The sequence below is a fragment of the Mixophyes fleayi genome, chromosome 2, assembly GCF_038048845.1.
Source record: "Mixophyes fleayi isolate aMixFle1 chromosome 2, aMixFle1.hap1, whole genome shotgun sequence".
In the NCBI taxonomy this organism is placed as follows: Eukaryota; Metazoa; Chordata; class Amphibia; order Anura; family Limnodynastidae; genus Mixophyes; species Mixophyes fleayi.
In genome coordinates this window covers 122,974,403-123,118,581 of record NC_134403.1, presented here as the reverse complement: position 1 = coordinate 123,118,581, position 144,179 = coordinate 122,974,403, and the positions used below count along the sequence as shown (strand labels likewise).

The window sequence follows — 144,179 nt, the reverse complement described above, 5'->3', positions numbered from 1 at the left end:
TAACTGGGCAGAGGGGAGCTGGGATGGCAGTTAAAGATTCAGGGTAAGTGGAGAAGCAAGTGTGGTTTGAAGGTGAGAATAGAAGCAACAGCATAAGTGAAACCAACAAGTCATAATAAAATGGCAGCTGTAAGAATTAGGGTTGAGAAACAATTGAGCAGGGAGTGTCCAGGCAGTGCACAATGCAGATGCATGAGGTGGACGATATCACATCTCAATGATGATTGTTGTCCTCATGTAGCAGTGTTTCCAGGCACAATGTTTCCTTCCTGTTCTCCTCTTGTTCAACTCTTGTGTAACTCTTACTGTAAAGAAACTGTCATGGAATATGGAACCAGTATTACAACCCCTTAATCTAATCCATACCCAGACTGCACTTTTTAGCCATGTTGTTATCTGGAAGTATCAGTGATGGAACTATAACATCTCTTTGGAAAAGTACTTCACAGGTTAAATTCCACCTCCACAGGGAACACTCAGGAGTAATTTAAGCTACTATTGTTATTTCTGTTTGCTCCCTATTGTCAACTAGTGAGCTCTACAGACAGCCAGGAGCCAGACCCAGCAGGGGTCACCTAAAGGAAGACACTAGGGGAAGGGGCTGGATAGTGCAAGAAGTCCACCAATCGAGACCTTTTGCAACTCCCCTGGGCAGGCAGTTCCCAAGGTGGGATTATGAGGTGATTAAATAGGCTACCCTTGGAGCTGGACACGCATGTGACTGACTTTGGCTAAGAGGTAATGCTCTGCCAGAGAAGTGCTGTGGAACCTATCTCAATGGATATAATTGAACTGATTTCCTCACTTGTTGGACCTGCTATTGTTAAGGGAGCCGTGCTGTACATATCTCACTGGATTTAATTTAACTGATTTCCTCACTTGTTGGGCCTGCTATTGTTAAGGGGGCCACTGTACCTACCTCACTGGCTTTATTTGAACTGATTTCCCAATTTGTTGGGCCTGCTATTGTTAAGGAGACCGTGCTGTATTTAATCCTGTTCTGCAGAATAAATCATCCTTCTATTTTTCCTCTAAGACCGTGTCTGAGTGATTTGGGAACCACATCTCTTCACACTTACTATGCTATCTAAATTTGTCAATGCACTTGTACAAAAACCCACACTTGCTAACACAGCCTAACTGGCTTACACAGCATCTGACAGCTGATTAAATAGGGTCAAAGAGCCATGTGATCAATTTCTTGAATTAACCTCCATTAATCACACAAACTACAAAGAAAGTAATACAGTTATTAAACAAACAAATAGAGGATAAGTATACCATATATATAAAAGATAATATTGCACATCTGACCCTTTTACAGATTATTGGTGCAGTGATATATTTACCATATATCTAATTCTAATCTAATATATAAAAGAGAAAATTTGTCCTTCTGTCCTTCTGTCTGTCTTTCTATACAAATCCACATTTTTCAAGCGAAGATCATGAAATTTTGCATACGAGTGTATTAAAACATGACGGAGGCAACTAAAATAAATTGAAATTGAAATTCATTACGGGGTGGGGGTGGCGAGGGGGGTAACACCTAAAAATCATCGAAAACGACCATAACTCTGGAATGTCTGGAACAATTTACACCAAACCTGGTACACATATGACTTACAGTCTGACAACAAATATTGTGGGGGCAAGACACCCCTAGCACTCCTAAGAGTGGGGGTGGCAAGGGGCGTAACACCTAAAAATCATCGAAAACGACCATAACTCTGGAATGTCTGGAACAATTTACACCAAACTTGGTACACATATGACTTTTAATCTGACAACAAATATTGTGGGGGCATATTACTTAAATCTCTACAGGTTCATTCTTAAAATCCCAGGCAACGGTGGCCCCAAAAACAAGGTATATACTGCTGTCCTTCTATCTTTCTATACAAATCCACAGTTTTCAACACTGCGGAGGATCTCGGGTAATTTGGGCCACGGCGGAAAAATAAGAAAAAGCGGCTGTGACAGCGTCACCATGAGAACAGCAGCCCCAACAAAAGCTGAGGCCCCTGCTGCTCATCACTGCACATTACACATATAACTATCTAACCTCATGGCATACACGAAGTTGATGCCACGTCACCATGGCAACAGTGGCTCTAGTTGAGGCCTGGAGACTGCTGTCCTTCTGTCTTCCTATGTATTTTTCTTTTCTTTTACAAATGTGTTAGCAGTTGTGCACATATTATCTTCCTTAATATTTTATTGTTCTTTCCTGGTACGCATGAACTTGAAATAATAAAATGCCACGAAAGAAAAGAGCTAGATATGGTGGAAATAAAAACAATTCCACAAGGAATAAAATGTTAGTGGCAAATAAACAATCTTCTCGGACAGTGGAATCTCAAGAACAAAGATTTAGAAGACTTGAACGTGATCGCACAACTCATGCTGTTGCCAGAGCTAAGGAATCTCCCGAAGAACGATTTGCTAGGCTGAAAGCGGATCGCACAGCTCATGCTGTTGCCAGTGCTGCAGAATCTGAGCAAGCGAGAAATACAAGGCGGGAACGTAATCGCACATCTCATGCTGTTGCCAGAGCTGAGGAATCTCCAGAAGAAAGATCTGCTAGGCTAGAAGCTGATCGCACAGCTCATGCTGTTGCCAGTGCTGCAGAATCTAAGCATGAGAGAAATGCAAGGCGAGAACGTAATCGTACAGCTCATGCTGTTGCTAGAGATAAGGAATCTCCAGAAGAAAGATTTGCTAGGCTGGAAGCTGATCGCACAGCTCATGCTGTTGCCAGTGCTGCAGAATCTGAGCATGAGAGAAATGCAAGGCGAGAACGTAATCGTACAGCTCATGCTGTTGCCAGAGATGAAGAATCTGAGCAAGAAAGAAATGCAAGGCTAGAAGCTGAAAGAACAAGACAAGTTGCTATGAGATCTACCAGTTTAGAATTACAAGGTGCAGCTTTTGTTTACAATCCAGTAAGTGCAGCGGCTATTTCAGAAAGCTTTGTCATTGGAAGGATGGAACATGCCTGCCCTCATTGTGGTGCTCTGAAGTGGAGTGGCGAAAGTAAAGGAATGTGTTGCTGTAATGGAAAAGTAAGGTTGCCTGTACTTCAAACACCTCCAGAACCACTAAAGTCACTTATGGCCAATGAAACGGATGCATCAAAACATTTTCTTCAGAACATCAGACAGTACAACTCTGCTTTTCAAATGACTTCATTTGGCTCAACGAGCATTGTTGCTGAACGGGGATTTATGCCGACATTTAAAGTTCAAGGGCAAGTTTATCATAGAATTGGATCCATGTTACCCCATGAAAATGAAGAGCACCAGTTCCTTCAAATATATTTTATGGGAGATGAACGGGAACAGGCACAGCATCGTTGCACCACTATTCCGGGAACACGTGCTGATATTATCTTACAGTTACAGTCATTTTTTGATACATATAACAAGTATGTACAAAGCTTCAAAATTGCACTGGATCATATGCCGACAGAAGATTACAGGTTAGTTATTCGAGCTGACAGGACACCCGCTGGAGAGCACGAGCGACGTTTCAATGCCCCAGTTATAAATGAGGTGGCAGTTGTTATTGCAGGGAATGAATTTAATCAGAGGGACATTCTTTTAAACTCTTTAGAACCTCCCGCAATGCCACCGCATAACCTGGTACTGAAGATTGGATCACCCATTATGCTTCTCACAAATTTAAATCCTCCAAGACTTTGTAACTGTACAACATTAGTAGTCCAAAAGCTCCATTCTCATGTCATTGAAGCAACTATTTTGACAGGCTGTGCAAAAGGTGACAATGCTTTCATTCCACGCATACCTCTCATTCCATCTGATATGCCATTTCAATTTAAGCGTCTACAATTTCCAGTTCGTTTAGCTTTTGCCATGTCTATCAATAAGGCCCAAGGACAATCTTTACATGTAGCTGGAGTCAACTTGGAATCACCTTGCTTTTCTCATGGACAGATTTACGTTGTGTGCTCAAGAGTTGGATCACCAAGAAATTTGTATGTATTTGCCCCAAATGAAGAAACGAGAAATATAGTTTATCAAGCTGTTTTGAAGTAATTGTTTATCGGTTCGTTCCATCATATACAGTTCAAATACAGTTTGACATTTTCACTTTTCACCTTCTACTGGTCCAATTTTAACATGATATTTACATGTATGTTTAATATTTAGATTGATTTTTGTAAATAAACATTCTTTAAATCCCGGGCAACGCCAGGTATTCTGCTAGTAGATAATATTAATTTATTATGAATAAATCCCCTAGAATGGCTCCTTCAGTGGTTTGGGTACAATTAGGAGTAAATTCATCAGTATTGCTGCAGCTAGGTATATGGAAGAGAATGAGCTTATTAAGAAATTGGAATCCCAAATCCTTTCTCTTAGCCAACATCAGGTTTTCCTCAGTTTGGACCACCTTAAAGAACTCTCATCTGTGTGGGGTCACCATAACATGGTCTTGAATAAAAAGGCAGCTAGGTACCTTAAATAGGCATAGATGCGGTTTTATGAAAAAAGCGAGACTCACTTCTTACCAGGAAACTCATGTGAGGTAAACACATAATACAATGTCTCAAAGCAAAAGCTAGCCAAGCCCTTTATCACCTCAATTTAATTGTTAAAGAATTTCGAAATTATATAACTTACGTGCCCCCATCCTTCTCCCCCTAATTTTGAACAAGCAACAGATGATTACCTGCACTCGTCCGGATGGCCCCAGGCCTCATAGTATAGAAAATTTGCTGGTAGTCTGGCTCCCAAGCTTACCTCCCTCTTCAACTCAATTCTGGATGGTGGGACCTTTGACAAGTTCCAAAATATTGGTTATCTTTAAAGAAGGAAATATCCTTTCCTCTGTAGCAGTTATTACCATGTGTCATTATTAAATGTAAATTTAAATATCTTTACTAAAGTACTTGCTGACAGGCTTAACTTCCTCCTACCATCCTTAATCCATCCATCCCGATCTGGTTAGTGGTATCCATGGCTGACAGGCAGCGGACAACACCTGGTCGATTTATCATTTAATCCATCATATTAATTATCATGCATCTCACCGGTTAGTTCCATTCTGATCCTTATGTACATTGGTTTCCCTTGGTTACTGCTATCTGCTGTACAGCCTGGCATTGCTCTATCCTCGGACGCTATTTTGCCAAATATTCTGCACATGCGCAACCCCGAGAACCTTTAAAACCTCTGCTGCACAGTGATTGGATGATCACCAGCCAGTTCCCTTTATAAGAGTCCTCCTCCTTTCCATGAGTGTCAGATCGATAGCAGGGGGGCGAAATACGGGCACAAGCTTTTGTTGAATATATGAATAAGAACAATTATCATCTGAAATTCACATATAAATATCATAGTACTAAGATGGAGTTTTTGGACTTATTACTGGAGATTACGAATGGAGAGTTATGTACCTCCACGTTTTTTAAACCAGTTGATTGTAATAACTATTTACATTTTTCAAGTGCCCATCATTCAAAATGGAGGACTAACATCCCTAAAGGGCAGTTTATACGTTTACGTCGAAACTGCTCAGATGAAGGGGTCTTTCAACAACAAGCCAGAGTTATGTCGATGAATTTTCTCGACCGTGGCTATCCTGCATCTTTGATTGACCAAGCACTAGATGAGGTTTCTAAAATAGATAGAACATCGTTGTTAACCTGTAAAAAAGACAAGGTTATATCTGATATGACTGGTAGTGAACCTTCAGACACACAGATTAATCAGAGTGTGTATAAACCAATGAGAAAAAAGAGCTATAATGCAAGGTTAGAATGGGCTTTTATTTCTAAATATAACAAAGCCTCTTCTAAAATTCAACAAATAATTGGGTCAAACTATTCCATTTTAAAACAGGACCCAGTATTAAAGCTAAAACACCCATGGTAGTTTTCAAAAAAGCTAGTAACTTGAAAAACTTACTAGCTCCAAGTTTTTTAAAACAACAAGATAAGAAACCACAGAAAAACCTCAATCCAAAAGATGAAACAGCTTGTGCAACACAATTGGATAGAATAGATAAGAATTGGATTCCAGATGGGACCTTTAAATGTGGAGGTCAACGATGTATTACATGTAAACACATCTGTAATAGAACCTTCCACGTAGAATCGAAAGAAGATGGAAGGCAAATAAATGTACGGGGTTTTATCAACTGTAATTCTGTCTTTGTTATTTATTTGTTGAAATGCAGCTGCAATTTGTACTATGTTGGACGGACCACGAGAAAACTCAAAATAAGATTTAATGAGCATAGAAGGAATGTTATGAAGGGTTTAAAGACGCATAGTGTATCAAGACATTTCTGGGAGAAACATGATTGTAATCCAGAATACTTGTCTATTATAGGCCTAGAAGCTATTAAACCAACCCCTAGAGGGGGTGATAGGTTCAGAACACTATGCAAACAGGAGGCATATTGGATATATCTCCTAAACACATTGTCTCCAATGGGCCTAAACGAATCGATTGAGTTAAATCAAATAGTATAGGAATATTATATAAGAATTTTTATATTATGCTTTTTCTTATCCTCTCTCTTTTTCCCTCTATCAGCAAAGCTTTGAATGATCTAAGTTGATGTTATCTACCAATATATCTATATAGTCTAACTACTCAGCTATATGATCTTACTTGATTGTTAAGTTGATGTTATTTAGCCACATAGCCCATATATACAGCTATACGATCATATTCGATTGATATCAATGATCATTACATTTGTGTAATCATGTTGTTAATACTGTTTATATTTTCCTATTTACCTCTGTGTTTCATGTGAGGAAATTTTCACTCTAGAGAGGATTAATATAATATCAAAAAATTCAACTTATTTGGATCTAATGGTTAAATGACTATAGTGAAGCATAAAAGAATTCACTTGAATCTCTAAGGAATGGCTTTATAGTAAAGCTGCTGCCCTATGGGGTAGACGTGGTATCAAGCCTTTTTGACAGCTGACAATTTCTATTGGATTTATCCGATATGGTTTGTTAAGGAGAATTGCATCCACTACATATAGGGTTGATAATTTCAATATGGTATATTAAAGTAAAATCTAATAATGACACTAAGAATAGTTCATATACTGTATAGGGTCAACTGGGTTCGTTTAGTATCTATAATTCCGTCCTTAGTGTATGTATATATAGGGTTAACACAAAAGGTTTAAGATGTCTTTTCTGTCAAGACAAAATGAGAATACATAAAGCGGAGAACTTTATGCTACCATCAACTACGACACATTAGTGTCTCTATAGAGCTACATATATGATTTAATACGATTTGGTTTGATACATTATGTTATGCTAATAAATATAAGATACTGTGTAGCATTGAGTACATAATATTGTAACATGTAGCATTTAGCTGTCTAGGAGCTTTCACTGCGTGACAGTGTTATTTCTCCATAGAGCGGACTGGTCTTTTGCAATGTGATTGATGTGATCCTGATTACAGTCAGGTGTATATACTTGAACTCATTAGGTAGATATATAAGATGTGTTTAATGAACGAGACACTATCTCTGAGGAAGTTGTACTATACAACGAAACGCGTAAGACGTGTGTTCTCGCTACTTGGAGTTATTCTCAGGCATAATTGATTGTTCACTGGAAGCTGCTCTATCTACACACCGGAACCATACGGAGGTGTCTCATCCACAGCACTAATCTCTGGAGACTGGAGGTTTACCCTCCCAACAAGAAGATCCTGAATTCAACTCATTCGCAATATTGCCCGTTTGATTATACGGAAATCATCAACCCTTTAAGCTTGAAGGGAACCAAGTTTCCATGACCCGTTTTGGAGGAAATTTATTACTGACACTCTGACTATACACGCGGGAGATAGAGGAATCCGGAGCGAGTGTGCCGGCTGAGACCTTCACGGTTGGGTAAGCAATTGCCCCTATACGGGCTATACACCACCCATACGAACACATATGTTCTCATACGAAGGAGGCCACTGTGAATGCTATTTTAACTAACCATCATAGACGGACCTTATTCCGCTTAGTCGGTCTAAGTGGGTCATTATCCAACTGTGACTATTTAACCGACGGCATCTATTTATCTGGATTATCCTTATTGTAATTAAATACACATCTACTGTGTAGAGACTCTCTGTATTCTGGATATTGATCTAAATTTGCTACATAGCATGTTACATATAGTAAGCTTCCAGTAACATGATCTAAATGGAAACAGATACCGCCTAATGTGGAGTTAATATTCATACTTCAATATAGGTGCACCTATTATCGATACTCCCTAAGATAGGGTTCTGTTGGTTTTATATGCAATCTGAGAATTATCCATATTTTAAATCTCATTACTGTTAATAATGTTTTAATAAATTGTTTTATATCAATCACATTGCATTTCCAGTTTTTTTATAGAGGATCTAATACTCCACTGTAATTTGTTTTGCTACCCGATAGGAAGCATTACTTCTGACTCCTGTTCATGCTTATACTTACCTTTGCTCCTGACAAGCTAGTGGTTTAGAGTCAGCGCTTCCCTTTATGTATAAGAGATGATAATGCTGCCTTTGGGAAAAAGGGGGGTAGGTCCCTAACCCCTACCTAGTGATAGAGCAAAAATTGAGTTGGTCCCAGGCACAATGGGTACGTGTGAATAATGTAAAAATGAAGTAACACAGAGTAAACAAGAATCTAACCAAATAATGGTACAACAATATATATTGATTAATCCAATTAAAATCCAAGTGCACTGCATGAAATAACATATACAAGAAGGATATTATATATTATATATTAGAACTCAATTTTTATCTTTGTTCCTGACTTCGTGGGTTAGGCCGCTCATTTAACTGCTGCAGCTTCAATCGTCATCAGTCCTGTTCCAGAGTTATAACACCTGTGTGGATCTAAGTGCTTCTGCTCTGTGCAGTTCATTGCTTCACAGGATTACCTGTTCAGCTTATTCCACAGTCAAGACCTGTGGCCTCACTGCAGTGCATTACTCATCATTGGTCCTGTTCCAGAGTTATAACACCTGTGTGGATCTCAGCACTTCTGCTCTCTGCAGCTCAGCACTTCACAGCTACACCTGTTCAGGCTAATCCGCTGCTAGACCTGTGACTATAGTGCTTCGCTCAGCATCCGGCCTGTTCCTGAATTACTACACTAGCGTATACCTCAGTCCTTCTGAGTCCTGCAGCTCATCGCTTCACAGCATCATCGTTCAACTTATTCTGCTGTTAAGACCTGTGACTATACTGCATCGCTCAGCATCTGTCCTGTTCCTTTCCTGGATTACTACACTTATGTATGTCTCAGTCCTTCTGAGTCCTGCAGCTCATCGCTTCGCAGTACTACTTTTTCCACTATCAAGACTCGTAGCTATACTGCAAATTCTCACCCTGCAAATGTGGTGCCCCAAAACCCTGTTGAACAGCACAGAGGAAGTGCATAAATGCTTTTAAAATGCAGGACTACAAGGGGTTACTAGAGGCTGAGGAAGAGGTTACTAGAGGCTGAGGAAGACACAGTGGGAATGACAGTTGACAGTTGACAGTTGAACTGAAAGTACGTACCCAGGAGGATGTGCAGGAAGGAGGAGTGTGTGATATAGCAACAAGAAAGGGGAAGCTGACATGAGAGACTGATCTGCTGCTGGAATTGGTGACATTGCCAGCACACACGGCTGGAGAACGGCTGGGGACACACAGTGGGGCGTCCAACACAGTCTCCACGAACTGCAGAACCTTTTCAAGGTAAAATCCTAGCCTGCAGTGTACTGCACACACCCCAGCGTCAGAGGGAAGAGTGATGAGAGAACAGCGCCATCTTGTGACTGAATTGAGCAACAGTCCTATGTTTTGTTATAATCTTTAACACTGCCTACAGTTTAACATCTACCTTTTAGAGAGAAAGTACAGAGACTTAATCGGGATTAGTAATCCTTCTGGAAACCTCTGCAGGATATTTAAACACTACAAAATTCCTGTGCACAGTTCAACCCAGGACTGAGTGTAAAATATGGTAACGTTACCAGGGATAATATTGGTGCACCAAATGTTTTAGATGAATGTTAATGTTAAGTGATTTACCTAAAAATTGATTTATTGATATTGAAGATGTTATCGCTATTGTGCCTTATACTCACCAAGTGTATATTATATGTTAAATGCTATTGTGCTCTATGTTGATCAAATGATTATTTTGTCATTACCATTGAGCTGAAGGGGTCAGTGGCGTGGTGGCTTACCAAAATTATCCTTACCGCATTCTTAATAAACCCAAGTTGTTTGACCAATCCTTGTCCCTTTCATTGAAGTATTTATCTCCTGACCACCGGATATCCAAACAGAAAAGAACCTGACTCGTGTCTGGAGGACAAGGTAAGGGAAGGAAATCCCATCCGTCTCGACCACCACACATCCGTCCAGTTCCTGAATTTCCATATACCTGTGGCTACATTCCATTCTGCCTTACAGCTACTTGATGGTTCTCCAAATTATCTGCTCTGCTCCCCATAGAGGACCGCGACCTGCGGTTGACAGCAGCTAAAACCATATTCCCTTGCAGGAATCCCTGGTGAATACCTCTCCTCCGTTAGACTCCGCACCTCTCTGGGGGTAAGCTGTCACTCAAGCAGAGATGAAGACCATTACCACTATCTGGCTTTCGTGACATTAATGAGTGCGAGTTGCCATCTCTTTTCCTTTCCTTAGATGCTGAGAAGGCCTTTGACTGCATTGGGTGACCCTTCATGATAAGAGATCTTACCTTCTACGGCATTCAGAATGAGTTTCTCACAGGTGTATCAGCTTTGTATCATAATCCTACAACCTCAGCCCAGGTGAGTAGGCGCGCCTCTCCTCCATTCCCTGTGAGCAATAGGCAAGGGTATCCTTTATCTCCCTTATCTTTGCCCTGTTCGTTGTACCACTAGTCACCAAAATTAGGTAGAATCCAGAGATTTCCATGGCATCTGGCAACAACAAAGTTGCTACCTACGTAGATTCTTCTTACTATAACAAACCCTTTGATTTGCTTGATGAGATCCAAGACGGAAATTCTGAATTTCTTTATCCCGCCAAACAAAAGCAGCTCCTCAAACTTAATTTCCCTTTCAGTTGGCACTCCAGACAAATTAAGATAGAGGTTAGTTGGAAATCTGTACCAAGCCAACTGTTCTCCCTCGACCATATTTCATGGAACAGTCTCATAATCTCTTGATTAAGATGAACATCCTTCCAAGACTATTATACCGTTTCCATATCCTACCTACCTGTCAGAATTCAGCTTAAAATCTCTGTGATCTATCGGGTCCAGTAATAAGCCCCAGAGCCAAGCCTTCATTCTCCTCTGCTGCAGGTGCTTGGACATCCCTAACTTTTGTATGTGTTACCATGTACCCCCCCAGAGTTTGGGGGAATCAGCAGTAATAGGTGGTACCCCAATATGTTCTCTTCCTTGGCTGCCCCTGGCTCACTTAATTCAGTCACCAAGTAGTATGTTCGGCTACAGAAACGTCAGTGACGTCCAGAAAAGAAAAGAAAATGAAACAGACTTATGGTGATATACGGAAATACGAACACTAGTGATATACCAGAAGATGTATGTGAAGAAGTATTATAAGCAAATTCTGCCAAAGGCAGATACTCCAATCTCTCAGCCTGCAGTACCTAACAAAATGCTAAATCATTCCTTAAATTAGACCTTAAGGGGGGTATTCAATTGACCGCAAGTTGGTTTTTTTTTCGTAGCGTAAAAAAAAAAATCACACGCGGGTTTTTAACTGCTATAGCGACCGCTTTTAGTTAACGCAGCATTAAAACTCGTGCAATTCAATTGAAAAAGTGAGAACGCTGCCCCCGCACATTAATCATTGGTTTGTGAGTTTTAGAGAAGTGAAGGGGAGTGTTTAACGCGGTCACAAAAAAAGGATTGGCATACATTTTCATACATTAGATTGCATTACACAACCATTCTATTTGATAATATCTACATTACAGTACTTTCTTTAGCATATTTTTTTATTTTACTATTTTTTACTATAGAATCATCTATACCATTTCAAAACACATTAGAACATATATATTTGTAACAAAAACATACATGAATATATTTAATTAGTGATTGTTATTTATTTTTATGGGTTTTTTTTCCATTATTTTTTCACAAGAAAATCAACTTTTACATGTTATGCATTACTGATAAACATTTTTTTTTTTCATTATTACATGATTTCAAATAGCTTTCTTAGGTTTTTGATTTTTAGCACACCCCAAAGTGATGCAAGATAAAACAGCATATTGGCCTGTTTAATGCGTTAAAATACAATTGAATAGCTTTTAACGCGGCAGGCTCTCAACCACCCTATACTTTCAATAGACCTTCCACTGGAGTGTGAGAGGACCGTTTCATGAAAAAAAACGGAGCGTTAAAAATGGAATTAAATCGCGGGTAAAGTTAACCCGCTCGAAAATGATAAAAAAACAGTGTTAAAATGAATTAACGCGGTGTTAAAAAGAAACCTCACGGTCAATTGAATATCCCCCTAAGACTCTCCAAAATCTAATCTGACAATATGCTGAACAAAAAATGAGCCTAAAATTTTAGCAGAAGATATCCTAATAAGTGGTACAAAATTACTTTTTGCTGAATTCATCCATAATTACCCATCATGTTATAGCTATGATAGACAAAATCAAACCTTGAAAACAGTGCCTGTGTAGTGTTAAACCGTTTTGCAGCTTTAATATATTGTAAGTTCTTGTTATCAGTATAAAGTGTGCCTTCTAACCAATGTCTACATTATTTTATGGCCATTATGATTTTTTTTTTGCAGAGGAACATTTCTTAGAAAAGACGGAAGGATGTTGTGGATACTTTCACTACTGCATCTTTGAGAAAGAAAAGCTCCAGTATCCAGGGCTGCCATTATACCCAGGGCTGCCTTCGGAAACTGTGGGGCCCTGTACTAATTAATCTGGCAGGGCCCCCCTCACCATGTACTCCCTACCTCTTCGCCAGACATGCGACCCCTATCCCTCATCACAGTACATTCCACCCACTCCCTCATCACAGTAAATGTTCCCCTCCCACCACAAACACAGTTAATGTCACCCTCTCCCCCCCAGTCAAAGTTACTGTCCCCCTCTCCCCCCCAATTACAGTTAATGTCTCCCTCCCCCCCTCCACAGTTAATGTACCCCTCCCCCCCTCCACAGTTAATGTCCTCCTCTCCCCCCACAATCACAGTTAATGTCACCCTCTCCCCTCCCAATCACAGTAAATGCCCCCCCAATCACAGTTAATGTCCACCTCCCCCCCTCCACAGTTAATGTCCCCCTCTCCCCCCACAATCACAGTTAATGTCACCCTCTCCCCTCCCAATCACAGTAAATGCCCCCCCAATCACAGTTAATGTCCACCTCTCCCCCAATCACAGTTAATGAACCCCTCTCACCCCCAATCACAGTTAATGTCTTCATCTCCCCCCCAATCACCCCCCTACAGTTAATGTTCCCCTTTCCCCCCACCAATCACAGTTAATGTCCCCCCACCCGACAGTTAAGGTCCCCTCCTCCCCCCCTCCACAGTTAAGGTCCCCCTCTCCCCCCACAGTTAAGGTCCCCCTCTCCCCCAATCACAGTTAATGTCCCCCCCAGATAACATCACCCTCTCCCCCAATCACATTTAATGTCCCCCCCAATCACAGTTAATGTCCTCTTCTCCCCCACCCCCGTGGTTAATGTCCCCCTCTACCCCACCCAGGCACAGTTAATGTCCCCTCTTCTATCTGCCTCTCTCCTATAAAATGAATACCTAATTAACTTACCTTCTCCTCTGCGTGCGATGCTGCAGCTCCTGGTCACTGATACACTGGGAGCGCGGCACGCAGTGATGGCGTCACCACACCGCGCTCCCAGCCTATCAGAGCCTGGGAGGCGGAGGCAGAGCTGCAGCACAGTCAGTCAGACTGAGGGGCCTGGGCAGTCCAGGGAGTCTGCGATAGGCAGTGGCAAAATGCCGAAAGTGTCCAGCAATTTTGCGGGCCACCGCAAGCATATCCTGCACACCCCTGTCACTTTTCAGGTAATGCTGCACCACCAAATTTATTGTGTGGGCAAAACATGGCACGTGCTGGAAATTGCCCATATGTAATGCCCGCACAATGTTACTGGCGTTGTCCGACACCACAAATCCCCAGGAGAGTGTAAGTGGGGTAAGCCACTGTGAAATGGTTTCCCTCAGTTTCTCTAAGAGGTTGTCAGCGTTGTGCCTCTTACTGAAACCGATGATACACAACGTTGCCTGCCTTGGAACGAGCAGGCGTTTCGGAGATGCTGCTACTGATGCAGCTGCTGCTGTTGCTGCGGAAGGCAATGCATCTACCCAGTGGGCTGTCACAGTCATATAGTCCTTAGTTTGCCCTGAACCACTTGTCCACATGTCCGTGGTTAAGTGGGTACAACCGCATTTTTCAGAGCACTGAGGACACTTTTTTGTACTTCTCTGTACATCCCGGGTATCGCCTGCCTAGTGAAGTGTAATCTAGACTGGATTTGGTACCGGGGACACAATACCTCCATCAACCGCCTAAATCCCACTCCACTGATGGCGGACACCGGACGCACGTCTAACACCAACATAGCTGTCAAGGATGCAGTTATCCGCTTTGCTATAGAATGACTGCTGTCGTACTTCGTGCTCATGGCAAATGACTGTTGTACGGTCAATTGTTTAGTGAAAGACGTAGCGGTCTTACGACTTCCCCTCTGGGAAGATGACCGACTCCCAGCAGCAACAGCAGCAGCGGCAGTAGTAGGCGTACCGCTGCAGGATCCTCCAGAAGAATCCCGGATTGAAGAGGACTCAGTCATGCTGGTGACATGGCCTGCAGGACTATCTCTGATCGAGATTGTGTCGGAAATTGACAAGGAGGGTGTTGCTGTTGTGGATACAACAGGACCAAGGAATTTAGATGTCCCTGGACTGCTAACGGTCCTAGCCACAGTTCCTGAACTAAACACTGAATTAAGAAGGGTCTTCAGGTGACGTAGAAGGGAGGATGTCCCTAGGTGGCCAAGATCCTTACCCCTGCTTATTGCAGCTTTACATAAACTACATATGGCAATACAATTGTTGTCCGGATTGGGATAGAAATAATTCCAGACCAAAGAGGTGGATTTTTTGGTCTTCTGCCCAGGCATGACGATGGGCTTTTTTGTCCCATGGACAACAACTGTTTCCCCCCCTGTTGCCCCATTTAAGATAACCACATCAGCATTCTCCTCGTCAAGTTCCTCCTCAGCGCCAGCTACATCCTCCTCCCGGTGTACAACATTGACACCTTCATTATCCACATCTGTAACTGCACTATGGGTGATCCTTCCAGCATATGCAGAGGGCGTGCTGCAAATGGTGGTAGGAGCCACCTCTTCCCGTACAGTGATGGAAAGGTCAGGCTTCGCAACCACCAACACCCTTGGACTCGCCTTGGGGATTTGTGATGACATCTCTTTAGAAGGCAGAGTTGTTTGCTGTGTTGTTGATGACAGCTTAACTCTCTTAAATTTTTTAGAGGGGGGAGAGGAGGGCTTAGATACTTGGGTGAAGCTGAACCACTAGTCATGAACACGGGCCAGGGCCTAAGCCGTTCCTTGCCACTCTGTGTCGTAAATGGCATACTGGCAAGTTTACGTTTCTCCTCAGATGATTTCAATTTCTTTTTTTTTAATCATTTTAGTGACCTTTGGCTTTTTGGATTTTACATGCCCTCTACTATGAAATTGGGCATCGGCCTTGGCAGACGACGTTGATGGCATTTCATCGTCTATGTCATGAGTAGTGGCAGCAGCTTCAGCATTAGGAGGAAGTGGTTCTTGATCTTTCCCTACTTTATCTTACAAATTTGGGTTCACCATTATATGTAGCACAAGAGAGCGGAACTGTGAACGTAGTTATATTGCAGTACCATTGGACTTATATACTGCAGGAACAGTGAACGTAGTTATATTGCAGTACCACTGGACTTATATACTGCAGGAACAGTGAACATAGTTATATTGCAGTACCAATGGACTTATATACTGCAGGAACAGTGAACGTAGTTATATTGCAGTACCAATGGACTTATATACTGCAGGAACAGTGAACGTAGTTATATTGCAGTACCACTGGACTTATATACTGCAGGAACAGTGAACGTAGTTATATTGCAGTACCACTGGACTTATATACTGCAGGAACAGTGAACGTAGTTATATTGCAGTACCACTGGACTTATATACTGCAGGAACAGTGAACGTAGTTATATTGCAGTACCAATGGACTTATATACTGCAGGAACAGTGAACATAGTTATATTGCAGTACCAATGGACTTATATACTGCAGGAACAGTGAACGTAGTTATATTGCAGTACCAATGGAATTATATACTGCAGGAACAGTGAACGTAGTTATATTGCCGTACCAACAGGGCCAGTGCTAGGGTCCACGGCGCCCTAGGCATTTTTAAAAAAGCGGCGCCCCCCCCCACAAAAATCGCCTCCCTCCTCACCTTGTCTCACCACCGCCGCCTCTCTGCTCCGTCTCCTCCCCTCCACTCACTGACACTAGTAAGTGGAGGGGAGGAGATGGAGCAGAGAGGCGGCGGTGGTGACAAAATAGCCTCTTCCCCCCCCTCCCCGTCCATCTGAATGCTGTGCGGCGGCCGTGACAGGTATGGTCAGCGGTCGCCGCACAGTTTTAAAGTATTTTAGAATTCTGTGGCGCCCTCCAGAGCCCGGCGCCCTAGGCAAGTGCCTAACCTTGCCTAATGGGAGCGCCGGGCCTGAGTACCAATGGACTTATATACTGCAGGAACAGTGAACGTAGTTATATTGCAGTACCAATGGACTTATATACTGCAGGAACAGTGAACGTAGTTATATTGCAGTACAAATGGACTTATATACTGCAGGAACAGTGAACGTAGTTATATTGCAGTACCAATGGACTTATATACTGCAGGAACAGTGAACCTAGTTATATTGCAGTACCAATGGACTTATATACTGCAGGAACAGTGAACGTAATTATATTGCAGTACCAATGGACTTATATACTGCAGGAACAGTGAACGTAGTTATATTGCAGTACCAATGGACTTATATACTGCAGGAACAGTGAACGTAGTTATATTGCAGTACCACTGGACTTAGCAGGACAGAGCACAGGACACAGCACCAATGGACTCAGCAGGACAGAGCACAGGACACAGCACCACTGGACTCAGCAGGACAGAGCAGAGGACACAGCACCACTGGACTCAGCAGGACATAGCACAGGACACAGCACCACTGGACTCAGCAGGACAGAGCACTGGACACAGCACCACTGGACTCAGCAGGACAGAGCACAGGACACAGCACCACTGGACTCAGCAGGACAGAGCACAGGACACAGCACCACTGGACTCAGCAGGACAGAGCACAGGACACAGCACCACTGGACTCAGCAGAACAGAGCACAGGACACAGCACCACTGGACTCAGCAGGACAGAGCACAGGACACAGCACCACTGGACTCAGCAGAACAGAGCACAGGACACAGCACTACTGGACTCAGCAGGACACAGCACAGGACACAGCACCACTGAACTGAGCAGGACACAGCACAGCACAGCACCACGAGAAAGAGCATGACAGAGGACACCTAACACACCCTCCCTCTTCCCTGATCAATGCCCGAGTGAAGATGGCGGCGGCAAGCGGGGAATATAAAGAATCCGGATCTCGCGAGATCCGACAGCGCGATCCTGACGTTAAGCCTCGTTTTCAGTTCTGCGATCGGCGGGAATACCCGAACAGTGCTCGGATCGGGCTCGGATCCGCACTGTTTGGGGGTGTTCGGATTGCGAGAATCCGAGCCCGCTCATCCCTACAAATAATAGAACAGACAACTAGAATTTGTTAATAGAACATCCGTAGCAGATATAATTTACCTGGAAGATACAACTCCTCTAACACCATCCCTGAGCCAGGCGCACCAATTCCCTCCATAGAAAATGAACGAGATGTGCAACCCCGGCAAGGGAAAGTAAACGGCTATATCATCACCTTTACCCTACAGCAAACACCACTTACATAAATGAACACAACCCCCTCACTTAGCCTCTCACAAAAAGGGAAGGTTCCTCAATCTACATGGCACTAATTTTATATAGCCTGTTCCTAGACCGACTCTTGGTCCCAAGCTGCAACGAGCTGATATCATCGAAAACCTTTTGCTGCACACATATAAATCTGATGACTCAAATTGATTAGAAGCTACAACTATCTCTCGCAAGTACTGCTGAGTTCATTTAAAGTTTGTTATTGACTCTCTGTATTTAACCCAAGCATTAGGTGGGGCTTGAGTATATTATTTAGTTTTCCTCATAAGAGTACACATTGCAATACCTATATTATGGACTTTACTATTGCAGTGCCCCACACAAGTGACATCCCTGCCTAATTATCAGTCCCCCTTTTTCAATTACAGGCAATCTTTTATTTTACCACAAGAGGGAGACAAAGATCTGTTTACATAACAATAAAGCTAAGTCAGGACCTGTGCAACTGATAACAATTATAAAGTGCACTTTGCCAAACCTTGTTCATCTGCAGGCTATTATAGGCAGCAAGTCTCCTTATCAATTACATGAGGGGCCACTAATCGCTCCTCAATCTCCTAATATGAACACTCACTCTCCTGAAATGTTTTCCTAACTTTCCTACAGGGGATAATGGCTGGGTAAAGCTTATGTACTAAGAGATGCATACTGACATGATAATATACTTTCTGAGTGGCATCTACTCTATTTTGTGGCTCTAGCAAGGAAAGACAAGAGACTAGGCAACAAAAAGAAAGTGGAAGTAACTAACTCATATTCTTATATTCAACATTTCTTCACGAATTCTCTGCCCTCTACAACAACAGAGGACCTCCTCATGACTTCGTAGACACAATCTCATGGACTCAATGGCTCTCAGGATATGTCTGCCTCTGTGTCATCCCAAAACCACCCTTAACTGAGGGGAGTTAGGATACATTCTCAAATACCTAAAGACACTCCCAGCTAAACAAGATTTCCATGTACCTTGAAAAAGATGATCCATGATGCATACATGTGGACGCTATGCAATCCGACATAACACAGACAGCACATAGAGTGTCCTCTCTCAAGGAAAACAAGGAGTTGATGGATTTATATCCTAATTTCAGGGAGACATTGAGCCAGCAAACTAAGGAATTGTGAGATATCGAGCCCCGACTCAACAACCTTGACAACAGGGGGCTCCACTACAACGTAAGGATTGTGGCTGAGAAAATACAATATCAAGTTTAGGTGGGGTTACCCCCTAACTGTTCAGATCCGGAAGATATGGAATATTTCTGCAAAAATTGTAGAATCCTGAAGATCACTAATTGGCAATCGACTTTGCTCTCTTTGATCTGAAGCTGGCGTACATTATCAGAATTGAAGAAATCCAATGCTGTCAGCTCTGCTCCGAAGAGCAGAGCTGGACAGCGCATGTGTGGAGGGATCACATGATCCCTCCCTGTCAATCAGCGCTCTTTCTCTGCAACGATAGTTGCAGAGACAGAGAGGGGATCTTTGTGCGCATGTCCAGTTCTTGGAACTGGACATGCGCAATTGAAGAATGAAAAGAACGAGGAGAAGACCCGGAGACAGCGCTTCCGAAGAGGGGGGTAAGTATGTTTTTTTACATCACAGAAACAGCAGTTTTTCAGAGCTGCTGTTTCTGTGCAGGGTTGTACATAAATCTGAGAAATAGTTCAATTCTTATCATTGCGATAAGGATTGAAAACTACTTTTCACTTTATGTGAATATTGATAAATGTGCCCCTTGGTATGCATTTCCAATGGCACCCATCAGGGCTGCTCCTTGTAGCCCCTGATATTTGTACTTCTGTGGAGGCAACGATCCAACAAAGTCCATACATTAGCGGCATTCAGGTGGGGATGACCTTTCAACCATAATCACAAACCCAATCACATCACTTCCATATTTGATGGTTGAGTTAAAAAAAATTGAACACCTATCCAACTTCAAAATGAACTATTCAAAATCAATCACCCTTCATGTTATGCTCCGAGATCATATGGTAGACAGCATGCCTCTCAGGTCTGATATTGGAGGATTGTTCTGGCCAAGGAGTCAGCAACCCTTGGCATGCACAAACATTTTTACTGGGACCAAAGTGTGCCAGGATTTGGGGGGCACCACTCGTCACCCCTATCCACCCCTACAGTGCAGCGATCGGCGTTAATGGCATCATACAATGGATGCACTGATAGTTAAAGGAAAAAACTCCTTTTGAATGGGGGTAAGGCAAATCTGGGGCGTTTATTCCCCAACTTGTAACATTCACCATGGGCGGTGGCAGAGGGTCCTTCCTGTGGCTCTGTCTCTCTCAATCTCAGAGTTATGTGACTGCTACAGTCAAATGTTATACAATGGAGGCAGGTTGCTGCAAAGTTTCTGTGTAGCTGAGTACTGTTAGAGAGTAAGGTAAGTAGAAGGGTAATATGGGGCACACTGCTGGGCATATAGGCATGTGTAAAGCTAGTAGGCATGTATGAGAAACTCCGATAGACAGGGGGGATGTGAGAGAAGAAGTAGTTGTTACGACCCGCGGCTCACTTTTTCAGTTCGCGTCCCGGCTGCTATGGCAACAGCCGGAATGCTTAGCATATACCGCTGCGCCCCGGCCAGATGGACAGCGTGTGTATAATACCTTAATTAATTAACAGCCTGTTGAGGTTGATTTAGGCAATATGAATTGTACGTCTTTGATTGGTGCATGTCATTTAAGGCAGGGAGGGCTTAGCCTTCCTGCTGGTTACAGCATTTTTCCTGTTGAATTGCTGACCTGCTCTGTGCTGTGTTTTGTGAACTCTCTTTGATTGACCTCCTGCTGTGACCCCTGGCTAATTATTTGCTTGCATCCTGATAGCCCTGACCTTCTGATCTGTACTTTGGATTTTCCTGTGCACTACCAGCCCTGAACCTTTGCCTGTTTCTGACTGCTCTATCCGCTACAGACTCCTGACCTCGGCCTGCTTTTGACTATTTGCTACCATCCTGTCTACTGCCTCCTATCCCCTCAATGTGGTATTGCTCATAAGCTTACACTACACTAGGGTTAAGACCTGGGGGCATCTGAGTACCTGTGAGTGTGACAACCTCCTCAGGAAAGATGGCTGCTATAGACGAAGACCTCAATCATTAGTTTTGCAAGCTTATGACAATAGCTGCTAGCCGTAACACTAGGCGGGAGGCATGTGAGAGAAAAGCTTGTGGGCAATGTGGCATGTGTGAAAAAGCTGGCAGGCAGGGGGTTATATATTCTGAAAAGGCTGGTGTGCAGATGGGCATGTGTAAGAAAAGCTGGCAGGTAGAAGGCATGTGGGGGAAACTATTGGGGGTGGGGGCATGTGTGAGAAAAAACTGGTGAGCAGGGGTCATGTGTCAGAAAAGCTGGTGGTCAGGGGGTCATGTAAGGGAAAAGCTGGTGGGCAGGGGGTCATGTAAGGGAAAAGCTGGTGGGCAGATGGGCATGTGTACGAAAAACTGGTAGAGGGCATGTTAGAAAAACTCTTGGGGGTTGGGGGCATGTGTGAGAAAAGATGATGGGAAAGGGATATTTGTGAGAAATGTGGGTAGATGAGAATGTGTAAGAAAAGCTGGTGTTTGATATTGGTGTGACCTGTTTATAAGGATCTGTGTATATCAGGTGTGTGATACCAGTGTAACCTGCGTATAATGATCAGTATGTATAGGGTAAGCAAATAAAGTGTCTATTCCCATCTTATTGTGATAAGTTATTTTTGTTTTGTTCCAAAATCTAACATTTAGAAAACATCCCCTCTAGAAATCCTGCATTTGCATCTGGGCAGCAGTGGAGCCTGGACAGCGTTCTGTATCATGTGTCAGTGCATCTGGACTGCAGCCTTGAAAGACAACCAGGAGGAGGAAATAATTATTTTCATTTTACAAAAGTCAAGTGCGTGGGGCTTGAGAACTGGCTTGCCTTGCCTGACTCATATCAATCCTCTCCTGCTCCACCTCTTTCCTCAGAGTGCGCAACAGCATTCTGCACACGGTAGTGTTGTTATCCATATTGGTGCTTCTCAATCCTTTTTAGCCTGTTAGTCAGGCTTGTTGTAGATTAACAGTACAAAATTCTGAAGAATGTCGTCTCCAGTCTATAAATTATGAACCTAACCTGAGCAAACCAGCTTTAAAATAGGAAGGAAAGGGAAGCCACTAACATTTTTAGTACTCATCTATTACTGTTTTAAAAGTTTGTATATGTTGTAATGGTGGTGGAACTCCAGAATTTTTTTTAGCTTGTGATGTTCAAAGTCTAGCACCCGAAGAGAAAAATGTTGCCTACCCCTGTTCTGGCCAATGATACCTCAAAGTTGTTTGAATTAAACTTCTCCCCCATTTTAATTTAAGTTCATAAAGACCTGAAATCTTGGGCACTCCTCAAGTTCTCTTGGTTGGGGAGGATTAACATTATCAAAATGAATCTCCTTCCTAAGGTTTGATATGGCAAGGACTCAGGTACAGGATATTGTACTGTAGGTTATCCTTTAATTGTTCAGACAGACCCAGTCTGAATTGATAGCCTATCAGACTCCTCCTAGCTACTTTTCCACCACTCCCCCAATCGGTAACACACTATTTGTGTCTTTCCCTTCCCTATAGAATGTAAGCTATTATGAGCAGGGCCCTCTTTCCACGTACTATCCTTCTACTATTGCATCACCCCCTGTACCTCTAGGACTGGTTCCCTAGCCCTGTTTTCTAGAGTTGAGGCCTACTTCACATGGAGTATTACCAGCACTTTCACTCCCTGTCCTGTAAATTGCTTGATCTGCATTATTTGTTATCTGTGTATAATTTGTTTATTAGTATATGGTCTTTGTATTATTCTGTTTTTCTATGTATTATGTAAAGAAAATTCTTAATTTAGCACTCAATTAGCATGATTGAAGCAGTAATCCAATGAAAACATTTTACTTTGGTTAATTTCTTCTGGCTTGTATTAATGATTTATAATTCAGTTTTATGGACAATTATGACAAACACTGACATTATGTAATGAGTAGAGTACCCCTCTGAGCCCTGTGTACTGTAGAATACTCCACCTCCTCCCGTCTCTGCTTCCCATGACATACTGAGAGCAGGTATAAGGAATTGAACCTGTGTGTTTGCACTGTGTAAAGATATTTAGAAAGGGAGATAATGATGTGTAGGAGGACAGCTAAGATAATCATCATCATCACCATTTATTTATATATCGCCACTAATTCTGCAGCGCTGTACAGAGAACTCACTCATATCAGTCCTGGCCCCATTGGGGCTTACAGTCTAAATTCCCTAACATACACACACAGACAGAGAGACATACAGACAGAGAAACATGCAGACAGACACAGACTAGGGTCAATTTTATAATTACACTTTATACATACAAATGTGGTTTACCTTTCCCACTTTCTTTGCCTGCATACCTCTGGAGTCTGCTTGGATTCGATCCACAGATATTCATTATCAGTAAGAGCCGGCTAGCATTCAGCATGGGGGAATTTGGTTATAACCATGGACTATAAATGTGCAATTTTTAAATGGAATTTATATGTAATATCATTAATCATGCTGCTATAAACCACACAATATCATTGTCTCAATCTGGCATTATTTATATGTGACATAGTGTAGATTGATTGCACAGATAAATGTTCATTATTATTATTAATATATTTTATTCATAAGTCGCCACTAGGTTTCCGAAGTACTGTAAGGGGCTAAAGCATACATTAAAATGAAAAATTTACTAAAGTATAAAAGTAACAAAAATTAAATGAACATGAAAATGGAAATATAATTTCAAAGTATTGAAGCGTATGCTCTTCTCGGGCCACACCAGAGAAATACTAACACCAATCAGGTGTCAAAAGATACATAAAAAGAAAGCGAAACATACACTATATGGACAAAAGTATTTGGCCACACCAGTTAATTATTGAATTGAGGTGTTCCAATGAGACTCATTGCCAAAGGTGTATAAAATCAAGCACTTAGCCATGCAGTCTCCATTTGCAAACATTTGTGATGCAAAATGGGTCATTCTGAAGAGCTCAGTGACTTCAAGCATGGTACTGTGATGGGATGCCATCTTTGCAATAAGATGGCTCGTGAAATTGCACCCCTGATGGATACTTCAAGGTCAACTGTAAGTGATATTAGAAAGTGGAAACATTTAGGAACAACAACAACTCAGCAACGAAGTGGAAAACCACGTAAAATCGCAGAGCGGGGTCAACAACTACTAAGGCGCATGGTGCGTAACAGTCACCAGTGCTATGCTGATTACATATTTGAAGAGTTCTGAACTTCCATTGGCATTAATGTAGGCACAAATACTGTGCGGCGGGAGCTTAATGGAATGGTTTCTATGGCCGAGTAGCTGTATGTAAGTCTCACCTCACCGAGACCATTGCCAAGTGTCGGATGGAGTGGTGTAAAGCACACAGACACTGGACTATGGAGCAGTGTAAACGTATTCTGTGGAGTGACAAATCACGCTTCTGCAGTCAGATGGGTGAGTCTGGGTTAGGCGGATGCCGGGAGAACATTACCTGCCTGACTGCATCATGCAAACTGTGAAGATTGGTGGAGGAGGGATAATAGTATGGGGCTGTTTTTCAGGGTTTGGGTTAAGCCCCTTATCTCCAGTGAAGGGATATCTTAATGCTTCACCATACCAAGTCATTTTGAACAATGCTATGCTTCTAACTTTGTGGCAACAGTTTGGAGAAGGTACTTTTCTATTCCAACATGACTGTGCCCCAGTGCAAAAAGAAAGGACTACAAAGACATGGTTTGATGAGTTTGATGTGGAAGAACTGGACTGGCCCACACAGAGCCCTGACCTCAACCCCATTGAACACCTTTGGGATGAACTGGAACTGAGATTGCGACTTCTCGACCAACATCAGTGTCTGACCTCATAAGTGCTCTACAGTATGATTGTGCACAAAATTCCCACAGAAACACTTCAACATCTTGTGGAAAGCCTTCCAAGAACAGTGGAAGCTGTTATCACTGCAAAAGGCGGCTTAACTCCATATTAACGTGTATGTATTTGAATACAATATCATTACAGTCCCTGTTGGTGTAATGGTCAAGCGTCCAAATACTTTTGTCCATATAGTGTACATTTTGACGAAACTAAATAACCTGTAACCAATGTTGCAGCATGGTAAATAGAGTAAGTAACATATATGCATCTGTATATATATATATATATATATATATATATATATATATATATATATATAAATATATATATATATATATTTATATGTAAAAGAAATAAAATGGTAAAAAAACAAATTAAGTTCTCGTTGACACTAAAAATTAAAGCTGACTAGTGAATAATTCCTGGAAAATAATAGTCAAAATGGATCTCAGTGTGTAAGGTGCATGGCAAGAAATATCATTGTCAAATGTTTCAATAACAGAAAGAAATAACCAGACGTAGTTCTCGTTGACACTAAAAGTGAATACTGACTAGCGAACAATCCCAAGATGATAAAAACCAAAATGAATCTCAATGTATAAGGAGCATGTGAAGGGGTATCAATGCCAAATGCTGCAGTAACAGAAGATAAGTATATGAATGTAAGTATCAATTGGTGTTGAAAAAATAAAATATAGAGTTCAATCCCCAGGCGATAGCTTCCTCCCGCCTGAGCATTTAATTAATCTGGAAGGAAATCTGTGGTATCAGCAGGTGTGTTAAATTCTTGTAATTTTTACCATCAAATAGCCTGAGATGTGTTGGGATAAAGAAAGGCAAAATGTCGGCCATCTTTAATGAGGCTTGCACAGATTACTCTACGCAGTCCAGATACTATTTTTGGGTGTAATTCAGACCTGTTGAAGGTTTTCTATATATTTTTTATTGTGGTGCCCAGTGCCCACTACTCTACGCAGTCCAGATACTATTTTTGGGTGTAATTCTGACCTGTTGAAGGTTTTCTATATATTATATTGTGGTGGCCAGTGGCCAGTCCTCTATGCAGTCCAGATACTATTTTTGGGTGTAATTCTGACCTGTTGAAGGTTTTCTATATATTTTTTATTGTGGTGCCCAGTGCCCACTACTCTACACAGTCCAGATACTATTTTTGGGTGTAATTCAGACCTGTTGAAGGTTTTCTATATATTTTTTATTGTGGTGCCCAGTGCCCACTACTCTACGCAGTCCAGGTACATTTATTGGTGCGAATCATACAAGTTCAGGGTTTTTAATATATATTGTGGTGACCCACTCCTCTACGCAGTCCAGGTACATTTATTGGTGCGCATTATACAAGTTGATGGTTTTCTTATTATATATTGTGGTGACCCACTCCTCTACACAGTCCAGGTACATTTATTGCTGCGAATCATACAAGTTGATGGTTTTCTTATTATATATATTGTGGTGACCCACTCTTCTACGCAGTCCAGAAAGATACCTCGTTGCAAAGTTTTGGACTAATAACTATATTTTGAGGTGTTCAGAATACACTGTAAATTAGTGGAAATGCTTGTTATTGAATGTTATTGAGGTTAATAATAGCGTAGGAGTGAAAATAAGCCCAAAAACTTGATTTTTAAACTTTTTATGTTTTTTTCAAAAAAAATCCGAATCCAAAACCTTAAATCCGAACCGAGACCTTTCGTCAAGTGTTTTGCGAGACAAATCCGAACCCCAAAAATAATGAAAATCCGGATCCAAAACACAAAACACGAGACCTCAAAAGTCGCCAGTGCACATCCCTAGTTTAAACTGGGTGTTGGGTCATTCCGCATTAAATCAACACAGGGTTTCATACAGACCATTTTACATTGTAATAAATATTTGGTATAATAAATGCTGTCATGGGTGTAAAGAAACCCCCCCCCCCCGAACTCTAGGCCAATATGTGCACTGATTGTGAAGTTATATGCCTTTAAAGCTTCAATTTATAATGAAAAATTTGCTTTTAACATTTTTTTTAAATTGCATCTGTAGCTCACCTAATTGAGCTGGAGAGTTGGGCAAGATCTCATTTTAAACCCCCTTATTATGGGCTCTTGTTGTATACAACATAGCAGTATGTTTCAATGAAAATGAAAAATTTTAATTTTTCAAAATCAAAATTTTTATTTTCTCAAAAAGCCATTGTTTGTACATTTTTGAAAAACATCTTAAAAATTGTTTATACTGTTGTTAATATATCCCCATCAGTTATTCATATAAATGTCTGTGCTGTAAGGACAGGCTGTATTTCCGCAAACCACTCTTTTTGTCCTGGAGAACAGTATGATTCCGGGTGGCTGGCCCCTCCTCCAGGACCAGCCACCTTACTTCATGCAGCCGTGGATGGTATGATCCATTCCTCCCTTCCTTCTGCTAGGTGCGTGGCTGCACCCCTCACTGACAATGTCTCACAGGTGCGCCTTCTCATGTAAGCAGGTTGCAAGAGAGACAGACAGAAGAATGGAAGAAAGTAGGACTTGGAACTGCAGTAGTAACATCAGAATTACAGGACAAAGTGAGGGTGACAAAGCAAAATAGAGAAACAAATGGTGGAGTTTTTATGGCACTCCACTATCAACTGCAGCCCAAAAAAATCTTAAACATACCACAAACCAGTTTACAAAAACAAATAAAAGCAAGATAAATGAATAAAGAAAATTTTAAGCACTATCTCTCTCATAGAATCTATAATGAGGATAAACAAGATAATATAAATGTGCTAAAATATACTTAAATGTTCGATCTTGTTGAACATCTTTATCTTCTATTTCTCCAATGGATATCCCAAATGTGACCAGGGGCAGGCTGGGCTGGGGTGCAGTGGGGCATCTGCCCCCTGGGCCGGTCCCATAGTGGGCTAATTTGGGCTGGGTCATCTGCATTTTCTTTTTCCTTTAAAATGTTCCCAATAGGCTGCTGAGTCAAGTCTTGCCCCCCGGGCTAAAATTTTCCAGCCCTTCCCTGAATGTGACATTTAAAGATAAACACAATATTAGTACAGCATTTAAAAACAATAATAATGAATAAATAGTGTCCAATTCTTAGTCTAACCAAGTGACATATTTTGACGCTTTTTATAGGTGCTCAGTGAAAACCAACTTTCCAAACGTGTTGTCCCTCTGATGTTGTAAAACGTACTAGAAGTTATCTTTAACTTTACCTGTGAGATAATGGTCTTTATAATTGTTTTTGAAAACCACTTTACAAATGTGCTGCCCCCTAGTGGTGGAAAAATTACTAGAGATTTTCTTTTAATTCAACTTCTATATAATAGCTTTTCAATTGATTCTTCCTTGAGGGTTAAATTCCTCTTATCTCCTCATCATGGACAGGATAAAGAAATCAGAACAAGGCAGAAACAGGCTAATTTCCGGCGCCTTGCAGAAATTGGAACTTGATACATTTACCCCTTAGAATCTGATTGGTTGCTATAGACAACATTTCCACTTTCAAACCAGCAGCTTGATAAATGTTCCCTAGGCATTGCAGCATATACCACAACAGGTAAGGCGCTTACAACACCTTTTCTGTTTATTCTCAAAATTAAAAATCTAAAATAACTTTCTTTTTCCAGGTTACTTTTGTGCGGAACTGAGAGGAAGCATTGCTCTTCCAGACTTCCACACAGACCCACTGCACTCTTAAACCCCCAATGCAAGCTTTCCAAATCACTATATATGCGTGCATTGTAAGAGGGTTGCAATGCCATCTCATACCAGTTGTAGGGTCTGAAAATGTTTCAATTTGTCGGAGATATGTGTGTATATTATACTATATGACAATTATCGTCTATATTAAACTACAAATTCACAGGCAGTATCTGCAGCTCCTCACTGAGGGATCCTCATTCACCCCTATCACTGGAGATGAGTAAGATTCTGAGTCTGCCTCCAGAAAAGAAGACGGTGTTATATCCTGTGTGTGGGTAATATATGATGTCATAAGGACATGGCCAAGCTGTTCGGACACTGTCTCCGTGTTTCCTTACACCATCCCACCCGGTTGTGACTAGTTCCCCTTCGGCGCAAGGACCTGGGGCCTTATTCATTAAGGATCTTAAATTAAGAGGTATCTTATTTCAGTCTCCTGGACAAAACCATGTTACATGGCAAGGGGTGCAAACTAGTTTTCTGTTTTGCACATAATTTAAATACTGACTGTTTTTTTCATGTAGCACACAAATATCCCCCATACCTATCCTCACACTGCATGTGATTGCATTGTGAAGCACTGCACAAATGAGGTCTCCTTTTTCTGATCAGGATTGTTGAAGTAAGATAAAGTGATGGAAAGGACACATTGTTGGGGGTGTTCCTTGCTGTGATCCACATCATGACCTTTGTATTACCTCAGAGACGGCACTCCTTGGGCCTGATTCATTAAGGATCTTTATTTAAGAAACTTCTTATTTAAGTCTCCTGAACAAAACCATGTTATAATGCAAGGGGTGCAAATTAGTTTTCTGTTTTGCACATAAGTTAAATACTGACTGTTTTTTCATGTAGCACACAAATATCAACTTTAAATTTGTAACATGGTTTTGTCCAGGAGACTGAAATAAGATACCTCTTCATTTAAGATCCTTAATGAATCAGGCCCCTGGTCTTTTTGGTGAAGGGGAACTAACTTTACTACAAGCAGGCTAGTTCCCCTACGCCGAAAGGACCTTTTTGCCCCCTAGTGGTCAGGTGTGGAGGACGTTAATGTATAATAAGCAGTACAATGGCAAAGTCAGTGCAGTACAATTATGGGAAAATTAAGTGTGGTAAATAAGGAAAGTTTAAAATTTTCTGGTATTTTAAATAGTATGGAAGTACAGAACGGTAAAGGGTCGTAAATTCTGAATATCACTGACCATAGTTAAGACTGTTCCTTGTATCTTTAAGGAGTGGTGTTAGTGGTGTTGTGATGAAAGAAGAGTTAATTTCACCTGAAGCAGCACCACATTTTTCACAGAAATAGGGATTGCCATCAACATACTTTTTACCCCTATGGTGCGCTCCCTGGTAGTTGTGTTGTATCACGGACTATTATGGTGTAATCATTAAGATTATACCATAATGTTGTTACCAGATATGCTTGGTTTTATTATTTTTAACCAATATTTGAATACACTGTATGCTGAACCAAGGCTTTTTTTACTTTCCACAAAGAGTTGCTGTGGAATTACTGCACCCAGCAAGAGACTAATTACCTAAACAATGCTCTTGCCTGGTTAGGCTAGGTGCACACTACAACAAAATTCCAATCATACAATATTTTACCAGAAAATAAAGTCCCGATCAGCATGCCAATTTATGTACACACTACACCTAATAACCTTCAAATCGGTGCTCTTCATCTGTCATAAAGTCGGTTCCAACTTAGAGGATTTACAGATCTGGTGACAGGTAGTCACACAAATTCCATGTCATGAGCAGCGGAAAATTTTATTCCTTTTGTGTAGCCTGTTTCCTATTCCTAACCCCTCTCCTGCCAATCCCAGCTGTTTGTTTACTGCCCTTCCGGCACAGGGCCGGATTAACCCCAGGTCTAACTGAGCTACAGCTCAGGGGCCTTGGGCATCCAAGAGGCCCTTGACAGTGCTCAGCAGCATTACTGATCGGTGTGGGGGGAGCCTCCGCACCGATCAATGCTGCTGAGCACTGTCACTGTAGTCCTTCCGCGGCGCTCAGTAATCTCCTTACTGAGATCTCGTGAGTCTCACTCTCACAAGATCTCCTCACTAAGAAGCATACAGCGTGCCGCGGAAGGACTACAGTGACAGGAGGAGAACAGAAAAAGGTAAGTGCTTGGGGAAGGGTGGCGGGCGGATCTCAGGTGGGGGGGCCTCACGGGGGAATGGTGGCCCCGTTAGCCCAGGGGCCTCCATTCCCTTAAACCGGCCTTATTCCTGCACAATTGATGGTTATAAGGCTATGTATAAAAGAAGGTAGATGAGTGCAAGGCTGGCAATGCACAGGTTAATTATAGCGACACCCCTGCTCTTCCCCCCCTCCTCTGCAGAAAGTGTGCTGAGATTAGGATCGGACAGGTCTCGGAGGGAAGAACTGTGCTGGGAACACTAGTTTCATTAGTTTGTTATATCAGGTCAGAACGTGAAACTCAAACACAAAGATCTGCACACTTTTGATCAAAAGGTCAATCTGTGCCTTTGCAGCTGTTTCTGTGACTTATAGCTCTACAACTCACAGGTTGTGCTAGACAGTGTCGGACTGGGGCATGAAGGGCCCACCGGGGGACTGCAACGCTAGGGGCCCACCAGTGGGGGTGTGGCCGGCCATCATAGAGGCGGGACCAGACACTAGAGGGGGAGTGGTCAGCTCACGAAAACAGCTAGTACCATAGTGTAGTATATAAAGAATGCAGTGTGTATATAGAGTACACAGTCTTGACCTGCCCCTTAGATTGGGTAGAACAGTCACCAAAAATTGGGATTGTTCCAGTAAACCAGGCTTGGCTAACCTGTGGCACTCCAGGTGTTGTGAAACTACAAGCCCCAACATGCTTTGCCAATATATAGCAGCTTATTGCTGGAAGGGTATGGAACTTGTAGTTTCACAACACTTGGAGTGCCACAGGTTAGCTAAGCTTGCACTAGACTCAGAACATTTGACAGACTGTCCTACCTGTTGTCACTTTTACCATCTGTGGCTTCTGGTTTCTTTAGTTGCGGCTTGTCTGTATCCTGGAATGTTGAGGGTCCTATTTGGAAAAAATAATGGATACATTTAGAAAACACCAACCATCCCCGCTATTAAATCAACAGCACCCACATTTAATAAATAGGCCTCTCTCCAGGCCCTACATTAAAGTAATAGTACTCACATTTGATAAATAGATCTATTTCCCTCCAACCGACCCAACATTAAATTAATACTATTCCCATTTAATAAATAAACCTATTACCCTCCCTCCAAACAGCCCCAGCAAGAAATTAATAGCATTTACGTTTAATACAACCATTTCCCACATTAAATATTAATATTCACATTTAATAGATAGCCCTCCTCCCCACACTTAGCCCTACATTCAATTATAGACCCAAACCACCCCAGCATTAAATTAAAGGTCCCATCACCCCCTCCCTATAGTGTTCTCTGTACAGCCCCCCTCCCTATAGTTTAGCAAAGGCAGCCCCCTCTAATTATAGTTTAGCATAGGCAGCCCCCCCTCTCACTATAGTTTAGTATAGATAGGCAGCCCCCCTATGCCACATAGTAGTGCCCCCAAAACAATATTATGCCACACAGTAGTGCCCCAAACAATGTTACTCCACACAGTAGTGCCCCAAACAATGTTATGCCACACAGTAGTACCCGAAATTCACATATGCCACATAATACTGTCCCCAATTCATATTATGCCCACAATAGTGTCCCCAATTCAAATTATACCCTCAATAGTGCCCCCCAATTCACATATGCCATGGAATAGTGCTCTCTCAATTCGCGCACACACTAATATATATGTATATATATATATATATATATATATATTCTCTGCAGTAAGCCTCTGCTTACCCAGTAGCTAGAGAACAGATGGAGGATATATATATAAGATAATTCTGTGTCAAGTGAAAGTCCTGGAATTTGGAGGAAATTAAAAGACATATCCAATAATATTAAATAAAAATAAGAAAATCTACTTACCCATATTTTGATTGATGCAGCCTCTGCTCCTTAGTCCTTCAGCGGCGGCGGGAGCATAAGACAGTCAGCTGACAGGAGGAGTAGGGGGCAGGTCACATGATCACAGCTGCGATCGCATTTGAAAGATGACTGCAGCCAGTCATCTGTAGCAGCAGGGACGCCGATCACCAGGTGAGCTGACCCCCCCCCTTTGATCCAGAACGTGGCTGCCGGCTGGATGACAGGATACGTATGTTCAGCAGCCATTCATTAATTCCTGGTTTAAGTTAAACATTCTACGAGTATTCCCTTTATTATTCTGCTCACGCTCAGACAGTTTGTGTGTAACACACTTACTGACAAGAAGTCTGATGTGCATAGGGGGAACTGTTCCCTGTGGTCAAACCTTATCTGGAAATATCTGACAAGAATCTCTGGACCTGGTCTCCCAGCAGGCACACGCTCCTCTGTCGAACACGCTGGCAGGATCTGGGCACACGTACTGCGTGTAACACGGGTGATATCAGGATGGTGATTGGGGAACTCTCCACACCAGGCCGGCAGTGAGAATGATTACAAAGGTTTATAACAAGCAGACGAGATGAACTCTGTACACACAGCAGCAGGGACGCCGGGGAGGGCAGCAGGGATACCGAACATGTGAGCTGAATGGGCTCCACCCACTTCTAGAAGGGGGTGTGGCCGTAAGGCAGAGGGGCCTACCGGTGATTTTTCCGGTAGTCCTGTGGGCCAGTCCGACACTGGTGCTAGACATCAGGTAATTCCTGCTGGCATGTGCAGCATGTGCTGGGGTCAGGATTGGACTCAGACTTGGCTGCTGAGATTAGATTGAGGTTACAGGCTGGCCAGACACAGCAAAAGGAAAGAGTGTAGTGAGTGGGAGAGAGAGGGGCGCAGGAGATAAGCGGGGAGAGAATTAAAAGGAGGGGGGAGATTAAAATATAAGAGGAGGGAAAGAGAGAGAGAAAAAGTGGTAAACTTAGAGACAGAGGGAGGGGATTTACCTTCAGGATTATTGACCTAGAGACGGGATATGTGCAAGCTGCTGAAAGGTTCGATACTCACACCGACAGCTGACAGGTTTGAGACTTGGTGCAAAGAGCTTAACTCCAGATGTCTGTCCAATTCTGCAGAGTACAATATGAAAAAAAAACTGCCAATGTGGCACTTCACTAGGTATCCAGCCAGATATATATCACTGAAGATCCACTAATACTTCAAACATCAACATGTATAGCAAACAAATGGATACATACATATAGCGCTGCCTTCACGCACACTTGGTGTATGCTTGTAGGTGGACATGTACATAAATGTCCTCTAGACGATTCTCTGAAATGTGGAGTGATGCATACAAAAAACAATAATAGTGTAGTACATCAACATATCAATATAGCGAAGATAAAAGTAACAAAAAAGGTTTCCAGTTAACTCCCGTGCATACATATAATAATGTGCACCCGTGTTATCACTCAATATGGAAACCCTGTCGGGTATGCGCTTACTATTAATTTTAGACATCACAATTTATGTTGAAGGAAACACCTTACAGACAAAAACCTTCCACAAACCGACAGACACCATTAGCTATATAAACTATAACAGCAATCACCACCGTTTTTGGCTTGAGAATGTACCCTTGAGTCAAATGATAAGAGTTAGACGGAACTGTACGGACGAAGCTGTATTTCAGGAACAAATAAAAGAGATTAAAGAGAATTCCAGTCGGAAGGGTTATATGAAAGGAACCTTGGAAAATGCAGAGAAGGTAGTGAGGGAAATGTAAAAGGGAAGATCTTCTGTTTCCAAAAAATAAGAGCCTAGACAAAAAAAGTCACAAATGTGAATGGGCTTATATTTCTAATTATAATTCAAATCATCGACAAATAGAGACGATATTTAACAAATATTGGTATCTGTTAAAACAAGATGCAACAATAGGGAATATGATTCCCGACAAACCCATTTTCATATACAGGAAGGCTCCCAATTTAAAAGATAAAATCATTAGGAGCCACCTGCCGGAAGATAAAAGAACATCTAATAGAACCAAGGGCTTCTACAGGTGCGCACAATGTGTGGCATGTAGAACTTGTAAAATGGAACATAACAAAACATCTACTTTATTTTTAAATAACAAAGAGATTCATATAGAACAGTTCATAACATGCAATTCTAATAATGTAGTATATGCCATCAAATGTAGCTGTGAGAAAGTGTACATAGGGAGAACAACTCGCCCCCTTAAAATAAGATTACGTGAACATTTTTACAATATACAAAGCGGCTTAGAAACACATACATTGTCCCAGCATCTTAAGCTTCATTATTCATGCTCAGACAACTATGTGACAGGTTTCTGGGGGTTACAAAAAATTAAAGCAAGCTGGAAAAATAAGGACACCCTTTCTATGCTATCCAAGTCAGATATGAGATGGCTCTATGATTTGGATACTCTTATCCCCAAAGGACATAATGCCGAATTTGAGCTAAAATGTTTTCTATAGGTGTTTTCTCTTCAAGATATGTTTTTTATATATATATATTTTTTTTATTATTTATAGTTTTTATCATGCATTTAGAGTTATGTATTGTGGTATCATGCGTTTTTTTATTGAATGTACCGTGGTCATTTATATTTTCTGTTTCCTTCTTTTCCGTTTTTTTCCGACGGCAAAAGTAACTTTTATGTAAGATGATATACATGCTATTATTGTGTAGTTCAGTTGACACTTTGTATTAGTTAGTTCACATAATGTAGCAGGTTCAAAGTAATTTTGAGTGTATCCATGCCTCGCTATGAGAGGAAAAGGAAACCGGAACCATTACGTGTATGAAGCATCCAAGCCTCGTTTTGGGGACACAATTACATCAGATACAGATATAAAAAGGAGGACACGGCTGTTTATACTTTACCTTGAGAAAGACTTTATTTGCAAGCCGAAACGCGTTGGTAATATATCCATTTCCAGATTGGATTGTGAACATTGGACACGTACGGACGGAACAGCTCACGGTGAGGGACACTGGTGTATTTACTTACCCTGCAATTCTGTTGCTGTTGTCTGGTACGATTCCCATGTTGATTTTAATTTTTATATATTAAAAAGATAATGCGCTAGATTGTCTTCTATTTTTTTCCTTTGATCACGGAATACTGATGTAAAGGCTGGAATTGGGTCTACATCTTTTACCTCTGCTACGGGCGAATATACATCTATGCTCTAGTAAGCGCATACCCGACAGGGTTTCCATATTGAGTGATAACACGGGTGCACATTATTATATGTATGCACGGGAGTTAAATGGAAACCTTTTGTTACTTTTATCTTCGCTATATTGATATGTTGATGTACTACACTATTATTGTTTTTTGTATGCATCACTCCACATTTCAGAGAATGGTCTAGAGGACATTCATGTACATGTCCACCTACAAGCATACACCAAGTGTGCGTGAAGGCAGCGCTATATGTATGTATCCATTTGTTTGTTATACAATTCTGCAGAGTGCATACACACTGCAGAATTAGACCGACATTGTTTGAGAGCTGAACATCTTTTAAAAAAAACGACCAATCAGATCTGTACTTTTCAATGATGATCGTTCATTGTTCAAGGGTACACACTACCGTGATATCGGGCCAATCAGTAGTTTATCGTCTGATTGGCCCGATAATTGGCTGAAAACAGTGATTTAATAGTGATTTAACCATTTACCAGGCTATTGTCCATGAACAATGACCTGCTAATTGCATTTCCTGTAATTGGCCTGGCCACAGAAAACTATTAAAGGATTATCCAGCTTGGACGACGCCTTGCATATGCCAATGCACCATGGATTTTTCAATAGGAAAAATGTGTTCTTACTCATGTACTGTACACACAGGTGTTGCATTTATACTTTACTGGAAGTACTGCATGTGTTTACTAGTTATCCTACTTAAAGCTATGCTCTGTTGTACAACCACACCAAAGGGTAAGCACTATACCTTTTCCATCATTCCATCCAATGGGCCTAGTTGTTTTTTTAGAGGGAGATGATTTAGTCCCTGCCCCCTTTTTACCTTCTGTATGTAGTGTGCAGTCTGTGGGAGCACACTACATACATGTACCTTTCGGAAGAGAATGTCTCCAGGCTGCGGTAGCACACTACATATATGTACCTTTCAGCAGAGAGGTAGGCAGAGGATGCTTCCAGGCTGCTGTGATTGTGTTTAAAACACAATCAGAGTGGCCAGGCAAGATTATCTATCTGCACAGTGTGCAGCTGCTCGATCTGCCACTGCTTTCCATAATTAATCTGAAGTGATTCATACCTGTACCATTGTCAGCTTCTAAGTATAGCAGATGAAAGTGAAGTATTCACAGCCAGGCTCTGCATAGCAAAAAGTAAATTGCTTGCTTGGAGAAGCACGAATCAGGGAAGAGAAGTGCAGCCCCAGACTCCTAATTTCTAATCAGCTACAAGGTAAGCAAAGAGAAGGTGCAATCAGCCAAGACCAGGACACTGCAGAGGGCCAATGTTGCCTTGAAAAGAGAGCTTCCACATCTGCAAGGTGGCTTTCACCACATGGGAATGGCTGAGTCACATTGGCATGAGAACTACAATTTCTGCTTGTCTGACAGGGAGGGACAATCATGCCTCTGTATGGACTACCAGTACTGCCATTATCCTGAGCTATTTCCAAGTCTTGTGGAGCGGTGTGTCCACCAAAAGTGGAGCAACATTGACCAGGGGCTACTGCCTTGCATATATATACCTCAAAGGAGAGCACCTTTCTGTCTTAGAAGCCTAGATGGACACCCCCCTCCCCCCACATGAGTAGCTCGGAGATTGGTGTGGTATTTACATAAATGTTGGCTATACAAGACTAATATGTATCATTGCAGTTAATTCCTACATGTTGTTATTGCTTTTTGGTGCTTTTATTAAAATTAACCTACATGATATATTTAATTGGATATTTATGTGGGTGAATCTGAACTTTGTGTGGCTACTGGGCATAACTGCTGGGTGGCACAGAACAGTGAATAAGAGAGGACATGAAATTAGGTGCCACATGGTTGGATGTAAGTATAACATACTTTTATATTATTTATTCTTTTGGAGTCACACTTGCAAACAACTTCAGTCCTCTCTTCTCCTTTGCAAAACTCTTCTTCTCTGCAAAAGAAGTTTTACCTGTCATATATGACCCTTAGTAATGGCAATTATGTTGTTATTTTTCAAAATATTATGAATGCTAGTTGATATTTCACTCAGAATATAATCATGCTGTTGCTGTTTTTCCTATTTTCCTTAACCTACTTCAACTCTTGGACGGAGCAGATGTGCTCTGTGAGCTCAACGCTGGGGCATGATATCCACGATCACCCTGGGCTCCAAAATCATCTGGAGGTGCCATAGAATTCCTTCTTACCTGCTCTGAAGTCCTCCTCATTGATCCGTAATTCCTCCACTTCTGCTGTGGATCTGTTCAGGCAACTAGGTCCTGTCTTCGGCCTTGTCCTGCCTTCCAGTGCGGCCACGGGGTCCCCAATCACGCTGAACCGATGGGCCCTGCTGCATCTCCATCTACGCTGACTCAGTAAGCGTGTCTGCAGAACAATGCAGCTTCAGCCACTTCCTGCTCTCTACCACGGTTGCCTTCTACTGGAGCCAGCTGCTCCGGCCTAACCCCCTGCTGTTCTTGCCGCTTCCTCTGTATTTTCCTAGAGCTGCCCTGGCTCTGCCTTCTGTCACATGTGCTATCGCTGGAGTGCCCGCTGATGCTTCCTCTGATGCCTCCTCTGTGTGACCATCCTCCACTACTCGTCTACTGGTGCCCGCGGCTCAGGCCTAGTACCCTGCCGGCTCCTGTCACATCCACTGTCTCCTACCTCAGTTCGGCACCTATGCCCTCAGGAGCTGGAACTCTGGATGCCTGTCTTCACTGACCCTGAATGCCTTTCTCTACTGTCCTCCAATTTACCCCCAAATGGCTCTCCATTGGACCCTATGCTCCTGCTCTCCTCTCTGGATCTCCACCACACCCCTCTTCACCAGACCCCTGGATTCTCTCCCATTGCCATTCCACGGTCTCACTTATTTGATTTCTTACCACTGACCTCCTGGTCCTCCCTATACTCAATCTCAGTCACTATTATTACTGCCTCCCCATGCTCTCATCCCACCACATGGTCATTACCCCACATTCCATTTATATGCTCCATTTTTGGGCGGTGCTCCCCCTCCGCCCCTTACCTCACGGACTTCACATCCTTCCATTACGTCTGATTCATAAGTCACTAATGCACTACAAGTGCAGTATTTAATTATTTTTTTTTTGCACTGTTTATTAATGTCTGTTTCATTTACACTGTATATTCCTGTCTGGTTTAGAACTCATTTATACACTTTAAGTAACTGTTTGTTGTATCTATTTACCACCCTTTTTGCACTGTATTTTGCACTGTCTGATACTTTCTACAGTTGTCACCGTACACCTTACCTCTAGTTCTTCTCATTTCTATGCTCACCTCCATCCCTCCCTTTTCTCTCGTCACTTCCCCTCCTTCCTCCATACTACATCCCCTCACCCTAGGGTTCCTTTTAGTGCGACCGCCCACTTTGCACCAGCCCCGTCTTTATATCTCTCTCACACTCGCCTTCTCCTTTTCATTACCCTTCTTGCCTGAAATCCCTCCCGCTCCTCTCCCCATGCCTCCTTGTTCACATCCTATTCCCATTCTCTCCCCGAGCCCTAACATGCGCCCCACACCCTGCACACCTGTAACCTCGACAATCTCCTTCACATCTCCCCACTTCCCACTCTTCCTTTCTCTTGTGTCCTTTGGAACGCCAAATCCATCTGCAATAAAATGCCCACTGTTCACAATCTCTTCATCTCCAAAGCTCTCAACCTCCTTGCCCTCACCGAAACGTGATTCTCTGCCTCTGACACAGCTTACCCTGCTGCTCTCTCCTATGGGGGCCTTTCCTTCACCCACATCAGGCCTGGCAACTGTCCTGAGGGTGGTGTAGGCTTCCTCTTTTCCCCTATGTGTATCTTCAGTGTCATCCCTCCTGAGCCTTCCCTTACATTATCCTCCTCTTAGGTCCACATCCGCCTCTTCAATCTTTTTCATCTCCGTGTCACAGTCAATTACCACCTTCCTGGCCCCACTTCCCTATTCCACGATAACTTTGTAGCCTGGGTCCCCCAGTACCTCTCGGTCTGACCTCCCCTCCATCATCCTGGGTGACTTCAAAATCCCCATTGATAACCTTACTGACCCAGGTTCCATTAAACTTCTTGCTTTTCCCTCTTCTTTACAATGGATCTCCTCTCCTATCCACCATCTTGGCCATGCTCTTTACCCACCTTTGCACTCTCTCTGACATATCTCCCCTCTGACCATCATCTCCTCTCCGTCTCACTCTCCCAAACACACTCTCACTTGGCGTAATGTTATCACTCTTGACCCCGCAGTCTTTTCCTCCACCCTTGAAACTGTTCTCTCCACCTTAGACATTCAGACCTGTGCTAACCTGGCGACCTCCCTCTATAACCATACCCTCTCTTCTGCCCTTGACTTTGCCTGGCACGCCAGTGCTGTCTCCCTTCGCCGTTCCAACTCCCAACCTTGGCACTCTAAATTCACTTGTTTCCTCAAATTATGTTCACCGACGGCTGAACGCCACTGGAGAAAATCTTGCTCCCTGGCTGATTTTCTCCACTTCAAGTTCATCCTCTCCTCCTACAGCTCTGACGTCTCCTTAGCCAAACAATTCTACTTTAAATCTCTCATTATCTACCAGTCATCCAACCCCCGCCGCCTCTTTGCTACTTTCAATTCCTTACTTACCCTCCCCCTTCCTCTCCCATCCTCCATTTTTGCCTCTGACTTTCCTAAATTCTGCTCCTCCAAAATCAATGCCATTTGAACCAAAATCTCTTTCTCCCTTAATTTTCATTCCCCCCAGTTGCCCTCTAACCTTAATCACATGTCCTCCTTCTCCCCACCTTAAGTTCGAAAGTCTATTATTCACTTCAATTCTCCCCCCTTCCACCTGTCATCTTGATTCCATCCCCTCCCACCTCCCTCTCGCCCACTGCCTGCTCCCACCTAGCCTACCTCTTTAATTTATCCCTCTCATCTGGAATTTTCCCCTCCTCCTTCAAAGATGCTATAGCCTCGACTATTCTAAAAAAACAAAGCTTGATCCGTCCACCCTATCCTGTCTCCTCTTCCGCCCCTTCCCGTAGGAGTCTAGTAGGGCTCCGTCCTTGTCTCTGTGCTCTTGTCTTTGTACACCTCTTCACCGGGTGATCTTATCAGCTTCTTCGACCTCCACGACCACCTCTATGCTGATGACACCCAGATCTTCTCCTGTCCTGTCCCCTTCCATCCTCAACAAAATATCCTGCTGCCTCTCTGCCATTTCTTCCTGGATGTACCAACATTTCCTCAAACTCAATATGACTAAATCCGAACGCATTATCTTCCCCACTCTAGAGACTCCTCCCCTCCCACCCTCTCCATCACCATTGGTTCTACAATCATCTTCTCTTCACCCCAAGTTCGTTGCCTGGGGGTCACTCTTAACTCCTCCCTCTCCTTCACCCCTCACATAGAATCCCTTGTCCAATCCTGCAGTTTCCACCTCTGCAATATAGCCCTGATCAAACTCTTCCTCTCCACTGTTGCCACTAAAACTCTCATCCACTTTCTCATTATCTCCTGCCTGGATTACTGCAATCTCCTCCTCACTGGCCTTCCCCGATTCCGTCTCACTACACCTCAGTCCGGACTGAACGCTGCAACCCGACTTATCTTCCTCTCCCACCGATCCTCATCTGCCTCCCCTTTGTCAAGCTCTACACTGGCCCTCCGTCCGCTTCAGAATCCTCCCCTCACCTACACAGCCCTCTCTAATACCACTGCTACTTATCTCTCCAACCTCATCCCTACTCATACTCCCTCTCGCCCTCTATGGTCTTCCAACGACCTCTGCCTCACCTTCCATCTGGTCACCCCCTTTCACTCCTGCATTCAAGATTTCTCCCGTGCAGCCCCTCTTCTATGGAATAATTCACCCCATTCTATCAGGCTCTCCCCCAACCTGCCTCACTTCAAACAGTCCCTCAAAACCCATCTATTCAGATTAACCTATCCTTCCTCAATCTAACCCTTCCCTCCTCTAACCCTCTTCACTTTCCCTTTACATCCACTCACTCTTCCTCCCTGCTTCCTACTCATCTTCATATCTTCCCCTAGAGTTCTCTTCCCCTCACCCTATCTTCCCTCTCTGTGTCTCTGGTCAGTCTCCCCCTCCCCCTTAGATTGAAAGGTCCCTTGAGCAGGGCCATTCATCCTCATGTCCTCTTTCTCCTGTTTACCTCTGCCCCCACTCTTTTCTTTCCGTCACTTGTCTCCTGCTGCTGTCTCTCCTCTTCTCCCTTTCCTCTGCTTCTCCTCCCGATCCTTCTAGTGGTACTCACACTGGGCTCAGACTCAGCCTCCTGATAGACTGTAAAAAGCAACAGAGAGATCGAGGAGTACGAGAAGGAAGATGTGACCTTTGGACTTAGCTGAGACTTAGTCATTTCTTACTTTAGTAAGGGCAGCTTCATTTGAATGAACGGGACTGAAAGGAGTCAAAAAGGGAGTGGGAAGAGAGAAAGTGGGCCAGATGATTCAAGACAAGTCATTCGAGAATTTTAGAAGCAAAGGGAAACAGATATGGGGAGATTGGTCAAGGGAGGGTTGCTTGAGAATAGGGTAGATGAGAGCATGCTTGAAGACTGAGGGGAATATACCAGTATGTGTGTGATGTCAATACAGTGTGTGTGTGTAATGTCAATACAGTGTGTGTGTGTGTGTGTATCATGTCAATATGGTGTGTGTGTCTGTATGGAGCATGTCAATATAGTGTGTGTGTGCAGGAACGGAATGGGCCACCGGGGGACCGGGCTGTCCCCCGGTAGGACCGGACCCTAATCGCTCCCCTCTTCATTGGTGGGGGGACTTTAAATAAATAAATAAAAAATACTCACGTGACCATGGGGCTCCCCGACTCCTCTCTGCCCCGTTCACACTGAATGTCGGGCGTGACATCATCATGCCCGACACTCAGTGAGGAGCGGCGCAGAAAGGAGTCGGCAAGAAGAGAGAAGACAAAAGAAGAAAAGAAAGAAGCCGATAGAAAAGGTAAGTGCACGAACGGAAGCAAGGGGGAGTAAAGGCAGCATGGCAGCGAGTGAAGGGGAAGCACAGACAGCATGGCAGAGAGTGAAAAGGGGCAAAGGCAGCATGGCAGAGAGTGAAAAGGGGCCAAGGCAGCATGGCAGAGAGTGAGAAGGGGCCAAGGCAGCATGGCAGAGAGTGAAAACGGGCCAAAGCAGCATAGCAGACAGTGAAGGGGGGCCAAAGCAGCATGGCAGACAGTGAACGGGGGCCAAAGCAGCATGGCAGAGTGTGAAGGGGAGCCAAAGCAGCATGGCAGAGTGTGAAGGGGAGCCAAAGCAGCATGGCAGAGTGTGAAGGGGAGCCAAAGCAGCATGGCCCAGGGTGATGAAGGGGTGCCTGGAGAAGAGGGGAGCAAAAGCAGCATGGAGGCCGCAGTGTGATCATAAGGAGGCATAGCATGGTGATGAAGGGGCACAGTAATGTGTGTGTTATGGCACAGCGGGCTTGTGGAAATGTAATGTGTGTGTGGTAGGTGGTGGCTAACTAATGGGTGCTATTTTGTTTGTGGGGTGATGGTAGGGCAATTTAATTTTATAGTGGGGACTATTTGTGGGCAGCACAGTGGCCTAGTGGTTAGCACTTCTGCCTCACAGCACTGGGGTCATGAGTTCAATTCCCGACCATGGCCTTATCTGTGTGGGAGTTTGTATGTTCTCCCCGTGTTTGCGTGGGTTTCCTCCGGGTGCTCCAGTTTCCTCCCACACTCCAAAAACATACTGGTAGGTTAATTGGCTGCTATCAAAATTTACCCTAGTTTCTGTCTGTCTCTCCCTCTCTGTCTGTCTGTGTCTGTCTATATTAGGGCATTAGACTGTAAGCTCCAGTGGGGCAGGGACTGATGTGAATGAGTTCTCTGTACAGCGCTGCGGAATTAGTGGCGCTATATAAATAAATGATGATGGAGGTGGTTTGGGCGCTATTAATTGAATGCAGGGCTGAGTTTGAGGAGCATGAGGTCTATTTATTAAATGTAAATATGAATGATTTAATGGCAGTGACGGTTGCAAGAAATGGGTATATTTATTATACATAAATGCTATTAATTTATTGCTGGAGGAAGTCCTAAGTATTAATTGTGGGTCCTATTGATTTAACGCCGGCTGGTTGCAATTTTATAAATGTACCCATTTGTTTTTCCAAATAAGGCCCACAACATTCCAGGATCCAAACAAGCCGCAACTAAAGAAACCAGCAGCCACAGGTGATGAAAGTGATAAGAACAGGTAGGACAGTCTGTCAAATGTTCTGATTCTAGTGGCACAATCCCGATTTTTGGTGATTGTTCTGCCCACTCTAAGGGGCAGGTCAAGACTGTGCATTTTTTATATACACACTGTAATTCTTTATATACTACACTATGGTGCTAGCTGTCCTTTGATGGCTGGCCCCTCTGGTGGGCCCCTAGCATTGCAGTCCCCCAGTGGGCCCTTCATGCCCCAGTCCGACACTGTGTGTATGTGGAGCATTTCATTATAATGTGTGAGGGAGGGGGGCGGGGTCTTAATTTAGTGTGGGAGGTAGGCTATTTAACGGTGGAGTGCAGGAAGGGGCTAGTTATTTAATGGGTGCTATTTTATATGTGAGGTGTTGGTGGCAGGGCTGGATTAAGGCTCTGGGGGGCCCTATGATGTAACATGGTTATCATTTTAGACAAACACACAGGCAATACTGTGTGCACTACTGTTAGGTGCACGCAGCTCTGCCTTTACGAGCAGTACAGTGTGAAGCAGGCCATACCTCCCAACTGTCCTTGTAGTCGGACCCAATCCTGACTACGCGAGACAGTCACCCAAATTTAGGACTGCCTGACCAGATTCAGAACAGTTGGCAGACTGTCCTGCTCTCTCCTACCTGTTCTTGTCACTTTCTCCACCTGTGGCTCCTGGTGTCTTTAGCTCATTTGCTGGTTGTCTGGATCCTGGAATCTTGGGGGCCCTATTTGGAAAAGAAAAAATGGGTACATGAAATGTAGAAAATTCCAACCAACCCCAGCAATAAATCAATAGTATTCCCATTTAATATATAAACATATTTGCCTCCCTCAAAACAGCCCTATCAATAAATTAAATGGCATTTACGTTTAAAAAATATAACCATTTTTCACAACCATCCAAGACATTAAATAATTCATATTCACATTTAATAAAAAGAGCTAATTTTCCCCAAACAGCCCCACATTCATTTATGAGCTTCCAAACCACCCCACCATTAAATTTAAAGGTCTAATCACCCCATCTTAAATTGATAGCACCCACTATTACATTAAATTGCCCCATCACCCCACAAATAAAATAGCACCCATTAAATAATTAGCATCCACCTGCAATCCAAGATTAAATTAAGAACCCCCTTCCCTCACACATTACATTAACATACTACCCCCTCACACACACACACACACACACACACACTATATTAAATATTATTATATTACATTAAAGGTTTAATTAGATTACACACACACATATATATATATATATGTATGTATATAAAATGATTAATAAAATAGAGGATCCTCCAACTTATAAGTTATAGGAACCTCTATTTTATTAATAATTACTAAAGTAATTATTCAAGCCAATATATATACATATATATATATATATATATATATATATATATAAAAATATAAAAACAAAAAAATAGATATAATCTCCAAAAAGGAATATATCCCTAGTGTGTAACATACACACAAATTAGTCCCAATAGACAAAGTCCAGAAACACTTCACTCATGTATGAGCGGCAGCCAGTGGAAGCCTGTACCCAGATGGTCAATCCAGAAGAAATAGTCACAAAACACAGGCGCCTCGTAGTGTGATACCACATTCCAGGATCCCGACAAGCAGCAAATGAGTTAAGAAGCCAGCACCCACAAGTGCTGAAAGTGACAAGAACAGGTAGGAGAGAACAGGACAGTCTGCCAACTGTCCTGCTTCTGGTGGAACAGTCCCGAATTTGGGTGACTGTCTCACTTAGGACAGTTGGGAGGTATGTCGTGCTTCACACTGTACTACAGAGCTGCTTTCACAAGTAGTACACACAGTATTTCCTTTGTATTTATCTAACATGATAACCATGTTACATCATAAGGGCCCCCCTGTCTAAAGTGGCCCAAGTCCCCCAGCGCCTTAATCCAGCTACGTCTGATTAACACCTAGTGCTTTACTTCTCCTTCCAGTACCACCTCTAACATTATCTGATTTAGGTTAACCTTAAAACAAATAACCCTATTAGTATATAGGGTTAAGCATAAACATCAGGGGCCTGATTCATTAAGGGTCTTAACTTGAGAAACTTCTTATTTCAGTCTCCTGGACAAAACCATGTCACAATGCAAGGAGTGCAAATTAGCATTCTGTTTTGCACATAAGTTAAATACTGACTGTTGTTTAATGTACAACACAAATATCAACTTTAAATTTCAGTGTACAAATAAGCTATTAAATATTTATGCGCTACATGGAAAACAGTCAATATTTAACTTATGTGCATAACAGAATACTAATTTGCACCCCTTGCATTGTAACATGGTTTTGTCCAGGAGACTGAAATAAGAAGTTTCTCAAGTTAAGATCCTTAATGAATCAGGCCCCAGGTTCTTAAAGCTACAGGCTTTTTGCATTTTCATAAATCCCATTATAATCAGCCAGCTATGTTGAATAAAATTATGTTGTAGGGAGAAGGAACATATAAAATAAAATGCAATATAAAGGGAGGTTGTTTTTTTTTTTGTTGCATTATTTTTATTATTTAAGATTTATCATTTATAATAATAAAATATCTCTGGGTTAAGCGACACTAAAATAGGCTCTTTCTATATTAAATATATATTATACCGAAAACCACCCTTTAAGGAAGGGCCGCTTATGGGTCAATGCAATGTGCTTGCCACCCGGGCTAAAGTTTGCCAGCCAGCTCCTTCCCATTATGTAACCTCACGAAGAATTTGAAGCAGTTGTGTGGCATCAATGTAACAGATAATTACAAACCTATATAAAGCAAGTACTTGAGAAAAAGAAGTGGAACTATCCGCAAACCTTGCCAGCCAGAGACCCACAACCCCCAGAGCTACTTGATGCTTAAGTGTTTTCATCTGATTTTTATGCACGCAGTCTGGGAATCCTCCCCACTGTGTGTGAGTCCGCCCCTTGACACCGCCCCCTAGTACGTCATAGGGTCCTTGCGGAGAAGGGGAACTAGCGGCTACCATGCAGGTAGGTGGCGTAAAGCAGCCAGGCGGAGTCTCTCTGTGAATCAGCTCTGATAGAGCTCTGTACGAGAATGGTGGACGGAACATCGCTCGGTTGTCATGGTAACCGTGCAGACCACCCATGCTTCCCCATCCTGCTGCCTGCTGCTGTGTGAGTCCCCGGATGAAGAAGAGGCGGAGGGGGAATGGTGAGAACATGGGAGTCTTGGGATACAATAGTAATGTACTTGAGGGATGGGGGGCGGGGGTTTACTTAACCCCCTCATCCTTCTGAGAGCTTGTTACATGTGACCCGGTGGTCGAGATGTGCAGCCCTCCGGATGTTTTGGAGACTGAAAACTGAATGGACTTGTGCTATTGTTCTGCGTGTGTGTGTATGTACATGTGCATGCCTCCCGGCCATGTATTTATCGCAAAGTTCAGCAAACTTCGTCCCTACAGCTGTTGGCTGTGGAGCTACTGTTGGTTTGCTCGTACAAATAGTTCCAGAAGTGCTAGATACCTTTCCAAATACTGATTTATACAGAGATGCCCTCCTCTCACACTGATTTATACATAGATGCCTCCTCTCACACTGATTTATACATAGATGCCTCCTCTCACACTGATTTTTACATAGATGCCTCCTCTCACACTGATTTATACATAGATGCCTCCTCTCACACTGATTTATACATAGATGCCTCCTCTCACACTGATTTATACAGATGCCTCCTCTCACACTGATTTATACATAGATGCCTCCTCTCACACTGATTTATACATAGATGCCCTTCTCTCACACTGATTTATACATAGATGCCCTTCTCTCACACTGATTTATACATAGATGCCCTTCTCTCACACTGATTTATACATAGATGCCCTTCTCTCACACTGATTTATACATAGATGCCCTTCTCTCACACTGATTTATACATAGATGCCCTTCTCTCACACTGATTTATACATAGATGCCCTTCTCTCACACTGATTTATACATAGATGCCCTTCTCTCACACTGATTTATACATAGATGCCCTTCTCTCACACTGATTTATACATAGATGCCTTCTTCTCACACCGATTTATACATAGATGCCTCCTGTCACTGATTTATACATGGATGTCCTCCTCTAACACAGGTTTATACATAGACGCCTCCTGTCACTGATTTATACATGGATGTCCTCCTCTCACACAGGTTTATACATAGAAGCCCGCCCCTCACACTTCCCCAAAACAGCAACTGAGGAATTTTCAGCATGTGGAAACTTGTGTCACTCCTCCACGCACACCAGAAACACAGCCTTGCCGGCTGCAGCGCTCAGATCCTGGGTGTCAGGCTGTGTAATGTAGCACTTATATCTGGATTTGTTTATTCAGAATAATTACATGTGGGCAGAGGAAAATAAAGCTTAGTGTCTCTGCCTGAGATGACAGAAAACTACACAAGTGAGTCTATCCATGTATCATGGCCTTATCAGTCACCCTATTTGAACCCAATTTAACATTTATCGGATATTCTGGAACAAGCACTATTAACCAGGCGTCATTTGAGTGGCTTTCTTGCAAAGAATGGTGATGCATCCCTCCTGCACAATTCAAGATGTTGGTAAATGCAATGTCATGAAGCATACAAACTGTACTGGCCACTTGCGGTGGCCAAAACCCTATTATGTAACTTGATATTGGTGTTTCCATATTTTTTACTTATTACCTTTACATCTATTTGTCTACACAATGTAAAAAAGGAAAATGGACATCTGGGGGTATGACGCTCCGATTTCTGCAAGCCGACGGAAATCGCCTTTACAAGTCATCACCGGCTTTAAAATTCTCCTGCAAAGTCGCCGATTTCCGGTGACTTTCAGGAATCGGTGCTTCATACCTTTATCTCTTTGAGTAATACATTTTAAACCAGAATGTGCCAAATGATGCCAGTCAGATCTTTCATCCAATATTTCTGATATAATATAGCTAAAATAGAACACAGCTTTTTATGTGACAGTAAAAAACACTGCTGGTTAAATTTTGATATGCCCCTACCAAATTATCTTGTACATATACTGATCTAACCTTTACATAGACATGCTAAGAATATAATAATTGCATATGAAAAATAATTACAGAAATACATTACCTAATTAAAAAAGAACCTAAATATATTTATAAAAAAATAGTTGCTTGTTTGTTGTATTTATTTATTTTTCATAGTTTGACCGTATTTGGTTTTAGCTTTGACTTTGGTCTTTTTTCTGTTTCAGCCTATCTTTGATAATGTTTACTACCCTTTTGAGCCTGAGCGGACACATGTGTCTCCTGTTTTACTAAACACTCCACGGGTGCCACATTCTACAACACCTACCAGTATGCCTTCCTCCAACCATGGCACGCTGTTCAAATTCAGATCACGCCATGAAGGCGTGGACTGGAGAAGGATTGGAGCTATTGATGTGGACAGGCTAGCAAATGAGTTAGACTTTGCAACACTTCAGGAAAACATCATGGGTATCACTTTTTGTTGCATAGAACATGAAAAGTGCTCACACTGTCACAACAGCCTGGATCCTATACTGGTTAAACTGTTTAGACTTGCTCAGTTCACCATTGAGTACCTGCTACATTCTCAAGATTACTTGACCTCTAATGTGCAGAAGTTGGAGGAGAAGGTCCATGCAAGCCTATGCGAGGCAGAGCAAGTAAAACAGAAAATGATCAAGCAGTCTGCAGAAATAAAGTCACTCAAAGAGGAGTGCAAACTGAGGAAGAAGATCATTGCCACACAGCAAATGATGGTCAGTGCTGGTGCTGGATCCTATCACAAGGTACAATTAGAAGAAAATGACAAGTACTACTTATGGGAAAGATCCAATCCATTTAGCTTAAGTAAACCTCCATTTTCTTCTGGTTCTAGAGAAGCCTTTTGCTTTCATGCTGCACGGGTACTGTTGTGGATATCCGTCTGCTTGGAGTAACTTTGCGTCTGGTGTTTGTTTTTTTTATAAAGACAATTTTAATACACAGCATATGCTGTTACAAATTGTCTTCATAAAAAAGTAAAATATCAGGCACACAGCTACTCCAAGCGGCCACATTAGTACCGTGCAGCACAAAACAGAAAGAGGTTTAGATGAGATAAATGGTGAAGGACAGTTGACAGCAATTAATTGTTTTAAGATTTGTAGTGACTGGTTTATGTTTCGTGTCTCCGTCTTCTGCTGTCAATTCGTGTTCCAACTGTGACCCCTCACTGTTGGCTGCACAGAAATGCCAATCGCTAATGACTGCTTTATTATTGCCGGCTGATAATACATCTTCCTTACAGTAGTCACAGACACTTTCACCACCAGCAACTACAATTGTTATTCCGCTATCTTATGTTTAATGTGTTCCACACACCTCTTAGATTGTAAGCTCGTTTGAATAGGGCCATCTTTACCGTCAGTTTCATGTCAATTGTTAGGGTAATTTTACCTCTCCTTTATCAAGTCCCTTCAGATAACAGTGAGATAAGATGCTGGTTAACCAGGAGATCAGTAATCAATACACAGACATGCCAATGTCAAGATGTATACTGAACTATCCTCGTTTATTTCTGGCATACATTTATACATGAAAAAGCTTTTGATCTGATTATAGAGCAGAAACACATGATTGATATTTTCCTGTGTAAATATAAATCTTCTGACAAAGCTTTATGGGTTCTTATCAACTTTCACTGGAGCCAGTACTCCCAATGTCCTCATCATCCATTATCCCATGTCCTAGGCCTCCATCCGGGGTCTTTGAGATAGTTCAAGGCTGGAGCTGGTGATTACACTGAATGTATTTTTAAGGTGATTACACTGAATGTATTTTTAAGGCAAATACCAAGATTTATAACTCCTTCACATATCATTATTACCATCATCATTGAGAACCTAGAAATGCTCTCACAATCTCCCTCCTTTTAATAATATATATAAAAAGTAAAAAATGTTAAGGCCTGAAATGGTGACATCTAACGCAGCCCAGACTAATTTTGTACAGTCTCTTGTGAGAAAGCAAGGGTCTTTCACCATTCACCCGGGACCGAGTACAGATATCAGCACTTCTGCCCCTGTTTATTCAAAAAGTATCTTTTCTTCATGCCTCTGCTGTAATCTCTGTATATCTTTTCTGAACGTACATGACATATACCAGTTCCATCCTATCAATATGATCAATACCACAGTGATAATGAGTAGTGGGTGTAATGCACATACATAAACACTAGTGTTATGCTGCAACATACATGTTTGAAATACTGCAGTTTGTTGTGGGCAAACAGGTCTTATGTCTGTGTTATCACAAAGATCTAGGTTATGTGTCCAGTGTGACCAGCGTCGTCTTGCAGTGTGATGCGTGCAGCCAGGAGTCTCGGTTCTGGAGTTTCACTGATGTGGGGGTGGTCAGGAAGACCTGATACGGACCCTCCAACCTTGGTTCGAAAGTTCTCCTCACGTGTTTCTTTAAGTACACCCAATCGCCAGGTTTCAGCTTATGCGGCTGTAGGTCTGAATCAGGCTCTGGAAGTGAAGAAAGTGCTAGAACATGCAAATAGTTCAAATGGTCAGTTAGACTTCTCATATAGCTAGTCAAATCTCCATGTTTATGTTGTAATTGCTGTGGATAATTAATAACACCCTGTCTTTGGTAGTGTTCCAAAAAGTATTTCATAAGGAGACCGCTTGCTATTCCTATTTGGCACAGTTCTTACACTGAACGAGGCTATGGGCAGGCATTCTGGGCATGTTTTTTTTTTTTTATTATTATTATTTCAGCTATGATTTTCTGAATCTTCAGTTTCAATGTCCCATTCAACCTTTCTACTCGCCCACTAACCTGTGATCTGTACGGCACATGAAAAGCTTTCTGTATGCCTAGATCTGTCATTATGTGTTGTATTATTTCCCCTGTGAAGTGTGTACCTCTATCTGATTCAATTACCTCAGGGACACCATACCTGCACACAATCTCACCAATCAGTCTTTACGCAGTTGCTTTTGCTGTCATTTACTGAAAAGATCTGTACAGACTAGAACATATTCATATATTCCAGATTTAGGCAGGTGTATATAGTCTATCTGTAGTCTTTGAAAAGGATAAAAGGCTTTTGAAGTTGTACCTTGTGACGTTTTTACCCTTTTTCCTGGATTTGAAGTTCCACAGATCCAGCAGGCCTGAACATAGTCTGTAGCAGCTTTATTGAATCCTGGAGCTATCCAATGGTGATGGACCACGCTAGTCATCTGTTCCTTCCCCAGGTGTGGCTGTCCATGAGCTATCTGTAACATGGGAGGGAACAAAACCTGTGGAAGACAAAGTTTATCATTCAGTTTCCACATACCAGCGCAATCTTCTTGTGCTCCTAATCGTTTCCATCTTTCTTTCTCCAATGGTCCTGTTTGCTGTTGAAACTTTTTAAGATCAGTGTAGTCAGACATTTCTTTCTGTACTGTGTATATTTCTCTCTCAGGCTTTCTCTTAGCCACCTTTTTTTTTTTTGCTTCTGCATCTGCACAACGTGTTCCCTTTTGAACCAAAAGTCTCATTCCTTGTATGTGCTTCTATTTTAATTACGGCAAACTTGTGTGGCAATTGCAATGCTCTAAACAAGTTTCTTATTAGACTGGCATGCTGTGCGTCCTTACCACTAGAGGTCTTGAAATCTCTGCTCTTCTATATTGGACCAAAGTCCTGTGTCACTCCCCAAGCATACCTGGAATCCGTGTAGATATTGGCAGTGGTTCCTTCTGCATATTCCAATGCCTTGGTGAGTGCTATCAGTTCAGCAGCTTCTGCTGACAGTATCGATGATAGTGGTCCTGAGTCAACTACTTCATTTTTTGTAGTCACTGTGTATCCTGTAAATGGTGATCCATTATCATAATACTTGGAACCATCTACAAAAAGTTCATACACAGCATTAGACAAGGGAGAGTCCGTAACATTTGGAAGAGACTGTGCTTCCATATTTATAAGAGCGAGGCAATCATGTGAAAAAGAAAAATTGTGGTTAAATTTTTTCACCCAATTCATCGTCATCACCTTCACTATCACAATGTCTTTCTTCTGACGGCTTTTGTTCTTCACTATTATTCCCTCCTTTTGAATCTTGAGATTCATACATTAGGGGTAACAATGTTGCTGGATTTAATACTGTGCACCGTTTGATTGTGACATGTGAAGCACTTAACAATGCTACCTCGCACTTAGTGAGTCTGGCTGCTGAAAGGTGTTTTTACCTGTTGTATCGCTTGTACTCTTTGTGGCATCAGATGTTTAGTGCCCTATGAAATGCAGTGTCCTAAGAAAATTACCTTCTGTGCTGCTTGGAGCTTGGATTTGTACACTCTGCAGTCCTGCTGGGCCAAAAAGGTTAGTAGAGAAATAGTTTCTTCTTTACACTGTTGTTCACTAACAGCAGCTATCAACAAGTCATCAACATACTGCAATAGTCAGGTAGTTTCAGGATATTGAGGTAACCAACCTTGTAAGACAGTTGACATTGCTTCAGAGAATTCGGAAGGGCTGGTGGCCCCTCCCTGGGGCAATCTGGTCCAGCAGTATTGTGTTCCTTCATGCAGAAAAGCCAGCATTTTCTGTGAATCGTTAGTTATTGGTATAGAAAAGAAAGCATTTGCTAGATCTATGACTGTAAACCACATTGATGTAACAGGAATTTGGTTCAGCAAGGTATGTGGGTTTGGGACAATGGGTGTGTTCACAACCAGTTGTTTATTTATTTCTCTGAGATCGTGAATTAACCTGAATTCGGGAGCTCCTCCCTCTTACTGTTCTCTCTCCTTGACTGGGACTAAAGGTGTATTAAAAGGTGATCGACATTTCTTTGCTATACCTTTGCCTTGGTATTCTTGTAATTGTTTTGTGATTGCTTTATTCTGTAACAAAGTCAAAGGATATTGTTTAACACATATTGGCAGTGTGTTAGGTTTTAGTATAAGTTGTACCGGAGCTTTAACAGTCCCACATCAGTTTTTTCCCTTTGACCATATTTTCTCAGGTACATCCTTCAGCCACTGTGGTAGTGGTGCCTCATCTTGAGATGTGTTTTCACTTGGTTGTGTCAAAAACACCTGTACTGCTGCTTCTATCTGATTAGATATGTTGTCTGGAAGTTGACTGGTGTATTCCATCCCTTCTGGGGTTTATTTAATGCATGCTCTCATTAACTAATATGTCGGCACCCAGTAGATTTACAGGACAAGTGTTTGAAGTGAGAAACTCTATAGGGACAGGAGTACAGTCTTTGTTTACTTGTATCTTCACTTTTTTTACTTTTCCTAAGGTGTATAGGCTGTCCTGTCAACCCTGATGCTGTTACATAATCTGAGGTCACTTATTCTTGTGGTACTTGATCGTGTCTCAATACTGTTTGGCTTGCTCCCGTGTCAATTAGGCAGTCCAATTATTGACCAGTGGGCAGTTTAATTTGGACAGTAGTTCCAGGCAGCTTACCTTCTTCAGAGGTGTTTACAAGAACTGGACAAGGTGTTGACAACAGGGAGCCATATCTTCAACTCTTTGCTGCTGCTGCCATTTCTTGTATTTCCTGCAGTCCTTCTTCATGTGACCTGGTAATTTACATCAAAAACATCTGCCAGTCATGTCCTCACCTTGATTCCTTTGTCTTGCACTTACTGTTTCTGTTCCTTTTGGCTGCTGCCTTACTTGCCATGTTCCTTTTCCCTGTACCAGGTGTACAGTTACCTGAGGAGTCTTTTGGGCATTCTTTTCCCTTTTTTCCTGCTTCCTGGTCCTCCAGTCCTCCAAGTACCTGTAACAAAGATTACATTTTCATAGACAATGCCTCAGGTCTGACTGTAAAGAGTTGGCTTCTTACCTCATTCGTTAAACCATTCAAAAACTGTTTTCAACATTCTTTGACCATCTGGGGTTTCTGTAGAAAAACCATCATCATTTTGTCTGGTCGTTAATTTATCCAAATACATCCTTACTGAATCATTTGTCTGTGTTATGTCTGGTGCTTTTAATTTTTGTTTATGATACCACCTTTGTACTCTGGCTAGAAATTCAAGACCACTGTTATACGTATTTCTTTCTTCTACAGGGGGTGCAGGATGAGTAATAGCCCCCCTGTCACCTTCTGGTGCGCTTGCTGTTAACCCCTGCTGTTAATTATTTGAGTCATCACTCCCATTATTAGCACCTTCGGGCAGTATTGGCATCAAAGTTTGGGGTAGGCACCCTTTGTATTCTGACTGGATACATATTAGTGTGAGAATGCAATACCTGCTTTTCCAATGTTATTCTCCTTCTCACCCTCTGATTTGTTGTTTCTCTTTAATGAACTGATATTGTGATCCTTCAACCGGCTTACCATCATTGGTATCTTATAAACATTTTCCTGTAAGAATTATCTGTACAAGGAGGTGCATTAGATTCCACATTGCAAACACTGTCTCTCAGGATAATCATTTATTTCATTATTAGCAGACTGAGAATGGATTTGGCTTGGGGTTTGAAACGTGATTGATGGAGTGTTACCTGCGTCCACTGGGGTCACTGAATGAGTTTCTAATTGCGAATGCCCCTTTTGTGCTGCTAACTGTACTATGTGACCTGCCTGTTGAGGTACTGGTGGTGTATCTGGTCTATTGTCTGGTTTCTGCAGTGGAGCTGTAGGGTCCACATAAGGCGGTGGCATGTCTAATAGACCTGTACCTATGTGTGCATTCTCTCTTCTTTTCTTTTTTTTTTTCTCATCTCCAATGATACTGTATACCACATGTTCACCACATCTGCTTGTCCTTTTCTGCTTATCCATGCTTTATTGGTGTTTTGAAACCTTTTTCACTTTTCTGGATCTAGTGTGCCCTCTAATGGGAAACCTGTTCTGTCAAATATTTGCTTTTAAATATTTGTTGTCGATTATTTTTTTTTTTAGAAATTTCTTTACTTCTCTGTATTCCTGTACCTTTGTTGGGTTTTATAACCCAACAACCCTGCTAGCCCTGTGCACCCTAGTATTCAGAATTTATCAATTTCTGAATATACTGTACTGTTGGGTTGCTTTACCGCATGCACTCTTATAGCAGTTATCTGTATTTTACAGAGAATTATACCTCAATACCACCGTTCAAAAACCTTTTAATTCCTTCTATTTTGGCTGAAAAATATTTGCATACTATACAAAGAAATATAATCAAAAAAACAAACAACAATAATAACAATTGTGCAAATCTCTGTTGCAGCTGTAACCATTTTTGCTTTCTTATTTCATAATCACCAGAATATCCTTTTACAATTTCATTACGTAACCCAGGTGGTAATTTCTTTAAACTGTACAGACAGGCTTCCCTTCAAATGGTTTGTGATTAACTTGCCAATATAGTAACACTTGAGACAAAAAAATACCCTATATTTTGCTGCAATATATATCCTTATTTAAATGCACATTTAGCATACAATAATATTGCTTTGCATCCACAACACATTCAAAAACAGTTCTATCAATTACAGCTTCCAGTGTAGAACAGTATCATCAGAATGCTTTCTAAGTATAACAGCACATGAACAGTCTGAGCAATAACCAAATGAATTATTAAAATACAATCGTGAGTACTTTTGACATATATTAAATTCAACCATATAGTTAGCGCTTTTTATGCTCTCAAACAGATATCTGGGTTCAGGAAATCTCTCTTACCATATACAGATGAACAGCTTTTAGACACACAACAAGAATGCTGGACAGAGAGTAAATCAGTGGAAAAAATCACAGCTGAATTTACTCACCGTACGGGTTTGAGCTGTCCGTGATTCTAGCTGGTGCTGCAAGCGTTATTTGTCATCTGTATAGGTTGTCCGAGATCCCGGCTATTCGAGCCCCAATGTTAGTGTAATTTTACCTCTCCTTTATCAAGTCCCTTCAGATATCAGTGAGATAAGATGCTGGTTAACCAGGAGATCAGTAATCAAGACACAGACATGCCAATGTCAAGATGTATACTGAACTGTCCTCGTTTATTTCTGGCATACATTTATACATGAAAAAGCTTTTGATCTGATTATAGAGCAGAAACACATGATTGATATTTTCCTGAGTAAATATAAATCTTCTGACAAAGCTAGTTAGTTCTCTTCATGTCACTTTTATGGGTTCTTATCAACTTTCACTGGAGCCAGTACTCCCAATGTTCTCATCATCCATTATCCCATGTCCTAGGCCTCCATCCATCGCATGGAGTTGGCACTTAAATAGTTAACAACTAAGTTTGCTGCTGACTCCTCCCCTCTGCAATCCCACAGGCCTCAGTTTTGTGCCCAAGGAGTTGGACTGCGTTTAGTACTGCTTAGCAGTACTTGCTGCTTAGGTTTAGATTTTATTATTTTTATTAGATTATTGGTATGAGTGTAGGTGAGGATGGATGTATTTAACATTTTTTTACTCGCAGATTTCAAATGGAGCAATGCTCTGTTTTCCTTTAAAGAAGAATATTTATAAAAGAAAGACCGCACAGCTCAGTGTGGTGTTTATTGATCAAGAGCAGTGACAGCGCTAAGTGACTGTCACTGCACTGTCCCGACGGGTCCGGTGCTGCCACAGGCAGAGAGTGCCGCACTCTGTCCGAGGACCGGACATACTGGGGGATACCAAGTCCCCGCGGAGGGGGGACTTAGATCTCATAGAGCCCTAGGAAGATTTCCGAATAGGCATTGATACAGGACCACAACGCAGTGTGTCAGCCTGAGCTGATAGAGGCCTCCTATGGTCGTTTGAACCATCAGACAGCGGGGAGTGAGCGAGAGATTCTCTGGCTGTCAGTGGTATGCTCCGAGGCGGAAGATATTCGCACCTTTTCCTGTCATCGCAGTTGGACTTCAGAGGCACCTCAGAGAGTTCTAGTGCTGCTGGCTTCTCCTCACAATTCCTCCTTGTGTTAGCTAAGTACCCCAGATATATTAAAAAAAAAAAAGAAAACACCAGTGCTGGTAGTGTAAAAGAGACCCCCCCTGCTGATTGGTACACTCCAAAGGCGGGAAAATTCAGCTAGAGTTTATCTCAGAGGACTCCTGACTGAAATAATAAAGAATCCATCTGCTGCGGACTTCTCTTCATTGACAATTGCACTAAGTACCCCAGTTGTTTATGATATAAGTCAGCAGAGTTTTATATATATATATATATATATATATATATATATATATATATAAAATACATAATGTGTTTACAAAATACGGTTATAACTAGACCCTATCTGCACTTAGGTGATTTTATACAATATCTTCCACTTTTACATTATTATTACCACACACACACACATATATATATATATATATATATATATATATATATATATATATATATATATATATATATATATATATATATATTGCTGTTTTGAGGCTATTAGCCAGAGTCAGAACTAGTAATTATTTTACTCTATTGTTATCTGTGAAAGCTGCCTAATCTGTATTTCTTAAAAAAAAAAGAAATATAATGTCTGATAAGAGCAAGAATTATTGTGCAGAATTTTATAGCTGTTCACAATACCTGTCAAATCTGTGGGGTAAAGAGACCAGGGGGCTGTTTGTGCACAGTGTCACACTGTCCTCAGCAGCTAAGTACCCCACTAGGGAATAACTAGTTAATGAGGCTCCTTGTGGTAATAGAGAGAAAACTGTAATATATATCTACCTACAGTTTAGAGTTTTATTATAGAAGGATCTAAAGTTAATGGAGACAGTATTTTACATGAGTGTTCAGTCAATGATTGAGACATAATTTTATTATTCAGAGATTAATTTCCATACTGTTTTGAGGCATTAGCCAGGGTCAAAACAAACATGGTTATACTATCTATTATGGTTATACTATCTATTATCTCTGTGGTCTGATTGTTTATGGCCTGTCTGTTTCTTTTTAAAATAATAACATATAAAAACTGATAAAACTGATAAAAACCTATAGGACTGCTCCCCCTTCACAAATTGGGCTGTTCCTTTAAGCCAATTCACGGAACTGGACAGTAGATAGTTGAAGAAACTCCTGAGCAGGTTTACTTCACAAGCACTGATCAGCAGTATATACTGTGTGTGACTGACAGGCTGCTCTCTATCTGTGGGTACTACGGGTATCACTGTTACTGATCAGCAGTATATACTGTGTGTGACTGACAGGCTGTTCTCTATCAGCAGTATATACTGTGTGTGACTGACAGGCTGCTCTCTATCTGTGGGTACTACGGGTATCGCTGCTACTGATCAGCAGTATATACTGTGTGTGACTGACAGGCTGCTCTCTATCAGCAGTATATACTGTGTGTGACGGACAGGCTGCTCTCTATCTGGGGGTACTATAGGTATCACTGCTACTGATCAGCAGTATATACTGTGTGTGACTGACAGGCTGCTCTCTATCAGCAGTATATACTGTGTGTGACTGACAGGCTGCTCTCTATCTGTGGGTACTATGGGTATCACTGCTACTGATCAGCCATATATACTGTGTGTGACTGACAGGCTGCTCTCTATCTGTGGGTACTACGGTTTTCACTGCTACTGTTTAGCTGTATATACTGTGTGTGATTGACAGGCTGCTTTCTATCAGCAGTATACTGTGTCTGTCTGACAGGTTGTTTTCTATCTGCGGATACTCTGCCTTAGACAAGCAACCGCAGGTAAAGGTACTTTACTGCCAGTGAATGCCCCTAAATCACGAACTACGTGTTTTGGGTCTTTTTGGAAATCCTTTCTTGCGAACACGGACTATTGAGTTCAGCACGCCAATAGTTGTAGTCTCCTTGCAATTCGAGGACAGTTGCAAAGGGGTGGAGATGCTTACTCTAGAAGATGTCCGAATCCCAAGATCTTAAAATAAAAAAGATTAAAAAAAAATAATAATAATAATAAAAAATGAAATATTAATCCGCATGACGGGACCTTACTCTCTTCGCGACTGCGGAGGTAGGGGTCACCTAAAATAATTCAAATATCAGTGGGCGGCGTACACCTAAGATATTTGGAACTTGGGGATCATGTCCAGAGTGGAGAAACACCGGGGGCTTCATTCAAACCTGTTCTTGGAGCCCAAAATAGGACGGATCATTTCTAAGCCTCAAGGGGCTAAAACAACATCTACGAGTAGACAAGTTTCGGATGGGATCAGTCCTTTGTTTTTACAGTAGGAAGCTCCCATTATCAATTCAGGGCTTTTCCCTTTGGCTTTCCAGAGCCCAGAGAGTTTTCACAAAGATTATGGCGGTAATGGCAGAACGTTTACGTGCCTTGTGAGAGAACATTATTCCGCATTTGGACTATTTTCTCCTCAAAGACTTATCAGGTCCTTTTCTCTATTAGCATCTGACCATGTCTATTCGAATTCTGGAGCAACACGGTTGGATAGTTAATTATTCCAGATCCCAGTTGATGCCCTCACAGAGCATGAGGTTTCTAGGATTTATAATGGACACCGCTTTTCAGAAGTTTTTTGTCCAGAACCTTCTCTACAGATCCCTACAACTCTCTGTACGGTTAATCCTGAGTCACCCTGGTCCTTCCATGTGCTTGGGCATGGGGATTCTAAGGTTGATGTTCGAAACCATTCCATACAGTTGTTTCCACTCTCGCACGTTCCAGTGGAATCTCCTAAGACATTGGTCATGTCCCCCTTTTTCATCTGGTGACCCAACGAATCAGACTCTCCAGGGAGATTGTCAACCTCTGAAATGGTGGCTAGCTCAAGAGCTTCTGATGATGGGCCGATCTTTTGTCCTGTGGTCTTGGATTCTGGTGACCACAGATGCCAGTCTGAAGGGCTGGGGAGCTGTTGTTCTCCAGCTTCGTCTCCAGGGTCTTTGGAAAGACAGGGAGGCGCTTCGGCCCATAGATGTTCTCGAGCTAAGAGCCATGCTGTTAGCCCTCCAGAGCTCATTCTCTTCTTCAAGGAAAACCAGTCCACCTCCAATCCTTCAATGTCACTGCAGTGGCATATGTAAATTGCCAAGGAGGAACAAGAAGTGCAGAAGCTATGCAAGTAGCGGAACAGGTCTTATTGTGGGTGGAGAAATTTGTTCCAGCGATTTTGGCAGTGTTTATCCCCGGAGTGAACAACTAGAAGCGGATTATCTCAGCAGGTATGCAATCCTTCCGGGAGAATGTCAACTGCATTCTCAGGTATTTCAGGAGTTAGTTTGGAAATGGGCCTGCCAGATCTGGATAGATAATGTCCATGAGTTTAGGATATCACTTTCCACCAATTCCAATGATTCCTCAGGTCCTAAGATGAGTACTGTTGGAAAGTTTTCCGATCATTCTGGTGGCACCAAATTGGCTCGGTTGGCTCTGATTCGCCAACATCTTGCCGCTAGTGGAAGGGTCAGGCTGGGCTTTTCAGTAAAGAACCATTTACACCATCCACACTTGCCTCGCCTGGCTTTAATGGTGTGGCTGTTGAAGCCAACCTCTGACGGTCAAGGAGGTTCTCTTCCAGGGTAGTGCAAACCCTCATAAAGGCTCGGAAGCCGGTATCAGCTAAGATCTATCATAAGGTGTGGAGGATCTATGTTCTGTAGGGAAGAAGTGTCATAACCCTACCTTTTTCAGATTAGCCGTTTTCTGGTCTTTCTTCAGGATGGGTTAGAGATGGGACTAAGATTGAGTTCTTTGAAGGTTCAGGTCTCTGCGCTTTCTATTTTCTTCCAGCGCCAGTTGGCTTTCCTCCCTGACGTTTGTACTTTCCTTCAAGGGGTTATTCATGTTCAGTTTCCCAACGTTTCTCTGTTGGCCCTGGGGGATTTGAACTTTGTTATTGAGGTTCTTCAGCGGCCTCCATTCGAACCCCTGGAGTCAACTGATCTGCGTTTCTTGACGTGAAAGGTGATGTTTTTGCTGGCCATTGCATCTACCAATGTGTGTCGGAGCTTGGAGCCTTGTCCCGTAGGGGTCTTTATCTGGTGTTCCATGAGAATAGGACGCTTCATAAGACTGTACCTACTGTCTTGCCTAGGGTGGTTCCTGGTTTTTATTTAAACCATGAGATAGTGGTTCCGGCCTTTAGAGAAAGGATTGTTCCTTCTGGGCTTTCTTCCTCTGTCAGTCTGGACGTGGTCTGGGCTTTACGGATTTATGTGGACAGGACTTTTGCTGGTTGCAGGACTGACTCTCTTTTTGTTCTTTGCGAATTTCATAGGAGAGGTTGGCCATCCACCAAGCAGGCCATTGCTCGTCGGATCAGATCTATGATTAAGCTTGCTTATGTGTAGAAATCTACCTGTGCCTCAGGTTCTTACGGTGCACTCTACTTGTGCGGTGGGGGCTTCCTGGTCTGCTCGCCATGGAGCATCTGCAGAGCAGCTGTGTAGGGTGGCGATCTGGTCCTCAGTTCATACTTTTATGAGGTTTTGCCAATTCAACATTTTTGCGTCTGCGGACACCAATTTCGGCCGCAGTGTTTTGCGAGCTAGTAGACCAGAGAATTCCCTCCCTTGTTCTACAATTAGTTGTGTTGTTGAGCCCTTTTCTTGGGACTTTAGTATTACTGAGGTCTGTGGGATTGCAGAGGGAAGGAGTCAACAGCAAACTTAGTTGTTAACTATTTAAGTGCCAACTCCATGCGCCCTCATACAAACCATGGTAGCAGTGTCCCCCAGATGGAATCGGAGAAAGAGATTTAACGTATGTACAAAAATCTTCTTTTTGTACACAGTACTCCAAACGATTTAAAGCGTTTGTATTTGTCTGTATAAATTGATGGTATGTGTTATATCTAACCCATCAAATTCTACTAAATAATAGTAGTAGTTCCAAAATATAAACTATGGCACATTTAAATATTAATATGATTATCATTAATATGATTATCATTAATATTATTATTATTATTATTATTCTTTATAGAGTGGCAGCATATTATGTAGCGCTGTACAGTGAGGGGTTTGTGTTACATACAAGTTTTGTAGAATGACATGAAAAAGAAAGTGGCCTTGTTCAAATGAGCTTGCAATTTAAAAGGTGTGGGGAACACTTGATAAATAAGGTAGCGGAATAACAGTTGTAGCTGTTGATGGGAAAGTGTGTGGCTACCGTAAGGCAGATCAATATTAAAGTAGGCAAAGGCAACTGGCATGTTGTGCAGTTCTCTCTGGTTTGTACCATTGAGTGGTGGAGAGTATAAGGTGGAGACATGGAATTGAAAGTTGTGACTGAAGTTGCTACCAACATGGAGGCTGCGCAGATCACCAAAGTATGAGCTCAGCTGCCCATAGGTGATCCATTCATCAGAGCATGTAGAGAAGGGGATACAATGCTCGTTATGTGGATTGGGGCTCTAAGCATTCACTTCTGGGGGGGGGGGGGGGGAAATCATTGGTCTTTAGTAAACCATTATGTAGTCGAATACCATTCACCTGCTACCCAATGCTGTAATCTGAGCCCAGGCAGTATGCAAAATCACTGCTCCATTGGCTGCTCATATATACAGAGCCGCATTTTCCCTGACTGTGATGACTTCTTAATAAAGCACATTCTGGATTGAATGCTCCATATCTAACCACAGATTGTATTTTCTAGTTGGCAGCAGGCAGGTAAGATGCCCTTAGATATCAAAATTATGTACAGAGATTGATAGCGCAGGTTAGTTAGGTTTATCTGTCAGCATGTACTGAGACTCAGTGAGTCCTGCAGCCGAACATAGAAGGCAACAGCAATGATCATTGAGCTCTATGGGTCCAGCAGTTGACCAGGGACTGTAGTCCAGTAGATCCTCAAAACAGCCCTGCCCTTGGAATGAGGACACCCTCAGTACCACTATGTCACCTCCCCCTGTTTTCACACATGTGTAACTGCTTTATAGTTGTGAGAAGATGATGATGTGGGAGGAACAGGTCTAAAGCCATTACCAACTGCCATCCGCATGCTGTATGTGGAGTAGGGTGTAATGCAGTGTAGCGTAATGGTGATAAGACAACAGGCCAGTAGTTGTTTCAGTTTTGCACCACTTTTTAAAACATTCACAAATAACAGTATATTTCTTGTTTTACTTTTTTTTTTTAATGATTATTTGGAAAAATGTAAACCTGTTTAAGCATGTTTATTTTTATAGTTTCAATTGTTTAAAATTTAATAATTGCCAATCCAGTTTTATTGTTATACAGTTTTCTACAGAATCGCTTAGAGTTTAATGAAAAAATATCAGTTTTCCATACTTAGTTGCCTTCTCTTCTGATTTCCCACCATAAGCTGTTTCCCCCGGAGCTCTGCCGTTTCTGTCATACGGAACTGGGTAATCTATTTCCAAAAGGGGCGGAGTTAGTAAAGCTTGATTATTAATAGCAGCAATAATATTCACCATTTGAGAAACCTAACATTCATACAATAAGTACAGAACTATAAATATATAACATTTGATTTAAAAAGTTAGACATCGTCCTGCAGTTAACACTGATTCAGGTGGAAATGAATCCTCTGTGAAATAGGAAGGTAAATAAAGAGTTGATCTCTGCTTTCCTGCTTTTGACTATACATAGGCTTTAGTGCTAACACTTGCTGAAAGACTGTTATCTAAATACAAAAACAATTATAGATCTGCAGAAATTTGCTCATCAGCAGCAGCTATTTATTTAGCGCCATTAATTCCACAGCGCTGTACAGTGAACTCACTCATGTGTGTCTGCCCATTGCTCCAGAGCTATTGCCAAAATATTTTAGAATTACAGCCTTACAGAATATGGTATGCTTGTAAGCCACCCTCAAATACCATGGTAGGCATATAAACATCTATACATTTGTTTATATGTGGCACAATTTTATCATGTGTCAATTGTAAAGCGCTGTGGGATATGCTGGCGCTATATAATTAAATGATGATGAGGATATATCCCACTTTCTCTCAGAATTCACAAACACAACTTTTTTATTTCACTATTACACAAAAACATTTTATCTGAATGATAGCGCCGTAGTTTGATTTGAAAACTAATATCTTAATTAAACGGAGGTATGTACTTTTCTTTTTTTGATTACAGTGTCAACACTGCGAGAAGGCTTTCATGAATTATTCATATTTACAAGATCACATAAAGAGGAGGCATAATGAAGGTACTACATAGGATAACAACTGTTGAAATTCAAGTCTTCAAATGACTGTACTGTAAATTAAGGATGATATGTTTTGATTTTTCCATTTTTTTGGGTGGGGGGGATTAAAAGAATATAGAAGGCCCATCTACAGTGAACAAGATATTTTGGTGGCTGAACCAATTTACATGGAAATACAGTCTAACAGCCTACTAGGAATTAGTGTCATCAAGGAAAACACATTGGCACAGCTAAGGGCCATGGACCTTATGCAAAATCCAAGCCAGTTTTCCCCTGACAGTTTCTCACAATTGGTAACATCTCCCAAACATATCGCACCTTCTTCTTTAACAGACGTTCTGCCCACCCTCCTAATGGTATTGGACACTTGACTGGTAACTAGCCCATACAAGTGTTACAGACCAGACCCGGCATGCGCCGTTCTCCTCCTTCATTTCGCTGCTCTGCTGTATAGAGGAGGGCTTGCGGCCCTTTTACTTTTTTCTGACCGCTGATGTCACGGTTCACCAGTGATTCAGACCTCAACTTGTCAGACTACTCTTCCAGTTGCTGATTTGGTACCTCGCTGTATTCATTAGTGATTCAGTGTCTTCATATCTTTCTTAATATCACCACTCAAAGGTTTCAGGAAATTCCCAAGTTATAGCTTTGGTGGGGAAGTTATTAAAGCTTGTCATACAGTACAGTTGTGCCCAGTCTGTAGTCTGGTATTAGAGTCTTCAGCTTTCCTCCTAGAAACCAGTATACATCATCACCTATAATGTGTTTTATGGGACTCCGCCCACCTTCTCCAACCCACCAAATGTGACACTGTGATGGCTGAAAATACTGCATTGAATGATTGAGGTTTAACAGTGGGTTTGACAAACACATGATTGTGAAGTCTGCATACAAGTGAACAGATTTTGATTATTAGACCTTGGATTTATTTAAAAGCGGTATACACTATGACAATTGTCTTTCCATATCCTGACTTGTGCCGGGTGATTTCTGTGAATACCCGCATTTAGTGCAATACTCTGAAAGTGCTCTGGCTAATGGTTACTAGTGAAATGATAGACTTCCTTTCCAATGTTCATTCAACCCTCAAAATATCTGCCTTGACTGTGGGGCATGTTTAAAGGAACATTTTATTAAAAATAATTTTGGAAAGTCAGTGATATTGTACATTAGAAGCTATGAATGATATGATACTTTAAAATAAATAAGGTGGCCTGTTATTGCTAATAAACATTTTCCTCAAACACCTAGATATTTTTTAACATACCGTGCCATTTGCACAAACAATACAGTGTCAGTCAAATGAAGTGAGGCATCCTTCCTTGGTAAAGTGTTGCATGAAAAATCCTCAATGCAGTTGTTAGTACTTTCTGTAAGAGTTCTGCTCCATTGGCTGTCTTCCTCATATCAGACATGAACGCTCCCTTTGATGAAGCAGAACATTTCATTAGTTGTCTGTCAGCCTTTTTAGGCTGGAAGCCTGTACACTAGTTGGCAGCACAAAAGAGATGAAAAATATGTCAGGAGAAGGTAGATCTGGTTGTGCAGATAACTGACATCAGAGGGAAAAAAATGTAACCTCTGAATATCATTTAATATCTCATGGTGTGTTATTCACAAGGAAACTTTCATCTTCACTCTGTAAAGTTTACGTTTTGTGCAAACAGTTATGTTTTTGTCAAGTACATTAACTCATTCTTGGAAAGACATTAAAAATATATTAATATTGACTGCAGATAGGATACAGGTTTGATACTTCAAAGATTACAGTGTGAAATATAAGATTATGCCATGTTAGGCTGCTTACACATTACAAAATATTTCTCCCCATGCAATATCTATAACGATTTTACCAGCAACTGAAAAAAAAAGTCCCCATTAGAATGCTGATTTTTACAAGATTTACCATCTACTGAAAAAATTGTGACTCTGCACACTCCATAGAAATCTATGGACTATGGACACGATCGTGAGTGCATACACACTGCAGAATCAGCACAACCTCGTTCCATGGCTGAACAAGATTTTTAGTTCAGTTTAAAAATCTAAGAAAACTACGATGTGCTTTGGAACGATAATCGTTCATCGTTGTAGCATACATACTAATATGATATTGGGCTAAACAGATGTTCATCTTGTGATTGGCCCAATAATCGGCTGCAAACACTGTAGTGTGTACCCAGCATTAGCGCCTCAAAGGGTTATAAATTTATTGAATAGTATCAAGAAAAGAATGTAGGGAAGAAAAAAAGGTAGTGAATTTGTAAATGTGATGATATTTCATAAGCTAAATCCAAAGGACATTTGGTAATATGAGAATAGTGTTGTGTTGTGTTTGTGGCAGTTGTTTTAAAATAAAGTCAGGTCTTCATTGAATTAATAATAAAATTGTAACACTGTGGCATGCCTATTTTTTTTTTTTTATATATGCAGTGTAAAAAAAGTAAACAAAACGTATGCTGCATTATACACCACTCTTTTAGGACGATTTATTTACTTATTCAAATTAGAGATTTAAGATGTGTAATGGATTTTCACAAAATTATGGTAGCATGTAGTAAGCAATATTTTTGCATAAACCAGCATACACACTTCATACCTCTGGCATGTCATAAATGTATATTTTTATCTTTGCATGTCACAGGGGAACTAAAGCTAGAAAAAATATTTTTGTATGAAAAAAGGAATTGTTTAATTATATTGTTGGTTACTACTTTGTGCTGCTGTGGACCATGTTTCTTCTCCTAACTCTCAGTCTGTAGCTTCCTGCTTGATCAGTTCAATCCATTGCGTGCAGCACTGTCCTCACTAACATAATTACACAAGTACCCTGCGTTGCTGTGAGTATTCTGATTGGCTTCAGGATGTTTTATGCTCGCCCATTTCAATGCGGTACACACTGATGAGCAGGAAATCAAAAGTGATATCAAAAAGATACTCAGACCCTAGTCAAATGTACTTTACAATGGTCATTCAACTTCTACTTTCTGAATGTCTTGGACATTGACTAAAATAATGCACAATATAGTGTTTCTGCTTATAGGCCAGATTTACAACTCTCTTTTTATTTTATGAGAGCAACCATTCTGTTGTCATGGAAGCTTATTGTGATGGGAACATTATATAATTAATATATGTGTGTTCTATCATTCTTTTTAAAAAAAAGTAAAGCACAATCTTCAATCAAGTGATAAATTGCAGTATGAAATAAACTGTCTGAAAGAAGAACTACAGACTGCCAAAACTCAGCTGGATGCTGAACACGCTGCTCATATTGAGAAACTTTCACAGGTAAGGTAAATTCAACCAGGTACATTAAACACTGGGAAAATACTACAGTACTTGTGTTCGGGTTTATGTTGATAAATGTGTGACATTCTGCTATTTCAGTAAGAAAAAAGTGCTTCTTATGTAGGTAATATAATACATACAATAATTTGTGCTGCAGATAGTCATATATCGATCTGGTAAATATAAAAATCTTAATTGTTTAAAAATAATTGGCTCTATAATAATAATAATAATAATGATGATGATGATCTGCATTTGTATATAAAGTCTGTTAAGTAATGTATAAAGATCACAATCATAAGTTAGAGTTTTATAAACGTTAAGATATCGGACCACATATTGATTTATGCATCAAGAAGACGGCCTGAATTGTGAAATGTGTGTCTGGGAGAGAGGTAGGCAGTACTTGTTGGGTGCAAGATGTGCATCAATATACACCAGGGGGTAAATGTATCAAGCTGCGATTTTGAAAATCCCACGATTTTCTCAGGAGAGTTGAAAGTCGCTGATGTATGAACCTGATATTTCATGTAAAATCATCAGAGATGTGTTTCTGTCAAAATCGCTATTTCAAGAATCGCTAGAGATCAAAGTCCCGACTGTTTGCCACTCTAGCTATACAAGTCTACCGAGTTTGCTTCAAAAATAGCTAGATACTATACGCTACTTCCTAGCTACGAGATTAGTAAACACATCACTGTTGTGGCTCTATAGACAAGCAGTGTAAGTCCCAGCTGCTGTCAAAAGTTTAAAAATAGATAAATGTTCAAAAAACAAATGTATGGGTTTCCCCTATCCAAGCACTATTAACCCTAGTGCTGCCAGCCTACTGCTGGTTACGGAAAAATCGGGAAAAAGGTTGTGTGGGGTCCCCCATGATTTTCACATAGAAGGCACTAGTCAAGCCAGCCTGGGCAGTTGGCACTATAGCAGAGGCACACCTGGTAGGGGTTCCCCTGCCATAATGACATACCAAGCCCAGGCTCTTCAGCGCTGGGTTGGATTCCCTAGGGAGTGGGGTCCGCAAAAAAAAAAAAAATGACCCCTCTAGGAATAACCAGCCCAGTGCTGAAAGCACTAGGGGCTAGGTTTACTAAGCTGCAGGTTTGAAAAAGTGGGGATGTTGCCTATAGCAACCAATCAGATTCTAGCTGTCATTTTGTAGAAGGTAATAAATAAATGAAAGCTAGAATCTGATTGGTTGCTATAGGCAACATCCCCACTTTTTCGAACCCGCAGCTTAGTAAATCTAGCCCTAGGGCTCTTCCTTCACCCCTGGGCGGTGGGTGTAGGCTAATATCGGCGATTATAATGTAATAAAAACAAACACACCATTTTGTTGTGTGGAATTACAAGTCTCAGCCATGCCAGGGTGCCATAAACAGTGTGGGCATGCTGATGCTTCTATAACTACAAGCGCCAGCAAGCATACCCATGGCAGCCAGGTCATACTGGCATTTGTAGAACCACAATTGCCAACATGGCCTGACACCCATGGCTGGCTGAGACCTGTAGTTCCACAGAACAAAAATGTTAAAAAACCACAGCACTCTCATTAAAACAACATATTTTTAATAAAAATAAAAACACAAACAATAAAAACATAACGCAGCCTCTTTTTATACTACATAAATTTGAATAAAAATAATAAAACCCAAAATACTCACCAGTCTAAATTCTTCTTTTGTCAGCATCTTTTAATCCAAATGTGTTTAAAAACCAAGTCATAAATATTTATAGATCCAAATGTCCATGCTTGTAACCCATGTCCATAAATAATTGTAGATCCAAATGTTCATGTTTGAAAACCATGTCCATAAAAAATTGTAGTTCCAAATATCTACAATTGCTAGAAAATATCTTCTGTTCTTCAGGCCACAAGGGCCCCCATATTTGTCAATTCAAATTCGAAACATGCTTGATAAAAAAAATAAACCCCATTGATAAACGATAAACAGTGTACAAACAGATCAACGTTAATGAATAGATTCGAGCCGCGAGGTCTATTTATACTCAATGGTGATCTCCCACACTGTCATGGGTATTCCCCATAGAGTATAAATAGACCTTGCAGCTGTACAGAAGCTCTTCTCCTCTGCGACCCCTGTAGCTCTCAGTGTTATTTAAGTGCACATAGGAGTTGGGCTTAAGTTTATCTGCTCTGCTGCTATTTCTGTACGTTCGGTTTTATTTTCTTTTCTTTGATTCACTTATTGGTAATTTGTAATGTATGTTGTGTTTTAGCTACACAGTGCTGACAGCACTGTCTGCTGAGGGAAACTAATCCCCACAGACAGGCTTATTAGACGTACAGATGCGTGCCAGTGGTTCTCAGAGAAAGTACATTATTGCTGTGCCTGTTACCTATAGTTACAGTGGCTATCACTGCTGTAAACTATTATCATTAAGCTGACTATCCACCGCTGCCGTTGATGGCATAGAGCTCCACAGTGTCAAGCTGGAACAGCCATATCTGCGCTCATACTAAGTATGCCTGGAAGCCAGCAGAGGGGAGGGCACCCCTACTCATCGGTGGACTTGGTATATTCCTAAAGCGGGAAAACAAGCTACTGTGTACTCGGCAGTACACTCCCGAGAGGATTGTTAAGGAGAGTATTCTGCTATTATCCATGCTGACAGGATTCTCTCCTCCTGACTGTACTTCAACTATCCTAGAGGGATAAGTCCATTGCTGAATTCTTGTGTTTCTGTCTATTGGTGTAAACTGTATTTATATGACTGTATATATTCATATATCAAACTGTATTACACATAGTTTTGATAACTTGACAGCTATAAGTACTAACAACCAACACTTTCCCAAGAGGACAAAGTCTGGCGCTCACTAGGGAAAGTATAATAAATAATACAGAATATACACATGAACACACAACAAAATATCTAGAAGAAAAGCTAGATGATAAACCACCCTCCCCTGCTGCTCATTGAGGGCCTATAACACCCTAAAAAGGCAAAAATGTAAAATATATAATGGCACTGGGGAGGAAATCAGCTAAAAAATTAACACGAGATTGGCCAATACTTCCATAAAAATGTTTATAAATTTATTTTAACATGCAACGCAATTAATACACAAAAGCTGTATCCCAAAAGTGAATATAAACATATAAAACAACAAGACTGGTAAATATGAGAGACTCTTTAGAAGCTGTATAGGAGTATATGGATATAGAATGTATTCACACCACACTAGATCTAATACGTAATCACAAATAAATATCCATGTGTGGCTTAAAAAACATCATGCTCAATCAAAAATCCAAATGGTTATTAGGATAAATATCCAAATTGTTCCAAACACTGAATCCGGTGGGAGAGTGTCTATATGTATGTGTATACACAACACCGTCCAGACAGCACTAGATCCGCAGAGAAATTTACCCCTGTGGGGATTAGTTCTTACCACTATCCACACTCAAATAAATCATCCGTGTGAATGCATGTGGTAGCTGGGATACTATTGAGAACTCAGCGTCTCCTATACTTACCTGAGGAGCGAGGAACCAAAAGATAGGAAGGAACTGTTCATCGTTTCAGTTGTTTCCGGACAGCCCATTTAGTAGGTGCACCTACGTGATCTGAACTGAGACTTTTTTGATGTGCGACGCGGCAAGAACGAGTGAGTTCAAGTTTCTGATTTTAACGGGGAAGCCCGTGACATCTCACCATAACATGTCTACCACATGCATTCACACGGATGATTTATTTGAGCGTGGATGCTGGTAAGAACTAATCCTAGTGCTACCTCCCTTCACTCTTCTGTTGCTTTTGTTGGTTGAATGTTATGTTTCTGTTTCTTTGGGCTTTTCAGTTACACTTAGGAGCTACAGGGATTGCAGAAGGGAGGAGCTTTTGTCAACAGGTATATTAACATTTTAACTCTTTAAGTGCCAACTCCTGTGTCCCCTTATACAACCCATGGTAGCAGTGTCCCCCATATGGAATCGGAGAAAAGGATTTAACATAAGTACAAAAATCCTCCTTTTTTATAATCTTATCAATTATATTTTATCTTATACTTTTTAAATTCCTATTGTTTTTATTTGAACTGCAGAGTTTTTTATTTATTTATCATTGCATAACCCACTAGATTAATGCAGTTGGTGAGTGGCAAGTAGACAGAAGGGAGCTCTTGGATTTTATGTGTTTTTCCATGATTATGCACACCAATAAAATTTTATTTTTATCAAACCATCTTGAAGGCTTCTTAGGAACTTATACAAAGTCCTTTGTTTTGTTTTTTTACCTAATTTTCACTAGGTATCTGATTAGTTATTCGGAGCTACAACACTTTTTTAATTAATGGCATAAGCTTGATATTCTACAACATTAAATAAATTTGACGCAATATCCTACTAATACATATACAGTGTTCTCCCATGAAAACATTGTCAGCCCAAGTGGCATTATGAAGTTGCTGGTTGGGGGCAATGTAATAATAATGTTATTCATTTTTATTTTTGCCGTCGATTTGTGTAGGCGCCACAATGCTCCACAGCGCCGTACAGTAGGGAAAACAGTACATACATAAAGCAGGGACACACAAGTTAGACAAAAAAAAAATAAAAAAATGCAGACATGTAAACTGAAGATGGGCGGGTCCGGTTCCCCGAGAACCGAACCCACCCGAACTTTGGGTATCCGAGTACCGAGCTGAGTAGCTCGGTACTCTCCCGCCCGCTCCGAATCCAAATCGAGGCCGAACATCATTGTGACGTCGTCGGATCTCGGAGCTCGGTTCTCGCGATACTTCAAGATTATAAATACACGCCTCCACAGCAATCCATCGCCATTTCACAGAGGGAGAGAGCAGGGTGTAGTTACAGGCTGATTAGAGCAGGGACAGAGAATCCAATATTCTTATTCCAATTGTTGTAACAAAAATCGCTAGAGAAAAGAGGAGGATAGAGTTGTTTTTTTTCTTTTCAATATTTGGCACTCCCCAGTGCTTTTGGGGTGTCCCCCCTAATTGTGCATAAATATTTCTGGCTGTCCAAATTACTATCTGTCAGCAGTATCTACCAACTAATTTTTAGCACTCCCCAGTGTCCCCCATAATTGTGCATAAATATTTCTGGCTGTCCAAATTACTATCTGTCAGCAGTATCTACCAAATAATTTTTAGCACTCCACAGTGCTTTGGGCTCAGAATGGATTCAAAGCAGTCCACATATGACCAGAATGAGCAACCAGGTTCTGTCACCAGTCCTTATGTTAGTGTTCCCAGTACGTCATCTGGACAAGGCGATGTCAAACTACACAGTGTTTCGAAATCAGTCCAAAAAAACAAAAAAATTTTTTTTTACTGTGTTGAAGCGAAAAAGAAGTGTTACTGAGCAAAAGTTAAGTGCCGATAATTTTTTTTTTGCCAACATGCCATTCTACACACGCAGTGGCAAAGAGAGAATGAGGCCTTCACCTTTGGCTATTAGTGGCAGATCCCAAAAAGTTACCGAGCCTACAATTGGTGCACAACTACTGTTACGCGTCAAAGCCGAGCTGCAAGATAACAGTAAGGCATTAGAGGATAATGTTTGCTCTGATTCATAAATGACACCAATCCCTGTGGAGAGTCCATCCAACAGTGGTATGTCTAATAGTGAGCATTCTGTTAGTGTACCCATAAAGAAGGGCCCTTTCAGCAGTTCTGCTGATGTGTGCCTGAACAGCCCGAGTGTAGCCGCTGATACACAAATTGAGGATGCCACTTTGGAAATAGAAGAGGATGAGGGGGAGATTTGTGTATGCGACGAGGGCGCTAATGAGGATGTTGATGATTATGATGCAGACAGATACCAAATTGCCTTTCTCAATTTCTATTTATATTCTAGATAATATAACGGCTGAATAGTTTTCTATTTTACTCCTAGTGGAGAGGGTATCTGATACAGACATATACCAAACTGCCTTTGTCCATTTCTTTGTATATTCGAATTTCTAGTTCCACAGTCTGTGCAGGCTGCTTTTTTTATATTCAACTACAAGTGGAGGGCGGGGGGGGCATAGATAGCCACCAAACTACCGTGGTCCATTTAATTTTACTTTTTAGTTCCACAGTCTGTGCAGGCTGCTTTTTTTAATATTCAACTACAAGTGTAGGGTGTAATATACACCCAAAGACGATGGCTACATTGCCAATAATCAAAGATGGAGGAGGTAGGCAACCAGGTTTGTCTGTATAATTTGCAGACAAGTGTTCGAATTAAGGACGGCCTACCAGGGATTAAACTGTTTTTTTCATAATTTATTAGCTTTAGAATTACCTCACTTATCTAAGAAACTGGTGGAGCACTAAATTAGGTTATTTTAGACCAAAAAAATTGTATTTTTTTCGAAAATAGCAAAACAAAACCAAAACACGAAGGTAATCCAGATCCAAAACCGAATCCAAAACCAAAACACGGGGGTCAGTGACCATCTCTAATGTAAACAGAGGATATGAAAGACCCTGCTCATTTGAGAGCTTACATTCTAAGTGGAAGAGGGCACAGCTGAAACAAGAGGATGAAATGTGTCTCAGAGTGGAGATTGGGATAGTTGTGATGGTCCATTAGTGTGAATAGTGTTATTGAGGATAATGTCACCTCTAAAAAAGAGATGGGTTTTCAAAGAGCATCTAAAGATTTGAAAGCAAATTAATGAATAATTATTCCCAACAATTATATTATTTATAAGGACTCTGGAGGTTTTTGCCTGCTTGTTTGCTGGACACACTGCTGTGTTTACATAGGGGCTATTATAATAGACAAACGGTGGTTTGTCCTATTATAATAGGATTCCGGACTCCCAAGAGCCGGGTGGTAAGTAAAAATAGCTGGGTGGATCGCCCGGAAAAAAGATCCTTGGGAGAACTCTGCATATATCATCTGTTTTGCAGTTGGGAGAATGATCAACCCCACTGTCTTAGTTTAGGTGTTGAAAGATATGTGTGCTTTGGTCTACTTTTTATTATCAATTTTGCAAACATTGATATTTTTTTTTGTTGTTTTACTTGTTTTGTTTTTCTTTACTCTCACAGATTGTTTTAACTCCATCAAAACATTTTAATTTGGATTTTAAAGGTTCACTGTTTCAATAAAATACTTCAAGTTTGTCTGTATCGCTGATAAAGCATAATGTGACCAGATTGAGAGTGCAGTGGTGAAACAGCTTCTTGTGCCATCTTTCAAATGTGTATGACTGACTCATTTTTATACAGATGCAGGAAAATGAGCATAAGAAATATGAACAAGAAGTTCTAAAGAAATTTGACAACTGGAAAAAAGAAGAAAGAAACAAATTTGAAGATGAATTAAAAAAAGTAAAAGAGATGTTTATGAATGAGCTTAAAGAGTTAAAGGCTAAGAACAGCTGGTTAGAAAACGTAAGTGACAACTTTTTTTTAAAAAAAATTTGTTCTCTAACACTTGCCAGACATATGCCCTTATGGTTGGGTTATTTGATCTTTTTATCTATATATTATAGTAATATTGCATTTTGTGTATCCTACAAAACCGTGGGTATTCCACATTTAAATTGTGACTGGGTTTCATTGCGCACAGACAAAGATCTGTTAGGCAAATAATCACTGTGGCATGATCGTGGAAAATGGGGCATCTTGTAATGGGGACTTTCTTCACAGCCACAAAACAGCTGGATCTATACAAACTTCAATTCTTTGTGTGGTCAAATTGGAGAGAGAACTGGTCATTCAGTAACTATACCACAGGACTGTATCCACATATGTATGGTGCATCATTTGCAACTACTCCAGTAAATTACTCTAGTCACTTTTTTAATTTGGTGATCAGGACTATAGACATTGGGCAGCAAGCATAGGAACACATAAGGTGAGATGCTATATTTCATTCCAATCATATATTTTAGTAGGGATAGAGGTATGAGGTACATGTATTCTCAAGTATGACCACAGTAAAAGCCAATATTAACAGATTTCTTGTACCAAGCAATGTGTGCTGTTGAAATGGAAGACGTAATAGCTTACTATAATGAGAGCTCCTCCATAGAATACTACATTATGGTGTTATTTGTATTCATAAGAAACACACTAATTGAAACTTGATTAGTATATTAACTGCTGAATATTAACCAAGGTTTAGCAGTGGGTGTACTGTACATTGTAGGTTTATGTAGTTACGCACATGGTAGGCACTGAAGAAAAAAATTCTGGAAAATAAGATTTCATTCAATCATGTTACTGAGAAAGGTGAAATATAGGATAAGATGGGGGTATTGTTATTGTCATCATACATTGCAACATTCTAGTTTAATATTTACTCTTCAACAAACTGGTTTCATGTCAGTATCCAATTTAATATAATACAGTGGTACAAAATGAATATCACAAGTTAATGTTTTCCCCTTGTAACTTTGGAATGTGCGTGACAACTGTGTCCTACAAGAATTTTGGAATCCTTGAATACTTCAGCCAATGACTGTGGCCTACTAGTGTGGTTAGAATATGACTGCACACCTAAACTTATAGCTGTCATTTTCAGACCACATTTGGCAACTTCCCTGATCCAATCTGTTTCAATTGGATTATCATCAGACCGCACGATAATAGCAACATTATGCTATATCAGGCCATTTGCCCAAAATGGCGGTATTGCAGCATGTGTGGTCAGCATTGCAGGAGGATGGTTCTTCCTTCGGATTAGTGGTAAAAGAGATACCTATTTTTCAGCACAGTGAAAGATTGTATTAACCAATGTGGTTGTTACAACTCAGGAGGTACCTGTGTCAATCCCGATTAGAACTAGCAGACCAGAGGTGCGGAGTCTAACGGATTCCCCGGTATTCACCAAAAACGGCCGCAAGGCAGGATGGACTTTGCTGCCAGGAACCCGCAGGTCTCGGCCCTCTGGATGGCTTCAGGAAGTAACACAAGGCCCAAGGAGGAAGACAAAGAATAGTAGACAGGCTAGGGTCCGGTAAATCAGGGAAATCAGACAGCGGATGGTCAGACAAACCAAGTTCGGTACACAGGAGGATCCAGCAGCGCGTAGTGAGACAGGCAGAAATAGTACACAGGAAATCCAGCAGAAATCACCATACAAGGAGGAGTCACACGAACTGAGTTGCACTGACACTGAGCAAGTGTCAATGCCGAGATTTAATAGAGAGATTTTCAAATAGCCCATCCCGGCCGCCAAGTTATGTGACCCGCTACCTGGAAGTGCCAATCGCGACACGGAGGAGACAGTGCTGGAGCGAGGAAAGGTAAGAGCGTAACAGTACCCCCTGTTGTAAGGGTGGACTCTGGACACCCTAAAAGAGTTTGTTCGGAAATTTCTTGTGAAACTGAGCAATCGAGTTGCATGAATATCTGAAGTTTTAACCCAAGAACGCTCCTCTGGGCCATAGCCTTTCCAGTCGACGAGAAATTGTAGAGTACCTCTGGATTTATGAGAGTCCAATAGTTGCTTAACCTCATACTCTGCTTGATCTTGCGAACAAACTGGAGGTGGATATCTTCTAGGAGTAGAGAGCTGGTTCTGCACAACCGGCTTTAAGAGAGAAATATGAAATACGTTTGGTATCCCAAGAAACAAGGGGAGTTTCAATCTAAAAGCCACGGGATTAATGATGCTGGAAATTTGAAAAGGCCCATTAAATTTGGGTGTAGGCTTCATACTGGGAACCTTTAATATTCCTAGTAGACAACCAAACTTTATCTCTTGGAGCTAATATAGGAACCGGGCGCCTTCTTTTATCGTAAATTTACTTAGAGCTGTGACAACCATATATGACCAAAAAGGGAAAATTAGCGACTGCCTCGTGAAAGTGATTATTATGGGCGAATTCTGCCCAGAGAAATAAATGAAACCCAATCCGACTGGTGAGTAGATACATACATTCAAATTAATTTTTCGAGTTCTTGATTGGTTCGTTCTGTGAGCCCATTGGACTGGGGGTGATACGTTGAAGAAAAATCAAGTTTAATTCCTAACTTAGTTCAGATGGCCCTCCAGAACCTTGAAATAAACTGTGACCCCCGGTCAGATACAATGTGTAGAGAACAACCATGCAGACGAAACACTTATTTTATAAAGAGATCGCCAAAAGTGAATAGGATGGAAGTCCCTTGAGCAGTACAAAATGGGCTGCTCTTGGAAAAACGATCCGTAATGACCCAGATGGTGGTATAAGACTTGGATGGAGGCAAATCAGTAATAAAATCCATGGAAAGCTGAGACCAAGGAACTTCATGAATGGGTAAGGGTATAAGTGGACCAAAAGTTTTAACCCGAGGCACCTTATGTTGAGCACATATAGAACATGTGGAGACAAAACTCTTGACTTCCTTTAACAAAGACGGCCACCAATAATATTGAGTGAGAAGTTCTTCAGTCTTCTTTACTTCAGTGTGACCTGAACAACAGGAGACATGAGCCCACCGTAATAATTTAGTACGAAGATGTGGTAGAATAAAGGTTTTGCCCGGAGGGTAAGTAACACTTTCACGGGTAGTGGAAGCTAGGATACAATTGTGATTTATAATGGGCTTGATCTCCTCTGGAAAGTGAATTGAAAGACCTGGAAAGTGCATCAGCTTTCTTATTCCTTGATCCAGGCAGAAATGTCAAATGGATATCAAATCTTGAAAAGACAAATGACCATCTGGCCTTACGAGGATTCAAGCATTTAGCAGAGCGGAGATAGAGAAGGTTCTTGTGGTGTGTATAAATTTTGACTTTGAATAAAGCCCCTTCCAGGAAGTGTCGGCATCCATAAAACGCTAACTTAATGGCTAATAATTCTTGAAAACCGATTCCATAGTTCCTCTACGCTGGAAGAAATTTACGGGAGAAGAAACCACAAGGATGTAACTTCCCAGAGGAATCCCGTTGGGATAAGACTACACCGGTACCATAGGAGGAGGCATTAACCTTAAGGAAAAAAGGAAGTTGAGGATCTGGTTGACAAAGGATAGGAGTTGAAGAAAAGGGCAGTTTTCAGTTGTTCAAAGGCCTTCAGGGTCTCAGGAGGACAGATCTTAGGATAAGCTGTCTTCTTGATCAGAGCTGAAATTGGAGAAATGATGGTAGAATACCCTTTGATGAATAGTTTATAATAATTAGAGAACCCGAGGAAACGCTGGATGGCTTTCAAGCCCTGTAGGTAGAGGTCAGTCCAAGATGGCTTTCAATTTATTTGGGTACATTTGAAGTCTGGTTCCTAAAAAGGGTATATCCCAAAAAAGCCAATTGCTCTTGCTCAAAGAGGCATTTCTCCAATTTACAGAAAGGATGGTGTTATCTTAGGCAGTTGAGCACCTGACGTACATTTCTCCTATGAGAGAGAAGATCTCGAGGGGAAAAAATAAGGATATCATCCAGGTAGATGATAACAAACTGGTAGAGGAGGTCTTGAAAGATTAGAAGTGGCCATCATGAGTGTTGAATGCTGTCTTCCATTCATCCCCTTTTTTGATGCGGATGAGATTGTATGCACCTCGAAGATCCAGTTTGGAGAAAACAACCGCCCCCTTGATGCAATTAAAGAGTTCGACTATCAAAGGTAAAGTATATCTATTTTAACAGTAATAGCGTTGAAGCCACAAAAATCTATACAAGGACGAAGACCGCTATCTTTTTTTTTTTTTTTTCTTTACAAAAACGAATCCAGTATCGGCTGGTGAAGTAGATTTTCTAATAAAACCTCTATTCAGGTTCTCCTGGATGTAGTCAGACATGGCCTGAGTCTCAGGAATGGAGAGCGGGTACACGGCCTCGAGGAATAGGCTTCCCAGGTAAAAGCTCAATACCACAATCCCAGACGCAATGAGGTGGAAGATTGGTAGTCTTCTGTTTGCAAAAGATGTCCAAGAACTCCTTGTACTGGAGTGGTAGAGATGCAAAAGATGAGAAACAGAGAGGTACTTTGCTTAGATAACAGGAGTGGCACTGTGGTCTCCTAACAAGAACTCTCCCTGTCTCACTAGGCCTTGTCGTTTCCCGGATGAATAGGGCATGTGCCGATAAGATGACCATTACCTCCTAGGCATAATTTGTTTTTAAATCTTCTCTCCCACTCCTCGGGAGAAAGACGGGCTCTGCCTAAATGCGTAGGCTCCTCCGGAGGTGTGGCAAGTGCCTGCAAATGGGGAGCAAAATGGAAAGTGGCATGGCGGGTCTGTTCCTTTTCTTGAGACCTCTCTTTGAACCTTAAATCCACTTTGACAGATAAGGAAATAAGTTCATCCATTATAAGGAACTAAATAATCTTGGTTTGACAAAGGGGAAACTAAACGTAGATAATACGTCCTTGTTCCAAAGATTGTAATGTGTAATTATTACCTTTAATATAATTTTGCCTAACAGTGATCTTCCAGTTAATTTTTTTATGTTTTGTCTTTTTCATTGATAGGATCTGCATGAAATTAAAAAAGATGGTCTACATGGGAGGTCCGCCTTGGGTACACTACAAGAAAGCCCCAGACACACAGACGAGGGCAAGTCTAGATGTACACATGATATTCAGTCTGTGAAAGAGCTTTTAGAAATGCAGGTAGAGTTATTATTTCACATTTAATTGACACCCATTATATTCAGTTTATATTTTTCCATCCATATTTTTGCTTTTCTTTTTCATGAAGGAAAATAAGTGGACAAAACGCATGCATGAACTTCAGAAAAAGCACGAGAGGGAAAAGAACCAGGTAGTAATATGTAATTTTGCATTACCAGGAAATTTAGTTTTTCTGTGTTTGTTGAAAATTGAAATGTAGCACTTCTGTATACTAAAAAATGAGTCCCGAAAAAAAAAAATTACACAAGACCCTCACATTCACCCACCAATCACTAGGCCAGTGCTAAATAAATCAAGGGATTCTCATTTGATACCCAGCCACCCAAACAAAATTTTGGGAAAGGTTTCATTCATTTAGTGCCACTACAAACTCGGGTACAATTGAATATTTAAGGTCGTGTGCATTTAGGTCTTTGTATGCAATTTGCAGGATATGTTCCCATTTTCTATGTGCTGAGAAACTAACACCCTCATGCTGCAAATGTTCTTTCTCTTTGTTTAGTAAAGAGGAAGGAAAGGGCACATTACTTTCCAGTAGTGTCCTATGTGCCTTTGTAAGTAGCAGAGGTTTAGATTTCATTTTTATTTGCTGCCTATAGTTCTCACTATCATCTCCAGCACATATGTATGTATTATAAAATATGTGAATGACCCCCACATATAAGAGCGTCCGGTTTGCCTTGAAATAGCCTGATTTTTGATATGTGTCCATGTCTGCTGTTTGCACTGACGATGCAGCCATCAAAATAACCCACTGTTCAGCTACATTCCATTGGATATTCTTATACTCCTTTATCTTGTCATGACTTTCTTTGGAATTACTATGTTAGATAAGCACCTCCCTCCAATCATGGCAAGCTCCTGTGAAGGATTGAAAGAGCATGGTGGGCTTAATTTGTTAATTCTAAACCTTTTTTGAATATTATTCAACTATGTAATCCACAGCCATTGATATATATTAATGTCAAATAGTGGCTTTATTTGCTCTTTAATTCAATACATAACCGAGCAGTGCTTTATGAGAAAGACCGTAAGGTGCTCATAAATTGGTAATGGCATGTTTTTGGAGCAACAGTTTCCAGCATAGTCAGACCCACAGATTAGAAAAAGTAGATGCAAATTGGTTTGCTGGGGACAGCTCCCAAAACCTTCATGTGGGCATCCACCTACGTATACAACTCTGCACAATTGCATTTCTTACACTTTAGCCTTCTTGTGTATTTATAGACTATAGTCTTCACATATGGTTGATGCGATCAGATCCTTTCAGGCTAACTTATAAGGCGTTTTCACCCATAAAGATGTTAAATTCAGAAATACGATCTAATAAAAGAATACAAAACGGTAACTACCTAGGAACAAATATTACGTGTTTTTTTTTAATAAAAAGTAAGTTTAAATGGTAAGCATTATAGGAATATGCTGTGACAGAAGTGCTGTATGCAGCAAGTGTCCTCACATATTTAAGATCAGAAATTTTGCCATTTAAAATATCACAAATTTATCAGCTGTAAACTGGCTGCACAAACGTCTATATGGTAATTATTAGCACCATTGCTGAATAACTAGATCTATGGCTAATTTGGCCACTCGCAGTCCAAGTGACTGCATCTCAAGGTGCTCATTATTTTGGCCTCACTCTGACCCCTTGCATACAATGTGGTCATCCATCAATTGTTGTCTTTTTTAACCCACCCAGTCTGATCACAGTTTAATTCAACAGATCCAGCCCAGTTTGATAAAAGACCTACCAAATTCACTCACTACGTCGGCACATGTTGGGCCAACATTATTGTCTAAATATGATGCCCATTCATCTACCCTATACACTCCTATCTATATTTTTAGCTTATACTACAAACTGAGAAGCTACAATTATCAATAAATGAAGATCAAAGGACTTCAAATGATTTCTACAAGAAAAGATTAGATGAAATTGGACAGAGGTTTCAAGAACAAAAGAAGTTAATTAAGAGACAAAAAGACCAGGTATGCATGTATAAATCTTCATGTATCACAGTGAAATTAAAATGTAGTTGTTTTTCTATTTACACCTACCAGAAAGACCCATTTGCTACATGCTGTGTTCTGTATATATATTATCATTTCTTTTTTGGTTGTGTAAAAGGCTTATTACAAGAAACAACTACAGTGTCCTTGCACAGCATACACAGCCATCTTCGTGGGCAAAAATTTTAACCACAGTTGACCAGTTCATGTTCAGCAATACCTAAAGTATCACAGGTTCAGCAGTTCTGTCTTAAACAATGGATTTGAAAATGGCATAAATGCCTAGATAAGCTACTTTGTCCTTTAAATGTTGATATTTAGTAAATATGTCTACAGAATATTGACCACTGCTAGCATGTGTTATCATTACTAATTGCAGAAATACTCAATTATGTATGCTAATTGCTGATTTGAAAGGCAAGTACACCTAAAGTATTAAAACAGCTGTTCATAACAATCACAAATATATATGTAAATGTTTACATACTGTAGAACTTCTGACACCTTGTGACACTGGCACCCCGCAGACATCAGACACAAACAGCTTCTTGCTTGAAATAAATTGGTGCTATATTGTTCACATCACAATAACAGCATACATTCTTGTCAGTATGATACCATTAAACAATCCTAAGTTACACCTCCTGGTGACCTTAATGGAATCTATCACAAATTCGCTGTCTATCCACTGGCCGACTTGTTCAGCATCAGTCACACCTAACAGCTGAAAAGACAGGCTTATATACACCAGTCTCCTCCCTTTGGTCTAATTACCTCATTAGACCACCTGTGTGTGCAGATTAGGAGTTTGTCTGTGTACGGATATAACCCTGTATGCAGCTTTCCCCTTCAGACTTCCCATGACCTCATCCTATACAGGAGAGGTGAGGCAAATAGGCTTCTTTGCCACAATACCTTGACAGAAATGGGATATATTTGACATTATATTTATATTGGCTACACAGATGAGTGCCAGCTTGCCATTTCAGAGAATGATATGCTTGCAGAGTCTTGCAGTTGGACTCCTGACAGAAAGTCTGCTGCACAGAGGAAAATGTCTCCTCACCCTATGATCACAAGTTTATGGCAGATATTTTTTTAAAATATTACTACTTATATTTTAGATATAGTAGTCCCTTTAAGTTGTAATCTCATTCTCTGTGATATTAATGCTCTTTATAAATTAACACTGGGATGTAATCAGCACTTTTCATCTTCAGATAAAAGAACTGTCCATGAAACCACCACCAGCTGGCAAAAAATTTCCAGGTAAGAAATGTCAACATTGTCTTCAAATTCTATATTGATAATGTAGTTGCTGACATAGTCAAGTAGAAACACTTTTGCAGCTGTTATACACCGCACCCCTTTTTCTCAGTCTTACTTGCCCATCCAAAATTTAGCAATTGCGGTTCCCCAGAATCCCCTCACACTCTGGGAACTCCTCATTACCCACAGCCATAAGTTGCCAATCCGTATAGCATTTCGTAATGCAGGGCCGGTGACACTGAAGCTCTCCAGTCCTCTTAAATAGAACGGAATAGGAAGCTCCTATTCAGCTGTGTTGAAAAGCAGTGGAGAGGTTTGTCAGTGAGATGCAGAGTGATACATGTAACCAGGGTGGCACTAGTAGAGGGATCCCCTTCCTGTTTGCTACATGGATGGCACGTAAAGTGGACAACCCTTTTAATAGCGAGAAATAAAAACCTGTAGCGGTATATTAATGTGAAGGAGGCGTCTGTCATAAATCTTTTAGACAAAAATGTTCCTAATCCTGCATGTTTGTTGGTTGATCCATCTTCACATTGACCTGGGGTCATTCATCACTGTGGGCACCTCTATTCTTCATGCCATGCTATTCATGAACTGTACAGCAGACTCCTTATTTGTTACCTACCACTGTTTATGTCCATTGTCCCCTGCTATTTTACTGATAAGAGTAAATGGAAAAAAAAATAAAGTAAGGTCTAAAGCTAGGTACACACTACAGAATTTTCCACCAACTTTTTATGCCGATCGATATTCCGATCGATCGGTCCATGGACTGCATACACACTAGCCTTGTTTAGGACGATAAAGGGAAGAGCGGACGTCCCTTTAGCGACTTTTTACAGCCATGTTGTCGTGAGCAATGACTGTAATTTCGTACTCACTGTTGTGGATCGGTCAGAAGTTTATACACACTAAACAACGGAAACGAGATTGGAACGAAAATATTAAACGGTACGACCAACCAAATGAGGCGACAATCGTCCATTTGGGCAGACTTTCGACCATCGTGTCACTGCACACACTGACCCGACTTTTGAACAAGCAGTCTTATGTCGGCAGATTTAGCCGATTATTGGACGAAAACCGTATAGTGTGTACCTAGCTTAAGTATATAGACAGCAGGCACTCCAGTCCACTAGTTAGTAACTAACAAATACAATTTCTTACACATAACATTGGTTTTCTCATTATTTTGTCAAAATACGCCTTTATTCTAGGGACCAAATATTGGCGAAATATTAAAAACCGTAAAGAGATTGTGGGTGTAATTAGCATTTAGGGACTGTGAGATACAGATGAGATGTCCATATTTGGATGGGCACCAGGAAGTCTAATTAAGTTTTAAGCTATTTTGGATACTTAGTGATACTGGTGTCTCATTTCTCCATACAACTTATCTCTATTTATCTATACACTGAAGGTTCTGATTTGGTTTTTAATTCACTTTTCCTTTTATTCACACAAACTCTTTACTGTTTTTAATATTTCGCCAACATTTGGTTTCTGGAATAAAGGCGTATTTTGGAAAATTGATGAGAAAACCAATGTTAATTATGTGTAAGAAATTGTACTTGTAAGTTACTAACTAGTGGACTGGAGTGCCTTCTGTCTATATACTTAGATTTTACTTCGGTCTTTTTGCTCATATTGCTCAATTTATATTGGAAGAGCACCCCCTTAGTGATATGTTTGGCATACATTGAGATCTATTTTTGAATGAGGTCAGTCCCATTTCTTGTGCGATAATCATTTTTCTTTTGTGATAGGAGTAAATGCAATGTATCTGACTGCATGACAATTACTACATAATACTATGTGCAGTACTGAGTTTTCCTAAGTTTACATTTCACATATTTCCTAAAACACCCAATAATACGTTTTTCTAAACTTTCTTTTGTTGGTTCAATGTAAAATCACATTGTTATATAAAATTGCAAGAATGCAAAATGTAGAGAAAAGTAAAATACAAATTGTAAAATATGTGTATGGTATTATTAATTGCATGTTCTTTATTTACACGTATAGCAACTTTTTATTTTCAATAATTCTTAAAAATGGTGGTTGTGCTATAACACGGGAATATATCATCTCATTTGTCTTTATGTAGCATTAAAAAAATGTGCCTTGTATTATATTTATTAGCAATGGTGGAATTACAGGAGTCGCAGTGGTTGTGATAAGCCTGTATGTATTAGAAAGACCCCAAAATGTTTACGTGCTGCTGTCTCACCTATTGGAAGCACCTCATTAGAACATGCTGAAGGACATTCTATCTAGAAGCAGCTTAAGAGTTGAGTGAAGTGCTTCCCCTTGTATGAACTCTTACTGGCTTTCACAGTTCAGAGAAACTGGAGCAATTGCAGCATCAGCAAGTGTTTAAGCTGTTTGTAGGCAGAAGAGTAACCAGAGCCAAATTAAAATCATTTACAAAGAAAGGTGGCCCAGCAGCAGCAGCAAAAGGATGAGTAGTTATACACTTGGTTTGTATTATAGACTAGGGCAGACTTCGGCAACTTGTGACTTTTCACCAATTCACTGTATACCCTGATACCCATGCTGAGACTTGTTGTGCCACCGTACCTGGAGAATCACAGGTCGCCTATCTCTGCGACCTGTGAACCTGTCATCTATGATTAGGTTATCTAATAAATGTAATTCAATTAAGTGTTTAAATATAACTTGACCAAAGTAACAAGCTTCCAAATATGTTTATTTGTTTGTAGTGCCAACACCTGCCCCAAAGTTACAACATGTTGAAGCAAAACATGGTACATCAAGAGGTGAGTCTTTGTTTGTTTACCAATACGATTTTTTTACAGTATCTTAAATAGCTCGTTAAAGTTCATTCCATATCCATGTTCATTGGCAGAAATGCCACTTAAGTTTTTTGGCCGTATGATGGGCCACTTTAAGATTGACTTATTTAGGGGTAAATTTATCAAATTCCGTTTTTTTCATCTCGCGGGAGATCGGCGTCTTTGCAGCTAAAATTTAAAGTTTGCCTTTACAAGCCATCGCCGCTTTAAATTTTAGCTGCAAAGATCTCCCGCGAGATGAAAAAAACAGACTTTGATACTTTTACCCCCTAGTGTGTACTAATATACAGTAATCCTTAGTAAACAAAAATAAACAGACATTTGCTTTCATTAGTCTCATTTCCTCTAGGCCACCCTTGGACAAGATATGGTTCTCCATGTGATGTGAAACTACAAATTCCAACATGCTGGGGCTTGTTGTTTCACAACAACTGGAGAGCCATAGCTTGTTAAGCGCTCTAGACCAATCAAAAGTAATTATTGACTGGTTACTATTGAGTATGTAAATAGAAAGCTTTATATCCCTCATATTTATGTAAGTGGTAGAAAGATAGCCAGTGCATTTGTCCAATAATTCACTGCAGTTTTATTGTACAATGCCACTGTTTTCTGTTTCTGCACTCAGATTGCATACCACTAATATAGAATCCTTATCAATAGATTAAGGATCTGTGTATCATTTTCTGAATTCTTCTTTGCCTTATCTCACAAGTTTGTATGTTTTACTACTATTTCTTTTTGAAATTATGTTGTCTGGCTGTCCTGTTCCCCTGTGTTACCTGTCAGAACAGGCACATATATTGCAGCCTATTCAGGAGCTTGAAGAGGATAAAGGTAAACCAGTTTGTATGAAAGCATGGCTCATTTTTAAGTGTTTATGTGTTATGTTATTTTTTTTCTTTCATGCATGCAGGCAGTCCAATTTCATAATCTATAGCATATTTGCATTTGAAAAAAGTTTGATTTGCCACACATTTAAAAACTCATGACTCCCCTTTCCCAAAGTTACTGTAAGCATTAATATATGTGGCCTATAGGTGGCAGTGCATTCAAAGAGGTTTATAACACACTATTGCCATCATCCACTTAGAATGTAAGCTCTCTAATGAGCAGGGTCCTTCATACCCTTTGTTTTCATATCTGTGTTTATTTTGTCTATCTTGTTTGTCCCTGATTTATGTATATACCGTTTTCCCTACCGTATGGCACTGCGTAGCACTGTGGCGCCTTTCAAATCTACGATAATAATTATGCAACCCATTTCAGAGGCCACAATCATGGGATGTGAAATGCTGAAGAACAGTCTTTATCAAAGCTGTCAAAGAGAATGAAAAAACACTTTATGAAAAATATATCCTCCATAGTATTAAAAGTCTATATTTTTTATTCTTAATTGTCACAAATAGGTTCACAGTGTTTGTGAATGTTACTCCAAAGGGTTAAACAGGGTTTCGGCACTCAGTCTTGCCCTCAGCTTTCACACAGGATACTTATCGAGCTGTAACTCTCCCCAAAGCATGTCTCTCACATCTATACTCACCTTATCGCTGTCACCAACTATTGTATTATCATTATCATCAACTATTTATATAGCGCCACTAATTCCGCAGCACTGTACAGAGAACTCGCACACATCAGTCCCTGCCCCATTGGAGCTTACAATCTAAATCCCCTAACATACACACACACACAGACCGAGGGAAACTGATTTCAATTTTGATAGCAGCCAATTAACCTACCAGTATATTTTTGGAGTGTGGGAGAAAACCGGAGCACCCGGAGGAAACCCACGCAAACATGGGGAGAACATACACACTCCACACAGATAAGGCCATGGTCGGGAATCAAACTCATGACCCCATCGCTGTGAGGCAGAAGTGCTAACTACTGAGCCATCGTGCTGCCCATTATGACCATATGATCCTAAAGCTCTGTTAGACAAATGTACACGCTGGCACACTCTATGCTCTTTGGTAGCCAATGTGGTCAATACTTCATACCCTAGCATGGTTAACATGGTCAACCAATCAAAGGGTTAACACAGTCAAGCAATCAAACACATCATACCCTAGCATTCAATGGGTTAACATAGCCAAGCAATACTTCCCTTCTTAAAAAGCTTATAGATTCGTTACACTAACCAGGGCAAGCTTATTACATTTTAGATTTGATATAAAAAGATACAGTGCATTGTATATAATAAAAAAATATAATAAATGGCATATAACATAAATGCAATAACAGAAATAAAATGGATTAATATACAGACATAGAAAACTTACTTAGATTGTATTATCGATGTGCCAGGAATGGGTAGACTTAGGACAGCTTCTCAGTTAGATAGATTTCCCACAAAACTGACAATTTCTCATATTGTACAGGTTTTGTTTTTTTTACCATGTTCACCTGGGAGGTGACTCTGAGGTGCTAATATGGGGAGGAAACTCACACTTTGGGTGTCAATCATAGACTGTTCAGAAATAGTCTAAAATTGTTATTTATGTTGTATCATTTATCTGATACATTACAGAGATTTAATCCAGGTGTGCCAAGTTAAATCAACTTGATTTTAATCACAATTTAAATCGTGGTTTAAATCACAAGATTTTTTTTTAATTATCATTGATTTAAATCACCATTAAAAAATCATGGGATTTAACAAGCTTTTAATGGTAATAGGTATACTGTGCAATATGAACCATAGTCCTTTTGACCTTTGATTAGCTGCTCTACTAATAAAAGGTCTGTATCTATGGCTATTGCTTGCTGACCTAATTTAATTATAAGTCTGCTGAAGAAAAGTTAGAAACTCTTAAGTTTGCCAAAGAAAATTATCCACATTCAAATACCCTTCTACCAACGCTAGTCAAGTTCCAAGCAAAAGCGTCTCCGTTTAATGACCTCTTGTTTGACCACGATGTTGTGTCAACAGTGGCACCAATAGACTGATGGAAAATGCACATTGGTTCAGAAACTGCTGGTAATGAAAATATCATGGTAGCAGTAGAGCAGTTGCTAACAGCTGTAGCATCATCAGGTTCAGTAGAAAGAATATTTCCCATATTTGGTTTGGTGCAGTCAAAACTGAGAAACCACTTTTCTCCATCATCCATTCTGGGTGACACTGCTACCATGAAGTTGTCTGAGGGCACTTGGAGTTGGCACTTAAATAGTTAAGAACTAAACTTGCTGCTGACTCCTGCCCTCTGCAACCCCACTGACCTTAGTTATGTTTAAGTGCCCAAGGAGTAGGGCTGTGTTTAGCACTGCTTAGCAGTACTTGCTGCTTAGTAATAGGTTTTATTATTTTTCTTAGTTATTCATACATAGTGTAGGTGGGGATGTTTTTAACATTATTTTCCCTCATAGGTTTTGAAATGGAGCAGTGTTCCGTTTTTCTTTAAAAAAAGAATAAAAAAAGAAGACATTTTGGTGATCGTGAATAGTGACAGCGCTAAGTGACTGTCACTATTCAGTCCCAACGGGACCGATGCTGCCACAGGCAAAGAGTGCCCCACTCCGTCCGGGGAGCGGGCATTTTGGAAGATACCAAGTCCACTGCTGAAGCGGAGGTGGGACTTAGATATCTCTGAGACTGAACAGTGGTGCGAGCGGGAGATACATCCTGAATGAGCAATAAAAAAAGTGGAGCTCAGAAGAACTGTATAAAAAGGCTCACGGAGGCTCCGACAGTTGTGTGAAGCCATAGAAGACAGTGGGGCGCAATTTAAGACTGACGGCTGTCAGTGAGACATTCCAGAGCGGGAAATGTTCGCGCCCTTTCCTTCATGACAGGATGGGTCGTTAAGAGGCACACTGTTGTTGCTGCTGGCTTCTCCCCTCGGGATCCTCTAGATTCTTCTTCATAGTTTATCGCTAAGTACCCCCTAGGGGATATATGTTTTTTTTTCAGATATATACAGTGCACCCGGAAAGTATTCACAGCGTTTCACTTTTTTCACATCTTGTTAGGTTACAGCCTTATTCCAAAAAGGAATACATTCATTTTTTTCCTCAAAATTCTACACACAATACCCCATAATGACAATGTGAAAAAAAGTATTCACAGCCTTTGCTCAATACTTTGTTTATGCACCTTTGGCAGCAATTACAGCCTCAAGTATTTTTGAATATGGTGCCACAAGCTTGGCACACCTATCTTTGGACAGTTTTGCCCATTCCTCTTTACAGCACCTCTCAAGCTCCATCAGGTTGAATGGGAAGCGTCAGTGCACAGTAATTTTCAGATCTCTCCAGAGATGTTCAATCGGATTCAAGTCGGGGCTCTGGCTGGGCCACTTAAGGACATTCACAGAGTTGTCCTGAAGCCACTCCTTTGATATCTTGGCTGTGTGCTTAGGGCCATTGTCCTGCTGAAAGATGAACCGTCGCCCCTGTCTGAAGTCAAGAGCACTCTAGAGCAGGCTTTCATCTAGGATGTCTCTGAACATTGCTGCATTCATCTTTCCCTCTATCCTGACTAGTCTCCCAGTTCCTGCCTCTAAAAAATATCCCCACAGCATGATGATGCCACAACTGTAGAGATGATATTTGCCTGGTGATGAGAGGTGCCTGGTTTCCTCCAAACATGACGCCTGGCATTCACGCCAAAGAGTTCAATCTTTGTCTCATCAGACCAGAGAATTTTGTTTCTCATGGTCTGAGAGTCCTTCAGGTGCATTTTGGCAAACTTCAGGCGGCCTGCCATGTACTTTTTACTAAGGAGTGGCTTCCGTTTAGCCACTCTACCATACAGGCCTGATTGGTGGATTGCTGCAGAGATGGTTGTCCGTCTGTAAGGTTCTCCTCTCTCCACAGAGGAATGCTGTAGCTCTGACAGTGTGACCATCGGGTTCTTGGCCACCTCCCTGACTAGAGCCCTTCTCCCCCGATCGCTCAGTTTAGACAGCCGGCCAGCTCTAGGAAGAGTCCTGGTGGATCTGAACTTCTTCCATTTACGGATGATGGAGGCCACTGTGCTCATTGGGACCTTCAAAGAAGCAGATATTTTCTGTACCCTTCCCCAGACTTGTGCCTCAAGACAATCCTGTCTCGGAGGTCTACAGACAATTCCTTTGACTTCATGCTTGGTTTTTGCTCTGACTTGCACTGTCAAGTGTGGGACCCTATATAGACAGGTGTGTGCCTTTGCAAATCATGTCCAATCAACTGAATTTACCACAAATGGACTCCAATTAAGCTGTAGGAACATCTCAGATTTTAAGATTTGAGGCTGGGTAATCCAGAGAAAGTTTTGTAAATTGACATTATTTCCTCTGTAATGGGCAAAAGAATGACACAGTTTACTGGACTAGCTTGTACTCTGTTTTTTCTATTCTAAAAAAAAAATAAAAAAATAGGAGAAGGCTTTGGCTTAGTTCATGGAATGTCGACCTGGGGGTAAATGTATTATGGTCCGGTTTTTTCAACTCGCTGGAGATCGGCGAGTTGACAGCTAAAATTTAAAGTGGCGCTGGCTTGTAAAGGCCAACGCCGCATTCCTCTGTGGAGAGAGGACAAGGATTCAGAAGTTCTACAGTCTGAGCTGACTGGTTAGCATGCCTCTAGGGATTCCTCTTCGGTAGACAAAGTGTTCTTGGATAGAGTACAAAGTAAAATGGATTTTATCTGTAGAACAGACTCTTGTGCAAATTGGTTTAGTCACGATGATGTGCAGCCTGCTTGATACATTTTCAATAAATATAAATTAATACAATAATAAAGAATTACCATTCATTGATCTCATATATTTACAGACTTGGACAATGAAGAAGCAGAGAGCACCAGCAAGAAGCATGTGATAAATGCTTTGAAGAAGAACCCTACATTAACCAAAGAGCTTCGGAAACTCTTGGAACAGGAAATGGTGGAAAGATTAGAGTCCTTGGGAGTGAAACCGGTAAATTTATGTACTTTCTCAAATTCCTGGCGGTGCATACTACATCAGTGACTGTCCCAATGCAAAGATAAGAGGAATGGTTTCATAGTTTAGCAGTTTCACAAACACAGATTGATGTGTGTCTCTCTGACCAATGACTGCCCTTCTTTTGTACAGTAGAATTGCCTATAAGTATCTAACATATATGTAATCCAAAACAAATAAAAAAAGATGGCATTTGGAATAAGACAATCCAGATGGTGATAAACACACAATAAAATGTCTGTACAGTTCAATTGCTGTGTATAACCGTTCTTCTCTGTTACATCAAATCCTCTATGATCGTAGAATCAGCTGAAGGTCAAGCATATCACTGAATTGATATCTTCTTATTCACTTTATATTTGGAATACCAGATTCCACTCCACCGTTGTGTAAACATGGGGGAAAAACAGGCTCCATAGTGTAAAATATTTTTACAATTTATTCCAAACATATAAAAATCTTAAAATCGTCACATACAGAAAAACTTCATGTATACAATCCTGATGTTAAAAACTCCTACACCGAGGGTGGATGACCTCTTACCCTTTTGCTGAAAACGATAAGCATGATGGTAAATAAACTCAGCACGGAGTGTCCCGGGTAGTGCTCCCGCAGATATCGCTTTCTAAAAGAGCAGAGTCCTCACACCAAAAGAATCCCGGTCGGAGCGTCTGACGTCACTCACTGCCGACGCGTTTCGATTCAATAATCTTTATCCAGGCATAGTGAGTGAACAAACGAACAATCCCTTATACATGACTTCAACCAATCAGATCCTTTCTCTGACTCTTCTCATAAAAATGCACGGGTGTATGTAACATTGTATTCTAAATCTAATCTACTCAAGGATTACATATAACACAAGATTGAAATGTATCTATAACACCAATAAATGCCTACATGGAGGTCCACTCTGAATATTTATCCTTATGGGTGATAAAGTCATAAATCAATCAATCACCAAAAGATGAACAAAATGTACCTAATACGTGCTAATATCATGGGGACTAATATTTAAGCCCTTAGAATAATGTATAGCTCCTAATGGGACTAATAACACTTATTATAAATCCCTTAATTTAAAGGTATAATGACCTATATTAAAACATCTCCTATGGCAGCCACCACTAATAAAAAAAGGGGAAGCAATACATGTGCAAAGTGATAAAAATCATCCCAAAAACCATTTGATTTCAAAATCGGCATTAAGGCCATTCGGGGCCAAGGTACCCATGGTGTAAATAATTTTCATCTCTGCCTTTGCTAAATCGCTGACAGATTCACTTTTTCGCCAGTGACTTTCAACTTTCTTTAACCCACAAAACATTTTAATAGATCCAATATTGCATTGGTGTGAATTTTTTACATGACATGATAATGAATGATTCTCCTGATCTTTTCTAATATTTCTAACGTGTTCTGCCCATCTTTCCTTTAATTTTCTCCCCGTTCTAGCTATATATTGTAAACCGCACATACATTCCACTAAGTAGATGCAGTTTTTCGTGTCGCACGTAATAAAATCTTCTATGTTGTGGATATATCCATTAAAATTGTATTAAACTTCGGTGATATTTTTTGATAAGGATTTTGTGTGTTTGCATGCTATACAAAACCCACACCTATAAAACCCCTTGTTTTTTATGAGTGGTTTTGATGGTTGAGTGATGGCACTTTTCACCAGTAAATTTCTTAAAGCGGGGGCCTTTCTGTAAATAAACCGAGGTCGGTCATGGATAAAATCCTTAAGATCTTCATCATTTTTCAAAATTGACCAATGACGCTTGATGATCCTTTCCACTTCTTTGTATTGAGTATTATATCCTGTTATAAAAGGTATATTACTTAACCCCATTTGTGATTGGGCTTTATGTTTCATTTTATTGGGAATCAACAACTCTCCCCTATCCATATCAGAAACTTTGGTTAAAGCATCATCTAGAATTTTTTCTTGATATGCTTTTTCTAAAAATTGGCACTTCAATTATTTGCCACCTGTATATAATCGAGAGGAGAAATGGCAAAGAGTAGAGAGGAAAAAACAGGAAAGATGAAAGAGAATATAGGAGAAGTTCATCCCGTGATAAATGGAAAAAGGGGGAGAGGAATGATAGGAGAAGTTCGTCTAGAAATAAACCTAGAGGGGTATTCCATCAGAATAGGTATGAGGCATTAAGAAGAAAGGATTCTTTTTTAGGACCATTCGACTTATAAACAACAAATGTAATTGGAAAAAGAGGGGAAAAAGTAAGGGGAAAAAAATATCCGGATTAGAAAAAAATCGAAAAAAAAAAAATCCAACATAAATTCACATTCATCTCAAGGAGACGTTAAGATTTATAATCTGAGGGTAATGATACTATTGAGACAGAGAACGAGGACACTAATGTTGATAAAATATTACCAAATTTTAAAAAGAAGTCAATGTTCTTTCCCACCTACTGCAAATGTCCTATGGTGGAAACCTTTGAGAAATTGGTCCATAATGATCTATCTAAATTGGATAACAAAAAGAAAAAACAATAAAATCTTTAATATTACTAAAAAAGAGAGGCTGGCTTTAAAACATCTTAGGAAAAATGAGGATATCATTATCAAGCAGGCTGATAAAGTGAGGAGTGTAGTCATACAAGATAAGGAAAAATATCAGCAAGAGCTTGAGAGACAGTTAGGTAATAATAAAACTTATAAAAAGCTAAGAGGAAATCCATCTGAAAAGATCAGTAAGCAATTACTTCAATATGTAGATACGTTTCTTTCAAAGGGGGTTATTAATCAGGAAATGAAAGAATTCATTATTATTCAAAATCCCTCCATCCCGGTCATATACACCCTCCCAAAGGTTCATAAAGATGCCACATGTCCCCCAGGAAGACCCATAGTGGTGGGGACAGATTTTATCACTTCTAACTTGTCTCAAGTGTTAGATAATTATCTTCAGAATCATATGTCCTCTATAAGATCGTATTTGAAAGATACTCTCGATATACTAAAAAAATTGGAAAGTATAGTATGGGAAGAGACGTACACACTACTGACTGCAGATGTCGGTTCCCTATATACTATTATTAACCATGAACATGGCATAGAGACTGTGGAGTTTTTTTCTTAAAGCTTCAAACACAAATAAGGATGAACAGGATTTCATTAAAGAGGGAATAAATTTCATATTGAAAAATAACTTTTTTTGGTATGAAAACTGCTTTTACCTACAGTTACAGGGAACGGCCATGGGAACCAGGTTTGCCCCCAGTTACGCTAATATCTTTATGGGGTGGTGGGAGGAACAATACATCTGGAATGATCCCACCATGGGGGCAAACCTGGTTTCCTGGAATCGGTTCAAAGACGACATTCTGTTTGCGTGGAGAGGGGATAAGATCTTGCTGTCCAATTTTTGTGAAAAATTGAATAATAATCCCCTAAATATTAAATTGACTTTTGATATTAGTCAACAAGAGGTCAATTTCTTAGATCTAAATATTTATATTCAGGAAGGAAAGATTTTCACTAAAAATTATCATAAACCAACCGATGCCAATTCTTTTATACCTGTCAATAGCAATCACTATGCCCGGTGGATGGATAACATTCCATTGGGCCAGTTTCAGAGAATTAAGCGAAACTGTACAGATGATGGAACCTTTTGGTTACAGGCAAAAAGATTGAAGTGCCAATTTTTAGAAAAAGGATATCTAGAAAAAATTCTAGATGATGCTTTAACCAAAGTTTCTGATATGGATAGGGGAGAGTTGTTGATTCCCAATAAAATGAAACATAAAGCCCAATCACAAATGGGGTTAAGTAATATACCTTTTATAACAGGATATAATACTCAATACAAAGAAGTGGAAAGGATCATCAAGCATCATTGGTCAATTTTGAAAAATGATGAAGATCTTAAGGATTTTATCCATGACCGACCTCGGTTTATTTACAGAAAGGCCCCCACTTTAAGAAATTTACTGGTGAAAAGTGCCATCACTCAACCATCAAAACCACTCATAAAAAAACAAGGGGTTTTATAGGTGTGGGTTTTGTATAGCATGCAAACACACAAAATCCTTATCAAAAAATATCACCGAAGTTAAATCCAATTTTAATGGATATATCCACAACATAGAAGATTTTATTACGTGCGACACGAAAAACTGCATCTACTTAGTGGAATGTATGTGCGGTTTACAATATATAGCTAGAACGGGGAGAAAATTAAAGGAAAGATGGGCAGAACACGTTAGAAATATTAGAAAAGATCAGGAGAATCATTCATTATCATGTCATGTAAAAAATTCACACCAATGCAATATTGGATCTATTAAAATGTTTTGTGGGTTAAAGAAAGTTGAAAGTCACTGGCGAAAAAGTGAATCTGTCAGCGATTTAGCAAAGGCAGAGATGAAAATGATTTACACCATGGGTACCTTGGCCCCGAATGGCCTTAATGCCGATTTTGAAATCAAATGGTTTTTGAGATGATTTTTATCACTTTGCACATGTATTGCTTCCCCTTTTTTTTATTAGTGGTGGCTGCCATAGGAGATGTTTTAATATAGGTCATTATACCTTTAAATTAAGGGATTTATAATAAGTGTTATTAGTCCCATTAGGAGCTATACATTATTCTAAGGGCTTAAATATTAGTCCCCACGATATTAGCACGTATTAGGTACATTTTGTTCATCTTTTGGTGATTGATTGATTTATGACTTTATCACCCATAAGGATAAATATTCAGAGTGGACCTCCATGTAGGCATTTATTGGTGTTATAGATACATTTCAATCTTGTCTTATATGTAATCCTTGAGTAGATTAGATTTAGAATACAATGTTACATACACCCGTGCATTTTTATGAGAAGAGTCGGAGAAAGGATCTGATTGGTTGAAGTCATGTATAAGGGATTGTTCGTTTGTTCACTCTCTATGCCTGGATAAAGATTATTGAATCGAAAGGCGTCGGCAGTGAGTGACGTCAGACGCTCCGACCGGGATTCTTTTGGTGTGAGGACTCTGCTCTTTTAGAAAGCGATATCTGCGGGAGCACTACCCGGGATACTCCGTGCTGAGTTTATTTACCATCATGCTTATCGTTTTCGGCAAAAGGGTAAGAGGCCATCCACCCTCGGTGTAGGAGTTTTTAACATCAGGATTGTATACATGAAGTTTTTCTGTATGTGATGATTTTAAGATTTTTATATGTTTGGAATAAATTGTAAAAATATTTTACACTATGGAGCCTGTTTTTCCCCCATGTTTACACAACGGTGGAGTGGAATCTGGTATTTGAATATAACGTGAATAAGAAGATATCAATTCAGTGATATGCTTGACCTTCAGCTGATTCTATGATCATAGAGGATTTGATGTAACAGAGAAGAACGGTTATACACAGCAATTGAACTGTACAGACATTTTATTGTGTGTTTATCACCATCTGGATTGTCTTATTCCAAATGCCATCTTTTTTTATTTGTTTTGGATTACATATATGTTAGATGCTGATAGGCAATTCTACTGTACAAAAGAAGGGCAGTCATTGGTCAGAGAGAATTTTTTGAATCTGCCATTTATATGTGATATCCTGTAGCGCCCACTTCCCTTATTATTTTTTTGTTTATATCATCATTACTGTACACATTGGGGATCGTGTACTTAAAGAGGAGAGGCAGCTTTGTGGGTAGACCGCGCAGACAGACATCTTTGTTTTATCTACAGATTGATGTGTATTCTGTTGTGTGTGTGTGTGTGTGTGTGTGTGTGTGTGTGTGTGTGTGTGTGTGATTCAGTAATTGTTAAGAGCACAGATGAATTGTAAATTATGACAGTATCACTGTAATTTGCCAGGGTGTACGTGAAATCTCGAATGACCACTTCAATAGAATTATGGATGTAGTGGAGTCTCGCAGAGAAGAGCAAGAGAAATGCATACCAGAAATTCAGCAACTCAGGGAAAATCTTATAAGACAGGTGAAACAAAAGGCAGAGGAACATGCATCTGCTGAAGGTAAGATGTCTAAGTGTCACTGCATGTAATATACACTTATATTTAATCTTTATCTAGTATAATCATAGGATTAACTGTTTATTTTATTACTGTGATTGTTTGGCCTAGCGGTTGTTAAAATCAACGCATGATTCTTTTGTGAATTTCTGTATTCCATTTAATTCTACTACTTTTGTTTACATGTTAAGAATGTAATTTTGATTATACTATAAGTTTTTCTACATGGGGTAGCTGTAGAAAATAAAATATAATTAGCATTGATGATTCAAAATTTAGTTGGTTGTATAGAAAATGGTTTTGCTCAATCCTGTATCATTAGTTTTTTGTAAAGTGAGGTGCATATTCAGGTGTATCTGAATAGTGTGCCAAAAATCAACCACTTATAAATATGAATATACTACATTTTATGACACGAATTCATCCATAGCAAAACACGTCTGACTTTAAATAAGAATATAGACTTTTCATTTTACATCTTTTGTACAGAAAACATGCATGCTAGCTTTGCCCACACTAGGGCAGCTATATAGTATCAGGGGCGCACGGAGGATTGTCGGGGGGGGGGACCCCAAAAAAAAAAACAAAACAACCCGAGAGAGCTGCAGCAGCTCCGTTTCGTCAGCTCTGTCCTATACAGCAGCTGCGGCGCTGTCTAAGAAGCGTCCGCGGCGGTGCTGTATACACTACAGCACCGCCGCGTACGCTTCTTTGACAGCGCCGCGGCTGCTGTATAGGACGGTGGCCACTTAGTTAGCGCAGGGGGGGGGGGGGGGTTTCTAGAGACTCAGAAACCCCCCCTGCGTGCGCCACTGAGTATATATACTTTCATGGAACTGCTTCTCACTTGCTTTTATTTTTATTTAGAGGGGAACTTTCCCAAATACTACACTATACTACTATACAGTGGCAAGAATAGTATGTGAACCCATTTGGAATTACCTGGATTTCTGCATAAATTGGATATAAAATGTGATCTGATGTTCGTCCAAGTCACAAGAATAGACAAACACAGTCTGCTTAAGCTAATAACAGACACGTTACAGTACTTTTCTTGTCCATGTTATATATATATATCTTTCTCTTTCATCCAATCTGGGGGACACTGCTACCATGGGGCCTCATGGAGTTGGCATTAAAATAGTTAATTTACTGTTAATGTAACTGTTGACAGAAGCTCCTCCCCTCTGCAACCCCTGTATCTCCACTTGACTTTTTATGTGCCCAAGAGTTGGGCTGTTTTCAGTACTGCTCTGCAGTGCTTGCTGTTAGATTAGTTTTACTTTTATTTATTCTTTATTATGGTCTATTTATTTTTTTTTAAATCAATATTTTTATTCAATTTTAGTACAAGCAAAACAGAAAAGCAAAAAACAGTACAAGGCATACTTCCAGAAGTACAATGCATTCCATGTTAATAGGAAAAGGAGAATCATGTTAACATTTTCAAATATCACAATTTGCATAGCAGAAATTGGGTTTGGATCACCAAATTCCCTCTATGTAAGGCACTTATTATAATAAATTTGTTAAACATAATCAGCATTATAAACCTTCAAAGTGTGTCCATTGATGATGGTTTAGGAGAGACGACAGGGGGAAGGGATAGCCAGATAAGAGCAGTCCCCAACCCCAACCATGAAAACAGATGATCTTCAAATAGGGTTGAATCCTGCGGCCAAAGAACGCACTGCATACCTTGACCTCCCCCATCTTGCCCATACTTTGTAATATTTTGGCATGGTGTTTCTGAACTGATAAGTAAATCGCTCATCACCCACCGTTACATTTACCAAGGTTACCCAGGCACCAAAGTCAGGCCCGTCCCGCACCATCCCAACAAAAAGCAAAAAAATGTAAAACATCTGGTCGCAGACCTCCTCAACAGCAGACCAACCCCCACACCGAATATGCATGTCTTGGGGTAAATTAAAGGAATATCGATACCAGTGTCCTGTATACATTCCGCCACCTGCGGTCAAAAGTCCCCCACCACAGGACAGCTCCAGAGTAGGTGCCAGAATGTGGCAGAGGCACCTCCACATTTTGGACAGTTAGAGTCGGACCGAGCACCCATCTGGGGTAGCCTCCGGGGGGAGTAATACACTAATGCTAAATATACAGTTGAACCTGCCTATACCTGGTACAAGAGGTGGCCTCACGAGCACTATCAAGCACGCATTTCCAATCCTCATCCTTCAATGGCCCAGATCTAGTTGCCAGCCCTGTCGTAGTCTAGCCAAATCATCAGGGGTGAATGTGTAGTGAACCTTGGCATATAATATTGGTTGGTTTTTGTAGAACCCACTCAGTTTAGGAATACGTGGAGAGGGTCTGGCTCAAAGGAAATATGGGTACTTCCAAATTGTGCCACAAGGGCGTGATGGAGCTGCAGATATGTACAGAATAAATTGTTTGGTAAGTGACAATCTACCTGTAACAGTGCAAAGGATTTGAGGGTGCCATTAGAATATAATATAAAAGAGAGGTAATACCTGCCACCTGGGAAATTGTCGTAATTTTAAAAATTCCGGGAGTGTGTTATTAGCTCATATTGAAGTGTCCATATCTAGCCCTCTAGGTTGCAATGCCCTCTTTAGAATGTTCCAAATCATGACAGCCTGCCTAAGCAGCGGTGGAATCATTCTAGTGGCTCTAGTACCCAATAAGGCCTGTATTGGTGGTCTATCAAACCCTGTAGTTCCTTTTAGGAGACTAAGGAGGTCAGCAGTAGGGAAATCCCCAAACCACTCCCGGAGATGAGTCAGTTGTGCCGCATAATAGTAGGCCCTGAAATTAGGGAGGGCAAGGCCTCCAGGGGGTAAATGTATTATGGTCCGGTTTTGTCAACTCGCCGAACTCGCAAGTTTGCCTTTACAAGCCAGCGCCGCTTAAAATTTTAGCTGTCAACTCGCCGAACTCCCGCGAGTTGACAAAACCGGACCATAATACATTTACCCCCTGGTGTTCGTGGACAACACAAAGATGACAAACTGATACGTGCTCACTTCTCCCCTCAGACCAGAGATGACATGTATTTGTTAATTAGGGAGAAGATCCACTTTGGGAGATACACAGGGGAGTGATGCAGTGGATACAGAAATGTCGGCTGCAGGACCATTTTAATAAAATTAATCCTGTCAGACACCAATGGGGTAATTTCGTCCTGGTGCAAATCTTGGCCCTCCGATATCTAATCACTGGATATTTAATGGTATATAGTCTGCAGATGAATTTGTGATTCATATTCCCAAATACTTAAATTTTACCGTCCATTGCAACGGGGGAACCCAGCCGCGGTGAACCTATCACGTCCAAAGACCAATCTCATAGGCACAGGCTGACCTATTCCAACAGGTGTCTAGGGCCTAAAAACTCTGAAACGCCTGCAACCTGATGGGATTCCTCTCCATCTCGCGGTCATTAGGGGTGGATGCCTCTTGTTGTTCCTAAACCGTGGTCGGCTTCCACTCAGGATTGGTGGATGACAGAAATCATGCAACGTGGCTACACGATAGATCTCCTCCAAAGTTGGCCACCTCACCGTTTATGTTCCACCACTCTACGAGACAAAGTAAAAAGATTGGTTATGAGATAGTTTATGACTTCGCTTCTTACTGCAAAGGGGCAGAAGTTTCTGTTCAAACCTCTTCCTTTCAATTCCGTTAGGCCTTTCCAAGGCTCCTTAAGTGTCTTGTAAAGACGATAAGTCTCTAAAAAGTCGTTACAAATGTCATGGCGGTCATTGCAGCACAGTTGTGTACCCTGGGAGTCTGCATCATCCCATACTTGGAAGATTTGCTAGTAAAGACGAACTCTGATCAGACCCTCTGGCTTCATCAGTTGGGTTCAGTGGGATCTCTTGTTCAACTAGTCGGAATCCCACCTTCAGCTGGCCTCTCAGATGCTCCAGTCAGCTCTCAGGATGCGCCTTTCCCTTGGTTGCTGGCGGGTCACTTGATGGTGGGCAGGTCCTTTTGTCTTGTGTTCCTGGATAATAGTCACAGGAGTGTTGGAGCTGGATGATGGAGACGCCCCAGATATTGTCCTGGGTGGAAATGTATGTCCCGGCAAATTCTGCGATATTGATCTTGAGTTTAGAAAATTGGGAGGCCGACTACCTAGGCAGACACACAGTATTGCCGGGGAGTGGTCTCTACTTATGGAGGTGTTTAGATGGTTGGTCCAGAAGTGGGAACCTTCGGATGTGGCTCTCATGGCATCTCACCGATAACGCTAGCTGCCCAGTTTCTGGTGTAGGACCAGAGACCCCTTGGCGTGCAAGGTGGATGTCATAAGCATGACATCAGACACTGCGTAATTCCAGTGATCCTCATTGCATCCGGAGCCTGGTATGCGGATGTACTGCGCATGACAGTCTGTAAAGGGTGGTTTCACGATGTAGAAGTCAATCTACTGCTTCAGGGGTCATTTCAGCACCCTGGCCCCCAAGGTTGTTGCCATGTTGAAGGCAAATAAACCGTTCTCCGCCCTAAATTGTCATAGTGTTGTGGACCTAGGTCAGTTGGTGCAAACGTAGGACTTGTCATACTGCAGTCTTTCAATTCTCCATGTTCTTAGCTTTTTCGCAGGATGGTTTGGAGGCGGACTTCCGCCTTCGTTCCCTGAAGGTGCAGGTATCGGCCCTTTCAATATATTTTGAGAAAAGGCTAGCAGTTATAGCAAAGGTGCAGACTTTCCTCCACGGGATTCTACACATCCAGCCTCCTTATGTACCACCTGAGGCACCTTGGGGCTTGAAGTTAGTACTTAGGGATCTTAAATCATTCCCCTTTGAACCATTGGAGTTGCCTGAACTCAAATTCCTAATTTGGAAGGTGATTTTTCTCCTAGCCATCGCTTCTGCGAGGAGAGTTTCTGAACTTTGGGCTCTCTCTTGTAGTTCGGCTTATCTGGTATTCCATACTGACAGGGATGTATTGTGCAAGATACCTTCCTTACAACCAAAAGTGGGCTGGTTTTCATCTTAATCAAGAGATTGTGTTCCCAGTCCTCCAGGAGGTGACTGCCTCTTCAGTTAAGGTATCGTTAACTTTGTTGGATGTGGTCCATGCTCTTAAGAATGTATGTGGTCCCCCCAGGTATCAATCCAAAATATTTTTCCCAATGGACAAAACAGAATATTTTGTTTCTCTTTGACATAGTCCCCATGGGGTTTTTCCTGACCTTTGCTGATCTTCATAAGCGCTTTCACCTCTCGACTTCCATGTTTTACCAATACCTGCAAATCCGGCACATTTTCTCTACCTTAATAGACCCTCACAATCCCTCTCCCCTAGATACCTTCTGTAAAAACAAAACGTCTTCTAGAGGCTTAATATCCACTTTCTATTCTCTACTAATGAATCACAATTTGCCTGACTAAAAGGCTCATGAGCTCCGCTGGGAGGAGGAGATGGCTGAGAGTTTGGATCCGGAGGAATGGATGGAGATTCGCGAGGCAGTCGCCAAATCCTCTATCTGTACACAGATAAAAAAACTCTTATTCCAGTGGTATTTAGTCCCATCCAAACTGAAAACAATCTATCCGACATCCTCTGACCTCTGCTGGCGCAACTGTGGCCAGCGTGGCTCCCTGTCCCATATTTGGTGGAGCAGCCCAAAAATCATCCCTTTCTGGAAGGAGGTAGCTGACCTTATTTATAATATAACTAGCCTAAGACCCCCATTCCATATATCTTACTTTCTCCTCCCTCGACTACCTCCAGACACCCACAAAATAATGTGGTTACTCCCGGGCCATATTCTGACCGCAGCCAGATGCTTAATAGCCAGGAAATGGAAACAACCAGAGAGCCCTTCTATTCCTGAACTAATTCAGAATGTTTGGTATACATATAGCCTAGAACACATGACAAATTTCTCTCCACATGGCATAGGTGGCAGGATTACTTCTCAGCTGCACATTCCTCTTCTTAAAATATGAAAAAATAGATATCTTAGTAAATTCTTGAGCTGAGTCTCGATAGGACCTGTTTTCCCTTCCTTCTTCTCTGTTCTTCCCTCTACTAATACACCCTCCCCCCCCCCCCCTCTATTCTCCTCCTCTCTGTTTTTATCGTCAGGTATTTCCTTTTCCTCTCCCCCTCTCCTTTTTCCCTTCATGGTACTCCAGATATCTCATAACCTTTATACTATTAACACACGTCTGCCCACATGTGACGACACTTGAGGGCCATTCCTTCTGTAGTGGTTCTGAGTTATATACCCTACCTGTATTATAAACCCTTGTTGTTAACACTGTTATGAGTTGTATTATCATCATATGCTGTACCATTTCTCTCTGACAAAATTTGAATAAAAATATATTTCAAAAAAGAATGTATGTGGACAGGAAGTCCACTATGCTGATGTTGGATTCCCATTTCTTCTTGCATGATGCTCACTAGAGGGGCTGACTGGCTACAAAAGAAAGTGCTGCTAGGCTTATATTAGTTCTGATTGGCCTGTATTTGATCCTGTCACTGTGCATTCCACCCATTCTGTGGAGGACTTCTTGGGCTGTGTGCAATGGTGCATCAGCAGATCAGCCCTGCCTGACACCAACCAGGTTCTCTGTCCAAACTTTACCCGGTTTTACCATTTTCATGTTTTTGTGTCTCCTCACGCAACTTTCGGCCGCTTTTTGCAAGCCAGATTGACAGAGCTTTCCATCCCTCAAGCGGCTACTTTAGAACGTCACCATGGCAGCAGTGTCCCCAAGATTGGATGAAAGAGAAAAGAGGATTTTGTACTTACGTTAAAACCTTTTTTTTTTTTTTTTACTCCATCTGGGGGACACTGTGTTCCCGCCCTCCACTCTTCTGTTGCTTTTGTTGGTTGCATGCTATTCTGTTTCCCTTGCTTGTGGCTTTTCAATTACACTGAGGAGCTACAGGGGTTGCAGAGGGGAGGAGCTTCAGTCAACAGTTACATTAACAGTTTAACTTTTTAAGTGCCAACTTCATGCGCCCTCATACAACCCCATGGTAGCAGTGTCTCCCAGATGGAATCAGAGAAAAGGATTTAACGTAAGTGCAAAAGTTCTCTTTTTTAACATTGAGTATGAGTTGGAAAAAGTATGTGAACCCATAGGCTAACCTGGAGTTCAATCATCCAAGACTGTAGGTGTTGGTTAGAGTTGCCCTGCCCTATAAAAACCACTCACACATTTGGAGTTTGCTATTCTCAGAAAGCATTGCTTGAATCATGCTTCGAACAATTGAGATCCCAGAAGATTTAAGATTAAGAATTCTTGACTTGCATAAAGCTGGAAAGGGCTCCAAAAGTATCTCTAAAAGTCTCCATATTCATCAGTCCATGGTAATACAAATGGTCTGTGAATGGAGAAAGTTCAGCCCTGTTACCACTCTACCTAGGAGTGGCTGCCCTGCAAAGATGACAGCAAGAGCACAGCACAGAATTCTGAAAAAGGTTAAGAATAATCCTAGAGTGTCAGCTAAAAACTTACAGAAATTGTTGTAATTTGCAAACATGTCGGTCTATAATACGTAAAACACTGAACAAGAATGGTGTTCATGGAAGGACACCATGGAAGAAACCACTGCTGTCCAAACAATATTGCTGCGCTTCTGAAGTTTGCTAGAGAGCATCTGAATATTCCACAGTGCTACTGGCAAATTTTTTGTGGACAGATGAAACGAAAGTTTGGAAGGAGCACACAACACTAATATCACCAGCATCAAATCCTCATCCCAACTGTAAAGCATGGTGGAGGGAGCATCCGGGTTTGGGGCTGCTTTGCTGTCTCAAGGCCTGCATCACTTTCTCTAATTGACTGAACAATGAATTCCAAAGTTTATTAAGACATTTTGCAGGAGAATGTAAGGCTAGCTGTCTGCCAATTGAAGCTCAACATAAGTTGGGTGATGCAACAGGACAATGTCAAAGATATTTTATTTTGGATGAAGACAATTTATTAATCTGAAAATAATTACATTGTTTTATCTTATTTTAATATATCATTAATATTTGATGTATTATTATGTCAATTGGAGCCTTGCGTGTGAGCTGATGAGACGGATATGAACAGGAATGAAGGAGTTATTCAAAGAACAGATGTTTCTAATCAGAGATGTTGGACAAAGAATTTCTTCAGAGTTTCCATTGCATCTAGGGAAGCTGAAAGTATCAAGACACACCTATATAACTTCTCAGCCAATTGTAATATGATATTTGTAAATTGTAGTACAACCTACTTTTGCTGGAGCTAAAAAGTAATTGTCTGGAATGTGAACAGACAGTTTTCAGAGACTGAAAATGAGCGCAAGCTTTTTCTTTTGTAAATAAACAATGATATAATTTTATTCTTAAAGTTTCTTTTGCTGAAGAAATTAAATTATTACTTTAACAACAACAACCGAAAAGTAGTAAATCAACAACTGAATGGCTTCAACATAAGCCTTCTGGACTGGCGCAGTCAGAGTCCTGACCTCAACCAGATGCTGTTGCATGACCTGAAGAAAGCGGTTCACACTAGACATCCCAAGAATATTGCTGAATTAAAAGTTTTTAAAGAGGAATAGTCCAAAATTCATCCTGACCATAGGGCAGGTGTGATCCGCAGCTGCAGGAAACTATGGTTGAGATTAATGCTACCAAAGGATGGTCAACTAGTTATTAAATCCAATGATTCACATACTTTTTCGACCCTGCTCTGTGAATGTTTACACGGTGCATTCTATAGACACATTAATACTTATATTTGTGTATTATTAGTTTAAGCAGACTGTGTTTGTCTGTTCTTGGGACTTAGATGAAGATCAGAACACATTGTTTGACCAATTCAGAAATCCAGGTTATTCCAAAGGGTCACATACTTTTTCTTCCTACTGTATACACCATTTTTTTGGTGGTGAATGCTAGGATTTTGCTGTTTATTTGCTTGTTGGTTGTACATAGTAGTTTAGCAAAAAGAGGATGATGAACAAAGACGGTCATGGTGTCCTCACTCAAAAGCATGAGGATCCATTTTTTATTATAACCCATTAGTTATGAACTCCTTGATCCAGCTTATTTATTTATTTCTTTATTTACTTTTTTCTCTTTTTCACAGGCAAATCTTACACTTTTGGAAGCACAACCTCTGATTCACTCCGTAGACATACAAAGTTCAAACCTTCAGCATTAAAGTCTTCAGTAAAAGAATTACATGCTAAACCAAGATACCCAATTCCTAGGACACGTTCCACTCCAAAGTAAGGCACCAGTACTTAAACGTGTATGTTGTAGAACTATGCGATTCTTGTGGCCTCTGATAAATACTCCTAATGCGTGTGAAGAAGGTTTTGCTTTATAAAAGATGTAACCCTTTTATTATATACATGGGAAAATGGTTGTTGAATTTGTTATTTAATCGAAAATACATTTTCCCTAAGAAATCTCTAATTTCATATTGAGTGAATTCTATAGTAGTTTATAGTAGTTACAGATGGACTGCATCTGTTTTAGACAAATAATGTGCTCCGGTAAATGTGTGATGTATATGCGCCCTCTTTGTCCACTCACATATTCTTCTATGTGAGTGTACCGTGGCTAAAGGTACTTGGCATAATCAGTGTTCCCTGTAAAAGGGTAATAATATATAGTTTATTGTTGAAGTGAGTGCAGATGATCTGTTGTTTGTTTGACTGTAAGAATCCGAGATCCTTAAATTAATTTGTATTTCCTTTTCTAGAGTTAAGTTGGTTTCCTCAAATGAAGGGTTGGGGTAGATTATTGCGAGGACGAGAATTACAACAATAGTTATAGCGACACTAAAATGGCGATCACTACAATCCCGATATGTAGGAAATACAGACCTACCAAGAAAGTGACAGTCAACATTTCCCACAGACCAGCTAAGTGCCAACAGGAGAAAATGCAGTCACTGTGATTGTCGTCACTTAAAATGGCGACTGTCAGATTGCCGGTATTAAGTGGGCAATGTGAGGACGTGCCGGCTTTATAAGGTAGAACCCTTAGTAAATAAACATAAAATAAAAAACGTGGGAGTGCATGCCATAAACACTATTAACCTTGGCAATGTTAGTGTTTTTTTCTCTTTCATCCAGTCTGGGGGACACTGCTTACCATGGGTTGTGGAGGGGAGCACGGGAGTTGGCACCTAGCTAGTTAAGTTTAGCACTGCTGACAGACCCCTCCCCTCTACAATCCCCCTGCCCCTTCCTGTTCAGTTTTTTTTAGGTGCCCATGGAGTTGGGCAGTGTTTTAGTACTGTTAGTGTTTTTTCACTTTATTTTATTTCATTCAATTCCTTTTTATAGGAACTCCTTTTTTGGTGGCAGACTGGGAGTGTGTTCTATTATAGAGAACACACTCCACAGAACAGCAGCGCAGGCACTGCTCTGTCAGATGAGAGCCAGAAGCTCTCACTGGCAGAGTAAATAGGGTGCCTGAATACTGAGTGACAGGCGGTCTCTCCGGACCACTGTCAGTCTTGGGGCCTCCCCGATAACTGGCGCTGCCACTGCGGGCATGGAGTGCCGGTTATCGGAAGAAACAAAATGCCGGCGGCCATCTTGGATTTCCGCGGAGGACAGAAATCAGAAAGGGGCCATACCAAGATCCCCCTCATGCATAGGAGGGGGCACCAGGGTGCAAATCCGCTGCGGAGACCTATATAGAGGTCTCCACTACTCTGCCATATACCACCTCTTTATTTTTATAAGGTGGCCTCTAAATATCTACAGAGAGACAGCATTAAGAGGGGGGAGAGCTAAGACATAGAGCTCCCCTGCCCTCCAGAGAAAAGTGGACTAGCCCGGTCTTCTGGCGCCAAGGAGAAGCCCGGGAAAAGGACACAGATCAGAGGGAGCAGGCACCAGGACACTGCTGTTGGACTTCTCCCCTGTTTGGCCTGTGGGCTAAGTATCTGATTATTTAAACACATTTTACTGTATTTGCTGACTGCAGTAGGGGTTATATTATAGTTCTCCTATTTGCCAATATATTATTTGGTTGTTTTACAAATTACAAGTACAACTTTTATGTCAGATTATTTGATTACTTGTTTTTTTCCACTGTTCTCTCTCTCTCTCTCTCAGTTCTCTCTGTCTCTCTCAGCTAAAGTAACTATTTAAGGCTGTGTGTTTGGTGTGCCTTCCTTTATATAAAAATGACAGATAAAGGAAAGGGCCCTATGGCAAAGTATTTTACATGTTCAAGATGTAATGTAAAATTACCATGTGGGCAGAAGGACCCGTTGGAGCTCTGCTCTGTCTGCGAAGCAGGGGTCCCCCCTGCGCAAACCCAGCATATTCCAGCACCACTGACGGAGGAGCCGGCCTGGGTGGCCTCCCTGACACGGTCGGTTTCCTCTTTAGCACAGATGGTTTCACAATCCAATCAGTTGCTATCTAGTGTGGCAGCCTCTGTGGCTAATAATGCTAGTTCATTAGACCTCCCTGCTTCCACAGGTTCTATTGGAACGTCTTTACCAGGACCTTCCTCATTTCTTACGGACCAGGCCCCTGTTCCTACAGAACCGGCATGGTCCACAGCATTTATAAAGAGGTAGGACAAGCTAAACCAGTTACTTGAATCCCCAAACATCCCGCCTGCTAAAAGAAAGCGGCCTAGTTCTGCTAATCCCCTTTTGGTCCTTTCAGACTCAGAGGGGTTTTCCGAGGAGGAGGGGGAAATAAATTGTGATCCTGACCAGGTTCAACCTTTGGAACAGGAAGAGAACACTAAAAGCCAATTTATAGATGATTTGGTTTTAGCGGTTAGACAGGCGTTGGACCTCCCAGAACCAGAGGATCCTACTCCTAGAGACAGAAGTCTGTTTAAGAAGGCCAAGAGGAAGACTATCCGTTTTCCCCCTTCTGTAGAACTCCGGGAGATTGCAGAGGGAGCCTGGAAACCGCCTGATAAAAGGTTCTCTGTTCCCAGGAGATTCTCTTCCCTGTATCCATTGCAGGAGGAAGACGTGGCTCGCTGGGAGACTATTCCTAAGGTAGATATTCCAGTAGCCCGTTTGGCCAGACACACTTTACTACCAGTCCCAGGTTCAGCAACTCTGCAGGATGCCACTGATCGCAGAGTGGAATCCCAGCTGAAATCTATATTTGTGGCAGCGGGTTCTTACTTTTAGGCCCACATTTGCATCAGCCTGGGTGCTAGAGCCATGGAAGCATGGGCAGACCAACTGGCAGAGGCCTTACAAGACTCTGATTTACTTCCCCTGGCTTTACATTTGAAAGGGGCATCGGGGTATCAGGTGGCCCAGAACTCAGCATCTGTGTCCTCCTCTATTCAGGCTGCATCTATTTCAGCAAGAAGAACGTTATGGCTGAAATCCTGGGAAGGAGATTCGGAATCAAAAAATTCAGTTGAAACCATTCCTTTTTCAGCAGCAGGTTTGTTCGGCCCGGAATTGGATACTATGATCTCCCAGGCAACAGAGGGCAAAAGTACTTCCTTGCCGGTATTCTCTAATAGGGGCCGGGTCAGCTCCTTTCGTCAACCCTTTAGGGGGAACTCCTTGCCTAGGGTACAGTCATTTAGAGGTAGACAACCAAATGCGCGAGGCTCCTCTACCAGGGGTAGATCCTCGTTTGCAGCTAGGCGCCAGGCCTCCAAGACCCAGGAAAAGCCTGAATCCTGACGACCACTCTATTCTGCCGGAGGTGGCGCCAGTGGGGGGACGTCTGTCTTTGTTTCAGGAACAGTGGGCAGCGTCCTCCCAAGACCCTTGGATTCGGGGCATTATAACAAGGGGGTACATGATGGACCTGCTGGGTCCGGTACCGCATCGTTTCTTCATAACCCCGCTACCCCGAGATCCAACAAGAAGACATGCAATACAGGCCTGTGTCGCCTCTCTTCTTTCACAAAGAGTCATCTGCAGGGTCCCATAAGACCAGAAGGGACAGGGATTTTATTCAAATCTGTTTCTGGTCAGGAAGCCGGACGGGTCCTTTCGGCCCATCTTAAACCTAAAGAACCTCAGTGTGCACTTACGGGTGGACAGATTTCGGATGGAATCCCTGAGGTCGGTAATAAACGGCTTAGAGAAGGACCAGTTTATGGCTTCCATAGACATAAAAGACGCATACCTCCACGTTCCCATTTGGAGCGACCATCAGTCCCTCCTAAGATTCACAGTGGGGTCCTCCATCTATCAGTTTCAGGCCCTTCCCTTCGGCCTCTCCACAGCCCCGAGGGTCTTCACGAAGATCATGTCAGTAATGCAGCGTGTCTTCACTTAAGGGGAGTTCAGGTCGTGCCGTATTTGGACGATCTGCTAATCAAATCCTCCTCAGAGATTTGCTTACGTCAGCACCTATCCCTCACCTTGGCAGTTCTCATGAGTCATGTGTGGCTGATAAACTTAAAGAAATCCCAGGTGGTTCTGTGTCAACGCATGGTTTTCATAGAGTTCTTTATGGACACCAGTCAGCAAAAGGTGTTCGTGCCTGCCGAGAAGATCAGTTCAATTCAGTGTATAACATCTCGGGTCTTGTCTTCTCCCAGCCCCTCAATTCACTTGTGCATGCGGCTGCTGGGAAAGATGGTGGCCTCCTTCAAGACCATCCCCTTTCGGTCGGGCTCATTCTCGGTGCTTCCAGTGGGATCTGTTGACAAAATGGTCAGGATCCCACCTACGCTTGGATCTCTAGAGGATCTCGCTGTCTCCGAGGGCGAGAGAATCGCTTCAGTGGTGGATGAATCAGGATCTCATGGCGGTGGCCAGGTCCTTTGCTCCATGGTCATGGATCATAGCCACAACAGACGCCAGCCTGAGGGGTTGGGGCGCGGTAGTCCTGCACCTCAGGCTCCAGGGCCTCTGGTCAGTTCAGGAATCAGCCTTATCAATCAACACGTTAGAATTAAAGGCAATCCTTTTAGCTTTCAGGGGGGCCCAGACTCTTCTTCAGGGCCACCCAGTCAGAGTTCAGTCCGACAATGCCGAGGCTGTGGCATATGTCAACAGACAGGGAGGAACCAGGGGTGCAGCTGCAATGCGAGTGGCAGCTCAAATATTCCTTTGGGCAGAACAGTATGTTCCAGCAATCTCGGCGGTGTTCATTCCAGGAATAAAAAATTGGGAGGCCGATTACCTCAGTCGTAATGCGATGATGCCTGGGGAGTGGTCACTCCACCCGGAAGTATTTCAGGCTCTAGTTCCGAGGTGGGGTCTTCCGGATATAGATCTCATGGCCTCCAGACACAACAAAAAAGTTCACAGGTATTGCGCAAGGGCAAGAGACCCCTTAGCGGTGGACGTGATGTCCATGTCATGGGAATTCAGGTTGGGATATCTTTTTTTCCCCCGATTCCCATGCTTCCTCGAGTACTCAGACGAATAAGACAAGGTGGTCGGCCGGTGATCCTAATAGCTCCCTCATGGTCGCGTCGAGTGTGGTACGCGGACATAATCTCCATGGCGGTAGGACAAGGATATCGTTTTCCGTCACGAGACGACCTTCTTCTACAAGGCCCCTTTCGTCACCAGAATTTATCTCAGCTCAGTTTAACGGCATGGCTGTTGAAGCCAGTCTCTGGAGAGCTAGGGGTTTTTCCCCCCAGTGTAGTGGACACTATGCTGCGAGCTCGAAAACCGGTTTCGGCTCGCATCTATCATCGTATTTGGCGAGCATATATTAGATGGTGCGAAAATATGTCCTGTCACACATCTTCTTTTCGTCTCCCTCGCTTATTGGCCTTTCTCCAGGATGGGCTGGAAGCAGGGCTCCGTTTAGGTTCTTTAAGAGTTCAGGTTTCAGCGCTTTCAGTTTTCTTTCACCTGAAGTTAGCGGACTTGCCAGACGTCAGGACCTTTCTTCAGGGAGTCTTACATATTCAGCCTCCTTACGTTACGCCTACAGCACCATGGGATCTTAACCTGGTACTGGATATGCTTAAAGGACCTCCTTTTGAGCCATTGCCTACAGCAGATTTTAGGTGTCTTACCTGGAAGGTCGTCTTTCTTTTAGCTATTGCATCTGCACGTAGGGTTTCAGAATTAGGAGCTCTGTCTTGCCGGGAACCATATCTGGTTTTCCACAAGGACAGAGCGGTGTTAAGAACCCTCCCTACCTTCGTTCCAAAAGTAGTTTCGGCTTTCCATCTGAACCAGGAAATTGTAGTTCCGGTCTTTTCATCTTCTTCCCATTCGGATCAACAGTCTATGGAAAAGTTAGATGTGGTTAGGGCTCTCCGCATTTATGTCAAAAGAACTTCTCAGATTAGACGTACAGATTCTCTGTTTGTTCTTTATGATGCTAATAAGAGAGGCTGGCCAGCCTCAAAACAGTCCATTGGAAGATGGATTACGGCAACCATTAAGCAAGCTTACTTAAAGGCTAACCGTCCTGTGCCTGAGAGACTTACGGCCCATTCCACCATATCGGTAGGGGCATCGTGGGCAGCGAGAAATGGAGCTTCTGCAGACCACCTTTGCAGGGCAGCCACCTGGTCCTCTGTCCACACCTTTACAAAATTTTACCAGTTTAATGTATTTGCATCCGCGGATGCAAATTTCGCTTGTAGTGCTCTACGAGCGGGGCTTTCAGAGTAGTCCCACCCTTAGGGGGCTGCTTTAGAACGTCCCCATGGTAAGCAGTGTCCCCCAGACTGGATGAAAGAGAAAAGAGGATTTATGTATTTACGTTAAATCCAATTCCGTCTGGGGGACACTGCGATCCCTCCCTTCTGCTTTTCTTCTGTGTGTTCTTATTTGATTGGCCTTTTCTCCTTGGGCATTTTAATTAACTGAACAGGAATGGGCAGGGGGATTGTAGAGGGGAGAGGTCTGTCAGCAGTGCTAAACTTAACTAGCTAGGTGCCAACTCCCGTGCTCCCCTCCACAACCCATGGTAAGCAGTGTCCCCCAGACGGAATCAGAGAAACGGATTTAACGTAAGTACATAAACCCTCTTATTTTATGTTTTTGAGTTTACTCTTTTGCTGCATCTGTGAGCAGTTTTATGGATAATAGAAATGTAGTAAGATAAAATTTGAACCATCCATAGAGGGAAAAATATGGCTATTCAAAATGATAATGAAATAGCAGTCATAAATCATCAGGCAGTTTATTTTGAAATAATTGAATACATTAGTTACTGCCACTTCATATCTTCATCTGAAGGATTACTCTTGACGTTTTACCGATAACTCTTCTAGCTAACAGTATTGTATAGTAAAATGACATCTTCTAATTAGTAAATGAGGTATCTTCCTGAGCTTTGGTTATGGTCATGTTATTTCTTTGTAAATTAATGTCACATTTACATGTAATAATAGTGTTTTATTTTACTTTATCTAATTTGTCACCCCGAATATTTCATTTCAGCACACCCCCATTTAGTTCTGATGACGAATCTGACATGCAGGATGTGCCTTTGCATTCAAACAAATGTTTTGATTCTGTGAAAACTAAGTGTGCACTTAGCGCTAAAGACTTTGTTGGCTTTGCGGCTAGTGAGAGTGACTCTGATGGTAGTGTACTGGAAGAGATTAAGCCACAGCCAGGCCACAAACGCTATACTGAGATGCAAGCTCCTGCCAAACAAGGACCAGGTAAAAAAATATGCAACTTAAATAAAAGTAGCAGATATTCAGCTTTATCTTTCATTCTTCTTTTCTATGTTTATAGTTGTAATTTTATTTTCGACAATGGCCCTGTGTCATCATTGTTACATTTTTGTGTGCATTTTTTACCCATTCATGGTTGCACATGTTGCATAACTTTCTACAGTTTTGTACATCACATTTTTGCCCTTAATTTATATAGCAGTATCACCTAATGCATTACAACAGTAATCCCTAACACACACATACATCTTTAATAGTTGTATATTTTTTTATTAATATTCTATAGCACCACTTGTGAAAGAACGTACTGAACAGCTTGAAATGGCAAGGTGTTCCCGTTCGGTTAACCCACCTATAGCTGGAGTTGATGTCGCTAATGTTTTTATGAAAAATGATCGGGATAAAGACCTTAAGGTGAGAGCTCTAAAACAAGCAAAATCATTTGACTTCAGTATTTATTACCAATATACAGGGTGGGGCATAAAGATCTCCCATATTTCGAGGTTCACTGTGTGAGCTGTAGTGGGGGTAAAGAGGTGGGCTAGATTTAATTTTTTAGGAAAGGCTCTGCCGTCTTTAGTACCCATCATGAATTGGAGCTGTGAACATCGGGGTTTTGTTGTTCAAGCGTATTATGAGAACAACCGTTCTGTGATAAAGATGCAGAGAGCGTTCCGTACACGCTTCACGCTAGGTCGAAATGCATCTGTACCAGATCGGAAAACGATTTTGCTATGGATTTCTAATCTTTGGGCAACTGGATCCGCACTGAATTGAAAATCACCTGACAGACCTAGGACCAATAGAACACCAGAAAATGTGAAATCAGTGAGATCATCCATTCAGCAATCACCAAGGCGTTCCGCTCATTAGCATGCCATGGCACTGGGGATATCAAGTCGGAGTTTGAGGAGAATTTTACATGCCGATTTTAAAATTACATCCTTACTAAATGATGTTGGTTCAAGAATTAAGTGAGGGAGATTATGCCAAGCGCAGAGCCCTATGTGAGAAAATTCTTGGAACAGTTTCCTGCTGCAGCCGTTCTTCTGAGTAGCGATGAGGCTCACTTCCACATCAGTAGAGCCATTAACCAGCAGAATTTTCGCTATTAAGCTAAACATAACCCTTGTGAATTCCATGAACGACCAATTCACTTTCCTCGCCTAACTGTTTGGTGTGCAGTTGCCGACTTTGGTGTGATCGCTCCTTATTTTTTGGAGGAAGGTGATGCAACATTAACTGTGACCTCTGACCGGTATGTTGAAATGTTGGAGACCTTTCTGCGCTCCGAACTGGACAATGTGGATATAGATCATGTGTGGTTTCAATAGGACGGGGCCACAGCTCACACAGAGAAGTGGATTAGCCGACACGACCACTAGATTTAAGTCCATGTGACTTTTTCCTTTGAGGATACCTGAAGGAAAAGGTTTTCAAACATCGTCCTCGATCTCTTCAGGATTTGAAGGAAAGGATCAGACAGGAAATCGAAGCCATTCTACCTGATATGACCCGGAGAGTGATGGAGAAATTCCGGGAATGTCTTCAGCAATGTATTGCCAACGACGCCGCCATTTGTCTGATATGATTTTTAAAACCCATTAAAACAAAACTGTTTTTTATGTTCTTTTCAGAAATAAATACAATGTTTTCCTAGACAGTTTTGTTAATTTTTTTTATAACTTTTCAAAATGTTGGAGATATTTTTGCCACACCCTGTAGAACATTCTAGTTATTAAAGTAAGAAATCTTTCAATATGTTTTTTTTAATGCAAAAAAGGAAAACACAATTAAATTATTTTTTGCTATCTTTACTAAGTAGTGAACAGAGAAGCAGCTATAAAGTAATAAATAACTTATTTTGCACATTCCTGTACATGCATTTGTATACATGCTGGCACATATTAGAGTTTATTTAAAAGCTGGGATAAATGTAGATACATGAGATTTTTCAGACTATTTTACTACATCTAGGTACAAAGCCTCAATGTGTTACCATGTGGCCACCTCCTTATGTAATTTTAACTTTTCCCTTAAATGTTGTTCCTTTACCCTTATTTATACAGTATATTGTATAGTGCATGACAGTAGCCATCAGTGCTGCCTTTATTGCAATTGTTCTAGTTTAACACATTGATTTATAAATACATTGGTTTGTATTTATATATTAATATGCATACCCTGTAAAATGTGTTCAATGCCAATTAACTCCCAAATGTTGGTAAAATTGGAGGCATAAAGAGTCAGTCTAGACTCCCAGTTAATTATTTACCTTTATTTATAGAACACCTACATATCACGTATCACTTTATAAAGACTATTTAATCATTCATCAGTGCCACCAATCCACCCATAATATATAGTCTAGATATAAATATTTTCCATCCCTTCTAGCGCATTAGACATTTGTATTCCCACATACATGTAAGGGGAAAAGGTAAAAGAGAAAAATTTGCTTGTTTGGGGCACTCTGTGATTTACTTTTATATAAAATTACAATCTGTATTAAAGCTCAGATCACGGTGGGGGCCCTCATGGGGGAATGGAGGCCCCCTTAGCCCAGGGGCCTCCATTCCCTTAATCCGGCCCTGATCTTGGGTCCTCAGCAGCTAAGTACCGCACTGGGAAATAACTAATTAATGAGGTTCCTTGTTGTAATAGAGAGAAAACGGTCATATATATGCATATATATATATATATATATATATATATATATATATATATATATATATATATATATATATATCTAACTACAGTTTAGAGTTTTATTATAGAAGGCTGTAAAGTTAATGGAGACAGTATTTTACATGAGTGTTCAGTTAAATTATTCTAAGACGTTCATTTTATTAACCAGATATTAATTTTCATACTGTTTTGAGGCATTAGCCAGGGTCAAAACAAAAGTGGTTCTACTATCTATTATCTCTGTGGTGTGATTGTTTATGGCCTGTCTGTTTTCCTTTTAAATAATAACACATAAATTTTACTTGACAGATACAAGTACTATTATACACATATAGTGGTTAAAACCTGAGGAGGAGCATGTCCTGTTCATATAGGACTGCTCCCCCTACACACATTGGTGCTCCATTGGAGCCAGTGCAGGGGATGTGACAGTTGGAGACAGTTGAAGAACCTCCTGAGCAGTTTTACCTCAGAAACTGCTTTAAAAAAACAACTTCTGTCCTAGACATGGTTCTGGAGGGATGGAAACCTTATATCAGTTTTATCTTACACATATCTGTACAAATAGATATCCGTAGAATATTTACATACTTTTACTAATTCCTTCACATAGATAGTCTTACTGTTGAGATTCTTTCTATTGTGAATATTTTTACACTATGTATATTAACACAAATTGTGTTGGGGAGTACAACTCTGGGTTTATCCCTGTAGAATTAGGAGATATGTATGTGTGTTTTATATAAACACATAAATATATATATATATATATATATATATATGTATATATTCAAAATAAAAAAGTAAATGAAGTGTAACTGGAACTATTGATATAGAGTTCCACAGCGCTGCGAAATTAGTGGCGCTATATAAATAAATGATGATGATGATAGAGTTGCAGGTTACTTATTTCTGTTGCATCATAAATATTGCAAAAACATGTCTGACAAAAGTAAAACAAACAAGGTGGAATATTTTACCTCTGCAAAATGTAAAACCAAACTAACCCAGTGGATGGTAGGATCTTGAGTCAGTTTGTGTGGACTATGATGCAGATGGCTAGGTGCGCACAGGGGCATCCCTCAGATGGGGATCCAGCATAGGCGACTGCATTGGGACAGTCAGTGGCAATGCTATTTCAGTTGCGCGCCCATTTTGCAGAGATACTCGCAGTGGATGCAATTATCACTCTGCTTCAATATGTATCAGTGCAGCTTTCTAAGACAGCTGCCCTTACGACATCTTCAAAGGTTGCAGGGGAAGTCTGTCCTATCAACTCTCCTTGATTCCCAGGGTCAAATCCAGGTGGAAATTTCTTGGTCTACTTCATTTGTACAGAAACTTGAACAATTAAATACATTTCTTGAGTCCACGAAAACACAGACTTCCTGTAAAAGGCATAAGTCTGCTCATCCTCTCTTGGTGGTCTCTGATTCAGACCAAAGTGGGAAAGAGGCTGAAGAGGTGTGTAGTCTGCCTTCCTCCTTCTGAAGAGTTGACGAATCTCATTGAGTCAGCATGGAAACGGCTAGACAGAAAATTGATTGTACCGTGTAGGTTACCAAGCCTCTTTTCACTTAGGCTGGGTGAGATGGCCCAATGGAAACAGGTACCATAAGGTGGATGTCACTCACCAGACTGTGAGTGCTTCTTCCCGTGTGTTTAGGAACCGTGGCCGTCCACCATCCTGAGGGTCTGCGCATGCGCAGCCCTTTCAAAACCTTCAGTACCTGTTCCTTTAACTTAATTGGCTGATCAGGCAACACTCCCTATTTAAAGCACCTGCTGTCCATACCTCGTTGCCTGATCTTGGAGTCTCATTCCCCATGAGCCTCTGAAGGTGTTCCTGTATTTCCTCGTGTATTCAGCGCTGCTGATTCCTGTGGTTTCCAGACCACTTCTACTCCTGTGGTTTCCAGACCACTTCAACTCTCCTGTGTTTCATCGTGACTGTTAGCTGATTCCTATCCGCTGCCTCCGTGCACTACAGTCTTCAGACCACTTCAACTCTGCTGTGTTTCATCGTGACTGTTAGCTGATTCCTATCCGCTGCCTCCGTGCACTACAGTCCTCAGACCACTTCAACTCTCCTGTGTTTCATCGTGACTGTTAGCTGATTCCTATCCGCTGCCTCCGTGCACTACAGTCCTCAGACCACTTCAACTCTCCTGTGTTTCATCGTGACTGTTAGCTGATTCCTATCCGCTGCCTCCGTGCACTACAGTCTTCAGACCACTTCAACTCTGCTGTGTTTCATCGTGACTGTTAGCTGATTCCTATCCGCTGCCTCCGTGCACTACAGTCCTCAGACCACTTCAACTCTCCTGTGTTTCATCGTGACTGTTAGCTGATTCCTATCCGCTGCCTCCGTGCACTACAGTCTTCAGACCACTTCAATTCTGCTGTGTTTCATCGTGACTGTTAGCTGATTCCTATCTGCCGCCTCCGTGCACTACAGTCCTCAGACCACTTCAACTCTCCTGTGTTTCATCGTGACTGTTTGGCTGATTCCTATCCGCTGCTCTCCGTGCTCAACAGTTCCAGCTCAGCTCTACTCTCCCGTGTTTCATCGTGGCTGCACCTGCTGGTTGCTATCCGCTACCTCCGTGTACCTGCAGAGTCCTGCTGGCTGCTACTCCTCAGTTCTACTCGTGTCTGCAGCAGCTGATCCGCTCTCCGTGCTTCTCAGTGTTCCTGCTGGTCTCTACTCGCCAGTCTGCATCGGATCTGCGCCTCACTGCTTTCATCTCGTCTAGACCATCGCTACTCTTCAGGGTTCTCCAGGAGTCCAGTTCTACATACTACTGCTTCCTGAGTATTTGTTCCCCTGCTGGTCTACCTACCTGTGCGCTGCACCTACTTGATTACCGCTTCACCCTCCAGGGACTTCGCATCCTGCCGGCCTCCAACCGGTCAGGTATCTCTGCACTCCTGTCTGACAGCCTGCTCCTGAACCACGGTATGCATACTTCTCATTGACTGTGCTGGTGTATTGCATATCTTGCTGGACTGAGTTGTTCTCCTCTGGAGCTTACTATCCGCTGAGACTTTTGCCATCATTGACTGTGTTCTCTTTTGGCCGGATAGTTTCTATGCCTTTGTATTATTGCAGTGCTGTTCAGTCATTACTATATTGTGCATGTCATTGTGGATCAAGTTCAAGGTGCCCGTGTATCCTCTGTATTGCAGTCTCTCCCCGTGCTTCTCCTCACATATATATTCAGTGGTACAACTTGCTAGAGGCAGACCACTGATTCCTGTTTCCAGTGTCACCTGTTCCAGTGTCCTCTCACATAGCAGTGGTACAACTTGCTAACGCAGACCACTGACTCCCCGGATACCTTCACCTGGATTCCATTCCTTCACCCAGACAGCGGTACAACTTGCTAAACGCAGACCACTGACTACCCTCACGTGTCCTTTGTCCATTCAGTTCCTCGTGTATTACTACATATATATTACCAGTGCTGCTAGTCATAGACTTTCCCGAGCATCTCTATCATCTGCTGTTTCCTGTTCCGTGATCACCCCGCTACCAGAGTACCATATTACCACCTATACTGCTCTGGTAAGCTTATCACCTGGTGATCCCTGGGTAAAGACTCCTAGTGCCCGTGACAGTGGATACACCTATAACGCTTGGCATGCCTTAACACTCTTTCTGTACCTGGCTCGGCTACTTGTAAAAATAGCACTCGCCGTAAAATAGAAAGTTATTTTGAAGACCATGCTTTCTTCCACACAAGTGGCTACAGAGATAGAGACTTGGGCAGATCAGCTTGTTGATGGTCTACAAAATTCTGATTTGCTCCCTCTGGCATTACATCTGAACAAACCTCAGGATATCTGAGGCAGCTCGGAATGCAGCCTTAGTGTGTTCTTCCATCTCCGCATCATTAGTTACAGATCGAAGAATTTTGTGGTTGTGTTCATGGAATGCAGATAACAAATCCAAAAAGTCCTTGGAATCTCTTCCTTATGTCAGCTCTGTTCTTTTAGGTACAGAGCTATACAACATCATAAGTCAGGCTACAGGAGGAAAAAGTTTCTTCCTCCCTATTAATGTCCAGAAGCCACGAGGACCTTTTTTTGATTCCTTTCGTCTACCCTGTCAGGGTGGCTTTTTAAACTGTGGACAGTTTTACAGAGGTAAGCCAATCACGTCACAGAAGGACAGACTGTCCTATTCCAACAAGTGTCCAGAGCCTAAGAACCCTGAAAAGCCTGCAACCTGCCGGGATTCTTCTTCACCTTGCGGCAGTTGTCTGTGGATGTCTCGCTTTGTTCCTGAACCAATGGGCGGTTTCCGCTCAGGATCGGTGGATTACGTAATTCATGGAACGTGGCGACATGATAGACCTCCATACTCGGCCACCTCACCGTTCTTTTCCACCACTCCATGAGACAAAGTAAAAAGATTGGCTATGAGATAGTTAATGATTTCTCTTATTAATGCGGGAGTAATCTGCCAGATCCCAGAGGGACAAAGGGGAAGAAGTTTCTATTCAAACCTCTTCCTGGTTCACAAGCCAAATGACTCCTTTTGTCCCATCGCAGATTGCAGTGGGGGACTCCCACTTTCAATTCTGTTAGGCCTTCCCAAGGCTCCTTAAGTGCCTTGTAGAGACCATAAGTATTTACAAAGTCTTTACAAATATCATGGTGGTCATGGCAGCACGGTTGTGTCCCCTAGACTTTGCATCAGTCTATACTTGGATAATTTTTTAGTAAAGGCTAACTCGGATAAGACCCTCCGACTCCATCTTTCGGTGTTCAAACAAGTGCTGGAACCAAAATTTACAGTTGGTCCCCTGTCAGAGAATGTTTTTTATTAGCTTTATACTGGGCACCAGACTGTAGAGGGTGTTTCTACAAATCAACAAGGTGCATTTTCTTCAGGTCTACATCCTACTATGTATGAAACTAATAAGTGTGTATGAAACTAATAAGTGAGATAGTCTCCACCTTCGCTGTACAGAGAACTCCTTCACATCCGTCCCTGCCCCATTGGAGCTTGCAGTCTAAATTCCCTAATATAGACACACACAGACAGACAGAGACTAGGGACAATTTTGATAGCAGCCAATTAACCTACTAGTATGTTTTTGGAGTGTGGGAGGAAACCGGATCACCCGGAGGAAACCCACGCAAATACAGAGAGAACATACAAACTCGACACGAATAGGGCCATGGTCGGGAATCGAACTCATGACCCCAGTGCTGTGAGGCAGAAGTGCTAACCACTAGGCCACTGTGATGCCCGTTTGTCCTGGATAATAGTCACAGGAATGTTGGAGCGGGATGGAGACTCCCCAGATATTGTTCTGGGTGGAAATCTATGTCCCTGCAATATATATTTATCCTGGGTGTAGATAATTGGGAGGCCGATTACCCAAGCAGACGCACCGTGTTGCTAGGGGAGTGGTCTCTACTCACGGAGGTGTTTCAATATTTGGTCCAGAAGTGGGAACCTTCGGATGTGCCCCTCATGGCATCTCGACAAAACTGCTAGATGCCCAGGTTCTGCTCAGGACCAGAGACCCCTTGGCGTGCATGGTGGATGTCATGAACATGATATAACATCAGACACTGCGGAATTTCAGTAATCCTGGTTGTACCGGATTGGCCATGTCGAGTCTGTTATGCGGACTTACTGCGCATGACAGTTGATAAAGACGACTTCTACATCGCTTCTGCAGTGAGAGTTTCTGGACTTTGGGCTCTCTTGTTGTGAAACTTATCTGGTATTCCATACTGACAGGGCTGTATTCTGCAAGATACCTTCCTTCCAACAAAAAGTGATTTGGTTTTCATCTTAATCAAGAGATTGTGTTCCCAGTCTTCTGGAGGTGACTGCCTCTTCATGATAAGGGATCTTTACCATAATTGGATGTGGTCCATGCTCTAAGAATGTTTGTGGACAGGATGTCCACTATGCGGAGGTCAGATTCCCCTTTCTTGTATGATCCTCACAACAGTGACTGGCTGCCTACAAAACAAACTGCTGCTAGGTGGATAATGTCCCCGTCAGGCAGGCTTATATCAGTTCTGATCAGCCTGTACTTGATCGTGTCGCCATGCATTTCCTCAGTTCTATGGAGAACCTCTTGGTCTGCGCACAACAATGCATTGGCAGATTACCTCTGCCTTGCGCCAACCAGGTTCTCTGTCTAAACTTTACCTGGTTTTACCGTTTTAATGTTTTTGTGTCTCGTGACGCAAGTTTTGGCCACAAAGCTTTGCAGGACAGATTGATAGAGCTTTCCCTCCCTCAAAGGGCTACTTTGGAATGTCCCCATTGTAGCAGTGTCCCCCAGATTGGATGAAAGAGAAAAGAGGATTTTTGTACTTAGGTTAAATCCTTTTCTCTGATTCCATCTGGGGGACATTGCGTTCCCGCCCTTCGCTCTTCTGTTGCTTTTGTTGGTTGCATGCTATTCTGTTTCCCTTCCTTGTGGCTTTTCAATTACACTGAGGAGCTTCAGGGGTTGCAGAGGGGAGGAGCTTCTGTCAACAGTTACAATAACAGTTTAACTATTTAAGTGCCAACTCCATGTGCCCTCATACAACCCCATGATAGCAGTGTCCCCCAGATGGAATCAGAGAAAGGGATTTGACGCAAGTACAAAAATCCTCTTTTTTGGGCCTGATCCTCAACACAGGGAACAGAAGGTCTTTCTTCCGGGGGACAAAACCTGGTCACTCCAGGCATTAATAAGGCAAATACTGACCCTCAAACAGCCAATAATTCTGCTATGCATGATGATGGTGGGGGAAAATGGTCTCTACTTTGGAGGCGAAACAGTATGCCAGGTTCCTGTCAGGCGCCGTCCCCGCACACACCTTAGGAGCCAGGGAAAGTCGCCTTCGTTATTGCCCGGCCGTCCCATTGCCAAGCATGAGATAGAACATCGCCGGCCAGCACTTCCTGTTGGCAGTCAGAACCACGCTGACCACCAACCCTGTATCCTACAAAGATAGACAGTCAGCATGTATTTAAACCTGACTCTGGCATCACTACGGTGCCAGAGTATCTAGGTCTGTCTCCAGCACTGTGTTTCCTGAGCTTATTGATTATTGGATTTTGACCCCAGTTCTGCCTGACCATATTTTTGGATCTCCCTCTGGACCCATTCTGATTCTCTGGTTTTGACCTCTGGCTTCCTGACTTCGCTAGTTCACTTATACCTCGCTGGTAGTTAACTGGGAGGGCCGCGAGTCCCTGGTGAAGACCTGAGGCGTGTTTAGACTCTGTGCCTCCCTGCTTAGCCGCACCAATACGGCAGGTAAGGCCATCAGAGCAAGTCGGTTTGTGACAGTTCCACTCCCGAATTTTTCAACTGAATGTTATGGGGAAGTGATCAAACCTGCACTTAAATTCCCAGCTCATTTTACGGTCACCAGAGACGGGTCTGTCTCTCAAATGGTCGTTTAGAACAGACAGTCTGTCACGGGCACTAGGAGTCTTTACCCAGGGATCACCAGGTGATCGACTTACCAGAGTAGTATAGATGGTAATATGGTACTCTGGTAGCGGGGTGATCACGGAACAGGAGACAGCAGATGGTAGAGGATGCTCGAGGAAAGTCTATGAGTAGCAGCACTGGTAATATACAGATAGTAGTACACGAGGAACTGAATGGACAAAGGAAACGTGAGGGTAGTCAGTGGTCTGCGGTAGCAAGTTGTACCACTGCTATAGTGAGGAGGAATGTCCAGCAGCAACGAGGAGGTGATGAGAGTCAGCGGTCTGCGTTTAGCAAGTTGTACTGCTGTCTATGTGAAGGAATGGAATCCAGGTGGAGGTATCCGGGGAGTCAGTGGTCTGCGTTAGCAAGTTGTACCACTGCTATGTGAAAGGATACTAGAAACAGGTGACTCGGGAAACAGGGATCAGTGGTCTGCCTCTAGCAAGTTGTACCACTGAATATATATGTGAGGAGGAGCACGGGGAGAGAACTGCAATACAGAGTATACACGGGCACACTGAACTTGATCCCACGATGATATGCACAATATAGTAATGACTGAACAGCACTGCACAATAATACAAAGTCACAGGAACTATCCGGCAAAAGGTAACACAGTCAAATGATGGCAATAGTCTCAGCGGATAGTAAACTCCAGGGGAGAACAACTCAGTCCAGCAAGATATGCAATACACCAGCACAGTCAATGAGAAGTATGCATACCGTGGTTCAGGAGCAGGCTGTCAGACAGAAGTGCAGAGATACCTGAACGGCTGGAGGCCGGCAGGATACGAAGTCCCAGGAGGGCAGAAGCGGTAATCAAGTAGGTGCAGCGCACAGGTAGGTAGACCAGCGGAGATGGGAACAAATACTCAGGAAGCAGTAGTATATAGGACTGGACACCTGGAGAACACTGACGTGTAGAGATGGTCTAGACGAGATGAAAGCAGTGAGGCGTTGATCCGATGCAGACAGGCGAGTTGACACAGGCAGGAACACTGTAGACGCACGGAGAGTGGATCAGCTGGCTGCAGACACGAATAGAACTGAAGAGTAACGGCAAGCAGGACACTGCAGGCACACGGAGGCAGCGGATAGGAATCAGCTGGTGCCGTCTCGATGAAACACAGGAGAGTTGAAGTGAGTTGATAACTGTAGTGCATGGAGGCAGCGGATAGGAATCAGCTAATACAGTCATGATGAAACACAGGAGAGTTGAAGTAAGTTGATAACTGTAGTGCACGGAGGCAGCGGATAGGAATCAGCTAATACAGTCACGATGAAACACAGGAGAGTTGAAGTGAGTTGATAACTGTAGTGCACGGAGGCAGCGGATAGGAATCGGCTAATACAGTCACGATGAGACACAGGAGTGTTGAAGTGGTCTGGAAACCACAGGGAGTAGAAGTGGTCTGGAAACCACAGGAATCAGCAGAGCTGAATACATGAGGAAACACAGGAACACCATCAGAGGCTCATGGGGAATGAGACTCCAAGATCAGGCAACGAGGTATGGAACTCAGGTGCTTTAAATAGGGAGTGTTGCCTGATCAGCCAATTAACTAAAAGGAACATGAACTGAAGGTTTGAAAGGGCTGCGCATGCGCAGACCCTCAGGATGGTGGACGGCCACGGTTCCTAAATACACGGGAAGAAGCACTCACAGTCTGGTGAGTGACACAGTCGTCATGAAGGATGTCAATCTTCTGGGATGGGGTGCGTTAACATTGCATCTTTGCTTGCATGGTCTGTGGTCCAAGGGCGAAGTAAGGCTTCCCATCAATGTTCTGGAGCTCAGACCAGTGATGAATGCCCTATTGAGAGCACAGTCATTATTACAGGGCAAGCATGTCCAGATTCAGTCGGATGACAGGGTGTAACCAAGAGCTCCCTTGCGATGAGAGAATCCTTCCAAATACTGTCTTGGGTAGCAATTTTGGCAGTGTACATTCCAGGAGTGGAAAATTGGGAACCAGACTTTCTAAGCAGGCGCTCCATTCTCCCAGGAGAGTGGTCTCTACATCCAGAACTATTCTGTATGCTAACGAAAAGATGGGGGACAAACAGAGGTGGAGATTATGGCTTCCCTACACAACAAAAAAGTGCCCAAGTTCTGTGCAAGAACCAGGGACCCTTTGTTATCTCTAGTGGACGCCTTCTCTTCTGCTAGAAGGGTTTGTGAATTAGGGGCCCTGTCTTGCAGGCTGCCTTTTTAGTATTTCATGATGACGGGGCAGTCTAACGTACTGCTCCGTCTTTCCAACCTAAGGTGGTGTCACATTTCCACCTTAATCAAGATATTGTCATTCCCTCCTTCCAGGGAGCCAAGTCATCTGATGACCAGGATCAACTGGTCTTACTGGACGTGATAAGAACTTTAGAGTTAACTAGTTTACCTCAGTAATTTGTAAGTCTGACTACCTACTCGTTCTTTATGAGGCGAATAAGCGTGGTTGGGCAGTGTCTAAACAGACCATAGCCAGGTGGATAAAGTCCACCATTCAACAGGCCTATTCTAGTTCAGGTCGGCCAGTTGCAGAAAGTGTGTTGGCTCACTCCACAGGTTGGTGAGTGCCTCTTGGGCGGTGTGCCACAGGACTTCAGCGAAGCAGTTATGTTGTGCCACTACCTGGTCCTCTGTCCACACGTCCATCAGATTTTACTGTTTTCATGTTTTTGCGTCCAGAGATGCTAGCTTTGGACGGCGTGTTTTGGTTTCAGCTATGTCTGAGGGTACCCACCCCTAGGGGCAAGCATTGGAACATCACAAGTGTAGCAGTGTCCCCCAGATAGAATTTTTGTACTTACGATCGCTGTTTGATTGTTTCTTGTATTTCCCTTTTCTTGGGTCTATGCAAGTTAAACTGAGGTACACAGGGGCTGGGAAATGGGAGGAGCCTCAGCCTTCAGAGAATTAACTCTTGAGTGCCCAATTTCTGCACCCTCACCACAACCCCAATGTAACAGTGTTCTAGTGTTCTTCCGATGAATTAGGAGAAGCAAATTTAACAGTATTTTGGGTTCAAAAGTGGAAATGTCAGTCATGGAAAAATAAAAATGTAATTTCAAATACCTGCCTACCATGACTTTAGGTCAACCCCCTTCATTAAGTTCAACGTTTCTTTTCCTCTTCTAAAATGCTGCTCTGTTGAGTCTCATTTGTGTCTTGAGAGCGAGGGGTCATTTTATAACATAAGTTGATATCATCATAGTTTTACATGTTTGTATTACATGGGTAGAATTAAACCTATAAATGCACATTCCTTGATAAAGCACGTCTGGAAGTTACAAAAGCCATCCTATTGAAAGTGTAGGCCAAGGTTCAATCTATGGTTCCTGCAGGGCTATGAAGTCCTTTAGGGTTGGAGAAGGCTATGAAGGCCCAGGTGCTCATTCTTTACATGTTGAAGCTTTATGTAAATATCTTGTCCCACAAATTCTATTTCTCTTGCACATACACTTGGGGGACACTGCTCACCTTGGGGTATAGAGGGCACTGTGGGATTAATGACACTAAAAACTTGTTTAGCCTGCTCCCCTCCACTCTGCCTCCTCCAGCAGCAAGCTCTCAGTTTTCTTAATAGTGTCTAACAAGTAAGGCACATTTTTAGTCTTAATTTTGACTTCATTTTTATTTAAAATAGGTTTATTTTTAGCCTCATCATTGCGGCGTTCATACTGTGAATGCCGCAGCTGTACGCAGGGGGAACGCTGACACTTCTTTAGTGCCGCCTTCCGCCAAGGTAGTGTGGGCTACTGGTAAAAGGGTTACCTGGCACTATAATAGTGTCGAGGAACCAGCTCCTGTCCAGGAACCCAGCTCCTGTCCAGGGCAGTGTGAGTTTGGGCCGCACCGGGAGCTGAGGCTGCAGCACCATTCTTCCCTTGTGCAGCGGAGAAAGTGCTGCCAGCCTGCACCTGTTCCAGTGAAACTGCTGAGGACACAAACAGCAACTGGACATGCAGGTAGCAAAGGCAAGTTTACTGGTAGGGAACTGTTGGTATCGCAGCTCCCACCAGTTTTTCTGTATACAGGCACCATTTTGTGAAGCTGACTAAGGGGAAGTAGGAGCTTCATTGTAGGTGTATTCCGCACGGTTTCCCAGGCTTTTCTAACGATTTTTCTAACTGACATTACAGCTCTCAGTCTTTAAACAAAACAAAAAAGTGCCTGCACAGATTACCCTGGGGAGGAACCATTAGATATATTTATGTATATCTAGTTTATATGCATACATATTTATTATACAATGCTTTCTGATAGTATGAATGATACTGTCTCTGTTGCATATTTTTATTTTTCTGTACTACTCTTTCTTGTCATAAGTGAAGTACAGTGGGTTCCTTCATAGGTCACTAGACACTAATATATTCACATAATTTGTGGTATTACCTCACAGAGCATACATAGATTGTGTTTACTGTAGATCACTCTCTGTGTTGGACAGTTTTCTGCAGTGTGTGTGTTCTGCTGTTTTCTCTTTCTGTATCTATTTATTATGTCACAAAGAGGGACTAGTTCTAGGTCCAAAACTGCCGGAACCTGTTCAGTAACGTATTTCACCTCTTCCAGGTGCCAATCCAAAATTCCTGGTGAACGGTCAGATCCGAATGGTCTTTGTATGGCCTGTGAGCCTAAGGACCTCAGTCGGCGTTCGTCTGAGGACTCCGCTGATGTGGTGGTACTGGCCTGGGCTAGAGAACTGGCACGGTCAATTGCGGATCTCAAAAGAGATGCTGCATGTTCTGAAACGGTAGGTGCTGATGTTATGCCTACCCTTTCTCAGGGGACACAGTCCACAGATGCCCTTCCTTCACGACAGGCATCGCAGTGACATTTAGACACCTTGAGAATCCCGAAGACCTGCCTGGGTGCAAAATCTAGAAAGATCTGTCCAGGTTTTGATCAGGGTATCTTCCTCTCCTGAGAAAATGTTGCAGCCATCTGCCAGGCCAGGCTCAAACCAAATAGCTGGTTTCCGGCTACCAATAATGTATCGTGTGTATTACCCTTTTCCAGAACAGGAGGTTGTGTCATGGGAGACACACCCAAGTGTGGATGCCCCATCACGTCTTTCACTAAGGCCACCATAATTCCTCTTCCTAGTGCTGCAAATTTCAAAGACAGCACAAACAGGAGATGTGAGGGGTTATTAAAATCCATTTATTTAGCGTTTGGTGCTTCTTTCATCCCTATTATAGCAGCGGCATGGGTGGTTAAAGCCGTGGAAAAATGGGCCCTCACACTGTGTGATGGGCTCCAGTCTGGTATGGCCAGATCCAAATTGTCCCCACTAGCAGCTCACATTAAGGATGCTGCTGATTTCCTGGGTTTTGGACACAGGTCAGGGTTTATCCAGGACTTCCTCAATAGTGGTGGCGACCAGATGCACCCTCTAGCTTCGATCTTGGGAGGCAGACGCCAAATCCAAGATAGCTCTGGAGGCCCTGCCTTATGATGGTTCCAACTTATTTGGCCCAGACTTGGAAAAGTTTGTCTCCATGGCCCTGGGAGGTACGAGTTCACTTCTGCCGGTGGCAGTCTTCTGCCCCACGGGGGGCAGCTCAGAGAGGTAGACAGGCTTGGACGGGATGATGTCCTGGTGCCAAGCAGACTACCAAGCAATCGGCATGACTACCTATACCCCCCACTGGGAACTTGGTGGGAAGTGGTGAGGGCTCGACTGCTAATCTTTCGTCATCAGTGGTTCAGTTCTACCACAGTAAACTGGGTAAGGGGAGTGGTGGACAGAAGGTACATGATGATATTATTATTATTATTATTATTATTATTATTATCATTATCCTTTATTTATTAGGCACCACAAGAGTTCCGCAGCGCCGTACACAGTACAAACAGTAGACTAAATAAGGTGACACATTACAAACAGTTAACAAAAAATACCAAAACTTCAGAGACTCCAGGCAGGCTAATGCAGTAAAGACGGAGCAGAAGAGCAGGTATGGAGAACAAAGGAAAGAGGGCCCTGCTCAAATGAGCTTACATCCTAAGGGAGGGTAGACAGAACTCAGGCACACAGGGAGCAAGTTGAAGTAAGTGGGGAGAGAGCAGGGGGGCTGGGAGGAGAGAGGGGAAGAACAGGTGGAGGAGAGGTTAGGTGGAAGGTTGGTAAGCCTTTAGGAACAGGTAAGTTTTGAGTGCCCTCTTGAAGGAGGACAGATTGGGAGAAAGACGGATGGAGCGAGGGAGGTCGTTCCAGTGAAGGGGGGCAGCACGGGAGAATAGACCTCTTAGGGATGCCTCCACAGTGTTTTCTGTCCACTACCTTACCAAGAGACCAGATCAGGGGAGTGGCACTTCTGGAGGCCATTCAGTCCTTGGTAGCAGCAGCAGTTATTGTTCCAGATCCAGAGAAGCAATGGGAGTTGGGTTACTACTCCCACCTCTTCTGGTACAGAAACCAAATCTGTCTTTTCGTCCCATTCTGAATCTAAAATCCCTCAACACACACTTGAGGGTACCCAGTTTTCGGATGGAATCTATCTGGTCGGTTATCAATTCAATGGGAAAGAATGAGTTTCTAGCATCATTGGATATCAAGGATGCTTGTCTTCATATTCCCATATGGGCCGGTCACCACCGCCTCCTCCGGTTTCCGGTTTGCCACTTCCAATTAAAAGCGCTCCGGTTTGGGCTGGCCACAACACCAAGGGTATTCACGAAGGTGATGGCAGTTTTGGCGTCAAGGTTACGTCAACAAAGGGTGACTGTCTTGCCGTATCTGGATGATCTTTTGATCAAAGCAAATGTTTCATTCCCATGTCTGGGTAATCAATGTCAAGAAGTCCAGTCTAGTTTCTACTTAGCACAGGGTCTTCTTAAGTCTTTTGTTCGACATGAGATGCCGGAGGGTCTTCTTACCTCCGGACAAGATACAAAGATCAAACTTCAAGTAAAGGTCTTGCTGTTCCTCAAGCGCGTATCCATCCTTCAGTGTATGAAGCTGATGGGACGTCTGATGTCCTGTTTCAAGACAGTACTGTTTTCTCTGTTTCATTCACCACCCTTCCAACGCGTAATCCTCACCAATTGAAAGAGGTCAGAGCCTCGCCTGGAAATACAATTTTTTTTGTCTCTCTCACCAGCGACTTGTCAGTCCTTGGTGTGGTGGTTATGGGCAGGGAACCTCAACCTCTGATGTCCCTTCTCAATTTGGGAATGGACACTTGTGACCACAGATGCCAGCCTATTAGGCTGGAGGGCAGTGACCTTGGATCTGAGATTGCAGGGTCTCTGGACTTGGGAGGAGGCAACATTGCCCATTAATGTTCTCGAGTCAAGGGTAGTGTACAATGCTCTAGTCCAGGCGCTGCGCAACAGACCTATTCAGATGCAATCGGTCAACGCCACGCCGGTGGTGTACATCAATCGCCAGGGAGGAACAAAGAGTTCCCTGGCCATGAGAGAAATTGCTAAGATCATAATTTGGGTGCCACAGCAGGTTCCTGTTATTTCAGTTTTTGCACAGATTGTTCAGAGTGGGGTCAGCTGGAGATCAACATGATGGCCTCTTGGCTAAACCACAAGGTGGACAGGTATTGTGCCAGAACGAGAGAACCTCAGGTGTTTTTGGTGGACGCCATGGTGGTGCCCTGGAGGTTCAGTCTAGTGTATCTATTTCCTCTAATTCCAATTTTGCCTCGGATCTTGAAAAAGATCAGATTTTAAAGGGGTGCAGTCATTCTTTTGGCACCAGACTGGCCGAGAAGATCTTGGTACGCAGATCTTCTCGACCATGAGCATTTCTCCTCCTTGGCGTCTTCCTTTCAGGGAAGATCTTCTCAGTCAGGGTCCGTTTTTTCCATCAGGACCTAGCACGGTTACTTTTGACTGCTTGGCGGTTGAATCCTTGATTCTTAGACAGAGGGGTCTGTTGGAAAGGGTCATCTGAGCGATCATCAATTCTCAGAAATCCACATCTTTTAGGAATTACCATAGTTTATAGAAAGCAGGTATCGGTTGGTCTGGGACGAAACTGGTAACGACTGCTTCCTTCTAGTTGCTAGGGTGCTAGAATTCCTGCAGGTTTGGACACAGGTTCAGGTTTCAGCTTTGTATGTTTCCCAAGGAGGCTGGCCATGATGCCAGATGTTCAAACGTTTCTTCAGGGGTTTCTTGATGTTCAACCACCTTTTCTTCCTCTGCTGGCTCCATGGGACCTCAACTTGGTGTTAACGGCTTTCACAGAAGACGCTGTTCAAACCACTGGAATCCGTATTTTGAAACTTCTTACATGAAAGGTTTCGTTCTTATTGGCTATTTTCTCAGCCAGGCGTGTGCTGAGTTGGCATCTGTTTTGCCATTCTCCTTTTATAATTTTCAATAGTGACAGGGCTATTCTTTGTAGCATGCCATCTTTTCACCAAAAGTGGTCTTGAGATTTCATATTATTCAGGACATTGTTATTCCTGCATTGTCTCAGGAATCTCTATCTAGTAGTCAGAGTTCAGTTATACCTCTGGATGTGGTTAGAGTGTTTTAGATCTATGTAGACCGTACAGCTTCCATTAGAAAGTCTGATGCTCTCATAGTGTTGTATGATGTTCGTAATCGTGGCTGGCCAGCCACTAAACAAACAATAGCTAGATGAAATCCGGCAACTATTCGTCAGGCTTATCTGTTGGAGGGTTCTCCGGTTCCTGGTGGCCTTACTGCTCATTCTACCAGGTCAGTTAGCGCCTCTTGGGCGGCGCAGCATTGGGCCTCGGTTAAGCAGTTGTGTAGAGCATCTACCTGGTCTTCCGTTCATACGTTTGCCACAATTTACCGCCTCCACGTCTTTGCATCCAAAGACACAGGTTTCGCCCGTAAAGTGTTACGTGCAGATTAGTCTGAGCGTACCCACCCCTAGGGGCAGCTTTGGAAAGTCCCCAAGGTGAGCAGTGTTCCCCAACTGTATGTGCAAGAGAAAACAAGATTTTTGTACCTACCATAAAATCTTTCTTTTAACAAAGTTGGTTGTGTTTCACCCTCTCTTGTGGCTTTGTTAGTTAAATAAACTTACAGCTTCCTGCTGGAGGTAGCATAAAGGGGAGGAGAGCAGGCTAGACAAGTTTTTATTGCCATTAGTCCAACAGTGCCCTCTATACGCCAAAGTGAGCAGTGTCCCCAAAGTGTGTTAAGAGAAATATTTTACGGTAAGTACAAAAATCTTGTTTTTGCATATGCGCATCTAGCTCACATTGAGTAAAGAAAGCCCTAGTCCACCAAGTTTTAGCCTCCAACTCCCATCAAAAGATGCAAACTTGCTCATCTGCAGTCCCACCATCTTGACAGGCTAAATGCACTTCCAGATTTAGCAGTGGGATTTTCAGAGAAATAGGTGCATGACATCACAAAATATTCTTTGCAGCTCTGTAATATGACATTTTATCCCGTCAAATCTATAATATTCAATGGGGCCAATTCAATTTGCCCGCGTTATTCTAGGAATAACGAAGCCTGTGCACTATTACCGTTAGTTCGGTAAAAGTGCACAGTATTACCGTTAGTTACCGATGTTTGCTCGCACCTCTCAGGGCCGCAAGTAAAAATCTGGGTTAAAATTACTGTATTAAAAGTAATTGCACTAGTGCCGTGTTAATCCTACACTAACGTGGCCAAATTGAATCGGCCCCAGTGTGTATAAAAGAGGACAGATGTTATAGTTTTTCTCTCTTCTTTTTTTTTTTAAACTCAATAGGTTACTGACCTTGATGACACGGAATTTGACAGTTCTTCTTTAAACGAGGAACCATTTGAAGTGCCAACATCTACAATACACTGCCTGCAATCAATGGCTCGCAAAAAAGAGTTTCCTGTTTCTGTTAAAAATACTTTCGGTGCTGCTAAACTGACAAAAGGAGGTACTTTTATGCCGAATTATTGCAGAGACACATAAATTGACTCAATGATTTAGAATTGTTAACACTAATTTGCAAATGGTGTTGTTCATAGCTTGCATAGCTTGATCTAGAACAAGTTTGTAACTAAAGAAAAATATATCACAACACTTGATTGCTGTGCAAGACTCTATTGTAGAGATAGAAATGTTCTGCACCCACACTGATCTCAAATCCATAAAACAGAGAAACATATTAAGATGATCTTTTATTGTAGTAGTATTCATTACAGTACACTGCCCTATTTTTTTTAAATCATTACAATTAAAACAGATATTTCAGTTGTCATGGCAAAGTAAAGCCGCACATTGATGCAAAAGTGATGTAACTGTGTACACTTACTCTTTTTAGTTGTGTATATCATATTAGAAACACAAAATTATTCCCTCCGGCCCTGTAAAGAGCCTGCCAACCGCTATGATCTGTTTGTAAATGTGTCATATATATATATATATATATATATATATATATATATATATATATATATATATATATATACACACACACACACATACATACACAATGCGGATGCATCTATACCCTATCAGCCTTTGTGAAACATGCTAAGCAGTAATCATAGAGAATTGTGGCTTCAGACCAATTCAGCCATCAGGTCCGGCAAACGATGTCTGCAAGATAACGTATTTTTTTTTAGTTTCCTCCAATGTTTAGTTTTAGGCAGAGTTCTTCTTTAACACATTATTATATTCATCCCTTTGTTCTGAATGGTATTATTTATTCTCTGAAAGATTCTGACATCTTTTCACTCTTTCCTAGATGCTCGTGAAGCTGATACGTCCAGCACACTTGTAAGCAGTTTAGTAACTGTGAGTGACTTCAGTGATACGTCCGACATGTAAACATCAAGTCTCTTTCCACAATTAAATAGATTATACAGTTTTAAGTGCATTAAAGGTTTGTTCTGCCAGTGATGGAAATCCTCAGCGTTTTCACTTGTATTATTTGTATGTTTGTTTTTTATCTTTGTATGTTAAAGCAGAAAGGTAGCAAATGCATAATTAACATTGTTGTTATCAAAGAATACAGTGGACATATATTGAATATGTTTTCTTGTATGAAATCTTTCATGTAACTCTTTTGTGTTTTCTTTGCCTGGTACAATGGATTCACATTGAAGCACTTACTGCCGTTATTTCCATTTTTTTTTTTATTTTTTATTTTTTTTTCCATTTAATAGGTTGTTTAACAATACTAAAAATGTAATAGTGTTACTCCATTTTGCAATATTATTGCAATGTCTCTAGTAAATATTACATGGCAATGGTTTTTACGGAGCCAATTTTTAATTCTATTCAGGTATATTGCAAAAGTATTATCTGATCAGTATTATTATGCTATATAACATGTGGGTAATGTACCGCTGGTAATGGATTTGTTAGTATGAATGCATGTGATGCAGCCGCCCAATATAACTTTGAATTACATGATTTTATTTTGTTGGTGTACATTTTTCCCCATTGAGTGTTTGTTCATTTTATTAGTGGAAATGTCACATCTGTTTATAGGTCTCTAATTTGCACAAGAGCCAGGGGCTGTATGTCCCTATTTTAGCTGTATGCTGATGGACACTGCATCTTAAAGAGTTTTTGCATTAAATGTTATGCCTGCCTTTATGGAAACATGACTGCTAGCAGTCAAAGTTATCTGTGGGCTTACACTTTCAAAAGAAATTATTTGTAATCCACATTTATAAAATTGTTACAGTTGTTTCTGTTAAAACATTAATTTCACAACATGGTTCTGTATTACAACAATGCCAGAAACAGTATTAAACCATGTCCTAACTTTAATGTGAATGTTTCTTTCTTGTTTTAAATGAAGATACTAAAGTACATTTATGAAACTTGGCAGAAAGGAAAAATATTATTGTTGCTCATAGCAACCAGTCATGTTTGCTTTCATTTTCTAAATTGCACTAGAAGAATAAAAGAAGCTGAATAGTTGTTGTAAGTAAGTAAACAGACTTTCATAGTTTTACAACGCAGGAAATGTGGCAGTTTGAAATACCACCATATACCAGCACACTTTGACCACTGTGTATGGGTCCCTGATAAGAAAAGAGTCCACGTGAAGACATATTTCCTATCGCTACAGCAGGAAAATAGACAGGAGACGATGTCTGGCATACCTGCCAAATTTTCTGAAAACTGGGACAAATTAGACCACGCACCCTTTCCATCAATATTACACAATGCTTTTTATTTTTGGGGAGACCACTTTTTAGTAGGCTACACCACTTTAGTCAGTCAAAAATCAGACTATGGACAGGTATGTTGTAGAATGCAAGAGCAGAAGACACCAGGAAGAGATAGTGATATCGCCACAGGAAGCAGACCTTGAGAGGTAGCTGTCCACAACTTGATCTCCGTGTGGCCTCTGACCAATCTCTACTATCTTCAGTGTTATGAGGCCCAGCTCCCCCTTGCATACAGAGGATATTAGAAAGATGTTGGGAAAGTTCAGGGAGACTGACCTGCCAGGGCCAGGTTGTGTGAAGCAGTAAGTTTCTGTAAAGCTCTATGATAAGTAGCATATGCAGGTTTCAGTGTAAATGTTCTAGACCAGGGGTGTCCAACCTTTTAGCTTCCCTGGGCCACATTGGAAGACGACAAGTTGGTTTGGGCCGCACATAAGATAACCTAACAATAACGATAGCTGATCATCCAAAAAACCATAGAAAACATAGTTAACATATATATATGAGAAAAAAAGTGATATATATATATATATTATATAACTTTTTTTTCAAATCCCCCTATACTTACCTTTCAATCGCCCTGTTCAAAAAATCCTCTATAGTTATTATACTATAATCACTTTTTGTATTGTTTCGATGCAATATCAATATAGTGCATTTAAGCCAGGCATTGTATATCAGGGTGCCCTGACCAGGCCTGCAGTACCTGACATATACACCACTGTGACCCCAAATTGTGACTTGTTTTGCTAATTACACCACTGTTAGTTAAGGGATAACAACTTATAATGGGCCAAAGAGAATAATATATAATGTCCCATTAGTATTACAAGTAGAAGTATGTAGCAGGGAGATAAGGTCCATGATGCTCCAGGACCAGGTGACTTTTATTCACTGGTCAGCGTCCCTTGAAATAATAAAAAAATTCCCCTTAACTTACCTTTTAATCTGCTTGTTCTCCTGTCCTCTTCTCTTCTTTTCTCCAATTCTGTACTGCTGATTGTTCTTCTTGCGCGGGTGACTCCTCTGTGCTGCGCTCCGCAATGGATGTTGGGCGTGATGACATCACGCCCTACATTCACTGCGAGCACTGCACGGAGGAGGAGACAAGGGAGGGAGCTGGAGTACCAGCTGACGTGACCGCGAGACCGCAGGGTAAGTATTTTCTTTTCTGTTTTTTGCAGATTTATTTTTTTTCATTAACAGCGCTGCCCCCTTGCCACAACCAAAACTCCTTCTGGGCCACATTTACAGGCGTGCTGGGCCGCATGCGGGCCGCGGGTTGGACAACCCTGTTCTAGACCATAAGACATAGCTAATCTCCAACTGTTGTGGAATTATAATTACCAGCATGCCGTGCCAATTTCTTGCCAAAAACTCTTGTTGAGCAGGAGAGCCACATGATGGCTTCCTCCGCTACATACACATTTGTTTTATAAAATTTTGTTAAATCTCCTTTTCCTTTCAGCGTTCTGTTTCTCAGTTTGTATCCTAATTTAATTTGTGTCCCCCAATACAGTGCATGTTGTACCCAGTCACATTAACATGAAGTTTAGCTTTCTATAACCCCTCTTCTTTCTAACCTGCCCCACAAGGGAGGACCTTGGGGAAGATATCTCACTGCGAGCTTGACGCAGACATGGAAGAAGTCCCATAAACCTAAATAGAAATGCTCTATTCATTTATATGTGAAAGGCATATAAAACCAAACGGACACAACCCAATACAGCTCCTGTTAATGTCTGGCTTCAAGTACTGAAAGATTGTGGTCGTGAGAGAAGGCTTATACAACCTAGAGACAAGCAAAAAAAGAAAAGGCCAAGAAAAATACACCACAGGGTAATTGTTGGAAGTTTTTGTGTGCTTGTTTGTATTTGTTACTGTAAGAGCACCACTATAAAATCACATTGAAACCTTCTGTTTCAGTCTATATTTTTATTGGTTGAGTTCTACTAATAAAGAAATATCTATGACATTTATGCTGAAATTATTTTGACATTGCATGAAACACAGTGTATAAATTTAGTCATGTACAAACCACATATTGTGTATAAGCACAGAGCATTTGATTATGCTGAAATGCCTCCAAGCACATAACATGGAATGGTTCCCACTTTCTGCTTTAGGAAGTGATCATGTGCATATTGCTCTGCACAACCTTTTGTGGAACTTCAAGCCCTGAATGCACATGCAGACAAAAAATATTGCTTCAAATTTCTGCCCACTATCACTTTTGGATACTCCCTTAATAAAATATAATTTTTTTCTTCTAAAATACCGTTCATTCAAATCTAATTTATGATGTAAATAATTTGTAAGGGTGTTGACGACTTGTCTTTTTTTCCATTTGTCACAGTAATGTGTGCATATAAAAAAACGCACTTTCCTATATAAGGTACCCCTTGTGGGTGCAGTAGGTGTCCTAGTGCAATATCCATTTGGTTTTTGCTTGGGTTAAAGAGCTCTGTGGTTACCACTAAACCTTGGATGCCCTTCCAAGTGCACACATTGTACTCATTGAAGCTTATTCAGATATCTTATTGCCTAACACACAATCTCATGTCCTATTCATCTGCATGCAGCAATATCTACCCAACTCCACTCATTAGATAAAAATGTGTAAACATGTAGTTGTGTAAGTGTTACCTGCAGTGGTCGTAGTGTAAATTTTGAAGTGGTGGTATGGAAATTTACAAGCGGAGGTACAGAAAACGTAAGTAAGAAGAATTTGATAAAATTTTCCACTAAAGCATTAGGAGAAGTGATGGTATAACACCAGATATCAGCCCACTTCAAAAACTGTATGATAAATAAATATATATATATATATATATATATATATATATGCTGTGATTGATTGTACCTTCCCATCAGATCAACAAGACACAGGTTTAATACTTCCTACCAGGTTCTTGTTTGTCATTGGTTGATAATTAAATACAATCAAATAAAATTAAACTGGGTTGAATGATTTTTCATTTGGACACTCTAGGTTTTGTACGGACTTACCCTGTGTGCCCCTGGCAGCTCCAGTGCTAATCTGTGGAAAGGCAGGAGCAGGCCAATAAGATCCTGTCTCTTTGGACCACTAGGAAGGATCTGTGATTCTCCTTATCCTGCAAAAGGCCATGGGCAAATTTTCTGGAGTTAGGGAGCTTTGTTATCCCTTGAGTCTTTGTATTTTAGGGTTTTCTTAATTTAGGCAGCAGGAATGGATTAGGAATTTGGCTGAGTTTTTACTGGGAGCTATCACTATGAACAGAACATTAGACATCAGCAGGACGTAAATGTACACAGGAGTGTTGATCATTTTTGCATCTCTTCCATTACTTCTTTGACACCTAAGCAGAGGAGAGACATAATTTAATAAGGCAAATGTCAGAAGTGGGTGGAGGAAAGTTGAACAGGCTCTAATTTTCTTTGTCCCTGTTCTGTCATGAAAGATTTCCATATGCATTGCACCAGCGTGACTCCATAGAGAACAATAATCTATGTGAGATTCCATCGCTCCTCACATTCGGCTGTCAAAAATGAAATGGAAGCGAAATGGAATTAATTATGCCCTTAATATTTTAATTTAATCCTTCAAAAATTGTTAAAGTAGCCCACCCTCTTAAACAGTTTGGCAATGGTACTGCCATATAAGCAGTGTCAGAACAGATGGGTAGTACTTTAATATGAATGAGGCCAATTTATCCTTCACAAATCAAAAATGACCGATGATCTCTATGGTCCTCCATCATGTCTTTACTGACTCATGGACAATCACAACATCATGCAAAACATAAAAGCTAAGCACAAGCTGAAAGGCTCAAAATTGACAGGCTCTAACACAGACGCGTACATGGTAGGTTCTAACACAGCCTTACACATACATGGCATGCTCTAACACAGACACGTACATGGTAGGTTCTAACACAGACTTACACATACATGATGGCAAGCTTTAACACAGATTTATACATATATGATGGCAGGTTCTAACACAGACTTACACATACATGGCAGGCTCTAACACATACACAGACATAGCAGGTTCTAAGACAGACTTACACATACATGATGGCAAGCTTTAACACAGATTTATACATATATGATGGCAGGCTCTAACACAGACTTACCCAGACTTGACAGAACCCTTGGAGATGGGATGCTCCTGCATCAGTATTCACGTGGTAAGGGGCAGCAGTGTGACTGGTGATTGACCCTAGTAGCTCACACTACTGCACGGCCGGAGCTCCCCACTGATGACACGTGACTGCCTCTGCACTTTGCAGACTATTCTTCTGTATACCTGATACCAGGGACCAGAGACTGACCCCGGAAAAAAACAAAAAACAGTTACACAAAACAATCAGTGCTGCTTGGGCAGAACTGCAGATTATTTGTGATTAATCTAATAATAAATGCTTGCTTCAGGGATAGTGCAAATTTAGAAGTCCCGGTATGTAATACCGTCTCATAACGGCACACTTCAAGCACTGGTTACTTGACAATATGCATTGCTCATTTAAGTCATTCATTTCTATGTTAAAATAAGAGCTGGAAAACAAACCGTTTTTGAGGACTTTATCTCAAGGACAAGGCAACAACAAAGTATTTTTTCAAAAAATACAAACTATATATACAATATATATTATAACAACCAATAGCACATCAGTGATTAAACCAGCTTTACAGATTGTCAGGATCTGCTTGCAGTCTTCTGCATTGCTTGCGTTTGCAGCTCCTGGATCTTGGACTTGTGCTTTTTTGTATTATTTGCAGTGCCTGTGTTCACCAGGTGCTGCTATTGTGCCTTTCCTTTTCATCACTAGGGGTTAACTTGTTGCACCAACTATCTCCTGCACCTGGGTGTTCCCTATTTAACCCTGCCTCTCTATCCTGTGCTGGTCATTGTTGTTTCATTGCCTTCCTTATGGTTTGTTCTCCCTGCTGTGGCTGTGCTCTTAGACGCCGCATCCTGCAGCTGAATCACTGCTTCGGATATCTCTCTACCTACCATTCTACCTACATCTGCAGCAGTGCCGTAACTAGACATCTTAGAGCCCTGGACGAGACAGGGCACTGGCGCCCCCATCTAAGTGGGAGTGACATCTGCCAAGTGGGTGTGGCCAACCTAATGTGGGGGTGTGGCTAGCACTTTACTGAAAGAATTCTGTTACACATATTTGCAAATACATTATATATATATATATATATATATAGATAGATAGATAGATAGACAGATATATACTGTGGTGGGGTTCAAATAAATTAACCGGTTCACTGCCCTGAAGACCATTTAAAGTATGCAAAAATATATATCGAAAGGTATTCTAATATTTCATGCAATCAATACTCAAATAAGAACAGTGAAAAAGATGCACAAAGCTATATTGTTATAAGAAATAGTTTTAAAATGTTAAAGAAAAAATATTAAAGACTACCGTACCTGAAAAGAATCTGTTATTTAATATTATATTCATATTATGGCACAGTAATGCCCCCAGTTCATATTATGCCACAGTAATGGCTCTCTTCATCACACTCTGCCATGCAGCCTTCCTTTGCTCCTCAAAACACTGCGATGCAGCTTCCTTTGCCCCTCAAAACACTCTGCCATGCTGCATTCCTTTGCTGCCCCTTGCTCTGTTCCTTCACTTACCTTTTATATCGGCTTCTTTTTTCTCTTTTCATCCCTTCTTGTCGCTGACTCCTGTCTGTGCCGCTCCTCACTGACGTCACGCCTGACATTCAGTGCGGGCGGAGCAGGTGCCGACGCCGCAGAGAGGCGTTTTTTTTTTTTTACAAGGAGGCTAGAAGGAACCAATGAGAGAGGGAGAGGGAGAGAACTTTCCCGCAGTGGAACACATGTGCGTTCCAATGACAGGAAGTTCGGCATTTTTGGTCGTGACGTCACAGCGCTGCCAGAAGCCAGGTATATTGTAAAATTATTGCGGACGATTATAGCCGGGCGATATGTAAAAATTAGTACTGGGTCCCAGGCCTTAGTGCCGCCCCCCAGAGGCCGGGGCCCTAGGCAGCTGCCTAGTTGGAGCGCTGGCCCTGGAAGCAGGAGGAGACTTGCACACTGATTTACAGCCTGTCATCTGGCAGCCAGGAAGATGCTTTCAACCAGCCTGAAAGGTAAGCACGAGTCCAATGCTAGGTACAC

The 144,179-nt window shown here is 41.6% G+C and overlaps 1 protein-coding gene across 3 annotated transcripts; it reads left to right on the top strand.

The window, feature by feature from the left end:
- Nucleotides 1-47,199: 47,199 nt before the first annotated feature.
- On the top strand, nucleotides 47,200-137,615 carry LOC142141428 (cilium assembly protein DZIP1-like). Of its 3 annotated transcripts, none has more exons than XM_075199904.1 (18): nucleotides 47,200-47,416; nucleotides 49,475-50,035; nucleotides 65,240-65,312; nucleotides 68,479-68,603; nucleotides 75,823-75,987; nucleotides 80,997-81,137; nucleotides 81,226-81,288; nucleotides 83,007-83,147; nucleotides 84,389-84,437; nucleotides 87,164-87,220; nucleotides 88,043-88,090; nucleotides 93,013-93,155; nucleotides 99,028-99,187; nucleotides 108,261-108,402; nucleotides 115,503-115,729; nucleotides 116,031-116,158; nucleotides 135,606-135,768; nucleotides 136,582-137,615. In XM_075199904.1, exons 1-18 carry the CDS (start codon nucleotides 47,414-47,416, stop codon nucleotides 136,662-136,664), a joined length of 2,472 nt encoding a protein of 823 aa, XP_075056005.1. In that variant the 5' UTR covers nucleotides 47,200-47,413; the 3' UTR covers nucleotides 136,665-137,615. The 3 variants fall into 3 exon arrangements, with proteins under 3 accessions (XP_075056005.1, XP_075056004.1, XP_075056006.1); XM_075199903.1 differs by having other exon boundaries at nucleotides 47,204-47,232; XM_075199905.1 differs by lacking the exon at nucleotides 88,043-88,090 and having other exon boundaries at nucleotides 47,204-47,232.
- The last annotated feature ends 6,564 nt before the right edge of the window (nucleotides 137,616-144,179 follow it).

Coding starts and splice junctions, on each gene's coding strand:
- LOC142141428 (XM_075199903.1), top strand. Junction 50,036..65,239: donor GTGCTGGATCCTATCACAAG/GTACAATTAGAA, acceptor TTTTGATTACAG/TGTCAACACTGCGAGAAGGC. Junction 84,438..87,163: donor AGCTGGCAAAAAATTTCCAG/GTAAGAAATGTC, acceptor ATTTGTTTGTAG/TGCCAACACCTGCCCCAAAG.